The sequence below is a fragment of the Actinia tenebrosa genome, unplaced genomic scaffold, assembly GCF_029948245.1.
Source record: "Actinia tenebrosa isolate PJP-AT-01 unplaced genomic scaffold, QUT_ActTen_1.0 PGA_scaffold3__52_contigs__length_22856419, whole genome shotgun sequence".
Classification (NCBI taxonomy): Eukaryota; Metazoa; Cnidaria; class Anthozoa; order Actiniaria; family Actiniidae; genus Actinia; species Actinia tenebrosa.
This window is the reverse complement of record NW_028292580.1, coordinates 20396880-20539297: the sequence shown is the minus strand read 5'-3', so window position 1 is coordinate 20539297 and position 142418 is coordinate 20396880. Positions and strand designations below refer to the sequence as shown.

The 142418-nt window shown below is 37.7% G+C and overlaps 12 protein-coding genes and 1 pseudogene across 15 annotated transcripts in view; 6 read left to right on the top strand and 7 right to left on the bottom strand.

Annotated features, from left to right (window-relative positions):
- The window catches only part of LOC148908868 (52 kDa repressor of the inhibitor of the protein kinase-like), a 3038-nt gene extending 480 nt beyond the window's left edge, over window positions 1–2558 (top strand). The window contains exons 1-2 of one of the 2 annotated variants that reach the window (XM_089036010.1): window positions 1–2217; window positions 2421–2558. The exon at window positions 1–2217 is cut by the window's left edge and continues 480 nt beyond it. In XM_089036010.1, the coding sequence (XP_088892136.1) occupies window positions 1–1947 (1947 nt within the window). In that variant the 3' untranslated portion in view covers window positions 1948–2217; window positions 2421–2558. The remainder of the gene's footprint in view (window positions 2218–2420) is intronic. The other variant, XM_089036011.1, reaches the window with a different exon arrangement.
- The window catches only part of LOC116305826 (uncharacterized), a 6788-nt gene extending 2144 nt beyond the window's left edge, over window positions 1–4644 (top strand). The window contains exon 2 of the mRNA XM_089035990.1: window positions 2506–4644. Coding sequence (XP_088892116.1) covers window positions 2506–3609 — 1104 coding nt within the window. The 3' untranslated portion in view covers window positions 3610–4644. The remainder of the gene's footprint in view (window positions 1–2505) is intronic.
- Window positions 4645–30307: 25663 nt separating this feature from the next.
- Window positions 30308–31989, top strand: LOC148908867 (uncharacterized). The gene is made up of 2 exons (XM_089035989.1): window positions 30308–30579; window positions 31072–31989. The coding sequence occupies exons 1-2, from the start codon at window positions 30469–30471 to the stop codon at window positions 31987–31989; spliced, it is 1029 nt and encodes a 342-aa protein (XP_088892115.1). The 5' UTR covers window positions 30308–30468.
- A 20-nt stretch (window positions 31990–32009) lies between these two features.
- LOC148908866 (uncharacterized) lies at window positions 32010–34023 on the top strand (annotated as a pseudogene).
- Window positions 34024–36810: 2787 nt separating this feature from the next.
- Window positions 36811–59938, bottom strand: LOC116297777 (uncharacterized). The gene is made up of 31 exons (XM_089035988.1): window positions 59887–59938; window positions 58751–58951; window positions 57937–58338; window positions 57185–57457; window positions 56665–57078; window positions 55903–56178; window positions 55186–55324; window positions 54408–54510; window positions 53552–53657; window positions 52865–53023; window positions 52461–52634; window positions 51706–51885; window positions 50862–51032; window positions 50599–50781; window positions 49998–50378; window positions 49439–49651; window positions 47942–48930; window positions 46919–47236; window positions 45604–45830; window positions 45063–45336; window positions 44457–44591; window positions 43797–43928; window positions 42534–42963; window positions 42093–42290; window positions 41063–41449; window positions 40117–40250; window positions 39688–39838; window positions 39209–39319; window positions 38717–38944; window positions 38239–38460; window positions 36811–37848 (listed from the first exon to the last, which is right to left on the bottom strand). Exons 1-31 carry the CDS (start codon window positions 59936–59938, stop codon window positions 37712–37714), a joined length of 7500 nt encoding a protein of 2499 aa, XP_088892114.1. The 3' UTR covers window positions 36811–37711.
- A 2960-nt stretch (window positions 59939–62898) lies between these two features.
- LOC116297775 (nuclear transcription factor Y subunit beta) lies at window positions 62899–75048 on the bottom strand. The gene is made up of 9 exons (XM_031706064.2): window positions 74938–75048; window positions 74177–74650; window positions 67432–67493; window positions 67260–67325; window positions 66838–66905; window positions 66461–66590; window positions 65720–65816; window positions 65006–65079; window positions 62899–64540 (listed from the first exon to the last, which is right to left on the bottom strand). The coding sequence occupies exons 2-9, from the start codon at window positions 74622–74624 to the stop codon at window positions 64514–64516; spliced, it is 972 nt and encodes a 323-aa protein (XP_031561924.2). The 5' UTR covers window positions 74625–74650; window positions 74938–75048; the 3' UTR covers window positions 62899–64513.
- Window positions 75049–76840: 1792 nt separating this feature from the next.
- On the bottom strand, window positions 76841–80176 carry LOC116297779 (ubiquitin-like protein 4A). Its single transcript, XM_031706069.2, has 4 exons — window positions 80031–80176; window positions 79720–79825; window positions 78373–78563; window positions 76841–77764 (listed from the first exon to the last, which is right to left on the bottom strand). The coding sequence occupies exons 1-4, from the start codon at window positions 80076–80078 to the stop codon at window positions 77675–77677; spliced, it is 435 nt and encodes a 144-aa protein (XP_031561929.2). The 5' UTR covers window positions 80079–80176; the 3' UTR covers window positions 76841–77674.
- A 7370-nt stretch (window positions 80177–87546) lies between these two features.
- Window positions 87547–110349, bottom strand: LOC116297767 (SLIT-ROBO Rho GTPase-activating protein 1). 2 transcript variants are annotated; one of them, XM_031706055.2, is made up of 19 exons: window positions 110071–110349; window positions 105271–105457; window positions 104595–104751; window positions 104072–104134; window positions 103829–103963; window positions 103001–103129; window positions 101555–101779; window positions 100758–100850; window positions 100061–100228; window positions 99023–99101; window positions 98581–98611; window positions 98383–98503; window positions 98042–98102; window positions 96556–96633; window positions 95555–95689; window positions 95026–95134; window positions 93679–93905; window positions 91813–92842; window positions 87547–89545 (listed from the first exon to the last, which is right to left on the bottom strand). In XM_031706055.2, the coding sequence occupies exons 1-19, from the start codon at window positions 110129–110131 to the stop codon at window positions 89539–89541; spliced, it is 3096 nt and encodes a 1031-aa protein (XP_031561915.2). In that variant the 5' UTR covers window positions 110132–110349; the 3' UTR covers window positions 87547–89538. The 2 variants fall into 2 exon arrangements, with proteins under 2 accessions (XP_031561915.2, XP_088891254.1); XM_089035128.1 differs by lacking the exon at window positions 87547–89545 and having other exon boundaries at window positions 91809–92842.
- Window positions 110350–111462: 1113 nt separating this feature from the next.
- LOC116297772 (translation machinery-associated protein 7 homolog) lies at window positions 111463–114034 on the bottom strand. The gene is made up of 4 exons (XM_089034832.1): window positions 113983–114034; window positions 113847–113902; window positions 112894–112981; window positions 111463–111685 (listed from the first exon to the last, which is right to left on the bottom strand). The coding sequence occupies exons 1-4, from the start codon at window positions 113996–113998 to the stop codon at window positions 111651–111653; spliced, it is 195 nt and encodes a 64-aa protein (XP_088890958.1). The 5' UTR covers window positions 113999–114034; the 3' UTR covers window positions 111463–111650.
- Window positions 114035–114149: 115 nt separating this feature from the next.
- On the top strand, window positions 114150–119566 carry LOC116297776 (ATP synthase F(1) complex subunit gamma, mitochondrial). Its single transcript, XM_031706065.2, has 8 exons — window positions 114150–114242; window positions 114357–114391; window positions 115703–115834; window positions 116503–116709; window positions 117104–117239; window positions 117866–117936; window positions 118573–118728; window positions 119364–119566. The coding sequence occupies exons 1-8, from the start codon at window positions 114190–114192 to the stop codon at window positions 119462–119464; spliced, it is 891 nt and encodes a 296-aa protein (XP_031561925.2). The 5' UTR covers window positions 114150–114189; the 3' UTR covers window positions 119465–119566.
- Window positions 119567–120991: 1425 nt separating this feature from the next.
- LOC116297774 (uncharacterized) lies at window positions 120992–124090 on the bottom strand. The gene is made up of 4 exons (XM_031706062.2): window positions 123932–124090; window positions 123254–123403; window positions 122451–122614; window positions 120992–121260 (listed from the first exon to the last, which is right to left on the bottom strand). The coding sequence occupies exons 1-4, from the start codon at window positions 123990–123992 to the stop codon at window positions 121120–121122; spliced, it is 516 nt and encodes a 171-aa protein (XP_031561922.1). The 5' UTR covers window positions 123993–124090; the 3' UTR covers window positions 120992–121119.
- A 981-nt stretch (window positions 124091–125071) lies between these two features.
- Window positions 125072–131370, top strand: LOC116297769 (uncharacterized). 2 transcript variants are annotated; one of them, XM_031706058.2, is made up of 5 exons: window positions 125072–125194; window positions 126819–126938; window positions 129683–129832; window positions 130373–130536; window positions 130935–131370. In XM_031706058.2, the coding sequence occupies exons 2-5, from the start codon at window positions 126908–126910 to the stop codon at window positions 131091–131093; spliced, it is 504 nt and encodes a 167-aa protein (XP_031561918.1). In that variant the 5' UTR covers window positions 125072–125194; window positions 126819–126907; the 3' UTR covers window positions 131094–131370. The 2 variants fall into 2 exon arrangements, with proteins under 2 accessions (XP_031561918.1, XP_031561917.1); XM_031706057.2 differs by lacking the exons at window positions 125072–125194; window positions 126819–126938 and adding an exon at window positions 128100–128256.
- On the bottom strand, window positions 130147–140871 carry LOC116297768 (protein DD3-3). The gene is made up of 15 exons (XM_031706056.2): window positions 140708–140871; window positions 140137–140190; window positions 139275–139361; window positions 138795–138890; window positions 138615–138671; window positions 138342–138423; window positions 137972–138088; window positions 137409–137567; window positions 136492–136694; window positions 135813–136070; window positions 135175–135345; window positions 134499–134722; window positions 134030–134246; window positions 132998–133323; window positions 130147–132026 (listed from the first exon to the last, which is right to left on the bottom strand). The coding sequence occupies exons 1-15, from the start codon at window positions 140776–140778 to the stop codon at window positions 131842–131844; spliced, it is 2307 nt and encodes a 768-aa protein (XP_031561916.2). The 5' UTR covers window positions 140779–140871; the 3' UTR covers window positions 130147–131841.
- Window positions 140872–142418: the final 1547 nt, after the last annotated feature.

Sequence of the window (142418 nt, the reverse complement as noted above, 5' to 3'; positions counted from 1 at the left end):
TCAGCGGCTTCGAGACTTACAAAACACGCCAGCGGTAAATGTGAGATGCACAATTTTGCTGTAATTGCCATGGATAACTTTTTGAAAACAATGAGGCAGCAAGCGGTCCCAGTAGATCAGCAGTCGAACATTCAACAGCAAATCGATAGAAATAGGACGGTCCTTAAGTCTTTGTTTGAAACGATAATTTTCTGTGGGCGAAACAACATAGCTCTCCGGGGTCAACGCGATGATGACCCAACAAATGCTAGTCTATCAGGAAACTTTCAGGCTCTGCTAGAATTTCGAGTGCAGAGTGGTGATCAAATACTGCAGAATCACCTGGAAACTGCACCCAGAAATGCAACTTACATTTCTAAAACCATCCAGAATCAGATGATAGAAACAGTAGGTTCTTACATTTTAACTAGTTTGTCAAAGGAAATCAGAGACAGTAAGTTTTTCTCTGTTATGGCAGATGAAGCTGCAGACATTTCTAACAAAGAAAATCTTTTTTTAGTGATAAGATTTATTGATTCAAGAAATATAATCAGAGAAGAATTTATTGGGTTTTCTCTTTGTGATGAGGGAACAACTGGAGCTGCCATCAAAGATAAAATACTTACAGCAGTAGCAGAATTAGGACTTTCTATGGACGACTGCAGAGGCCAGTGTTATGATGGGGCAGGCAATATGGCAGGTTGCTTGAATGGAGTTTCAACACTTATAAGAAATGAATTTGACAAAGCAATTTATGTTCACTATATGAACCACAGGCTGAATTTGTGTGTTGCTGACACATGCCAACAACCACTTGTTAGAAACATGATGGATACTGTTAAAAGAATTTCTGATTTTTTTAACAATTCACCAAAGAGACAGCAGTATTTGGTCATGAAGGTTAAAGAGATAATGCCTCAAGCTAACCATACTGTTCTGATAAATGTATGCCGAACAAGATGGATCGAAAGAATAGAAGGAATGGACAGAGTTGTAGAACTTCTTCGTCCTGTTGTTGCTACGCTTGAAGACATATCAATGAACAACAATGATCTTGGAACTGGGGACTGGAATCGAACTAGTAGAAATGATGCACAGACCTTACTGAATGCAATAACTTTTTCATTTATTGTTGCTATTGTTATTGTTAGACACATGTTAGATTTAACCCGACCTCTCACTGTCAAATTACAAAAGAAAGCAATGGATCTTCTCAAGGCAAAGGATGAACTTGCACTTTTAAAGTCAGTCTTAACAGAGATGAGAACTGACATTGATGCCAGGCACAGTGCACTCTACCAGGAAGCTGTCACTTTAGCAGGTCAAGTTTCAGTTCAACCAACCATGCCTAGAGTAGCTCAGAGACAAGTTCACAGAGCCAATGCTGCAGCCCGAAACCCTGAAGAATATTATAGGACAAATTTAACTGTAGTTTTTCTAGACCATATAGTCCAACAACTGAACAACAGATTTCAAGATGATGTGTTTGTTTGCTACAGAGCACTTTCAGTTATTCCATCAATTATGCTGGCCACTGGTATTGTTTGGAAGGATAATGTATTAGCCTTTTGTGAACATTATAGGCAGGATATACCTAATTATGCAGGTTTACAAGCAGAACTTATTCTGTGGGAGAGAATGTGGATGAGGAAAGATGATCTAGGAGAGGAAATCCCTGATAGTTTAGAAGGGACACTTGAGCACATTGACAATGTTGCTTATGCTAATATACATACCATACTTCAAATCCTTATAACTATCCCTATGTCATCTGCTTCTTGTGAAAGGTCCATTTCAACCCTCCGTAATCTTAAGAACTACTTAAGAAATACTATGGCTCAAGACAGAATGAATGGACTGGCACTGATGCATTCCCACAGAGACATGGACTTAGATCTTGAGGAAATAATAGATTTATTTGCTACTTTAAATCCTAGACGAATGAGAATGGAGAATATCTTACAGTAATATTTTATATAATATTTTTTGGACCACCACTCCAGTGTTCTTAGAGTACTTGTGAGTTATGTTCCATCTGGATTAATAATTATCTGATTTTTAATCATTCAACTGATGGGGAACAGTACAGGAACAAGGTGGAATTTTTAAAAACTTATTCTTTTCTGAAATCTATAATATTGTTCACTGGGTTTTAATTAAGCTTGAATGGTCTTTACATATTCTCAACTGAACTCAGCAATGAATTCATCTATAGTGGAACACCTCAATCTAAATAAGGTAATGTATTCATTTTGTATAATCTGCTAGTACATGTAAATTCTAGTACACTGATATTGTGACTGTATGTTCTCTATCTTTCATAAAGTATTCAATTTGCTGCCATGCCACTTTTCCTTTAATAGCATATATTTTGCATTGTACTTTTACATACTAATACTTTTGATGTCATTTTTTTCACATGATGTCCTTTGATGTGCTAGATTCTTCAACTGAGATAAATCTGTACAAGGATCTTGACTGCAGACAGCATGCTATGGTAGATGTATCCTTTTAGGCAGTTTATAACTAATAGGGGTATGGTGGGTTGGGTATAAATTCAGAGTAAACTACTCATGTCCAAACCCTGGATCCACCCCTGCAGGAGAATTCATTCCTGATCCAAAGGATGTTATACACATTAAAATTAGTCCTGAAGAAAATGTGAAAATAGAGAAGAAATATGTGAGAACTGATGGTAAAGTAGAAGTTGAATTCATGGCTAAAGTAGCTGGTCAGTTGACAGCAGAGGTTCAAGTGAATGGGAATCATGTATCTAACAGTCCACTAGTGGTGAATGTCAAGCCACAAGAGATGAAAACAACAGGAAAGTTTAACATGAAATTTAATTTAAGATCTAGTAGCTTGAGAGGTATAGCAGTAAACCGAGACAACTGCAGAATCGCTGTTGTAAATTGTTCTTCTCATTGTGTCCATGTATTCACCTCTGATGGAGATCTCTTACTGACGTATTGTAGTCCAGGTAGAGCACAGGGACAGTTGTCTAATCCTGTAGGTTTATCATTTCTGAATGATACAGATTTAGTCATAGCAGACCATGGTAACCATAGAATATGTATAGTGAACACTACAACAGGAAAATTGGTAAAAACGTTTGGTAACCAAGGTAACAGGGATGGAGAGTTTAGCAATCCATGTGGAGTACACATTGATGAGGATGGTAACATCATTGTGTGTGATGGTGGTAATCATCGTGTTCGAGTCTTCACAAGAGAAGGTGACTATCAATATCAGTTTGGTTTGACAGCAAAGGACAATTTTACTCCATATGATGTGATAACACATGATGGACAGTTTTACGTCAGTGATTATAACAATCACGTGATTCATGTATTTGAGAAGAAAGGTAACGTACCGACTAGAGTATCGACGATTGGTGGTAAAGGCAGTGCTGATGGTCAGCTGAATAGACCATGGGGCCTGGCTATTGATAATGACCATCATCTACTGGTGTGTGATATTGGTAATAACCGCGTACAAAAATTCACATTGGATGGTCGTTTTGTAGGAAAGACTTGTGATGTAATCAAGAACCCTACATATATAACTGTTTTAAAGGATGGTCAGTTATTAGTTAGTACGGATGGTTCTGGTGTCTTGTGTGTAAAGTAGAATTGTCTGATCTATTATTAATGTCTATATATAACCATCATTATACTCATAACAATATTGATCAATAAGTTATATCTTATAATATTTTTACAATTGTCTATTATCAATGTCTATATATAACTATCATCATACTCGTAACATTATTGATCAATAAGTCGTATCTTATGATGTTGGTTGTTGTGTCACAACATCAGACAATCAGATATCGCAACTACTATCAAATTATCCAAGCCAATGTGTAGTTTTCTTTTATAATTGTGCTACATTCACAAGCAGAAACTTTTTGCAGCGCGCGTTAAAGTGAGCGGGAAAACATCGGAAGTGAGGTCATCGAATTCTTCACCTGTGAGAATATCTAAATTATCTCAGTGAAAAATACGGGTGGCGTATTTTCCAGTAAAACACAAGTGTCTATATAATAAACTTAAATATAAGCATCTGGTAAAGGAGACGTAACAATTCACCTTTTGGTTTGGCAGGAAGCATTCTTTGATTATCTCCATAAGTGAATTCGCAACCACAAGGAAACTCAAACAGCGAACCATTCTCGCGGTCACCCAGGATAACTGTGATCGAGTAATACCCTAGGTATGTGTTAAAAACGTTGTATGGAATCTCAATTTGCCTTATCGCACAGTGATAAAATTCATAGTTTGTTGAAAATGCTTGCGCTGTGCTTATGTCAATGAATTTCCCAGTGAGGGCGTTCACTCTTATGTTGCGCTTGTGCTTATGTGCTAACCAACATCGGGATATCAGAAGCATGTTAGAAAATGTAGATACGAAAATTGCAGCCAAGGTTAAGAAGCTGATAAGGATCCTTTAAAAATATTAATGCCTATTGCCAAAATTAGTTCATATAATTTAAGAAGATCAAATACCACTATGCCTGCGGTTAACACTGAACGTTTTAAGAATAGTTTTTCTAACAGATTAATTTATAAATATTAGTATTTTTAGTCCTTTTATGTTTTAGTCTCTTAGCGCACCACTTGATTGTATTTTATCAATATGAATAAAGACTGATTATTATTATTATTATTATTATTATTATTATTTCAATCAATATAGCTATAGTTTTTCACTCTCACGGCATTAGTTATGCAATTTACAAAAATTTGAAAATTTGTCTTTCATTATTTTTCCTTATTTGATTATTTATATTTTTTCTTAGGGGTTTCTTTGAGGGTTGTTTAGTATATTGTATAGTTCATGGGTTGGGTTCGGATAATACACCTCGTAGGGGACCTAATGTTCTATTGTGTAACCACCTGCCTTTGGCAAATTGCTTAATAGAAAAGGGTGCGCGCGAGCACGTGCATGCTTTGTGCAGATACATCAAATATTCAAGGCAACTGTATGACAAAGGTCTGCGCTTACTTTGTCTAGAATCCAGTTTGATCCCCAGTAACCATCCATTCGAACGTGTATATTAACCAGGTTTCCGATACTCGTTCTATAAATATGATACATTTCAGACCTAAAAAAAAAGCAAAAAGGGTTTGTAATTGTTTTAAAATGTTAGAACCGTGACTCATGATGGGTAATGACAATTATCTAAGACGCTTGTAGGATCTTTAGCCACTAAGGTAGTAGGGCATAGGAAAATATAGAATCAAAATTCAAAATTCAAAATTCGGCTCGCCTCTTATCTCTGGTGTCTTGGATTTGATAATAGATACTACTTACATTCCTCTCTTTTTTCCTGCTCCACGGAGATATATTTCTTCAGTCTCTCCATCTTCTCCAAATATCTTGATAAAAATATTAGCGTGGGTGCCTGCTCTGAACTCGTTCGCAGTGTGTAACGTGACCAGAAATAAATAATCTGGACGGAATGAAGAAAATGAAGAAAGAAGCTGTAACATATGAAATCAAAAGCTAGAAACATAATGGATTCTTTTTTGGTTGAAACGGTTCACAGGGGATAATGGATATGGCATTCTAACTCTTTCTTTTCTTACTTTTTTGTTGCCGGTGTTGTTTGTCTGTCTGTCTGTCTGTCTGTCTGTCTGTCTGTCTGTCTGTCTGTCTGTCTGTCTGTCTGTCTGTCTGTTTGTTTGTTTTGTTTGTTTGTTTGTTTTCTAAGCCTTGGCTGCACGTCTTTCCGGCATATTTCTCATGTGCTGACAATAGTTACCGAATGATCTATGTTAAGAGACGAGAAGAGACGTTCTGGGGAACAAAACATTGGATTTTTTGGCATAAGAAAAGACGGCCTATTGTTTTCTCCCCCAGGACGATTCCTCTAGGCAATCAACGCAAGGGGTCTTTATGCAGCAAAACCTTCAACAACCTTTTTTAATTTAAAGAAGTCAAGTCTAATATAAAATGAACGCAATTTCCTGAGAATCACATCATCACCTAGTGATTGAGGAATGTGATGCAATCTTTCTTGAACGCAGCTCATTTTTATGAATTCTTGGGGTGCATGTTACGTCATAGCCGCCATCTTGGTTGACGATAACAAAGTATTCCTCAATAAGCTTCTCTTGTTAGATCAACCAAGATGGCAGCTGTTTCATCATTATACACATTTCAAGGGATTTTTCGGTCACGTGGTTGCACTACAAAAATACCCACCTCCTCCACTGAAATGACACTGATTGTATATTTTTCGTAAGTCGTCTTCTGTCACAGCGGATTTGTACATATAAAACATATCCATTTCTCCCTGAAAATAATTCTGTCTGTCTACTATCTGTTCCATTGTCTCACCAACCAAACGCCTGCCTAACATACGCTTTCCTATCGTGATTATTCCCGTGGTAATCAAATAACTTGCTTCAAAGTTCGCCTTTTCCTCGAACAATTTTCCACCATTTATGAAGGTGCGAACCAGGCCTGTTTTTTTGTCGAATGAAGCCGCGATATGATACCATTTACCTGCAATACAAAATGTCGAAGAATAATGCTTAAAACGTTCAAACACGAATAGATCGCTTTCAATCAAGTATCATTTGCTGGAGCAGAAATATTTTTCGGTGCCAATCGATCTAAAAAATTCGTTATGACCGACATGTAAAGCTATCAAAAATACAACTCTAAGCAAAGATTTGAAATATTAGAAGTACTACAAGTGGTATAGGGAATGGGGGTTCTAGCGCAACGACAACCGGAGGATTACCCGTCTAAAGTACCCATCTCGATTCGTACCGCGATTACCCGCATCCCGCGTCTATGTAAGATATGTTAGTCTATATATGGAGTGCGAAGATTGTAAGAGAACTTTTAAGAAAGAAGTGGACTTGAAGAAGCATTTAAAGATGAAGACGAAATGTATGAGTAGCTATGATTGTGGATGTGGTAAGAAGTTTGAGACTAAGGTTAAATTGTTTTGGCATTGTCAGGATTGTGAGTATGACTACGACGATCTGAAAAGGGTCTGGAATTAGGCATAAGATATCTCCTATTATATAGATGGAATCCCAAAGCAATTTCGAAACGGTGTCAATGCCCGGTAACGGTGAGATTGATGTTAGACAGTTTTGGCGCCAGTCAGAAATGAAGGTCAAGAGAACGCTTCGAAAAGGCATAGAAGAATTAGGAGCCCTGAAAGCGAGTATAATGGTAGAAGTAAGTTTGTCAAAAGATGAGGCAACGACGACAGCAATGCTGCGATCGAAGTCGTTAGTGATATTAGAGTCCACCAATCTGGATAAGTCACTCAGCGAAGCCTTAGAAGCAATAATGGAGTCGCTGTCTAACTACACGAAAGAAGGATCAGGTTGGACAGTGGAGGAGGTAGAAGGTATGGAGGTTAGCATGGCAAGGTACGTGCCAATACGAGGAGGAAGTTACGTGCCCCTGCCGGTGTGGGTAGAAAGGAAGAAGGCAATCGTTAACGTAAAGAATGACGACAACCGCTGCTTTATGTGGGCAATACGATCCGCACTGTATCCAGTAGATAAGGATCCATGTAGGACAAGTAAGTATCCCACAGACGATTTAGAGTGGGACGGTGTGGAATTTCCCATGCAGTTGATAGACATCCCCATATTTGAGGAAATAAACGATTTAGCAATTAACGTTTACGGAGTCAGAGACCAAACGATAGTACCACTAGTGTTGTCAAAGAGTAAGGGAGAACGAATACACCTCTTCTACCACGGCGGACATTATTCGTGGGTTAAACATATTAGCAGACTGTTTTACAGACACACCAAACACAAAGGTAAGAAATACTTCTGCGATTGCTGCTTATTATCCTTTACCAGCGTTAAAGCTCTAAAGGAACACGATGAAATATGTCGCGGAGTCGAAGAAGTGGCGCAACGGATCCAGATGCCCACAGATAAGAACCTATCCTACTCAGACCATCAAAAGCAGATGCAGGTGCCTTACGTGATATATGCAGACTTTGAAGCGTTGATAACTAAGGAAGAGCAGAAAAGTGGTGCCACGAATAAGGTGGGATTACACGAGATCTGCTCCTTTGGTTACATAGTAGTCAGATCAGACGGTAAGGCCAACCCTCCTGTAATTTACCGAGGTAAGAACGCAGCTAATGAGTTTCTAGAAGCATTGCGAGAAGAGGAGGAAGAGATAAGAGAACAATTAAGACGTTCAAAGAAGATGGAATTTACCAAAGAGAACCAGGAGGCTTTTACCAAGGCAAAGAAATGCCACATTTGCCAACATACGCTTCTTCAGTTTGGAAGACGAGCCAAGAAAGCGTGGGATGAAGATGGAAAGTATTTAGGAGAAGCTCATTTTAAATGCGGGAAGTATGCTAAGAAGGGTGAGAAGCCGGGAAAGCCCTCCACGCATTGCATTCACTGCCACAAAGCATTTGTTGAGGATTTCTATGTGGATAAGGTTAGAGATCACTGCCACATCACGGGTAAATACAGAGGTGCGGCTCATTGGAAATGCAACATAAACTTCAAAGTAGATCCAGAAATGGAAATACCCGTATTCTTTCATAATTTAAGGGGTTACGACAGTCACTTACTTTTACAAGGAACAGACGGCTCCGAAGTAAAGTGCATACCCAACAACAAAGAAAGGTACATGTCCGTAACTGTAGGCAAGCTGAAGTTCTTAGACTCACAGCAGTTCATGGCGGACTCCTTAGCAAACTTGGTTAAATACAACACGGAGTTCCCCATTTCCAGTCAATACGGCGCGGAAAGGAAAGGAGTCTACCCATACGAATACATGGACTCCTGGGAGCGATTCGAAGAGCCCCTACCACCCAAAGAGAGATTCTACAGCACCCTAAACGAGTCTGGTATAAAGGACGAGGAGTACCAGCATGCGTTAGATGTGTGGGAAAAGTACTCCTGTGAGAATATGGGAGAATACCACGACATCTACCTACGTTCAGACGTAGTGCTGCTCGCGGATGTTTTCCAAAGCTTTCGAAAGATGGCAATGGAATACTACGGGTTGGATCCAGCGAACTTCTACACGGCTCCTGGGCTTAGTTGGAGTGCGCTTCTAAAGAAGACAAACGCGCAACTGGATTTCCTAACGGAATACGACATGTACCGCTTTATGGAAGACGGTATCCGCGGCGGTGTTTGCGGACCCAGCAGACGATACGCCCGCGCAAACAATCCCACGGTGGAGTACGACCCGGAGAAGCCAACCACATACATATTCTACTTAGACGCAAACAACCTCTACGGTTGGGCAATGTCGCAGTACTTACCTGTACGCGACTTCGAATGGGACAACATAAAGCCCATAGAGTTTTACCTAAACGTAGGCAAAGAAGACGACAAAGGTTACGTGCTGGAGGTGGATCTGGAATACCCAGAGCACTTGCACGACGCACACAATGAGTTCCCATTAGCACCAGAAGCAATAGAAATACCATTTAAGCAGCTGAGTCCGCTGCAGAGGGAAATGTGTCCTGGCTACAAACCCTACAGGAAGCTAACGATGAACCTGATGGACAAGCGAAAGTACGTGGTGCATTACCGCAACCTGCAGTTCTATGTGCGCCACGGCTTACGCGTGAAGAAGATCCATCGCGTTTTGAAGTTCACGCAGGAACCATGGATGCGCTCCTACATTGACTTTAACACACAAAAGCGTACGCAGGCAAAGAATGACTTCGAAAAGAACCTGTTTAAACTAATGAACAATAGCGTATTTGGTAAGACAATGGAGAACATCCGCAAGCGCGTAAGCATAAAGATAGCCAGCACCAGAGAGGAAGCAGAAGCATACGTGTCACAGCCTGGATTCGTTAGATACGTAGAAATGTTAAACTTCTACGTGATTCACACGAAGAAAGCGAATCTATTCCAGAATAAACCCGTATACACGGGGTTTACAGTGTTAGACCTATCAAAGCTGCTCATGTATGAGTTTTACTACGACAAGCTAAAACCGAAATACGGTGATAAGTGCCGCCTCTTATACACCGACACCGATTCCTTGATACTAGAGGTGCAGACGGAAGACATTTACGAAGACTGTGTTCCCGACATCGATGAATACGACACCAGCGATTACCCACGCGATCACTTTCTTTACTCCCCTAAAAACAAGAAAGTAATCGGGAAAATGAAGGACGAGATGAAAGGAAAACCCATCGTGGAATACGTGGGCCTGAAACCTAAGATGTACAGCGTGCTAAAGCTGGACGGCGTAGAAAAGAAAGCTAAAGGCGTAAAAAAATACGTGGTTAAGAAGGACATTACGCACGAGTCCTACCTCAACGTATTACGAACACGCAAGGAACAGCGGCATAAGATGAACAGCCTGCGCAGCTATGGTCATCAGATACATAACGTCACACAGGAGAAGGTGTCACTGTCTGCATTTGACGGTAAGCGATGGATGTGTGATGACGGAGTGCATACGATAGCATTCGGACATCACACGATAAGCAGTTCTTCCATGACGAACCCACGTGTGGGACCATCATGAAGATAATACAAGATGGGCTGACCCTTCTTAGCTATCGCACTTCGGATCTGGTAAGTTTCCAAAGACCAATTAGGATCCGTAGCTCTTTTGGATCCTCCTTCTAATTCACCCGGTCCGTAGAGATATCGTACCGCGACATTACCTAATCTCTTCTCCTGGGGGAAGACCGCCCTCGAACTTCTGACGTAGGGCTTGTGTTCCACGTGTTTCTTTTTTATGGCATCTCTGGGTTTTATTCCCGTAGCCCTGACCGCCTCGTTGTTCAAAGCCGCGACGACCTGGGGGAGCCTCTGAGTCCATTCCCTGTTGCGTTTGGAGGGATCTTCCAGCTCTTTCCAATACTGGTACCCAAAGAGACGCTCGGCCAGGGTCTTATTGAATCTTTCGACGATGCTCTGACCCCTGTGGTACTTAGCTTCGGCTCTCCTAATCTTAGTGTCGTGGTCTTTCAGGGTCTTAGTAACCACGCCCATGAACTCCGTCCCCGCATCCACTTGCAGCAGCTTAGGCCATTTCAAGACGCGCTTATAAATCCTACCTAGGGCTTCTGCGACTTCCCCAGAATCCTTGCTGGTTATGGGTTCGGCGTCCTTGTATCTGCTTGCGATATCAACTACGGTCAAAGCGTACCTATAGGTCCTTTTCCTCACCTTGTCGTGCGGTAAGAAAAGCAAATCCGCCTGATGAACTTCATTGGGGGCATTTACGGTAAAGCTGGGCCTGGGAATGTACTTGGGCACGGGAAGATAAACCTGCCAGAGGGTTTGTTTTTTTAACCAGTTCTTAGCCGTTTCTTCTGATACCCTGGCCGCGGTCGCGAGTTTTTTAATAGCCGACGCTCCTTTCCAATAGCCTTCAGGCCCATAGTAAATCCTTTTAAGTTTGTCCTCTACGCGGCCCATTATATGAATAGAATCGCGCTTCGCTTGATTCAAGCGAAGGATAAAACAAGATTGATTTGACGTCCATTGAAATCCACCGTCTTTCCGTCCACTTTAATGGTGATGTTTATGCTTTCCACCAAATTAGACAAGTCATAGCTCAAAGAAATGGGGGTGTATTCTACCAGGTCAAATGGATTACCTTTGGGTAGAAACTTGGACATAAGAGAAGACTTTTCTCCATTATTGTAACTATGGACCAAGTCGCAATAGACTTCGTAAGAGGATGCGACTTTCCATTTTACATCATATGTAGTACCGCTATTTATTGTGGTACTAGTAAGGCCCAGGAGTTCTACCAATGAACTGCCTTTTAAATTAACGCTCCCACTATTTTTTTTGAATTTCATTTCATGGGGTAATCCTGTGGTAAGAGTATATCCATGCTTTGCTAGCTCCTTAGCCAGTGTTATAGGTGTGTATTGGGAATCTGGTATTTTTGGTTTGGCGGCATTGTCAACGACAAAGCCATCAATTAAATTATACCAAGAATTGTACAAAGAGCAACTAACCAACCGAACCCTTTCCGCGCGGATGGGAGGATTCAGATAAGTGGTAAAGTTATTCTTGTCGCTTTCCAAAAAGACGATCATTATAATAGATACGCCAAGGCCACGCCTCCTGCCAGCCCTGCGACTCCTACGAAGACCAACTCACTATTTTTTTGTTTCTTAGAAGGCTGGTAGTAATTCTTAAAGTCAGGCTTCTTTAACACCACTGTGGGGTGCGCCTGCGAATAAAGTTTGAAGGCGTAGTCTGTGTTTTCGAAGTTCTTATCCGCCTGCATTTTGTCTTGGTAATTCTTATCCAACCAATCCCTGTAAGCTTGTCTTTTTTTATTCCAAACCGCCACGTCTCGCTGATATTTCTCCAGCGCTAAGTCGTGCCTTTTTCTTTCGGCGTTAGATTCTGCGTTTTTATCACCGCTAACTAATTTATCCAGATATCTACCACCATAATTAGCTCCTGTAAATGCTAAAGCTGCAATAACTCCACCTGCGACTAAGCTAACCATTATATTAGACGCAAGCAAAGCTTACGTCGTCGGCAGGTACTTTTCCTTTCGTAGGTAATCCTTTAGCATGATAGCCCCGCCAACGGCAGCGGTCATTTTAGCGAAATTAGCGAAGCTCTTGCTTGGGTCTTCAGTAAAGTCTTCTTTGAGCACTTTCTTACCTACCCAACCAATACCAGCAACAATAGAGGTAATGATAGCTGCTTCTTCAACAGTTTTCAACAACGCGGTCGACATTATATTACAAAGCGAGAAGGTCATTCCATTTCAGGGATTTTGTTTTTTCTGACCTCCACAGGTGCGTGATATGTTGGGGCCTCCCACTTTACTTCTGGCTTCATATTCCGCCATTGTAAGTAAAAGCTGCCTGCTGCTATAGCAATTCCTAACGCGCCGATGACATAGCCGGGATTCCAAAAGGATTCGCTTTCGTCCTCCACCTTTTCTTCTTTTTTGGCTTTATTCTTTCTGTTCATCTCCGCGAGCTTCTTTCCCGCGGCAACTCTGCCTGCAGATTTAGGCTTGGTAATCTTCTGCTCCTCCTGAGGTTGTTCTTCGGTGCCACTCATCTTATATCTAAGGACTTGAAGGACTTGATAATAACTTGACGGCGACTTGACAATGACTTAAGGATGACTTGATTAAGTACTTAAGGACGACTTGACAATGACTTGACTAAGTACTTGAGAATGACTTAAGAAGACATTACTAAGTACTTGACAATGACTTGACTAAGTACTTAAGACGACTTGACAATGACTTGACTAAGTACTTAAGGATGACTTTACTAAGTACTTGACAATGACTTGACTAAGTACTTGACTAAGTACTTAAGACGACTTAAGGACGACTTGACTAAGTACTTGAGAATGACTTGATAATGACTTGACTAAGTACTTGAGGTGACTTGATTATCAGCAAGTGCTGCCTGAAAGACCTTTTCGACTTCTCTGTCCTTCTTGAAGTCCTTCCAAGATGTTCCAAAGGAACCTAGTACCTCTTTCAAGTCAACGTGCTGAGCTACGTGCAAAGCCGCAGAGGCGACTGCCATTAACTTATCGCACTTCAAAGACAACCACCCGCAGGTTATCTTAAGTTCTTGGGATATGACATAGTCATCTCTTATGTCCTTCCGCAGTTGCTCCACGTCGTCTATGGGCAGCGCAAGTCCGAGAAGCTTGGTGGCCAGCTTAATGGCTGAGTCTGCTACGGCGTCCGTGGTCTTACTTGCAAGGGCAGCCTCGTACCTCTTATGGAACTTTTTGACTTCCTCTTCTGACAACTTGTTAACTTGCTCATGGGTAAGTTCCTTGCCTATCATTTCTTTACACTTCCCCGAAGACACAAGGATGTTGAGTTGTTCCTTGAGGTTACTTTCGTCTAACTGTGTGGGGACTTCATCTAAGAGCTGCTCAATCTCCATATATGTTAACGTTATAAGGAAACCTTAAAGTGAATATCATCTTGGAATGTTGATGCGTCTTTAAATGCCGCATGTATTCATGCAACTGTTCCTTGGATATCTCACCGCCGTAGTCGCTTAAGATGGTTTCCAGGTCAGACTTACTGGGCGTATAAAATACTACGAGAGAGCCTATGTTTTCCCTGAAGGGTTTAGAGACACTGGTAAGCTGCTGGGAAAGCAACCAAACGCTGATATTGTCGTGTCTGCCGCTGAAAGCGAGCTTCACTAATTCGGAGGTGCGCTTTTTTACGTCGTCCCCACAGGCAATGTCATCCAGTATGAGTAAAGTCTGTGTATCTTTAGGGAATTGTTTGTGCCAGAACTTCAAATGGTTGGATAACTCATTAGGGTCTAAGATATCTACGAAGAAGTCGTCATCATTCCTGCCTATGCCTTCCCAGGTGCGGTTATTCACGTAGGTGGGGCATAATAACACTATGTAGTCGAAGCGGTATCTAAAGGGTCCTAATAGCTGCTCCACGATGAACTGGGTCTTTCCGCAGCCGGTGGGTCCTACTATCAGAGCATTGCAAGGTATGTAATCTGGATTCATATATAGATGGAACCAGTGGAAGCAGTAAGAATGATTACCGCCGACGCAAAGGATAAAAAAGACACCATAGAAATACAAAGGGAAGAGATAGACCGGTTAAAAGAGCGCGTGCAGGAATTGTATGATGAAATGTGTAGTCTGAAGCGTGCAGAACGGTTTGGTGCGCTTTTGACAATAGCGGGGTGGGCTACGGAGTCCATCAAGGACTTCATTCAATATCCTCTATAGAACGTTAACAATTAAGGAACCTCGAAATGAATTAGGTCCATCGCGCAATGGCATCCTTAGGCGACTTCATCGTCGTTGCTGGCGTAGCATTTCCGCCTTCTGTAGCAGCGCATCTTTCATACGCATTTCAGCATAGCGACTGAAAGTACGTGCTTGTGATGGATCGTATAAGCACTGCCACAAGTGTTGTTCCTTCCTGACGCAGCCACACTTATCGCAAGTGTCGTTCCAGTAGTCTACGTTCTCCCAGGCGACCTTTTCAAATGTGACGTCGAAGTTCACAAAGAGGTCGTCTATTTCTTTTTTCTGGTTGTTCAATTGCCTTACCGTGTCGACTGGACAACAACGTTCTGCTACGTCGCCATGCTCTTCGCAGACGACTTCTGAAAGGTCGTATCGTTTACATCTGTATTTGTGCCAGGCATCTTCAAAGGATGCGTTGCAGCTTTTGCAAAGAGATTTGAGGCAGACTCTGTGTTCCATGTGGTATGCTAGTGCTTGAGGAGAGCTTAGTACCTTGTTGCATTCTTCGCAAGTAAGGTTGTGTGCGTTGTTTCGGCGACAGACCTTCTTTTCGACGTGGTAGGAACAAGCTTGCGCGGTAGCAAAGGTCTTATTACAATGTTCGCATGTCGTTGCTGTCGCGCGTTGCTTAAAGCAGACCTTGTTTTTGACGTGGTAGGAACGAGCTTGGCTGGTCGTAAAGGTCTTATTGCAATGTTCGCATGTCGTTGCTGCGCGTTGCTTAAAGCAGACCTTGTTTTCGGTGTGATAGTTAAGTCGCTGTAAGGAACTGAATCGTTTGTTGCAATCGTTGCATGTCATTATAGTAGGGTGTTCTTTATGCCTTATTAATGATCCTACTTCGTTGTTGCTGATAGGGTAGGGTCTCTTAAGGCCTTTAGTTTTAATGTCATTATTTCTTAATGTTTTGAATGTTATTAGGCTTATATTCTTAGGGCCTTTAGTTTTAATGATAGGGTATTATTCTTTAATGATATCTCATTAACATTACTTAATATAATAAATAAAAAGAGAATAATATGAAGGACCCTAAGGTAAGTCTTTACGTAACGTATCCTAAGAAAGAATAATAAGATATTATTAAGATCTCCTTACATCAAAGTTAAGGCGCAGGAGCCTGGGAGGAATTCTAGTTACCCTTTCAATATATGGACTGCATTACATGTGAACTACCTGCCGACTGCATAATTCGTGAGGAGAAAAAATACACCTGTCCTCATTGTAATAAGGTATTCCCCGAAGGATCCTTTGTTGGGCATTGGTGTCCCACAGATCCTAAAACACAAAGAACTTTAGTTTACAAAGAGGATCTGTAAGGTATATGGAGCGACTGCAATACCGTCAAAAGACCATAAGCACCCTTTGCGGTAACTGCGGTCAAAAGCTGTCCACCCTCCAAGCCTTACAATATCACCGCGACAACAAAGTCTGTCTAAAGAACTACTGCCGCCGCTGTGATGAGCCCTTCTTTGAAGAGAACTGGCATAAGTACCGCTGCCGCCGTTACCACCTAGAAGGTATTGCCTGCGAAACCCACGGTGACATAGCCGAACGCTGTTGCCCCCTTGAAACCTCCCGGGCGCTGACAAAACGTAAGAAGGAAATTGACCAAACCTTTGTAGGCTTTGACGACGTTGAGGGCGTTAAATGGGAGGACAGGGAACACTGGGAGGCTATTTGCGATCGCTGCGGCTGTCAACGGAGCGGACAACATATTTGGTGCTGTCTATACGACGGACCACGTCCTTTAGACCATTACCTGGCGGTACGAAAGGCTTGGAAAAATGAGAAAGATATATGATTCCTCAAATCGCAGCATTCGTAGGAGGCGTCTTAATTACCGTATCCGCTTACCAGATAACAGAAAAAATGAGGTCCGCCGTAGCAGACCAATACTTAACCGCCCATGAGGATGACTTCTAATCGCACAGAGGATTAGCATCTACCTTCCTTTCAACGTCGAACTTCCATCGACCGCTGACCTTACCATAGCTGCGTATGTGTGTGAATTCCTCACCTTGAAGGACATACCGCACGCAGTCCGGTGCCCACAGTGTGCACTCTTTACCGTCGTGTTCCAAGACCAACCTTAAACGGCTAATGTCTTCGAATACAACATAATTTTTTATTCTGTATGAAATGCCTTGGACTAATTCACGCCAGTGTGTCTGTTCAACTATCATTATATCTATGAAATATTCTTTGGTGAGTCCTTAACGCCTCCTGCGTCTTAAAAGCCTTAATGCACCAAGGACAAGGTACACGAATGCCATCCGCGTAATGGTCGATCTCCCTACATATAAGGTCGTAATCATTGCACACCATAGTTAGGTAACCATTTGCTTCGTATTGTGCGAGTAATGCCTCTTGTTTTGAGGATAATACGCCGTTACCCTTAGGTGTCTTCAACTCCAAGCATAACCCATTATATTTTTTATGTGCATTGAGAACTAAGATGTCAGGCTGACCCGCCTGGTAACCTTTCTGCCAACATACTATCCTTTTGCTAGCTGAGTCCTGTAGTTCTCCAAGACCTGGTGCCAGCAGTAGGTTAGGGTGAAATCGACGTATGTAGTTTACGACCTTCTTATGCAGGTCGAATTCATTTTCTATTTTGAATATTAACTTATTAGGACTGTCAAAGCGCCGCTCTATTTCATACTTACCTGTTTTCCTGAGGGTAGGGAGAACATCGCCTAACACCCATTTTCTGAACTCCTTAGCTACGGACTTTTCAGATCCGAATATTAACTCATAAAGACCCATTTCAGTGATGTAAACGGTATGTGGTTGCGCATTAAGGGTGTCAGTCAGATTGACACCCTTTATAGACCCCAAAGTTACCTTGTTTTCCTCTGAGACGTGTGCTCTAGCTGCGTCCCTAGAGTTAACGTAACCCAACGCCAAAGCCACCTCCTTCGCTTTGAAATAAAGTTTATCGCCTTGCACTATGCATTGCAGTTTGGTGTTGTTGTTTTTGAATACGCGAAGCATTATATACGTAAGAGATATTTTTTTGGTTAAGGAGCGCATTAATATGCAATGCTCTTTAGCTGATTCATTTCTACAGTCAGTTGCGCGTCAGAGACAACGAAGACGTATGCGTTGATCTTGTCTGAGTCACTTGCGCTAGTGTTTGGGTCACGCTTGATTTCCAGGGTAATGCCGTCCTGGGTATTTACCAGACGCAATCCCTGCCCATGTAAATCCTCGTCGTTGGTGGTTCGCATGTCAATCCACAATGCATACTTATCGGTAAAGAACTCGCCGGGTGCAACTTGATCCCCAAACTTTCTTTTTATTTCCCTGTAGATGTCTGAGGGCTTCATTCCCTGCGAATACACCTTATTTGGAACTCCATTGATGCTAATCCCGACGTTGGTGATGTTGGGGTTATGAAAGGCTTCAGAGTCGCGCTTACCAGCTTCATAAGGTTTAATAAATACCAACATCAGCCCTGTAAGACTACGACGTGGTAAATTAATGCTCTGAGTAATTACCGCGTCTGTCTTATCCAGGAAACTAAAGGTTTTGTACATTACCGCGTGGTCGTACAAGAAAGCCTTTCCGGAGCTGTATTCCATGCCAGCGCTGCGTGCTAAATCTTCGGAGTGTATGGTTTCATACTGCAATTCCAGGTTGGTAATGGCGTATGGATGAATACTTCCCGACAACGCAGTGCTTAACCCGCCAATGATGTTAGTCATGTTGGCTAAGGTCACTTCAAACTGCAACTCACTCAACTGTCTAGGATAATAAACTCCGTGGCTGGTAATAGCCTCAAAGTCCAATGGTATTACGTATTTAGTACCATAGGCTGTCTTAATGGCCTTTGCATCTGCCACTGCGGTTTCTCCGCTGCCGTCAGTAGGTTGTGTCTTGGTAGGAGTCCTAACCTTACGTAAGATTGTGCTACCAATACCCTGCTCTATCTTTTGTGCCCTTTCGAATGCAGTCAACCACAGATCTTTGTAGGTGGTGTAAAGGTCATAGTTGTTTAAGTCTAAGAGGGATTCCCCGGCAAACTTTACTCGCATCTTTGAGACGATGTTGCGACCAAGGTTGTTAACGATAATCCTTTCATCTGCGACGGTAGGTTGCACCGTCAAATCAAACCTTAACGCCAGGGTACCAGGAACTAACACTAGGTTATCTGTTAGGCGGGGCACACCTACGTACAGCGTTTCTCCAGGTTTAGCGCTGCTTGGGGTGAATGTGACTCGGTGAAAGGTGCGTTCTGCTTTCAGTCCGCCAACCTGCTTAGGTAATACGTTGGGGTTTAACTTTGAGCTTATCATATATAATGGAAGTAGAAGGAACAGATTTTGATCCCACCACTGAAGAAGGTCAAGTCGATATTAACGACGAAGAATACGACGCATGGACTAAAGGCCTGGAAACCGACCCCTTAATCTACGACGCAGCCTTACACGATAAATATGGTAGTAGATGGAAAAGCGCCAAGGCCGCCTTAAATCGCATGTGGCAATCAAGACACCACGGCAAACCCATCCCTGAATACTTGGAGCTTCAAAACATGGGCGGAGCAACCGCGCGGGAAACTGTAGAGTGGGCAATGCAAGAGCTAAATGAGCGTTATTCCCGTTTCGATGCTGACGACGTAAGGCTCACAGAACGCGAAAACAAAGTCCTCATAAGCGTCCAGGACCTAAGATTTCCTGACAAAGACCGCTGGACGAACCCGCAACCCCTTTTTGATAAAGATGGTGAAGTTAGGGGTGACGTGGCGAGATTAAAAGGCTTCCAGCATGCCACTAGAAGCATGTTAGAAAGGTTGCAAACCCTGAATGAAAAGGTTGCGCTAGAAAAACGCGTCGAAGGACTAAAGGAAACGATGGAGGAAAGGGAAGCAGATTATATGCGACAAAACCGACTACTCCTTGATGCTCAAAAGAGAGAAGTTGACGACAAGAACCAAAGAATAATAGAAATGAGAGAACAAAGAAACAAAGCCCTACGTGATAGGGACCAAGTCCAAAAGGCCTTCGAACTTGCCTTGCAAGACCTAGACATAAACAAGGAAGAAGCTAAGAACTTACGTACCACCATAGCTAACTCTTTAGAGGAACGGCGGCAGTTGGTTGCCGAAATTAACGCTAAGGAAGAACAAATCCGACAAAGAGATCAGGCTATCGAAGACCTGGAGGGGCAAATAGAGCGACAGCAGGAAATAGTTGCGGATCAAACTCACCCCGAAGAGGAAAGGGAAGCTGCTCAAAAGGAAGTAGAAACCCTTCAGGAGCGCCTTGCAGAATTACATACGCAAAAGGAAAACCTGGAAAGAGAATTGGGGCTTACCACCAAGGAAAAGGTAAAAAGAGCCCTTTTGAAGTATGGTATTCCACTGGCATTCGCGGTCGCTATTTCGAGCGTAGTAGGTGTGATCTTTTCTGCGCTTAAGGCTACAGGCGCAGGCGTAAAAAAATTAGGTAATGGACTAACGGCCTTAGGAAAAAAGATGGCAGCCGGTTTGCCTGGGCTGCTGGGTTCAGTTGTTTCCTTGGCACTTAAGACCGGCGGAGAACTATTGAAGTTCGTGGGGAATAACATTTGGATCTTGGTCGTCGCTATTGGAGTGGTACTCTTAAAGAAAATGAAGGGTTAATCTTATCCTTGTGTATTACTGTGGGCTTATCATCGTCAGGAATCCTAGGCGTCCTCGACGGGGGATAAGTAAAGATAGTATTCGCGCCGCCTTGATAATGCGGAACTAGCGGTATGGCGGTCATGGTGCTAATCGGCTTATGGTTCCAAGTAGCATCCGTCGAAGGACCACTTGACGGGGCGGCATTTATCCGAACGCGACCCAGCTTACCGGCATCGACGCCCGACGTTACCTTATCACTGGGACGAATCTGTAACTTCGCATATTGGCAATTGGCTATCATATGAAAAGTTACCGGCGTTAAGTCTTCTACGCTTGTTGGCTGGGGTTCAAATGAGAAATGAACTGGGTTCCTATTGTTATCTTTTTTTCTGTAAGGCTGTAATGGTCGATTACTTTCATCAACGATCCTAAACCCAACATTACATGACCACCCCGCTGAAATACTAATAGTACACATGATTAATCCCAGACCTCCAACCTTTACCCACAATTCGGTGTCAAACCATTCATCATTTACGTAGTCCTTCTCCTCCAAGTAATGAAGGAACCAATCTTCCTTTACATGTGGGTTATTCATATATTTAAAGGCTAAGCACCGTAAGAGTGCTAATGGTTTTGTGATTATAAACCATATCTCTTTGATCTTCTATGCTATTTACACAAACGCTCCCAGTATCGTCTACTCTTATCTGCAGCTTTACCTTCCCATGGCAATCGGTAACCATGTGGAAAGTCCAAACTGATAGATTTTCGACACTGCTGGGGTTGGGCTCTACGGAGAAATGCGTAGGCTCCCTGTTGTTTGTCTTCGCGCGCATGGGCTGCAGTATTCCATTGTCGTCGCAGAAACGAAATCCTACGTTGGCATGACTACTCACACCAATGCAAATACTACAAAGGATTAACTTCTTTCCCGAGTAGTTCAAATTCACTGACATCCCCGTGACATCAACCCAAGATGCCTGGGTGTATTTTTTCTCGCCTGTGTAAGTCGTATAAACACAATCTACTCCAGCTACGTAGGGGTTGTTCATCGCCATATATAATAACTCAGACCAATACTTGCAGCTGCTAAGCCGGCTTTTAGTAAGTTATGGTCATATTCCTCAGGCATAACCTTCTTTACTGGTTTCTTTGGCGGCACCTTCTTTGATGGTTTCTCTACCTCTTTTTTTGGTTTCTCTACGAAGTGAGGAATGCTCTTGGTCATGTCAGAGTTCACGTCATTCACCCCAAACTTCATGTCCTTGGTAGCTCGCTGCAGCTTATTGTTATAACCCACAACGGAATTGGTGTTAATAACCAAATTACTTGGCATTAACCAACAACCAGGTGACAAAGCATAATCCAGTCGTACTTTAGACTGCTGCACCGCTAATTGATATCTCTGCACCGATTTAGATATGTCATTTTCTATTATTGCAGACTCAAATAAAGTTAGGAATTCTTCTTGCGTTTCCCGCGAAGCGCCTTGGGATCCAATGATGGGGCTGCGGGTATTTACCTGCGCTCCTAAGATACAGTATACGAATGCTTCAATGCTACGGTTAATCCTGGCTAGGTTTCTTAGACCTTTTCCTTTCATCAACACGAATGGATCCCAAGTGCCGAGGTAGTTCGATTGAATTCTGGTAATTAATGAATTATTACTCTTATCGCCACCCATATCACCAAACTCTAACTCATCACTTGGATATTCCTGATGCCCGTAGTCGGCTGGCTTCTCGCCGTTGGCGCCCCAAACATAAACAATGCCAAGCCCATGCGTCTTACCCTCTTTGTAACGAAAATCTTTTTGCTGTGGTTTGAACTCATTAATTAACCTTTCCAGGGCTGCGGCGTCATATCGGTTATTCATTGGATTAAATGCCTTATCTCCCGGTAAAGGTACATTAAGCTCCTTCAACAGCCTCCTAACCGTAAAGGCAACGTGAAACCGCATAAATGAAATGTGGAACATGTCCGCGGCAACACCACAACCTTTAGTGGCAGCCCAGACAGCAAAGTTTAACTGCTGTGGCCAATATCGCATATTGGGTCCTGCTAACCATTCCCTGACCTCTTTACCTGACGTATGCTTTAACATCGTATCCCCATAGATATTCCTTACTACTACGTCAAATGATTGCTTACCCACTAAAATCTCTAGATGCGTTACCATCGTTTCAAATTCGTTTACACCACCTTCAGCATCGTAAAATGGGTAATCTTCCTTGCTCATTAATAAATCCCTTGGGAAATTAGGTTCTTTATGCTCGGGTTTTGGTGGCCTTTCTTTATGAACGGGCTTAGGTGTTGGGGGGTGTACAACCGGTAAATGCTTCACCTGATCAACCAGCGTAGGTTTCAAATCCTCATTGCTGTACATTCTTTCACCGTTATAGTAAATCCCATCGGGTCTTCTTTCGAACTTACTAGCACCCGCGTACGGAAACATCTTCCTAAAGGCCCTCCAGTTCCAGTAATCCCGGTTGTCGTGATGTGGCTGCTCCTGTATATCATTCCCAAAAGCGTCGTACATTAGTATATATAATGGATGTTATACCATCAGCACCTCCACTCTATCCTGATTTACCTAATGAATTAAATGCCGAGAACTTCCGCTTGAATAAGGCAAATCTAATCCTGGCTTACTTGGAAGGGCAAACGAAACACTACGAAAAAGTCCGAAAAAAGTATGTCAGAGCCCGAAGCATTTTACATAAAATCGCGATAACTTCCGGCTCCATGTCCGTGGCGTTAACAGGCTCTGGCGTGGCTACTTCGCTTACTGGACCTGGGGTAATTGTTGGAGTTCCTTTAGCTAGCGTCGGCGCCGTCTGCGGCATCGTTTCCGCTGTTACAACAGGCATTATGAAACAGTTGTCAAGCAAAATATCCAAGCATGACATGACAATAGCTCTGTCAAAGGCTAAAGTAAATACTATCACTGACCTTGTTTCAAAGGCTTTGTGTGACAGAAAGATAGATGATGTAGAATTCTCGCTTATTCTAGCTGAAGAGGAAAAGTATGAGAAATTAAAGTCGGATGTAAGAAATAAAAAAACAATTGTAAGAGATCTTTCCGAGGAATCTCGCAAAAAGATCTACCAAGAAGCAAAAGAAGAGCTTCAAAGAAAACTCGCTCAGTAAAGATTTGCTTTGAAAAGAGCGTGGCAGGATTCTATTTGCATATTGAACGCCGGCTGTCATATGCAAATTGACTTAATTACATCATCGCCTTGGAATCCATTCTAACAGGGGGTGGTTGGGGTCAATTTTGTAAAATATTTCATAGATTACATCGGGGTAATAAGGAATATCCTTATTCAGCTGACAAAACATCCACTCGGCTCTGCTCATATCAGAAACCTCAGGAATAGACTTACCGGTAATTTCAGATAAAAGATAGGGAATAGCTTTGTAATACTTCCCTAGCTTTAATTTTTCTAGCGTTTTCCGCAGGCTTTGTGGCGTTGGCTCTTCTAAGTGGTCTATAATTCTTTCCATTACTTCGTTATCTAAATATACTGGCTGATGACCTTGTATGTGACTCATCCAGTCTCTGAAGTATTTTATTCTTTTGTATGGAGTCTTCTTACGACCTCCATTAGCATAATATTGCTCTCTGGTGGCATTTGGTACGGCATTACGAATATTCTTACCACACTCGTAACACTGTGCTGACGTGTCGTCTTCTATTTGCATTTTTTTACCACAACAAATATACTTATTTGACTTAGTAGGTACAAACTTGGGTTTTAAGTACTTTATACAGAAGTCAAAAACAAACTCTTTACAATCTTCGCACTCCATATATAGACTAACATATTTTACATAGACGCGGGATGCGGGTAATCGCGGTACGAATCGAGGGGGGTACTTTAGGCGGGTAATCCTCCGGTTGTCGTTGCGCTGGAACCCCCATCCCCTATACTACTACTACAGCATTCATAATTAATAACCTTTGTTAGTCCTAGCCTCAGTGACGTTCAATAAATATAAAGAAGAAGGTACATTTAGGGGGAAACGTTTGCGCATGCGTATGTTTAAACCAGCTGATGTTAGGCATAAATAAGAATGAGAATGAGAATAAGAATAATTTATTGAATTTGCATAGCGCAAATCTCAATTGCCTGGGATATTTTCATTTGCGCTGATTTGCGCATTCAAGAGCGTTTTAGTAACTTTCGTCAAAGCATTGCAAAGTATTTAGTAAATTCCATTTGTCCAGTGTGTTTGAATGTCAAATTTGTGTATTTTTACAATAGCACGACTTCTTTGCCCATGAACTAATAAGATCATGCTAAAAAATTTGAGATTTTCCCTAGTTACTCCATTCTTACAAAGTTAACCAATCATAATCAGCAAAAAAAGAAGTCTATCAAAATCTTGCAATTTATTTGAGGCACGTTCATTCTGCACGAGATATTATAAAACAAACTAAATCTAAGGACATTTACGACTCAGGGTGGACGGCGAAAAAAGCCTAACAGATTTACAAACCACTTGATAAGGCGGCCGCTAGATTGAATTAGAATTGATAGTTTTCAACCATTCTCAAGAGAATTAAATAACAAAAGACACGGCGGTCATGTTGGAGGATATAACAAAATAATTCATTGATAATTATTTTGTTAAGTTCCTCCAACATGGCCGCTGTGAAAACCATCAATTGAGAAGTTGAGTTTTGAGGAGGGCTAAAAAAAACCCAAGACCGACCTCTCGAAGCACAGGAGGGAGCCAACGAACAACTCACATACGACAACAAGCCCGGGAGTTTCAGAGGACGGGAAAGAATAATAGTGATTTGTGATGATTTATAAAAAATCAATTTCAAAAAGAACCAACAAACAACTCACATACGACAACAAGCCAGGGAATCGAAACCCAGGTCGCATTGGTGGGCGCATTAGCAGCACACGCCAACCTCGCTGCCTGACATCAAGTGAAATCAATAAGTAATTTTAAATCTATGAAAACTTACCAGGTTCTATGCAAGGTTTTGTTGTAACATCAAAAATGAAGCGCCCGTAAGCCATATACTGCCATACAATAGATCCGGGCTTGAATTTTCCGTCACTTACAATGACCAAGTAATGATCATAGACTTGTTTATCCTTAAACGTTCCATAGATTACATTTGATCGCGATGTCTTCGTTACTCGTACCCAGACCGCTACGGTGATAGCGTCCAGATGGCCTAGGTCGATTTCGCCGTAGAAATCTATGTAGCCACCTCCGCGCTCAAAAGAAACAGTGTCCCCACAATCTTCTGAAACGTCCTTGTTAAACTTTACATTTCCAACGACGTCTCCATTTCGCTGATTGCCAGACCCATCCTCGACCGTGTTACCGTTCACGTTATCGAACGTGTACGAAACGATGAACTCTGAGCCTGCAAGGTAAATGGTCAGCGTTAAACTTGCTCAAAACTGCATTACGATAGGCAACGTTTGGAATCTTAAAATAACGTATGGTACTTCATGTATGGTGCAAACACGTGGATCACCAAATACATTTATTAGTAGGAATAAGATAATTTCCATAAACGACGTTCCTTCCTTTCACCAATAAAAAGGGGGAAAATTGGTAGAAATGCTAGTCAGTTCTCTATTCAACAACGTAATAATCTACAGCACTGTATCTGATGATCCTTTTGAGGTTTAATGCAATTTCGGAGAAACTCGGTATTGTGCTGTATATACTTATTTAATTGAATTTCTGAAAATCAAAAGAGGGATTATTAATTCCACCATTCTACGACCTCAGGCCACATTTTTTTTGCACCATGAAATAGTTATTAATTCTCATGGACAATTTAAGCTCCCATTTTTGCCATTTTCGTTTTCTAGACATTTCACATTACCGTCCAATCGGTTCCTCCGTCCGATGGTCGTACGTCCTTTTTATTTTCATTTTCCCCGTCTATTCTCTCCACCGTTTTCTTTTAGTTGTTTCACATCAAAGCCTAGTTTTCTTCAGCATTCCTTCTTGTACACATTCTGTTTTTTTTGTCCCTCCTTCCCGTCCCATTTTCTCCACTGTTTTTTTGTTTTGTTTTGTTTTGTTTTGTTTTGTTTTGTTTTGTTTTGTTTTGTTTTGTTTTGTTTTGTTTTGTTTTGTTTTGTTTTGTTTTGTTTTGTTTTGTCGTTGTTGTTTTTTTGTTTTTTGTTTTTTTTAAAGCAGCACACAAAAAAAAAACAAAAAAAAGCCGATAGCCGACTTACCTTCCGCAATTCCCAAACCATTGATTAAACGCGTTGAAGGCTGCTGCTTTTGTTGGGTCATTTGAACTCCTTTAGTAACTGGATAACCACTACCTCTTCCTTTGTTTATCACATACTGACCTAAATAAGGCCATTATTAATGAGCTAAGAAACTTTTAGAATTTTTAAAAAGAAAACAGAAGTTGTAATAAGTTCATTGACGTAGTCAGTGACAAGGTAACTCACTGTCACTCCAAAAAAGAACATTTCCATTTATGTGTTTCAAAATTTTCAAAATTTGGCATTCGTTTTACTTTACCGCTTATTGGTATTTGTTAATACTGACGCTGACCATAAAATGAAGATAACCCTGAGTAAATGAGTTTTTAGTCAAATAGCAAATGTAGTGGTATTATTTGACGAATAAGAAATATTTCTACCAAGGGATTTTAATTTTACACAAAAAAGTTCCATACAAGAAAAGCTCATTGTGTGACACGGGACTTTTTTCACGTGATCTTCAAAGTAGACATTTTATGAATTGAGCTAAATTCATACAACAGATAGGTATTCAACCGAAATGGGAACTCGTTTGAAATGATAAAAGGAAAGGACTCAAGAAAGAAAAGAAAGAAAAGAAAAAAAAAAAGAATGTAACTGATCTAAGAGTTATTTACCTGTGATAACCGTGGAAGCAGTGACCAGGAGAAAAACCTCCCAGTACATGATGGAACTGAATTGTTACGGGAAAAAAAAAGAAAAGAAAAGGAAAGAAATTTGAAAAAAAAATTAAATTACTAACGTCTTTATGTCCTGCGTTACACACACACACACTCTCTCTCTCTCTCTCTCTCTCTCTCTCTCTCTCTCTCTCTCTCTCTCTCTCTCTCTCTCTCTCTCTCTCTCTCTAGATCTAACGTAGGGAACTTTTGTCACATATTTTTCTCTCTTTCACTTTTCATCTTTAAATTTTTAATTTAATCCCCAATTTCATAAAGCGATCAAGTGCATAGAAAATGCAAGATGGTAACAAAATTATAGCTTCACATCTTTTTTCCTTCCCTTATATATATCAGGTTTTGTCCAGAAATTGTTACTAAAGTGCCTTTGCAGTGGTTTTGTTAATGCCTGAGTGGTAAAAAGCCTTCGTTACGGTTGATGATGGATATATGGCTGATGACTGAGCTCATTAAGATTCACTCTTCAGCCAACGTTTTTTTATTTTGGAGAAAATTTTGGGTTAAAAAAATGCTTTGAGTTTATTACACTTAAGGTGTCATTTGAGTTGGTGTCCAAAAGTGCGATTCAAAATTAGCTTATTTTTAAAATGAAAGCGTTTTTCTACTAGTGCACATAAACCAATATCCATAAAACTTCGTGATATGTTAGGATGCAGCATCGTCTACCTTTAGCGGTTTTTTCAGAAAGAAAAATTGCTTCTGTGTTATCTTTTTAGCCAAAAGTTTCTTCGAAAGGCAAATGGTGCAAAAGTGCCCTTTTTTTTATCATACTAGAAAATGCAAAAAAAAAGCCTACATTTAAGATTAATTCCCCTTCTTTGTTATCTAATGGTAACGCAATAACTAAAACAAGTTATTTCACTAGTCAACTTACATTTCTTTTAATTTTTTAAGTAAATATTATGATCACAGTTTACATATAGGGCATTTTTGTAACTCAGTTGGGTCGGAATGGTAGTCAATAACACTTTACATGTTTTATACATCTAACATGTAGGTTCAGTTACTTTAAATGATAATAATTTAATTTCAATCATAGACCAAGTGATTCAACTTCCAATTCATGGACATATGACCCCAACCCTTATTAAGCCTTCAAAGTGCTAACAAAAAGGGAAAAGGACAGAAAAGAAAAAACTAATTTCGCTAGCCTTCCATTTCTTCTAACTACAAATAAAAGATTTCCCGAACATTTTCCCTCAAATACAAAAAAGAATCGACCTTTGTCTACTTTAAAAACAGCGCATACATGCACACCACAGAGGTAACCGCAGTCTAGTAGAATTGGAATAGTCACGTGACAAAAACAAGCAAATTCAAATGAGGTGACGGTTGAAAACGTCTACATACAGATCAAGTAGTGATGATCTATCGCTGCTGATTTGGTGAGTATAAAAATTCAATATCTTTATTAACCATGCATTTATCAATGTTTTATATTAGGGATATGTTGATCAATAAGTTAAGTCGTCATTTTAATTCAAATTTAAACTCCGAGACAATATTATTTCGAAATAAAAACGGGGCCTAAAATGTCGTTGGTAAGAATTACAAATTTTCTTTGAAACTCTTTGTGAATGTTTTCGAGAATTAAGCTTTCTTTTGAGTATAAATATGTTTAAAATCATTTTAGAAAGAAAATAGCAAATGAGTATTTAAACAACACTCCCTTCATGATTCGAAACCTGCTGGAAAATTGTTAGTAGTGAATTAAATCACTAATATTTTGATACTATAACGAAAGGAAGCTTAACGTTTTTCATTTCGTGGATTTATATTTTTTCAATCTTACTGGTTTTTCGATTGCTTACAGATTAAAACATTTGATGTTCTCAGACATTATATATTCTAAATTGTTGGTTTCTTTTGCGAAAATCTTTTTTTATAGAATTTTCAAGAAATTTCAAGAATTAGAATTTTCAAGCTGGCTCATTTCTTTAAACAATGACAACTAACATAATGAACTAAAAAAAAAACATGTCTATGAATTGCATAGAACTTCGTGATGAAAAATCTTAAAAATTCAAAACAATATTGTCAGTACTTGTTTTTACTAATTAAATCAATCAATCAATCATTTTTATTTAATCATTATTCCATCCAAGTGATTACTATTGAGAAAATTGAATAAGAAGAATATAAAAGATAATTATGTAAATTGAATTGCAAGAATGCATAATGAAAGAAGGATTTTGATATATATAGATAAATATATACAGCCATTTGCTAAAATTATGGCCGCTTCCAATATATATACTAATATATCAATTCATATCAAAAATTATGGGATAGCCCCCCTTATATTCTTTTCGAGTTGTCTATCATTAGGGCTTTCCTAAAAAAATATCAAGAAAGATATCTCACCCTGTCTGATATACTTTCGATATACTTGTATTTATATTTGAAACGGCCATAATTTTTGTAAATGGCTGTATATAAATATATATGAGGGTGATGATCTTACCTGGTAAGGCAGGGAGTCCCAAACTTTTGGTCCCTGACTAGCAACTGTGAATTGTTTGATATTTGTTCTACAAAAAATTGGTCTAAAGTTCTTACATTGTCTAGTGGGAAAGGAAGTGAAATTGACATTTTTTTGAGAACATCCTAAGAAAAACGTTAAGAAATATCTTTTTTTCAATGGAATACATAAATAAACCTAGCTGAAGGGAGTGTATATACGGTGGCCCAGAAGGGCCATATCGACATCATAGATTTGATTCAGATCGCGACTTATTAACTTGCGAAAGACGCGCATACGTCTAGCGCAAGATGGCGGATGGTCCCAGTGTCGAGTTGGAAAGGGTAAGTAAATCATTTTTGGGTACCTTTGAATTCAGCACGAACCCTGGTTGTTTCTACATGTGAATTTACAGTTAATAAGTCGCGATCGCAAGTTAATCTGAATAATCTGAATAAAACGTATGCTGTCGATATGGCCACCGTATGTGTATCATCTATACTAAGTCTTAATATATTATTTTGAGAAAACAAAGGAGAAGTATGTGCATCAAAGCTAGAGTTGGTAATGATTCTTACTATGCGTTTCTGTAATATTTTCAATCGACATAGATTGGTTCGATAAGTAGAGCCCCAGGTAATATTGAAACAGTAAAGATAAGAGTATACTAAGGCATAGTAAAGCATAAAAAAGATAATTGTTTGTTCATTTGTTTGTTTGGCTCAGAGATATGGATCCACAACTAAGTAAATCACGTTTTGCTTATGAGGCACGTGTGAGAGACATTCTAACCTCAAAGGTTACAGCGAAAAAACGAGGTGACTTGGAACGTGTTAAAAGGGTAGGTATATAACGATTCTTTCTTTGTAAAGAAATATGAGGTGTAATTAAGGAGATAAACTATTAATTAGTTTAGGCTGAACTTATCTTGAATGAATCGCCTTTTTCAGGGGCGGATCCAAGGGAGGGATACGCGCACCCTCCTCGAGCAACGTTTTGCTCCTATTTTGTGCCCTTCGGTTGTGGTGTGCACCCCCAGACAACTTTGTGCACCTAGTTTGTGCCCTCTTGTGCTCTTCAGTCGATATATGCAGTTCTACTGCATGCGGTTTTTATAGATATGTGTTTGAAGAAATGAAAATCTTCATTTTTTGATATTTTGCCCAGCAAAACATTAGAATGACATTATCACGATGAGCGCGTGCGCTCTAAATTCATGCGCAGAAATGATGCGCGCAAACAATGCCCGCAAACGTCCTTAATTATTCTTCATAGTTATTTGTTTAGTTAATCATAACACTCTATTTATTTGTTTTGGGTTCTTTTTTTCTAGTGCGAAGATAAGCTAGTGCTAATCAAAGAGGAATGGAAAGCGTTTCAAGAGCAATTTAAGGAAAATGCTCGGGTTGAGAGAGCTGAGGATGGCGAATACGACGACAGTGATGGTGACCAAGATGAAGAGAATGATGAAGAAGAGGGCGAATGTGAAGGCGACGAAGAGGATGAGTATAGAAATGAAGAGGAATGGGACAGTGGAGGAGACGGCGAAAGCTACAGCGACAAGGAACATAAACTTGAAAACCAAAAAAGGAAAGAAGAAGAAGAAAAAGAAGACTGTAGTAACAAGGAAAAGAAGATGAAAACAGAAGGCAGCCGCTTAAAAAAGCAATGTCCACATCCAGGATGCAAGGCATCAGTTATACACATTCCAAGACATCTCGTAAGTGTGCATAAGTGGGAGAAAGAAAAAGCACGGAAAGCTGCTACCAGATATGGTCTTCGTAAGAAGTATACTTATAAAGAAAAACTCCTTCAAACAAACCCAAAAGCTGTCGGCAACAAACAAGAGAATCGTAAAGACTACCATACCAGAAGACTATGTCCGATTCCTGGATGTATGTCAATAGTTCTTCGTCTTCCTCAGCACTTGAAAAACGTACACAAAGTAAACAGTAAATCAAAAGAGTATTCTGAGATGCTACGTACTGCCATTAAAAACCCCAAATGTGTCCTTGTAAAGAAAACTCGCTGCCCCGAGGCACGAGAAGATGATGTGAGACCTGAATTAAACGAGAAAGACGATATGCAACCAGAAGTAGACGAGAGAAATGATATGGAACCAGACGTAGACGAGAGAAATGATATGGAACCAGAAGCAAGCGAATTATCACTAGAAGTTGACGATGAATTAGTCTTAGAAGGAGAAGAAGAAAATGCAAATAATGACATTGATGAACAGTATCGTCAATAATGCTGATAAAGATTCAATCCAAGACACACCAGCTTCCGTAAGGGCTGTGCTATCAGAATTTTCGTACTGGCTTCATTCTGCTGACGGGGGACATAAAGAAGAAAAAACAGCTAACCAGCATAGTAGGCAAGTGGAAAAGATTCTGTTTATCATTGAAAAAGATCCCGTAAAACAGAATTTAACATTGCTTTTAGACAAACAAGCGGTAAGAAATAAGTTTCTGCATCAATATGCTGAGTCAAAATTTCATCCAGGCACCATTAAGTCTTATCTCACAAGTTTGCGTCATTTTTATGATTTTCTAATTTCGGAAGAACCTGAAGAAGTACCATTTGACAACAAATTGCTTCAATCGTTAAAAGAGAAGGTCATACGGTGGAATAGCTCGTACAAAAAGGTCACTGGTAAAAGAATGTGGAAGAAAGCCGAAGAGGATTTTGACTCCCTGATAACACCTGATAAGGTAAAAGAATTCGAAAGAAGCGAAGCAGTAAGACAGGCTATTTCATATCTTGGAAAACTGTCGGGTGCACACAATATCGAAATCACCCAGCATGTGTACACACTTATACGCGATTTTTTGATGACAGAAATCAGTTTTAATAATGCTCACAGATCTGGAGTAATAGCCAACATGCAGCTCACAGAATTTGAGCGCGGACAAAAAGAACAAGACCAGATAGTTGTCGACGTTTTTGAGCACAAAACAGTTCATATACATGGACCAGCTCAAGTAGTTTTTAACCCCACGTTACACAGCTGGGTTAATATATTTTTGAGAAATTGTAAGGTCCTGCTTACCAAACGCAGCTAATGCTTCGCAGTTGTTTTTGTCATGGAATGGAGAGAAGATGACGTCCGGCCAGATAACAATGTGTGTAAAATCCGTTTGGAAGAAGGCGGGGTTAGAAGGGGTAGTTTCTGCCACAGCAATGCGAAAGGCTGCTGTAACTGTCACTTGCGATAACACAGAAGCTGGCATGAGCTCTGACCTCGCAGACTTGATGGGTCATCGAGTCCAAACGCAGACGAAATACTATCGACTAAGAAACAAGAAAAAGGTGGCAGCAAGAGCATCTAAAGAACTTTCAAAATCGATGAGGGATGTCCCAGACGAGAGAAAGCTTCAAGAGACTGCAGCGGTTACCTCCATGGAAACCTCCATAGACACCCACGACAGTAGTGGAAAGAAAGTAGAAACCAACGATGACGAACATCGACCTTTTCGTTTCAGCAACAAAGAACTAAAAGAAATAAGGAGGATTTTTCAAGCAGAGATCATTGCAAAATCAATATCCATGGATGATGTAAGAAATAAAATCGAAAAAAATGAAATCCTGAAAGGCCTCAGACCGAGAAGGGTTTATGACAGAGTTAGATCAGAATGGCGCTGCAAAACACAGCTAGACGACTCTTGCGACTGTGTTCCCGTGGAGACAGAAAACATCAGAGATAAAATGGAAAGGATAGATGGTACTGATGATGACCAAGATGAAGCTGCAAGCGCCTTTTCCGTCAGCGTGGTTTACCCAACTACTGAAGGCAGTCAGGGGCATGGCATATTTTCAACTGGAGAAATCTTTATAATTCAGAAAGCTTGTCGCGACATCATCGCTTTTGGTCCCATCTCGAAAATACGCATCAGCAACCATCTGGAGAAAACCGAGTCGGGAAAGATAATGCTGGAGAAATTCACATCTGAACAGCTCTTAAATCGGGTTAAGTATGAAAGAAGAATGAAAAGACGCCAGACGAAATAAGTCATGCACCACCATCCAATAAGAGTTTGTAAGGCGAGTTGAGATTCGTGATAGTTTTGATTCATCAGCTTTTTAATTATAAATTAAGCCAAGCTTTCGAGCATCTTGCTCTTCAGCTCTAGCACAGCACGCCATGAAGACTGGCCACAGCATTGGTTGCCTTGGTTGTTCTGTAGTTCATAAAGAAGAACGATGGCACACAGAGGAAATGGTTGGAGGCATGGAAGATTGCTAGTGAATCGCATGCTCTCTTTAATAGAGATAGTGCAAGAACTTTACCTGATAGCTATCGTAGCTTGATAGACAATTAAAATTGTATCTTAATAGCCCAAAAAATAGCGCGCGCAATTAATTATCCCTTCGTAACACGCGCGCTCCTAACAACGGATACATTTGACTGTAACACGCGCACATTGTTATGTTGCGTGTTTCTAGTGAAAATTGTCACAACCGTTTGCCCTGATGAAGAGCAAGATGTTCGAAAGCTTGGCTTAATTTATAATTAAAAAGCTGATGAATCAAAACTATCATGAAGACACCTTCAGTTTACAGTTTTGCATGCTTCGCTGAATAGGCTCCTCTCCCAACTGACACAACTTAGTTTAAAACTATTTTAACATGATATTTGTTCATCGTTGTTGAGTTTGTTTCTTATCAAGGAAAAAAAAAAAAACTATTAAGAGAGGAAATAACTGTTACTTAGGCACTGTTGAAGTTTTTTGACAAGAAGAAAACTCTTAATCCTGATTTACACGTGATCGCAGACGATCGCAGACGCTGGCGATCGAGTGCGATTATATGTGAACAGCTCTGCGATCGTATGCGATTATGTGCGATCGCCATCGCAGACGATCGAAGGAATAGAATCGGGTTCTATTCCTGCGATCGGTTGCGATCGTTTGCGATCACTTTCGATTATATGTGAACAGAATTCTGCGATCGTGAGATTGTAAGTGTCCCACAATTCTCAGTTTTGCCTTGCATAAAACACGTGTTGATTTTCGCAAGCAAAAAACATGTCTTTTTAGATTTGTTTCAGATATAACTGGTTCAAAAGTATCAACTCACGATTGTATATGCTAATTTACGTTTGTAAGCTATATAGGCAAGTAAATAACTATTCAAGTATTCAAATATTCACAATCATAAATCCGAACGTTTCTTTTTTGATTTGCCAGCGATTCCTTGTTTAAGTAAGGTTAACGAGAGTAGAATATCGCGCTGATCAATACTACTTCGTCTCCGTCGTCTATGTTGAATATATGTACTTTGTTTTACGGTTGAGTGATAATTCGCGGATTCAGGTGTCAACAGATCGCCGGCGATCGATATGTGAACTTTCGATTTGAGATCCTCGGTTGAGAGGATTCCGCGATCGAGCGATCGTCTGCGATCATATGTGAACCAGGCTTTATGCTAGAATATGATTCAAAGATTATTCCATTGTTGTAACATTTTGACAAGAAACCCAAGCGATTTTATTTAAGAATATGATTCAAACATTACACTATTCATTGTTGTTATATTTTGACAGTGAACCCAGGCGTTGTTATATTAGAATATGATTCAAAGAATACTCGATTCGTTATTGTATTTTGACAGGAAACGCAGCCATTGTTATTTCATAGCATGATTTAAAAATTACTCGATATGTTTTTCATATATTTGGACAAGTAACCCAGGCGCTATTATTATGACTCATTAGGCGTTATTATATGATTCAAAGATTATTTGATTCATTTTTGTATCATTTAGAGCTATGATTACGAAATTAAAAATGTTATTTTCAAAAGTACCCTATGTCGTTTCAAAAGTGCCCTATACAGTTACCAAAGTGCCCTATGAAGTTACAAAAATGTCCTATACAGTTACCAAAGTGCCCTATGAAGTTACGAAAATGCCCTATGTAGTTACCAAAGTGCCCTATGAGGTTACAAAAATGCCCTATGTAGTTACGAAAATGCCCTATGTAGTTACCAAAGTGCCCTATGAGGTTACAAAAATGCCCTATGTAGTTACAAAAGTGCCCTTTCTAGGTTACAAAAGTGCCCATTTATCTAGCTCTCTCTCTCTCTCTCTCTCTCTCTCTCTCTCTCTCTCTCTCTCTCTCTCTCTCTCTCTCTCTCTCTCACTTTCTCTCTCTCTCTTGTTTTAAATATTTCTCTTTTGTTTCCTTTATCATTGATAAACCAAGTACACTTTTTCTCTAAACAAATTAGAACTCAAAAATCGAATTATGAAATCAAAGCAACTACTAGGTTACTTACCTTGACAAAGGACAGCTAAAAGTAGAGACGTACTGTGGAATTTTTTTTACTTAGTTTTTGTAATGATTAATATTTTAAATGATCTTGTTATCATATATTCCTATTTCTACTGTTACTGCAACCAGAATCTATTACATCTATATGATATTCCATTAAGGGACGTATTATATTTCAAACACGTTTTTTATCCAATGAAAGCACGGCCATAACATTGTTATCGAATCCCCACCCAACCCCATTCCACCTACCAATCGAAAATGCGTCAATTAAAATCCAGAATATCCAATCACATTAGTGGAAAATCGGGGAAGCCCTTTCATAGTACTAATATCTAGTACGTTATATAGAAAATAACTTTGCGTCAACTGGTGCAAAACTTTGAATTTTTTTTTTTTTTTTTTTTTTTTTTTTTTGGTAGACCCTTCAATAGATCACCTTCTCAGGTGTCAAGATATCCTGATTTAAGATTATTAGATTTTACGATGCTTATTTGACATTTGAGGTCGAAAAAATACTTACGAGTATTTCTAAAAGTAGGCATATATTTGAGCGAATAATGGCTTGGTTGATGCTCCAGAAACTATACTACATTTTTATATCGTTAAATGCAATACATAGCTCAGAATTTGAGTTGGCGAAAATTTCAATAATAGTCCACTGGTAACCAGATACTTGAGCGAATATAATATAAAATAGCTTAAAGATTCGGACAAACATTGCACTCTGTTTAACCGCTACGAGGATTATACGAACCGATTTTATTATTTTTACTTAAAGTTACAATAATAACCCATGTAAACTAAGATCAACTACGATCGGCTGTGAAAATTATCTGCTGAAAGTAAACTTGTAAGTTTGTTTGTCCGAATATCGCCTTTGTCTTCGTTTTTATGACGTCACGGCTGCGCTGCGCTATTATATATCGCTATCGGATTGGATAACCTTGAAGCTATGAAGTGAGTTCTACCGTGAAATAGATGCAGGTATTCGTAAAAAAAACTCAAATCCCCTTATCAGTTACACCTATTTTCATATTTACGCCTCGACACAGTCCAAGACGTCTGCGTTTTTTGTTTTTTTTTTTCTTACTTCCGTCAATCGAAACATACTAAACTCAGACAGTTGAAATTTTAATTGGAGGCCAAAGAAAGCAGACTTCTTTAGTATAGTTTCATATCTTGGACTGCGCGTGACTAAGAAAAGGTTATTTGATTAGAAAATAAATACCTTGGTAATGGGGGAACAGGTCTTGGTGTTAAGATACCTTTCAGGGATTTTATCTGAAGTGAATTGATCCAAAACGAAACGAATATTTTCTTTTGCGAACACAGTTCTAAGAATTCAGAATAAATAATTGGAATTTGAGTGAGAAAACTTAGACCTTATTGAATATAATTTACGCGCGGGTAAAAAACGTATAGAAATTGCTCAACATAGCGCGTGTTTTCTACCGTGGAACCCAATTGGCTTTAAGCGGGAAATGAATTTCTTTCTACATACCCTGCTCATTCGCGATATATATATATTTTTAATGATTTCTGATTCATTAACGGGGGGAAATAGGTGGCTAACTAGGGGCCGGAAATCTAATATATTCACGTTATATTTCGATAAACATCATTAACAAATAAAATTATCTAATAATTATGATTTGGCGGACCTATAGTACCAAGGAAGAAAATCCAGGAAATGGTTTCAGCGTTCAACCTGGTCCGTATTTTCTGGGACGAAATCCTTAGCCATGTTTGTTACAGGGTCGATGAAGAATGGTCTGTACAGCGCTATCTCTGTTCTTTTTCTTTTGACTTCATCTCGGCATTTACCTTGCTTATCTATAGACCAACAAATGTGAAGGGAAAACGGGAGATTCATTAAGTGGTGAGACAAGGTGTCTGTGAAACACGCGTGACCTCATGACCGCCATCTTGGAAATTTAGGAACAGGGTTTGTTCCAGGGATCGATAACTGACTGAGTCTAGTCACGTGACGTCACAGCGGCCATGTTGGTGTACCAAAACAATAAATTTTCTATCCTCAAGGAATTGAACTCTATTTGTATGCAAAAAATGTGTAGAAAGTTTCTATTGTTTTGGTACCCCAATATGGCTGACTTGTCACGTGAGTGAAAACGCTCTATACGTAGCCGGTATTAGTTTCTTCACGCAACGCTCACTCCCTAAGTAGCTTGACTGCGTAGGAGACTACTGATCGCATGTACTCACCAAGTCTTGCAAACACAGCCACTTCGCACATCGATAATTTTCCAATACCTATCTTCTGTACTGACACGTACCGCCCAGCGATGTAAGGCCAACATTGTGACGTCCAAACCTCGCCATTTTGGATCTCTCTCAGTCTATCACTACACATGGGGTTTTCCCAGAACTTTTCTTTTATCTTACCGACACGTGTTTCAATGGATTCTAATGTGAGAGTGCTGTAGTCTAGGGACGTAAAACAGAATGATCGACTTGATAAGTGCTATTCACATAAGGGTGGTGCGTAACAAGGGTTTCTAGGGTCGCCATTGACCACTTTTTCCATTGGCAGATTACTAGTAAAGATCATGGGTTTTCAGGAGAGGGAGGGATGAATTGTAAAGATTAGTGGGGATCGACTGAACGCCCTCTCATGGCAATTATATATGGACGTATGCTATATATTCCTGGAGACCTTTATGCCTCGATCTCAATGATTTACCTGATTCTCCCACTATGCTGACATCAGTTACTATATATTCCCTTCCTAGGTCTACCATCCACCACGGGTCTTTCTCTTCATCAGTCAGTATACAAGATCCTTGTTCCAATCTGGACGACATGTCTCCATCCACGGCAAACGATGCTTCAAGACGAATGTCTTCTTCGGTTTCCTTGGATTTAATCGAACTTACGCTGGACTGTTGCGCTGGCTTCTTAAAAGCAATATCTGTGGAGAAACATTATTCAGCATATTGAAACGGAGGAAAAGTTGATCAACACCTAAAACACTGCGGTTGTCATTGGAAAGGGAATTCAAATAAGACTTGGTGCATTATGGTCTTGCTTTGGTACAACATTTCCTTTGTTGACTTTTAAAGCACGGAAATTGTTCATGGACTCATAAGCCAAATCATGTAACGTAAAACCCTTTTATTTGTCAAATATTAAGGCAATCATCTCCTATAAAAACCAATTGATTTTTTTTTCTCACCAGTCACATATTTCTCGCACACAGCAATGTCTCTGGTGTCATCACTAAGCTTCCACTGCTGCTTGTCCTTCAGGTCGCTGTCATCACAAGACTCAAGGAGAACTTTATTTTCTGAATAATCATTTGAAATATATTTTAGTATAATAGTATTTAATGTTGAAGTTCAAAACTTTAAATTCGATAATATAACTTTTTTTATGCATCCGTCAACTAAGTCGGTCCATCACTCCGTCCACCATCCCTCCTTCCCTCCCTCCCTCTTTCTCTCTCTCCCTTCTTCCCTCCATCCTTTCACTCACCCATCCAACTATTCATCCCTTCCTCCCTCTCTCCCTCCCTCTCTCCCTCCCACTTTCCTCCCTCCCTCCCTCCCTTCCTCTCTCCTTCTCTCTCCATCTCCCTCTTACCCACCTACCACCAAACCCACTCACGCACCAATCTATCCACGCATCCATCAATTTATCCCCTATCTCTTATACCTTTTTCAGTCAGACAGACGTCTTTGTTCTTGGACATCAGTCTGTATTTGTCACAAGCAAATTTCTGCTGATCTGAATCAATCCTGCATTCTCTCATCTCCAAGGCCGTCTGGCGTTTAACAAACGTTATACAGGTCCCTGTATGAACATTCTTTAGAGAGAGAAAACATAAGTTAGTTTTTTTTTTTTTGTTTTTTTATTTTTTTATGAAGGTTTTAACCTATTTAAAGTAAAATATTCCAGTAAAGAATTCCATATTTTATCACAAGGGGCCATTTAAGAACTTTTGATTTTCCAAAAATCATTTGTTTCGCTTCGTTTGAATCGTACGCCCGCGATAATGGCTACTGTACCACAGGAAGCCCGCTTTATTCACCAGCAAGAAACTAGAAATGGAAAAAAATGCTGATGATAATGGATTTTCTGTACCATAATAGATCCAGTCAGTGTGTACGCCCAGTCCAAGGAGGAGGATGTCTTGGAACATAGCTCTAGAGAAATGTTTCCATCGCTATCTACTGATAGACACTTCTCGCTGTTCATGCTTTTAATTCTCATTTCACCTGAAATACAATATATCATGGAGCTCCAATCATTGCCTATTTATTGCTACTTGAAGTGTGTGCTAGGTATGGGGGTGTTGTGTTGGCATTTCTTCAGAATTGCGCATTAATTCAAAGAATTTTTTTTTAAATCTAGCATGCGAGCAGTCCCTCTATTTCCCTTGGTCATTGTCCGTCTGTCTGTCCGTGTCGATTGGCCGAGGAAGATTGGTTACAAGTCAAACGTCCATGGCGGAGGGAGCAGGAGGAAGGTGGGGGCTTTTGACTCGTAACCAATCTTCCTCAGCCAATCGAAACGGACAGACAGACGGACAGTGACCAAGGGAAATAGATCGAGGGTCTGCTCGCAGTCTAAAAAAACTTGACTGCAAAAGAAAAAAAGAAGTGCTTTTGGGCATGACAATATTCAAATACTAGTTTGGTGATTCCCATTAAACAAAGATGACTTTTTTTTAACTTTTGACATAAATTGTATTCCCTTTTTAAATTTGAAAATAATATACTCATTCGGATGCGCATGCGCTGGCACAGTTAATCATCCCAAGGGAAGCAAATGCAATTCCAAAGCAACCAAGAACCAAATGCACAATAATATGCATTTAAAGTTTGGTAAAAATACTACCGCCTTCGTGCTGAAACTCCACAAACAATATATTTCTGTTCGTGCTATAATATATGATTTTTGAGTGTCTTTGGACAAATCAGAGCTCGCGTTATATCGATTGTGCCCTGGAAGAAAGCAAAATTTTTGAGTGTGTCTTTGGACCAATCAGAGCGCGCATTATATCGTAGCTACACGCCTAACATCATACCTGACAACTGGTAATCAGCCTTGTCACTTGGATTATCATAACTAGATTCCGAGAACCTCTCCGTAAAAAGTATTATAAAGTATTCAAGAGCTCTCAATCCCAATTCCTTTGCGCTTTCTAGTATATTTTCAAGATTGATCTCAAAATCAAACTGCGTTCTAGCCTTGAATATAGTGACATCCGCTGACCCATTGATCTTTGAATCGATACTCGGCGAGATTCTTGTGAGGAAGGAAAGCTTGTGGATATATAAGAGATTGTCAGCGATGTGAGGAAGAGCTTGGTAGATCCAGTACGCGGATTTGTCGATGAGATAAAGTGCGCCTTGGGCGAGGTCTAGTGCGTGACACATTCCTTTGGTGATGTGACCAACTACGTGACATGAGCCTGAGGATAATCAAGATACTTAATTTGTTATAAAGGTATACGCCTAGTTTCAAAAAAGCGTTGTCATCGCCAAAGGCGACAGGCGATAGATCATTCCGACATAGAAATGGTTTCGTTGAATACAAAGAACATTCAATCAGTCTCAACACTAAAGTCCATGTTCTCGACAAGAATAACAAGCAGAAACACGAGTCATTCCAGATATTCTTGGATCTTGAAATGACCTATCTCCTATCGCATTTCGCCTATTGCCTATGGCCTTTGGTGATGACAACGTTTATTGAAATAGGTGTAATAAAAAAGGCTTACAGACAAAAACTTCCAATAAACGCTGAGCAGATTAGCGCTTCTCTCTAACCGCGACCCGGTATTGATTCCCAAATTGTTACGAGCATGCATTGTCCTATGCAATGCGAATAGAGCTGCGTACTAGCTATTTCCCGTCCTTTGATCCCGTTCTTTGATTCCGTTCCCGGGGGAGGGGGGGATCTGTTTATCTTCCGCCTCTTAATCTCTAAAATTCAGTTTTTTCATTGGAAAAGGAGCCCGTGGCCTTTGTGAAATCACAGACATGATTTAACCTCTCTTTCTTGTGCGCCCACCCGTAGCATAAAGAAGTAGGTAGTTTCAAGTATGTTCTTACCTTCACATAAGCTTTTTGCTGCTTTGATAGCTTTACCAAGAATCTTATCACAGATCAACTTGGAAATAAACCTTTTTCCTCGATAAAGTGTGACACCTTTTCTTCTTCCGGTGTTAAGAAGAAGCTCTATGTATCGCTTTGTTCTGGATGTGGTAAAGGCTTGCCTGACTTTTTCTCCATACTTCTTGACCAAACCACCTAAGAAAAGAAAATCACCCAATGTAAGCATTGTTAGATACTTTTATGTATTACAAACAAAGTTTAATCAAATAATTTTGTAATTGCAGAGAATTAATAGTGGTGTAGCAATATTGCACATATATCGCGCCTCCTCTTGGGTCTCCGGTTTTAATTCCTGGCCTTGGTTTTTCTCCCGGTTCTCCGATTTTCTTCAATGTGCAAAACTCAACGAGCTAAATTCAAGACGTTTTATTAACTCACCAAATTTATCTACAATGCTTCCAATGAAATGCTTAAACTGATCCATGGCTTTTCGACACTCCACTTGGATTTCAGTGTGTGTAACTCTCTGACAAAGACCGCATGCCTGTGCTGCTTTCTTTAGACACGATTCTTTAGCTTCTTTTACTCTTAGTTTCGCATCTTCAATTCTTTTTCTCGCATATTCAAGTTTCTTTCTCAACAACTTTGAAGCATTTTGTACCACTTCTTGTAGGTTGGATTCTATGACTACGACAGCTTCAAATGATGTGTCTTTCAAAGATAAGCCATAACTAGACGAGAACTTGACTTGGGTTTTTAAGTAAGAGAAAACCTTTAGCTGGAATTCAGCTTGGATTTGTTCCTTTGTGAGGTTCAGCAACAGTTCTGTGTCAACACCAAATATTTTGACTGCTCCATGGACGTATATCTTTGGAGAAAATAAAATTAGAATTTCATCATAACTATATCTTGTATATCTTACTATATCTTACGAAAACATATACATATACTCTGTAATTCTTAGACATACGTACGTACGTCCGTACACAACACAGGGACCCCGCTTGACTTCAAAGCAAAACTACTCGGAAATGCACAGAAAACATCGCTTTGGGACAAATTATATACCAATAACAGATTAAAAACGACTTTCATGTAGTCAAAGATGAATCAAGAATTATTCTTTAAGAATTCAGGTGTGTGTTTTTTTAGCAAACAGTTGCTTTTTTTATATTTTCTATCACAACCAGTTTCTTTCGACGAATCGGCAAATCAACTTTTAATATTTCTATAGATAAACGAAGTTTATTTTAATGCTGAATGAAATATAAAAAGGAGAGCTACAACAAATATTCGCCCTTTATTATTTCATAACTAAATCTTGTCACTGAGCCATTACTAAAACATATACATATACTCAGTAATTCTTAGATTTGCGTAACTTTCTACAGCGCGATTTTTGCAGATCGAAAAAATAACTGTAACTGATTTGTTTGAGAAAAGCGTACTACGCATGCTCAGGATTTTGGCAGGGATGAATCCAAATGTGTAAAAAAATCAAAATCAGAGGGAAAAAATTAATAAAAATGTAGAAAAAAGTGTCAATACTACATTTTGCAATACATTTTGTTCGTTTTCTTTATTCCTTCATGCATTCATCAGCTCTATCCTTCGAAATTTCAATCTTTCGCTCGTTCGCTCGATTATTTGTTCATTCGATCATTATAGTTCGTTATTCGTATTGATAGTTTCCCTGCCCACCTGGAGGTTGAGCGGTTTCCGCGTTCCTTTAACCATAAACTTTGGTCCATTCTTCGTGTCATTCAACGACCTAACGATTTGAACTCCCCCAAGAAGCTTGATTCTCTCCAGCTGCGCATCAACACACATTTCCTACGATAACAACATAATGAAAACGAAAAATATTTCATCAACACTGGTATATATAAAAAGTAGGCGAAAATAGAGGAGTTTCACAGCTATCATGGTCTTAAGCAAAACGATAGAAATCTTCTCCTAGGGAAATGAATATCCTGCCCAGCATAAGCATGACTGCTATGAAACACCTCTATAAAATGATATGTTCGTGAAACATGTTCCGACCGCCATGGCGGATGCGGCAGGTGGTGAATCGGTCAGCAGTGAGCTAATAGAGACCTTTACTACGAATTTCTTGCCATGTACTGCAAATTTCAAACCGCAGTTCGACATCAGGCATTTTCCGTCAAACTTGTGCATGGCGTCTTAAAGAAGTTGTTGCTAGAAGAGCCGCCATATTGAATTTCATTGATGCCGAGTGTTTCTCCGTGTTTGCGGGCGTGTTTCTGAACCTGATCCCTAGCGGTTAGAGAAGAGGTTAGCGGTAACCTTCATGCTAAACGTCTCTATTAAGTGATATTTGTCAGAGAGAGAGAAAAGTACCTCAGGTGAGATGAGAATCTCGATGGACGGGTTGAGACCCAGAAGGCTGACCAACCCCTTGATGTACAGGCCACGATTAATCGTCTTTTTGTCATTTCTATATATTATCTCCTGCTTTGACATGGAGGCTGAGATCTGGAAAACAATTGGAATTGAACGTTAAAAGTCATTATAGTATCAATTCTTTGTTTAATGGTTGCGCGTGAGAAGACACATGAGTATGGATACAAGACAAACAAGGAATCTTGTTCTCAAGGGAATGACGTGTGTGGAAATAGGAAAACATTCCGCTCGACGTAACAGTGTGTATTCGTCGAGGGAGATTTCCTATGATAATGAACAACTTACGGTACGAACATGCCGTACCGTATCCGTATGGTATCCGAGCATTATGATTGGACAAAGAGTAACCAATCTCATTATAAACATTAGAATGTAAAAATCATAAGACCTACTGAAAGTAGTAAAGAATGTGGTATAATCAGGCTACACGGCCCCACAAACTTCTAGTTTTACAGCCTAGCATGTATAAATAACTGAAACGTAACTGATATTTATTGAGCATTTATTTGTAAGAACACAAGAATTTATTGATAAAATACTTACAATTAACCCATCTCTAAATCCAGTTTCATCGACTATCTTCGGCATCTGTACTTTTGAACCAAGTAGTCGAAAAACCTTTCCAAGGGTCAACGCCGATAACTCTCCATAAATGTACTCCTTTAGTGGATTAACGCTGACCCCTACCATTGCCGTCGCACCGATACAATGACCTTTGTGGACAAAGGCATTTGGACCGTAGCACTCAGTGCCGATTTGTATCTCACCCTGGAATTCGAATCCTTCGGGTATTCCTTGAATTAGATTTATGGTAACCCTGTGGTGCATAGATAATGCGGAGATAATGAGAAGATAAGGTTTGTGGCTTCCTACAAATTGTATGAGTGGGAATGGAAATGGCATTCGTAGCCGTACTGTATAACATGATTACGCGTTGTGATTGGATGAATTGCTGGATGACAATTGGAAGCCAATTCAATGTTAAGCCATGTCGTACCATGTACGTGCTGTAAGTGTTCCGTACTTTCCCCACTCATATGAAAATCCTTCTAATGCGGAAAATAAAATCCATTGAAGTTCTTACCCGAACTTGATATTTTTGATGGCCAAAAACGGAATCCCAAATGCCTTGGTCCATATTCCATCCATGTATAGTTCTCCAGTAAGCGACAACCCTCGTAACTTCAGTGTACCCCCCACGTACAACTCACCCTGGTTAACTAGGGTTCCGTCCTTGAATATCTCTCCTTTGATGGGGATCGCTAGCTCGACGGTAAACCCTAACACGGGAGGCACCAGTTTGTACTCGATCTGTGGTTACGAAAAATACGACTCTCAGTTGATGTAATTCATGTGTTTTACATTAGCAAACCCGTCAGAATCCGTTATCTTTCGACTTATATTCCAGCGTTTTTCAATACTATTATACGCTAGTTTCTCTTTTGAAAACGAATAGAATACTGAGTACTGATATGCCGCTCGGAGAATGGGCATAGCATTTGGATAGACAGAAATTGGTTACACTACGACATAGTACGATCTAGGTTTTTTTTTTTTAATTAAAAAAGGAAAAAAAGATAAAATTAATGAGTAGGTATAATGTTTAGGTCACCCATCCAGGTACCAACCCCGACGACCGAGCTTGACTTCGTGTTTTGGAAGTCCAAGTTTTTTCCATTGGACCACGGTTCCAAGAAATTAGCACAACAATAGCCTCGAAAACAATGCGCCAGATAGACTAGATTATTTTTTCACTTGAAATCAATGTACCTAGTGCGTTGTAGGTTGTGCAAGGGATTAGCTGTAGATATGGTCTGGGGGCCGTCTAGTCTCTCCCCTGATGCTTCGGCTAGAACACAGTCCTGCGTAATCCGTGCAAACAAGGGCAGAAGGATTTAATTGCCGTCAGGTCCGAAGTCCATACGTCGCCTCAGCTCTGCGGATGTCTCGGGGGTATGGCATGTTGTAGGTGCAGGTTTTTTTTGGAATTAATTATAAAATAGACGTGGGTTCGAACCCCACCGTGCAGAGGAGTTTTTTTTTTTTCTTTTTTTTTTTAGTAAAATCTTTTTTTTTTTAAATTCTCGAACTGGAAATCGTTTAAAAAAAACAACTTTTTTGCCTACATTCAACCATATCATTATCGATCATTTAAGCAATCTCCATCTTGATCACTTATCAAGATCACTTATACACCAACATCTTGATTTCTCAATATGTTTTTAGATAAGTTTTCTGATCATGTTACTGGAGCTACTAACTACCATTCTAACCAAAACTAATGCCCAGTCCCCATGAGATAAATTAGTGCCCAACCCCCACTCTCGTTTCTGCCAAAAGTCATTAAAAGCGTTACGCAGTTCCATGTACAAATCTCAGCAACGTTAAACATAATTTACCTCTATAAACAACTCAATCTTGCTCAATCGAAACTTCTCTTTATTGGATCCCTCAGGCCGTTTCACGACCCTTCCCGCTATCTTGACGTTAGTCTTCCGGATGATACTAAGAAACTCAATGTGGGTATTTTCTCCAAAAAGTTTCACGGCGAACCTACAGAATGTATTATTCTGACCGCAATCCTTTGGTAGCTTTGCGCTTATACCAAAAAACAGTCCGTCTGTCACGACATCGTTGATCATGGACTTCAAAGGGTCACGGGTAAACTGGGTCGCGCCTGAGATCTTGAAACCTTCTTGTGCAAAGCAAAATCCAATCTGAAAGGCAAAAACATGTTGGGTTAACATTCTCGTTTACAATGAAGATTACTTGTCGCAAATTATCATCGACTAAAGGTACGTATAGTTTACTAGTAAGTTCTGTGCTGGGCCTTAAGAAGAAGAAGAAGATTATGATCAGATGATGAAAAGATAATAAGGAAGACGACGACAATGAAGACGACGACAATGAAGAAGAAGAAGAAGAAGAAGAAGAAGAAGAAGAAGAAGAAGAAGAAGAAAGAAGAAGAAGAAGAAGAAGAAGAAGAGAAGAAGAAGAAGAAGAAGAAGAAGAAGAAGAGAAGAAGAAGAAGAAGAAGAAGCGCTCCGACCTCACCTCCCCTGCCCGCTCGCCTTCTCACTCCTCTCCTCCTCTCCTTCCTACCTTCCTCCTCTTCCTCCCTATCCTTCTCCTTCTCCTTCTCCTTACTCCTGGCCTCTCACTTCGCCTCTCCTTCCTTCTCCGTCTCCTTGCTCCTTCTCTTCTCTCCCTCTCCCTTTCCTCTCCTTCTCCCTCCTCGATTATCCTCTCTTTCAACCCGGCTCTCGCCCTCCAAACGAAAAACACCACACACAACCCCCACACAAGGAGAACGATAATAGAGAGAGAGAAGAACTGAAAGAATAACTGAAAGAATAGAAAGAAGGAGTAGTTGAAGGAAAAGGAGAAGGATGGTAATACAGGTTCCTTAAAGTCATACTCACTCTAGGTTCCCGTAGTTTTCCGAATAAATTAATCTTCTTCTTAAACAGCGCCTGCGTCAATTTTCCAAGAGCTGCATTGTCAGCTGTAATCCCCACACCAAACACGCCATTTTTCACGATTTCAAACTCAACACTTGACTCAAAGTAGAAGATGGGCTTCGCCTCTCCAGTCATTCTGATAGCAAATTGTTTATCTTTGACGTGAACACCCATCGAAATGTTATAGACGTGAAGGAAGGCAAGACCGGCTTTCTTGAGAGCAGAGAAAATAAAAGATTTGATGTCGACAGTTTTGAAAAAGTTTGTGAAACTTTTTCCTATTGACGACTCTTCCCTTTTAACTTTGGTCGATCTGATAAAACCTAAATAGTATTGACTGTTATTCCTTTTTATAGATTGATGGTCCCTCGTCATGGCAACAGAAGTGTTGTTGTGGTCGCTTCCATGGTAATACTCGCGGGATTCATGATTTGAAGTTAAATAACTTGTCTTGCTTTGTTGAATATCACTGCTTCGCCCTCGACGAAACAAATCTGCAAATACAAGCCTCATGGATTTCTTATGTTTGAAGTGCTTTTTTCTCTTTCGAGAAACTCTGCGGTAAAAGGCTTCAGTGCCGTAACTATAACGTCGTCTTCGCCTCTTCCGTTTTTCAGACTTTGAAGACAAATTACTTTCGATGCCATAATTATTACTTCGTACACTTCTTCTCTTAGGCTGTAGCTCAGGGTTTTTGACATTGTCAACATTTCGAAAGTTTCTTAAAAGTTGTTTGGAATGTGTTTTTGTAGATTGTATAGCAATTGACACATTTGGTTGATCTTCTTCTTCTTCCTCCTCCTCCTCCTCCTCTTCTTCTTCGTCTCCACCAAATTCTCCAAGTCCCTCTAGTGCTTTTGTTATCCCTTCCTCTTCTTCTTTTTGCTCTTTCTTGCTCTTGTCGTCGTTATCTTCCAGTGACGGCTTTGCTAATGCTGCTTCAATGCTGGCTAAAAATACAAGAATGGTGCCGGAATTTAGGCCATAAAGGTACATAAAAGTAGGGAATTAATATATTCGATATGAAAAAGGCAGCCTAGCTCGTTTTACAAAAGTAACACTTTTAAATAGCCAGTGGCTAACAAACCTGTGGCCCTCATTCCATGATCAAATATGAATGTTTGTCTTTTGGTCGCAGGTCGATAGAAGAATTTAAGTTCTTGAACAGTATGTAGCGTAAGTGAAAACATAACGTACCAACTAAACCTTTCCCCAACATTTTTGATATTTCCAAACACTTTTTATGAGCCTACAGTTTTCGACTACATTTCGAAAGACAAATCCTGTAAGTCGATGGGGAATCCTTGCCTTGAGTTACTCAGATTTTTGAAAATTATCAACCCTTTTTGCTGTTTAAGAGACATAATCACAGCGACGAGAAGCAGCGCATGCGCTTTAGCCTGACATGCGCACTACAGTCTTGGTTTATCCGATCGACTAAAGGTATTTACAACCTACCAGCTGGTGCAGATTCTTCAGTTTCTCCAGAAGCCTCAAACTCGTCATCTCCAACACCAGTCACCTCTAATTCGAACTCTCTACCAGCTACGTTTTTGAAACCAGCTGCGTAGATTCTTTGACTATCTGGAGTCACCTGGAAGTAGAATTCTGGTGAATCCATAGTGAATTCTGGTGTGGAGTACTCATCAGCCGTTTCGATAAGGAAATCACCTGCAATACGCAATAAAAGTTGAAAATTAGAAATTAAACTGGTTGGCTCAAAGTGGTTGATCATTAGACTTTCGAGCTGGAGGGCATAGTTCGAGTCCCGGCCCGACTAACACTCAGCGTCTTAAAATAACTGAGGAGAAAGTGAAAGACTTTTGAGTGGTTCGGATGACCAGTTTAATTGGCGGTCCCGTCTCTCCACACTTCATCATTACTAGCCTATATCGGAGATACGGAAAAGGACCACTGAGGACGTAATGAAACCCTGACGGTCGCTTTGGCAAGAGGGGCGACTACGTATTTCCTAATACAAATCAATAATCGTGTAAGGATGTTTACTTCGACCTACCTGCATACAAAGATTTATCCTCCTTCAACCAAACATTGATAACATTCACATGATTATCATCATCAGGAACCGCGAAGGACGGTGGAGACTGGAGCGACTGGAACTTTGGGTACAACTTCTTTAGCTGACCAATACTAATCATGTCCGCGGGCTCAAAGCAAAATTTTGTCAATCCAAACTTTAGCTTCTTTTTCTTTTTGACAGCAAAGTAGCCACTTTTGAGATACTTGGCGATTTTTTCGAAGTACTTGTTCAGAATGAGGTCAATCGATTTATCGTTTTTAGTTTTGTCGACACTATAAGCTTCGTCTGCGTCACACGAATAGTAAAGTTCAGAGTCTTCATCCACTTCGATGGAATAGTCTTCATTTTCTGGGGCAGCTGAGGAGCAAATAACGGCAGAATACCATTCCGCAATGAATATATTTTTTAATCCTTTGAAAATAAGACATCTTTTAAATGGAAAAACGGATATATTATTTGACTTAAACAAACAAATGACGGATGCATGGATAAGATGACAGTCTAAACGTTTTGATGGATGAATGAAATGGAATGGAATAAATGGATGGATGGATGGATGGATGGAATAGTAGCTTACCAAAGCATTTTTCTTTAGGACACTCTACTTTATCAGTATTCATTCCAGGGCATTTCTTTCCTCCACCTTTTGGTTTTGGATTATTACATTCTCGTTTCCTTTCCTTCTCTCCTCTGTTGCAGTACGTCTTTTCTGAACATTCACACCATTCTCCCCACTCTCCCCAATTCCCATCGACAGCATCTGGTGAAGAAATAAATGCATTAAAATCTTAATTCTCTTCTTAATTTATATATCCTTCCTTTTAATGAAGCTGGACTCACCTGGGCACTTTCTTATTTTACAGGTTTCAGTTTGTTTCCTCCTTCCGTCGCACTTTTCACCTCCAAATTGTGGTTTTGGGTCGTTACATTTTCGTTTTCTTGTTTTCTTTCCTGGTCCACATGTTGTACTGCACTGCGACCATTTGCCCCAGTCTCCCCACTCTCCATCGACTACAAAAAAAATGACATCTTGCAATTCAATAATCGCTATTACTAAAGTAGTCAACGCCGGATGGAGAAAACTCCTCGAAGAACCGGAGACAACCAACAAGCAACTCCACTCACATGATCAGGGGCGGCGGAAGCTGAAAATCTTTGGGGATATTTAACGCTATGCGATAATGACCGCTGTTTTGTTTGATTGCAAACGCATGCGTCGTAAAATTATGACTGAGAACCAACATTTTGGGGAGGGGGGCAGGCCTGGAAAAACCTTTATAATTTCAAGAAGCCGCACTCAAACTATGAAATATTTTTCGGGTTATTCCACATCTTACCCCATGTAGAATCAATACTGTGAATATTGTCAGAAGGGTGATAGGCACTTTAACTATGAATAGTGGTTTGAGAATGTGCATGATCCCCCAAAAAAATAAAAATAAAAAGAATTTTCTAACGGCACCAACATTTAATTAATTGAAGCGGGATTCCTGTTGATTTGGCGGGAAAATAATACATTGCTTCCCCCTGTAATCGAGACCTTGGTGCGCCCCTGAACTACTGATTTATGTAAATATGGCACATCCACACAAGCCAGTGTTTCATCACTATTGAACATCCATATAGCACAAATCAATTTAGCTATCAACTTGCATCTGTGGATATAATATATATATGTTCTTACTTGGACAGGAGTTCAGACAGTCCATGGCAGATTCTTTCTTATCTCCAGGACATTTCTTTCCTCCTCGCGCAGGAGCAGGATTATCACACTTTCGGGTTCTAGTAACCAGGCCTCCTCCACAAGTCTTTGCGCATGAGGACCAAGAGGACCATTCAGACCACTGACCATCAAGTGGTGCAGCTGGAGGGAGATAAAATACGTTTTTTATATTAATTTAAAGACGTGTTGGTCACTAAAGGGTTACTAGCTAGTTCACCCTCCCTCGAAGGGTACAGACCCCAAACAATGCATCCTGTTTTTGTTCTGATCCGTATTACATCATCGTGGTCATCATTATAATGTATCTATCATTAACCATTACCATCACCATCACCAATACTATCACTATTACCATTACCATTTAATAATGATATTTTTGCACTTTGATGTCATTATCTTATCTATCTTATTCACTATCTCGGCCACACTTAGGCCCCGTCCACACGTATCCGGAAATTTTTGTATCCGCAATTTATTTTTTACGGATACGGGTTGCGTCCACACGTGTCCTCAAATTTTTATGACCGTATCCGCAAATTCTACGAAAACGGACACGTGTGGACGGTAAAAACGATTCGAATACGCTGCGTGTGGACGTGAACATTTTCGTATCCGCAAAAAAAAATTGCGGATACAAACATTTGCGGATATGTGTGGACGGGGCCTTAACTTTAGAACTCCCTTATAAATTGATTTCAATAAGTTGTTTGAAATACTTTCGCAAGGATGAGTGCAGTCCATCTTTGCTTCTTTAGCGCCATTTTCGTCACACTTTTCGCCGCCAAATCTCGGTTTAGGGTTGTTACACTCCCTCGTTCTCATTACCACAGCACCTCCACATGTCTTGCTGCAGTGAGTCCACGGCGACCAGGAGCCCCAGCCTCCGTCAACTTAAAAAAAAAAAGGGAAAAAATAATCATAATAAAAGGAAAATCCGAAGATAAAATTGAAGTTAAAATTTGTAAGTTCAATTCACGCTTGGTTAACATTCGAAATTCAAACAGTGCACTTCTTCTGCATGCAACTTGTGTGAGGAATGAGAGTCGCAGGCAATGAGAGGTGCGCGCATCTAATGATGCCTATGCTTGAGCTTGATTTACAAGTGCAAACCAGTCCTGACCTGGGCATTCCTCCTGTTTAAAAGATTCTCCCTCGCATTCTCTTCCGCCTCCAGACGGTTCAGGGTTAGTACAGGATCGCGTTCTAACTTTCTTTCCTCCACCACACAGCCCTGTTCCACATCCACTCCATGCACTCCAGGTACTCCAACCACCATCCTCTGGAAGATAAATAAGCTTTTATTCAATGTTGTCGTTTTTATCATTTGGTTTACTGCAATGGTTCTTGACCTCAGCCCGCTCATGTGTACAAGTTCACTCCTCTCCTCTCCTCTCCTCTCCTCTCCTCTCCTCTCCTCTCCTCTCCTCTCCTCTCCTCTCCTCTCCTCTCCTCTCCTCTCCTCTCTGTTTAGGAGTAAACCAATAGTAAGAGAGTTAAATCACGTAATATAAAAAAACAATATGCAGCTCGAACAGTTCACAATTGTGACAATTGTGAACGATAGCAATATTTTGACGACACACAATAATAATAATAATAATAATAATAATAATAATAATACTTTATTGGATAAACACAATTACTAGCGAACCAGTAGTTTTCATTGTGCTCCATAAATGTTTTGGCTTTTGATGGTATCTCTGACAATCTAACTTATTAACGCGGCTAAACCTGTATAAATGAGTCTGTGTTCATCAAAACAAGCAGTTGTTCATCGACCAAGAAAGATGACTATTCTATTCCTCACCTCTTTTAGTTGCTTCTATAAACCTCTGTTCGTTCTTTCCAATCCAGCAGTTACACGTAAATATAAAAACAGGACCAGAAACACGATCTTCAAGCACCACAGTGATCTAGAAAACAAATTAAATGGTATACACCCTATCGAAGTATGGCGACCCATTTGAAGAACTATTGTTCTGCAACACTGACTACCCTCTGGTACATGTGAAAACTCTTTTGTGTTTCCACGTGAACGCGAGGCTAGTCAGTCGCCAGTCAGCCTAAAAATTGGTCGACATATTTTGATTGGTGTATAAGACAAGTATAATACAAGCGCCTAACTTTGCAGTTTTTCTTTCCAGATGACCATAAATATGACTATGACCATATAAATATAGAGCAGTTTTCGTATGACTGTGAAAATCTCAGTGCCGTAAGCGTGACGTGCCGTGATGCTTTCTAGAATTTTGATTGGCTGATTTTTTTCACGCGCAATATGATTGGTCTTGCATTGCCGTGGCCTTGGCGTGACTGTGTCCGCGCCGTGTTTATGCGGGCCGTGTTCCGGGTATTTGATTGGATGGAGAGTAAATTGTCGTGCAATGTAATTGGTCTGGCGTGTCCCTTGCTGTGTCACGACCGTGTTCGTGCCGTGAACTTTTCACGGTCATACGAAAACTGCACTATACTTAAATATTGACAATTAAATAACGTGCCATTACCGTGACAACAACTCCCTCTGGCATTCCGATTGGATAAACAAACCGCCTGGAGCAGTGATGTGTTTTTTTTGTTTTTTTGTTTTTTGTTTGCAGTTGTTGATCTAATAGCCTGCATCTTATTACCTTACGTACAATTTATATCATTACCAATTGACTAACCTTTTCCAGATACCAATCACCAGAGATGATATTATCTTGTTTTCGTACGCTTATCTTGACAAGATTCCCGATACTTTGGCCATAAATTGTATATATTTTAGATCTGTTAAGCAATAGAAAATATAGCATAATCAAAATTCAGTATCGAGAAAGTTATATGGAAACGTTTATGTGAAACTTTCTTATTGGGATCGAAACTCGCATTTCGTACTTACTTATTTATTGCTAGCGCATTAAGTATTTAAGAAAATGGAATTACTTGTCCACCTGAGATATGTGTCGTGAGCACAAATTTCAACTAAGGAATTATCGCATCGTCATATTACTCGCAAAACCATACCGTGACCGCTCTACGTGACATGAAGTTGCGACGTTTGTTCTTGCTTTTTGATTGGACAAACAATAACCTTAACGTACCGTGACCGATCTACATGACATGACGTTATCACGTTCTGGCATTTTGATTGGACAAACGAAAATCTTAACGCACCGTGACCGTGCTGTGTGACATGACGTTATCACGTTCTGCCATTTTGATTGGACGAAAAATAACCTTAACCTACCTTTTGGCATTTTGATTGGACAAAAACTACTCCCGCACGCTGTTATTGGTTTAAGCTACTTATTTCTAACGCATTGGAATATCTAAAAGTTAACATATTTTGGCTATTTTAGAATTTTTTTCTGGGTCTTTCAATTTGCAGCTGCATAAGTTGTTTCATATATACTGTGAAGATCAGCTCAATTTGATACATATTTTGACTTGCACAACACTAACCTTCCTTTAACAGAGCCTGCCTTGTGAAGAAGAAATTCCCCAAATTCTTTATCTTCGCCATAAAATTTCACATAGATTTGACCCTTGGTCGAGTCAAAGTGTTTGTTCCCTGTCTGGACGGTCACAAGAAAGAGATATCCTGGGAATAGAGAGCATTTAGCATTTAGTTGGAATCGTAGTTCGTTGTGGGAATAGGGACACATCAAAATGGCGACTATTTCGTGCCCTAAAGCAGTCCCAAAATGCACTTCAATGCCAAATCGACCCACTTTTTCCCTCAACCTCAAAATGGCTAATTTCCATTGGTCTTACTGTACTCATATAAAAGAATGGGAACAGACCTGGTGTCTCCAAAGATACCTAACAGCATGCATTAGGGAGCATGATGATGATGATCATCATCATCATCACCATAATCACCATCATCATCATCACCATCATTATCAACATCATTATCATCACCATCGTCACCATCATCACCACCACCATCATCATCATCACCATAATCACCATCATCATCATCACCATCATTATCACCATCATTATCATCACCATCGTCACCATCATCATCACCACCACCACCATCATCACCACCACCATCACCATCACCATCACCACCACCATCACCATCATCATCACCATCATCATCACCATCACCATCATCATCATCATCATCATCATCTAATTTTTTAACAAATAAATTGAACAGTAACGTACCTCCAACTAAAAATTGACATTTATCCGCCATCGTGAGAATCTTCTCTTTTTTCAATGCTGTATGATAGATCTCAAAACTGTCCATGTCTCCTTCAAACTCTTCCTCTTCGACCATCTTGTTGTCATACTTCCTCGTGCCGATGGACAGATAACGACCCCACAGTATAGGACCCGTGTCTTCTTCCCAGGTACGATCATGAATGATCTCGTCATCTTGAAATATGGTAACTTGACCTGACTTACTGTTGAATACTGCTGTTATGTGGTACCAAATACCTTTGAACAGAATTGATATAATGTGAGATATAGACCCCTTCCACAATTGATTTTCTAAAGAAATAGTTCTGGGGGACAAAACAATGGGCCGTCTTTTCTTATGCAAAAAAACATCCCTTCATGGTTTTGTCCCCCTGGACAATTCCTCTCGGGACTCAGCGCAAAGGGTCTATAGCTATAGTTTAAGTGTGGTATGGTTAGTTGGACGACAGTCGGTCGGTCGTGAATGCTTTATTAAATGGCAGAAATTGGTTGGTAGGTTAGATGGTCGGTCGGTCGATTGGCTGGTTGAATTTGTTGTCAATCGGTCGGTTGAATGATTTATTAAATGGTTGGTTGGTGAATTGGATGATCTGTGGGTCGGTCGGTCGATTGGATAGTTGGTTGAAAATCGGTCGATCGGTTGGTTGGTTGGTCGGTCATTTTAATGAATGCTTAGTTGGTACGGTGGTGAATTGTATGGTTGATTGACATATTTATCTTTACCTGCCGACATAGCCTGTCCCGTGCGAACATCAAAGACCACTTCACCATCTTTCTTATATTTCCATAACACAGGTCCATCAATAGCATCCTCAGCACCAACAGTCAAATAGTGATATCCTCTAAACGAATCATCATCCATTGAACCATACACAACATTCCGACGCGAGACCTTGTTCACTCGTACCCAGACTGCTACGGTCATCCCAGTCCCTCGCTCATCGTCGATGTCACGTGCTTGTAAAGTAATGCGTCCTCCTCCCCTAGAGAAGTGAATGCTGTGTTTGCATTCACTTGATGTCCATTTGTTGAGTGTTAGTTTTCCTGTTATTTTTCCATTGTTTTGCATGTCAGAGTTGTCTTCGACATTATTGCCTTCGATGCTTTCGAAGTTGTACCGAAGAGAAAGACCTGATCCTGAATAACATTGAAAAGAAAAAGTAAAGAAAAATGACTTAGGAATTGTTTAGATGTGTATATGTGTTTAGACAGTGTAATATGTCCAAGTAATTTTATTCTGTACCTTCAGTACTAAAGTCACATCTTGCCACCAGCTCTTGGACGGCATTTTCATCTAGCGCAGGACCGTAGATACCAAATTCGTCCATGTACCCTTCCAAGTAGAATGGACTGGTACCGCGTTGGACTGGGTACTGGCCGATCTTCAGCGTCCCGTCCCATGTAATGGAAGCAACTTGTTCTGCTCTTTTGTTTGAGTAGATGTTTTTACCGTTGACGTAAATGTTTACACGCCCTTTTCGTCCATCATAAACAGCTGCAATGTGAATCCATCTTCCTGTAATAAAAGGGAGACAAAATGAAGGCACAAACTAACTATGTGATCAAAAATGGGTCTATAAAAACCACGTGATCAAAAATGAGTCTATTTAATACCACGTGATCAAAAATGAGTCTATTTAAAACCACGTGATCAAAAATGAGTCTATAAAAAACACGTGATCAAAAATGGGTCAATAAAGCCACGTGATCAAAAACGACTCTATTTAAAACCACGTGATCAAAAACGAGCCTATTTAAAACCACGTGATCAAAAATTGGTCTACAAAGAATCCATGTGATTACAAAAATGGGTCTAAATCTAAAAATAGGTCCACAAAGGACACTTTATAACATAAATACACTAAGATAGCGGGCGCACTATGGGTGGTGTGACTGATGAATGATAAATGCACCCAAAACTAACTTAGATATTTAAGGTCTCTAATGACTTGTTAAACCCCCAAAAAGCCTAATAATTAGATGCAGGATACGTACCGACTTGAACAAAGTCGTCAGTGACATCAGCAATCACCGTCTTTGAACTTGTTGGTCTGTAGAGCCAGCGGATTGCACCCACTCTTGAAGAATCTATACTCTTGACCTCCAAATGGTGCATGACGTCATCTCCCACGCATCCATATATGGTGTTATGGTGTTTGAGTGAGTCAATCTTAATCCACGCAACTATCGACATTTGATCCATCGACTTTTCTCTCATATCGTTATGGGGAAAACTAATGAAGCCTCTTTTGAATTGGAGTCCCGACATGCATTGGTCGCTAAGCTTCTTGAATTCGACCTGGTCGTTTATTTTACCAATGATACCGCTGTACTTGGAGTAGATGAGGTTGTAGTTGTTGGTGTTGTCGAAAGTAAAGAACAGAACACCATGTTTATCTATACAGAACAACAGTGGAATTAGTGAGAGAACAATGCAAAGAAATGGACAAATGAAGGAATGGGTGCATGAGGAATGAACGAACGAACGAACGAACGAACGAACGAACGAACGAACGAACGAACGAACGAACGAACGAACGAACGAACGAACGAATGAATGAATGAAGAGAAAAAATGGATGTATGTAAATATCCGATAAGTGTGAAAATGACTTTACAGAACGAGAAAATCGAACACTTCCACCAACTTGGAAGAACGAATTTTGGTCATCCAGTTTGGCGACGAGAAAATGTGGAGCTCTTAGTTATCATCCCTACATTTATTCCCTCCCTTACAATCCTCTATGCATCAAGTAGTAGCTATCCTTCTTTCGGAAAGTCACATGACCCCTGTCTCCGATTTTTCTTACCTTGATCTAGATATCTACTTGAGGTGTTGCGAGCACTCGTGATATTATCCATCTCTGGTCCACCACAAGCTCCAGTTGTCTGATTACAAATACCTTTTGGTATTAGCCGTACGCCTGGTCTGCCATCTACAATAGCAGCTGTAACTATCCCAGCATCGATTAAAGGATTGCTTTGGTATAAGTCTTCTCTGCCATGCTCCCCTAAAACTCAAAGTTATAGATATATAAGGTTCCTACATAGTTTTCGTCGACTTGTGAATGACATGGGTAGCTTACAAACAAGACATTGACTTTAAACGTAGGCACGCACATTTGAACATTAACAAACCGTTTTCAATTGAATGAGTACAGTGATCATGAATGAATAAAAGAATAAATGAATAGATGGACGAGATTGGATGGGATGGGATGGATGGATGGGTGAGATAAAATGAATAATGAAACTTTACTGAAACTCTTCTTAAGATTTTACTGTCAATATAAGACCCGATTTTCGAGTTCCAAATTACTGCCGTGTTCCTTGATTTAACAGATCAAAAACAGTTTTCCGTCTTTGATACTCTGATCAAAACACGCGCGATGTTGAGAGAACACGAGAGGAGCGTAGGAAACCACGACGCGTAGTATCCCAATTATTTTATAATACAAATTACTTAGACTTTGCTTTTTTTCGATCTTTTCGCGCGTTTGTTATTTCATAAAACAAATCCAAAAAAGTTTGATACTCTGATCAAAACACTTGGGATGTTGGGAGAACACTCGAGAAGCTGGAAACCATTCCGCTACGCGTCGTGGTTTCCTACGCTCCTCTCGTGTTCTCTCAATAGCCCGCGTGTTTTGATCAGAGTATCAAACACGGAAAACTGTTTTGGATCTGTTAACTCATTTATTCAGGCTTAGCCTCATTTCAGTGTTTAAATATTCACAAATACCAACCGTAAAGTAAAAAATACACAACTTCAACAATAAAAACACTTTGAAATTCCACGGACCTTCATGGGAACGCATGAATATTGTAAACAAAATCGAGGCTAACCCTGAATAACAGAGAACACGAAACTGGAGTATTTATTTTTAACTACATTTGCGTTAAGTTCGTAGTAGAGATATAGTTAGGTTTTAATACATGCGATTACCTTCAGTCGTAGTTACGACAGCGGTTATCAGCAGCAAAACACTCCAGCACATGTCTTTGATTCAAGCTGGAAGGGCTAAAATGGGAAATAAAGCCGAGCAATATAACATGAAGCAGTTGTAAGTATAAAACCATGTACTTCTACGTTGAATGGCTTTGCTCAGCATTTAAATGTTTAAGTTTCAAAAACTGTCAAAACTGAATAGGAGCTCAAGTTATTAGGATTTGCTTAAGTTGTGGAGGACGTCAACAAAAGCGTTTACCGAACGACAACTAAATAAGAAGAAGAAAATTCACGATGGATAAGAATTAGTAAACAGATATATTTTGGATGTTTCAAAAAATATTTTTTTAGCTTTGTTTTCATTGCGCAGTTTGCTGGTTTTTAAGCTGGAACTTCCTGAAACATATTTATAAGCTCTTGTTTTACATTACATAACTTACACGCGAATATTGGATGCGGTAATTGGAATTTGAATGGCGCTGTTTTCGATGTGAACTAGCTACTGATTGTCTGTTTGGGTTAGTCTATCAAAACGTATTTTAAAAAATTCCTACAAAAAATCCTTCCACCTTTTTCCGTATTTTTTTTCGAGACCAAGTTTCAACACTAACGTAGATCTAGTCGATTGTTTCTTTTCAATAATATTTTGACAATTCATTGTTTCGACCAAATAACCCGCTTTTGCTACTAGACTAAAATCAAGAGTTAAATAAAACAAATAACTTAACTATATAAAGACATTAGTTATCAACTACCTCAGTATGGATTGCTTATATCCTCGATTATTAAGACGCAGATGTAGTAGATCCTTGCTCTTATAAATTGATCTCTAAAAACAAAGAGATCGTCTTTTATGGCTGTTCAGAGGATCTCATGGCTACCTTCATTTTTTTTAGTATAAATGATTCATATACTACAGGTAAAGCTTTTGTTTGGCGCTATGGATTTATTGACTTGTGCAGGGTGTTGTGTTTCCTTGTTTGTGACCTGCTTTTCTACAAGGAATTTAACTTGCTTCAACTGAAACTGGAGCGCACTCGGGAAATCTAATCAGTGGAAAGCCGGGCAAGGTACGTTTTTGGTGTTTTGGTCGACACCCAAAGAAGACATTGCCTGCATCCCTCGCCGAGATTTTCATACAAAGGTTTGACGTCACAATATGTAACTTTTCTCCACGTTCCCTCCTGATTTTTCTTACTCCTAACACTTCTTCCTAAAACCAAACACGCCAAATTCCAGTCCGATTCGATCAGCCAAGAGTTGTTATTGATAAAAGTTTACAGCCAATGATAATTTATGCGCGACGCACTGACTTGCTCCCAATACCCTCTTTAAATTAATTTTAGTTTTTTTTACGCCTCTAAGTACTTATGGCTTTTAATAGCTCTTTTTATGATCAAAAGCTAACGAGAGACCTCAATTTTAACCTATTTACACCATTTACTCTTACACCAAATAAATGTCATGGCGCGTACGATGCCCAAAATGCATCCCACATGGAAAGGAATGAAAATGAGTATTTAGCCATCAGTAACAGAATCGATACTTTGGGTCTGCTGGTCATAGCAAGGGGTTAATCATCCATGGTCTAGGGGCCGACTAACCTCTCCCTTAGGCTTCGGCCGAGCTTCCTGATCAGTTTGTAAATCCAGGGATAGCGGTGTCGGGGTCGAAATCTCCGGCGTAGCCGTAAATGCTTTGCGCTGCCATACGACGGTTCAGCACTCGATGTCTGGAAGTATGGTCCTACTTTAGTAAATCAATAAAAGAGTCATAGTTGAAATTTTGCTATGAAAACCTGATAGATCAAGTAAATCTTATTTGTCAGAATTATCTGAAAATCAGCTAAAAGTGTCGTTATATCGAAAACGTATTAAAGACATATTAAAACTTTGCAAAGTTTACTAAAGTCATAAATGAAAATTTCCTGACAAAATGGAAAGTAAACTGAATGGTTTAATTTTGAACTGTAATAAACCAGAGAACTAGAAAAGCTCTTGAAAGAATGATAAGGCTTGGTTATGTCTTACGAAAAGATGTAAGCATTTGATGTGCAATTAAATGAAAGTATACAGCTATTTAAAAAAAGGTTGAATACTGAATAGTGCATACAGAATAGTGCATTCCTAAAGTAAATATACAGCAATTAACTCTACATGTAGTTAGTATATTGTTTCAGATGGAATACACTAAAAATAGAAAAATAGGCAATGTCACTATGACCCACAATGCACTTTGGTCTTGGAATGCACTATTCAATATGCGATATTCACCCTTTTTAGAAATAGCTGTATCAACGTTATCTTATTGCTGTTGGATTCCAGAACTCCGAGTTTGTTGGGTTTCCGCATTCATTCGAGGGTTCTCCTCCAGGTCTCGCGTTTTCCTCTGGGTCTCTTGTTCTCCTCCCTCCATAAAATCAAGATCCTCTAAATTATAGAGTGGTTTTCATAAACCCGTGAAACAAAGTGTTGTCGAAACGTCCGTCACCACCAACAACAGTCTTTCTCAAGACTACACTCACCCGGACCGTCACATTCCACAACAAAGCTAAAGTGTATATCTTATATCATTAATTATTCATGAGCTCATCGACCAACCACGGTTTCTTATTTGTTCCACGTGCAGTAGTTTGAAACCCCCATCAAATACGACCACACCCATTTCAAAGTTCCAGTAGTTTGAAATATTTCAAGTAAGTCCTACTACTCGGACTTTGAAATAAAAACAAACATAACAAAAAGAGGATTGAAATTCCACGAGGATTTTGAAACCCCAATAGAATACAGCAACTCGTATTTGGAACATTACATCACGGGTTTATAAAAACCACTCTAAGCAACAAGAAATCCCCATTGCTTTCAATGCGAGTGATCGATCTGTACGACTTGATTAGTAAACCCTGTTTCGTATTTACTCAATTTCGCTTGGCCCCATATCCAGAAATGTTAGTCCCAGGGAGGTTAGCAATCATGCCAAGTTTCATGCTTTTATCACTAAAGTGAACAATTTTTGACGTTAACAGCCGGACTACAACAGTATCCCGAGCTTAATGGAAAGTTTAATGCGGCTTTAAAATATTTTTGATGATGTACATCTGACACTCGTTAAGTAATGATCACTCCTTCGCTAGGGTGTATACTCTTCTTTTACAAATTATATAATATTGATACTTGTAAATACATGCTGGGCTTTCTAATAATAGCTAATAATTTATATGCACATACTTTTTATGTCGAAGATGTCCCGATATTATTAGAATATTATTCAAAGGTATTACATGCAATCAAGGAGATGTTAAGGGAACAGAATCAACGAATAAAGGTTTAGTACCATCACGTGAGAGTAACCATGTTGGATGCCAGGAACGCTGAATCGTTTTACACGAGAAAGAATTCAATTTTTGAAAGTATATATAAAGGGATTCTATTGCAAAACCTCTATTGTAATAATACCATTTTGTAAGGAAATGGATTTTAGCAACGAAGCTTTGAGAAGTGCGTGAGGTTTGCTTGGCTGGATTCAAAATAATGTGGGGAAGGACATAATAAATACATGCTGAAATAAAAATACGTGAGCAAGAATTAAGTGGCCCATTAACTCTATCACCAACTACGCCCTTTACAAGCAGATATAATAGACAGATAAATGACAGGATTTCCAGTAAAGATAGAATCAAGGACTACGTCCTATAGCTAAGTATCCAGACTCGAGTATTGAAATATAAACTTCAATAGTTTTAAATACCGAGTTTCATAGCATTGCAGGGAATGAATGACTGCAAAGCCAAAATAGTTGATAATAATTAGTGTAGTGTATATATATCAGTGGATTATCGTCAGGAGCTACTTTTCGTGTACATATATATTGTACTATTATATGAATAACTACTACTGCTACTGTTCAAGTTGATCCTGGGAAATGAGTATGTAAATTGTCCTATTTCACTATGACGTCACTGCTTGTTTATGTGGGGGATAGAATCGCCAAATCCAATAGAAAATTCAACAAAATTTGCTCCTAGCGAAACAGTTTAATCTAAAATGGCCTGGTTTTCAGATATAATATGTGTTAATAAGTACTAAAATTTTTTCTGAGAGTTTGCTGGCTATTCTACTTCTCTTCGTAGATTGATACGGGTTTTAGAACAATTTTCGGTGAATTTGCGTTGATTTGACCCCCTCCGACGACCATGATCCTTTGCGTTTAAACAATTATTTTGATGTGACGTCATAGTGAAATAGGGCAATTGACAAAACAAGGATTAATTTCACTTTTTGACTAACCAGATAACTCTTACTAAGCTCACTTCAATCCTCTACTTGATTTTGTAGATGACGATATGCATAATGCGAGTGAATAGCTCTCTCTCTCTCTCTCTCTCTCTCTCTTTCTTTTTCTCTGTTTGAGTTCTTTTTTCAGAGAGCAGTGAATGGGAGAATAAATTAATCTTCTCCAATTCTAGAGTGCCTCCGTTCCACAGGCAACCCAAGCCTTGTCAGTTGATTACGACTGGCCATGCCTGTTTTATGCTTGAGAATATACAATATATGTATAAAAGATTGCTTTAGCACACTTAAAAATTATATACAGAATAAATGCTGGCCTCAATATTTGAATCTTGTTACTGGAATGGCATAGGTTGCTGCATCTGGAAATGGTAACAAAAATGAAGACAGTTAGTCGATGTTATAGGGTGATGATGATAAAGATGATGATGATAATATAGTATTTAAAAAACTCAACAAACAATAGAAATCATGACCATGAAGGAGGTTTTATATCTGATATACTGTAGATTCGTCTTCATTTATGCATAAACTTTAACTTGGATTTTCCCTATCAAACTTGGTTCACTTCGTAAAGAATTCGGTACAATATGAAAACATACATCATGAGTTTTTTAAGTCGTTTTATAAACTCGCAGATCGCGTTTTATCAGGTCTAAAAACACTCGCCTATGCCTTGTATTTTTAAACACTTCTGATAAAACACTCCTGCGAGTTTATTACACAGTATATGTAATATAAGTGATAGTGTAATATGATGTTATTGATGATGGAAATTATTGCTGCAAAATTATTTCATTCATTTAGACATTAACTAATAGTCTTACTGTAGGCTGGTAGGCTTGGGTATAGATTGTTGTTGGTGTTTGATCTGCAGGTATCATAGAAGCATGAATATGGGCTGCAAATAAAGCAATAACGAATTAGCTAACATTAACTGCTCAAGACTTTGAGACCTTGAAAATGAATTGTTGCAAGATGCTGAGTTTAGGAATAAATCTTTTGGGTTATATTTCATGTAATATAGGACCGTCGCAGGGGTAACCTGAAGACTGTGCAAATAAAGGTTCACTCTCTTATCTCTAACATATTAGAGGGATATATATGTTATTCACCAGCCTAAAGTCGTTCCAGATAGAGAAAAACTGTGCCTGAAATCTTGAATATATGGACGTTATATAGGGTTGTTAGGGACCTAGGTCCGCTTTCAAGACCGAGGGCACAGGTTTTTTTATTGTCTGGACGTAAGGAAGTAAATAACTTATTCCCCCCCATTTTACTTGTTTTGCAGTCTGTTTTGTTATTTAACAATCTGTTTTCTCATGTGTGGCTTGGAAGATGTAAGCCTTACGTCAGGATATCAAACTGTAGGCAGAGATAAAAAATACCCCCCACCTGCGCAGCCAATTAGAATGCATGATTTTTAGGATACTGTACCGGTGGGTGAATTACAACCAGAGCTCACCTTTCAGCTAGTGACAAAACAAAGATAAATTATTCTATATAATCTTTTGTTAGTTCTACATTTTTCTAGTACATACAAACTTGAAAGGTGGATTGTAAATCATGATCCCCATCTTCCATGTCTTCTCTACCTTCTCCTGTACTAGGCATAGAAGATTTCTCTCCTTTTATAGACTGAAAAAGAATTACCATATCAAGTGAATAACATGTCTTACGAAACTATGAAACACTACTAACTACAATCACAAAAGGCGAGGTTAATGACACCATCATAATCATGGCACGTCATATTAGATGTTCACAGAGATTAGATTTTTATATAAATACACTCAACAAAATTATTCGATTCTGATTGGACAAGAAGAGTATTGAATCCCAAATTGTACTCTGTAGAGTCCCAATTAAGTTGCAAAAAATTGCACAATCTTATCGTACAATTTGGAATTTATAGATAACTTGTGATGTTTTGAAAATTCTCAAATTGGACTTAATTTTGAAAACTTTCAAAACATCACTAGTACCTATAAATGTGTAATTCCAAGAATTATCCATACCCCCTACCCCCAGAAATTCCAAATTTCTTCCATACAAACTCTGTAATTTTGCTCTTTCTCTGACCCACCTACCCCTTGAAAATTCCAAATTCCTCTGTGGGAGGGGGGGGGGGGGGAAGGGGAGGGGGAGGTGGGGAAGGTATGGATAATTTCTGGAACTACACAATACGAAATTGTACTCGAGATTATGTGATCTTAATTTGGATTATATTTTGTTCCATAATTTTTCAGCCACTCACACTCTGCTCTATATACTGAACTAACCTCTCTATACTTTTGCAGGTACAACTTAAGGGGTTCAACATAGTTATCAAATCCTAAAGTTTGCATGGCAAACAGAATATCTTCTCCATTTATAGTTTTCCTCTTTTCTTGGTGACATCTTTCACTTGCTCTGAAACAAAGCTGTTAAGGAAAATTCCACAATAGAAACAGACTGTACATCACTTCAGCTCTACTGCTTTCATATCACTGCTTCTGCTAGTAACAGAATTAATACAATCATGTATATTTTGCAAGGGAATTAAATGCAGCATAGCAGTAGTGCGTTCTCCCCTCACCTCTTGGGTCACAGTTTTGATATTTTTTACAAGTCAGTTGCAAAGTCCTCCCACATTATTTCAAAGTTAAATAAAGGATACTCGCTAGTTATGAAACTAATAAACTCTGACACACATTCTTGAACACATTCTTTAGCATCTTTAGCTATCTGTAAAAGACAAATGAAAGACAAAGATTAAAAACATGCATGAGGATAAAATGAATTAGTAGTGTACAGAGTTTTAATAGAGGGCAACTATCTGTGCGTGATTGCCGGGTACTTCACTTCTCATCGCTGGCTGTTTCACGATCAAATGCAAAATTAATATTAATTTAGTAAAGAACATAGCCATCCATTTCGTTGAGAGCCTCTACTTAAAAATTACCTAATCCTCTGACTGCTCCATGCATCATAAACATTGTATTAGTTTCGTACTATTAAATAGTAAATATAAATTTTATAAGTTACTATTGAAATATCGAACACTCTAGAAGAAAGCTGCATGCATATGTATAAACTTACCTTTCCTGTTTCAGGAATTGCTTTTTTCATTATTCTAGCAACATTTGCTATGGGAAGAAATCGGTCCTAAACCAGAAAATGAAACAGTAAATATGTTAGTTTTTCCTTGGTGTTATAATAAGTCTGCTTATTACATTTTGTTTTAATTTGATCACTTGAGGATCTCCTGTACCTGTTCTCTTAGGACATCGTCTCTTGATTCTCTTTCTTCACCATCATCAAGGTCTTGTCCCTCTACAAAATATAAAACCAACTAGCCATTAAGTTTTAAAACAAAGAATAAATAAAAGAATAAACAAAAGAATAAAAGAAACAGACAGAAAATAAAAGAAGGAAATAAAAAATAGGAAACAAAACAAATGGAAGCGGGAGGAAGATTCAACTAGGGACCAAAAGGAAATAAAATTAAAAAATTAAAAAATTAAAAAAAGAAGAAAAAAAGAATGGAAAAAAGGAAGAAAAATAGAAGAAAAAAGCAAGGAAAAAACCAGTCACACTATAATGAGAATATACTTGTGCTGAAAAAGTAAATGATATTTTTTATTCTTATGGCAGAGCTTCAGTGATGTAGGTTTGTGAGAAGTGTTTAGACTAGTGGTGTATTTTTTAATAAATGATAAAAACAAAATTACTTGTTTCTTATTGGACAAGAGGAGTACAATCAAATCCAAAATTGTACTCCATAGAGTCTCAGTTTTGTTGAGCGTATCATAAACCAAAAATTGCACGACCTTCGTGACAATTCTGAATTTTGTATAACCATGGTGTTTCAAAAGTTCTCAAATTGGACTCCTCTATGAGCCACATCCAATTTCGAAAACTTTCAAAATATCACTCGTACCTATAAATTCTAAATTGTACTCAAGATCTTGTGATTTCCTATACAAATTGAATTTTACAGCCTCTACTGTCTAATAAACAGAGTATAAAATAACCATATAAACATTGATTCTACTCTAAATTCTTGAATCTAAAATTCATTCAAATGGTCTTATTACACAAGAAGCTTTACCTGCCAAATATTAGAAAATTTTCTTGTAGTTTTACATCACGACCAAAAAATTTTAAATCAAGCTTTTCCCATGTCAATATTCTGGTGGAGTTAGCATGTTGGAGTATTATATCTCACTATAAATGTTTGCATTGTAAGATATGCAAGATATAATATAATGTTGTTTATTCTTGTCACATATTTAGTATTAAAGCCTGGGGTAATAATCAGCAAAGCCCTAAGTGTTATAATAACTGGAATCAAAGTACTCAAAGCATGAGTATGTTTGGAACTCTACTTTAGAGCTAATGCAAGCTTGATTTGTAGTGATGGAACCAAAATACATTAAAATAAACACAAAATTATTGGTTTGGTACTAAAATCAAAATTTTTGAGCACTGGTATGCTAATTTGAATTATCTTTTTTAAAATCGTTTTGCTCCAAAAAAATACAGATTATCAAGTTAACATTTTGATAAATATTTTCTAAAGGATGGATTTGAATATTGCAACGAAGTATTTATCTATAATATTCTGACTCAAAGATCTATTTTTTACAGGTTAAAAAAATAAGACAGGAAAACAATATTCCATAGTATTAGTTAGAATTCCAATAAGAATCAATAGATTGAAGAACAAAGCTTAAAATTGAGAGCATCATCAACATCAGTTGGACATCACATTAATCGTAGAGCCACTGATTGGCAAAGTAGTGCATTGATTTTACCATTGGGCAGTCAATTTCTGCTAGTTTATAGAATGTCTTCTTACAATATAAACTCTATTAAAAATGATTGGAAGTCAGCAAAACTTTCTATGGATTATTGGTGGCCTAGATCAACAGCCAATCACTAGAGAACCAATCCACCTTTTTTTAATCTTCATGTTGTAGCTTAATATAATAGCATTGATCATGCAAGCTGGAATCATTATGACACAGAATGAAGACAAACCTTTAGTGTATGGTAGGTGGTTGTAAGGTCCAAAAAATGCAGGCTCGTAGCTTAATCCAGGATTGAATGTAGGGTTGTACCCCATGTTCATATTCATGATTTTAGACAGTACATGTATTGAAGCTCTGGATCAAACAGGATGATCTAATCACTGGCTTCTAATTAGCTAATTAAGTCCTGCAGATTCTTGTTATGCTATTCATAAGAAGATAAAAATTATCTAGCAGATAATACTATGGCAGTTTGATTGGTTGATTTACTGTCAATTTACTAGATAACAATGTATCTTTTCTATCTCCTTGTAGACCATACTCTATTATTTACGGTGACAGAATCTCAAAAAAACTGACAAAAATACACAAGGTCTCTAAATTCAAGAGCTTGTTTCTTTTGTAAGAACACCAAAAAAGAATTCTTAAGATATAAAATGTGGGATGTTTGTTTGAGACAATAAAAACACCTAAAAATAAAGAAAATGTCCATGTTACAGTTCCATCGAGCAGAAGGTTTGTTATAATATATCTTGAGGAACAAAAGTATGGATTAATAATTAACGAGAGGGTAAAGCCCAATAGAGTATTGTAATAAAATATTTATAAACTAACACGAGAAAAATAAATCCATGTTTACGATGCAATGAAAAGAATTTCTTTCCGAAAAAAATTCTTATCATAATAACAGACAAAAACATTTGGGCTTGGTTTAATTTGAAAGTTATGTCCTTTTCAAATATTTTAAGGACAAAAAAATGACAAAATTTTAGAAAATACATGGGAAGTAAACAAGGAAAATGATCCAAGCAGCTGGAACACCTTGAGATGATTAATGTTTGATTACCAGGGCTAAAAAGATTGTCTCCTTGTTAGCGATATTACACGACAGTAAAGTAAAAACTAATAGGATTGAAACTTTGATTTGTGATAGATTCTATTCATATAATTATCAGACTTTAAAGTACAATAATTATAAGCTCTCACTATTTTATCCCAATAGTATATATTAAATTAAAGTGCTAGCTCATATAAAAAACAAATCAAATATTAGATGTTACTAACTCAAGAATAATATTAATTAAAGTTCAACATATGGGTCAAGATTGGAATGTAATTCCATTCACACATATTATATCAAAAAATGAAGAATCTAATAAATTTTAGTTTGAAATTACTTCTTTTCTTACAAACTCAAAGGTTTGAGCTTCTTATGAACAGGAGAATAATATTAGATAATATTTTAGAAAATTGTCATGTAACTGCAAGTGAATAAGAAAGCTGTTCAACTGAGCCATTGTGGGATAAACTGAATATTTTTTAAGACAAAAGCTGCAATTTTTTTACAATAATTATTTAACATATCATTTCAACAAATATCAGTAAGATAACATTTTTACAGATCTGTGGTTTAGAGGCAAAAATTAAATTAACATGATAATTATATTAAACCTTTTTTTAAAAATATATTTTTTAATTTATTCATTTTTTTCTTTCCAATATTTTTCCAATCTATTTGAGCATCATAAATTCACCTTTTCGGTGCTAGCTTGGATTGTGTTACATTCACCAAAAAGTTCGGACATTGTTCTCAGATTCCCATACAAATTCACTGAGTTTAAAGAGAAAATTTAGGTAGATTTCTTTAGTTAGCTCTCTTAACAGCAGTAAGAAAAGCTTCAATCAAGCTAGAAAAATGATCATTTACTTGTATTTAGAGAACTAACTAAACATTAACCAAGTAAATAGTTCTTTTAGAGTCAATACATTTGTACAGAAATTCGAGAACAATGTCAGAACTTTTTGGTGACCGTAACACAATCTAAAACAATTTATACCCAGTGATGGCTAGCACCGAAAAGGTGAATTGTAAAGGAATCCAGTCAACAATTCATCCATGCACAGAGGCCCAGGTTAAAATAATAATTGTATGTCAAATGAGCTAACACCACATCTTGTGCTATCTTATCTCATTCTTTATCTTTTGCATCATTCTGTATTTTAATCTTTTATGAGCATCAGAGAAATCATACAATAAAGAGAGAATTACAATCTTTTTTATGAAACTATGACAAGTTATTGTGAGGGTAATATGAGTTTAGTTCAAAGATAAGTCAGATTATTTCTTATTTTAGGTTGCGAATACAGTACTGTAAGTAAACAAAAGTGACAAAAGAAGAACGAATGTTTCAAGAACAAGTTCTATTTCTGAGTATTTGTGCAAAGGTTATTGCACTATGGTGGTTTCAGTAAACACTTCCACAAGTTTTTGATTTCTTTTCAACATCTTTTTGAAAATTTTGAATTGTGATCTTTACCACTAACCTATTAGGTATTAGCACTTCACTTTGATGTTTTGATAGGCAGAGTTTGTACATTGTTACATGAATGTACAAACTCCACCTTTTTCTGGTCTCTTTTCTTCAACCTGTCATGGGTGGCCCTAACAGGAGTGCAAGACTGCAGTGGACATAGCTCTAGTTATTATAGGGACACACAAGCTACCATGATAGGTGATGATACCTTTGAGGCAGTAGGACAACACACTCAAGGAAATTAAAAGTAAGATTGATATTATTAGGTTCGTTTGTAACAAAACACCATGATGTTTCAACCAGGAATCAAGGGAGATGATGTAGCAGGGCTTAAGAAATAACGTACAGACATCAAACAACATCAACTAAGAATTGGAACTTGTCCGGTCAAATCTTTGCCTTACCGGTCATTTTGACCAGTAAAGTTGAGCCAGAAATGAGGTATGACCCAGCTAAAACTAATTTGGCCAGTCACCAGCCATTATTTTATAGCATTGTGTTAAGCTCAGTAGAGCCAGATGATGATGTCTAGGTTTTGATTTATGGACTCTGCATCACACAAGCACAGTTTGATGAAACTATCCGTTGATTCAAGGAATTTGACTAATAATATCAGGCTTTTTTTCTTTCTGTAAAACTTGACAGCCTCAATGCCAATTTTTTTTTTTTTTTTAATTCTAAAAAACAATTCAACAATTAAATCAGGCTCACTGATGCTAGTCTACAAGAAAGCTATTACATATTGTCTACACATCAATTGAACAGACATTGCATCATATACAGTATAAGACCACAATGAGTCATGGATATTTATCATTATCAAGCTGTTCATACAGATGAGCCTACAGTCATGCCCATATCATTCACATCACTTTCATCAATGAAAACTATATTTTTTTTAGGATTGGAATTTAGAAATTCTTAATTGTTTATTGAAGTACTGATAAAAACCAGACTTGGAGCACAAGAGAGAAGTTAAAACTATAGGCCTCATTCACACTAGTATCGTAATTGGAAGCAACATACTCAGACTCAGTAGTGTAATGCTCATTAACAGTGCTTGTCTTTTTCACACCTAGGTGATAAATGTAATAATACTGAGTCTGTGTATGTTGCTTATGATTCCAATTCTAAATATACCTTTCACAGATTCATGAAATAAGATCCTAGACTACAGTGTCAAAATATTGAAAAAGCTGAAGGTTAAAAGAGTAATTCCATAAAATAATATCACAGTCCAATAGTTTAATAAAAACAACTGAATTAGTGCTTACTTATCTCAATTAGATAGATATCGACTTAACAGCAAGATGAAATCACTGTACTTAAATAAATTATATATTTAATATCCTATACTCTTCTCGTTGGCATTTTCACTTCTGATGGGGATATCTTGTACAGATGTTTATAAATTACAGTACTCCTATACATTATGTTTTGCAATCATTTTATAGCTTTCTTACTCATTAGACTCATATAAATAAATAAAGAGGAAGTCAACATATCCTATATTGTTCTCTAAGCAAAGATCACTACTGATGTCTGACCACCATATCCAGTACAGGTACTTCTAGATTATATGTTTGCAATCAATAAACCTCCTTAGCTCTGGCATAATGTTTTCTCATTTCAGACCACTGCATGTGCTGATGCCTGTACATATGTTTATAAGATACACCTTCCCAATAACTTGGAATCATATCATAACTTTCACAGACTTTCATTGATACAGAGGAACATATCTTTCCTTTTGCAGGATCATTTTACCTAACGACTTAGTAGAACACATACATCCTGTATGTGGGATCATTTTACTGATGTGTGACAGGTGTTTATAGACAGACTCTACCCAATGACTTACTAGCATTTTACAACCTTCCCATGTGATATGGTGGAACAAACCAATCTCTATGTGGGATCATTTAACTGATGTCTAACAGACTAGGTCAGTAAGACAGGTATCTCAAACTACCTCTGCCCAAAAGACTTGTAAATATTCTTAAGTACATTTCTGGGCACGGTTGTACAAAGGTTGAATTAGCACTATCTGATGGATAAATCCTTATCTAGTGGATAATACAATGCATATTATCCAATAGATTCATCCACTGGATCCAATATTTATCCGTTGAATAGCGCTACAGGTATCCACCCTTTGTACAACCAGGCGGTATACAACGGTATAATATCAAGATACTAATGGTTACACAAGAATGAAGAGTGCAGTCCAAAAATCACCACCAACAACACTAACTTGTGAATGAAATGGAGAAAATTTCAGCCAATCAGCACAGACTTAATAGCAAGATAAATTTTCCTCCATTTTATCAATGGAAACAAGGAGAAATAATAATATAATAATTTGAAAGTTAAAATGAAATATAAGAGAACGCCAGCTGCGTATTTGGACACTGAGATGAATTTTCCGGTAGAATTTGAATAAGTTTTTAATATAAATTTCAGAACAAAAATAAATAAAAGCTTAAAACTTAGGCTTTCTTTGCATGGGATAACAATTTTAATGTATGGCTTTTGGATGATTTTTAACTTTGATGTCTAGACAATATTATTTAAAAAAATTATTTAATAGTTAACTATGGAATCAAATGACATTAAGAACGATAATATCAAACAAAAGAAAACAAAACAAAGACTCCTTGGTACTCACCATCTGTAGGACTCCCTTGCATCACATAATTCTGAGCTCCTAAATGACTTCCTAGACTATAATCTGGCTGTAAAGAAGTCACCATATTTCCACCTCCATCTTCTGTTCTTTCGACAGCAGCCCCAGCATTAGCTAGGCTCCCAGCAACTACACTAACGCCATCAGCTGAAGACACAGCAACAGCAACTTGCACCCCAGAAACATTCGGGATTCCAAGTCCAGTTTGGGTTACATCTTCGCTCATTCCTTCGCCTTGGTCTTGCGGAGTTTCGATAGTTTGACCAACTGTAGCTATTCCTACTACTTCGTTACCGTTGGGAACTGTAGCTGCCGCTTGTGTATAGTGAGGGACATTTTGCGGGAAATTTGACTGTGTAGTCGCTTCTTGACCGGTTTGAGAACTCAACCCTTCGGTTTCGGTCCTCGCTTGGTCCTCCACTGATTCCATAAGTTTGACTCAAAAGCTCTTCTAACCTGATCATTTTAGAAAGGAAAAAACCAAAGAATTATAGCATTTAATCTTTGTAAACACTTTTAGCAGTTTGAAAGTTCAATAAGAGAGCAATTAGGACATGGAAAACATTGACTCGGCCGACTTTTACGATAAGGAACGAGCGAAATCAGGAGAAGGTATTTTCGCTCGCTGAAACTAGTAACCAAATGCTTCAAATGCATCGAAAAAGCCCGCTCGAAAAAAGCAAAAAGAAGTGAATCTCAAAAGCTTAGATATTATTGGTGGAGGGCGTGAAGGTAAAACAAACCTTTCTCGTTTTTTTGTTGGCTGACCGGTGTTTCGTTTGAGTTGAAAGAGCCAACGAAAACGCGAGTTGGAGAACGAACGCGACTGGCTGTTTGCTCTTTCTTCTTCACCACTCACAAACAAGCTGCTCTACCAAACCACAAGCCTTGCCACACCTGTCAATCAAACCATCCCCATCACTCAAACAACCAATCACAACACTCGATATATCCTAACCTTCCAATACTAACCAATCAGAATCCTTGTAAGTAATACAGTTTTACATATATCGGGCTTTCTTTGTTTTCACCGCGAACGATCGAATAATCGAATGATGGAATAATTTAATTTTTCGGATTCGTTATTATAGCTCATTTTATCGATCATTCTTAATTTATTTTGCAAAATAATTGTTCATAGTTCTAATATACTATTTATATGAAAATATAGGTCAAATATATCATTTTAAATCATCGAAACTTGGCATTCCGTGTTTTAGGGCAATTAATTATTTATCAGTTCAGACGATAATGGTCAGGCCGGAGGCGAAATTCGCTTTCAAGCGAATTGAAAAGAATACATTAAATCTTAAGAATGAGAATGTAATATTTTAAAGAGGTCATATTTTTGAAGAGGAAAAGTATCATTAATGCTATCTTAAGTGTGAAGTTTGGAAAATTAGGTAGAAAATGGGCCTGAAGCGATTGAAGTATTTTCAAGTGTGTGAAGTACTGCGTCACCTGTCTTCGGACGTACTTTATTGACACATTTTCAATGCATTCTTGTCGAGTATTTACCATTCGCAATGGTCCATTAAAACAAAAAGATATGAATAAATTCCTTTTACTCTCAAACCAGCCCGATGCAAATTTTTTTTTGCTCTACTAGTAAAGCAGTCAAGTTTAATGGAAAAACTAGAAAAAAGCATTTGGTAACATGAGAGGGGAAGGTAGAAGGAAAATGCATTTTTCCCTTTACTTTTTTCGAATTCCTTCTTTATTTTTCTCTCTTTTCTTTTACTCGAAAAAAGTAGGAAACGTTCTCCCGAGTTTTTTCTTTGAATCCTGATACATTCTCTGATGACAAGGAGGTCTGATGACAAGGAGGGAGGGGGAGGTTGGAGTATTTTATTTATTTTAATTTTTTTCTTTTCTCCCTTTTTTCCTTTTCATTTTGTAATTCTTTCTTTTTTATGTGATTAATGTTTTTCAAAGTTTTTGTCTTTCTGGCGGTCTTTTTTCTATTGATATATCCCATAAAGGAAAGTAGCACATGTAAGCTATCAAGGATTTAATATTTTAAATGAAAAATATATGATTTAAAAACTACCATATTATTTCAACAAAATATACAAGCAATAATTCCATCAATCGAAATAAAAATTTTATTTTTGAAAACCTTATCAAGAATATTCAAATGGTTTTAATGACCATAAATGTGCTAGATCTAGTTAGTCTCCAACGCAGTCGCTATTAGTGTTGTATCACAACGCTCACTCGCCTAAGTAGCTACTTATGAGAGTGAGCGCTGTGTGATGACACCGATAGTGGCTGTGTAAGGAGACCAGATAAAATGCTGCATTTTTTGTTCAACTTTTTGGACAAAAATGTGTTAGCAAAATATTAATTATTTTTACAACATTATCTTTATCTTTTATAGATTGCTATTCTCTAATTATAAAAGAAACATTGCCTATGTCATTTATATCATCTTACATCTTTGCAAAGCGGTGTAAGAATAAACAGATTAATTTGTTCACTGCTCTGTTTACTATATATATATACTACAACATGAGTACAGTTATTAGTTTCCTCCTCGGCTGTCATTAGTTTTGGTTCCACCGGACCCTCACATGTCCTCTTCCTCCGCGTAGAAGACTAGTGTACACTGTATGATAGGATTTTCCAATAAAAGGCTTAGAGAGCTTTGCAAAAGTTGTACTTTTTATTTCTTAAATATGCCACAAGAGGAACAGAATATTGCAATGTGTAGGTCCAGAAATTATCCATACCCTCCCCACTGAGGAATTTTGAATTTTCCAAGGGTAGGGGGGTCTGAAAAACAAAAAAAATTACAGAGTTTGTATGGAAGAAAATTGAAATTTCTGGGGGGTAGGTTGGGTTTTTACAAAATTTCTGTTTAAAAATAATGTCCTTTATGTGAACAAGAAGTTGAAGATGAAAAACACTTTCTCTTGAAATGTCCCTACTACTCAAACAAATGAAAAAAATTACTACAAAAAATTGACACAATTACAAACAAACAATTGGAACTCTTAAGTGAAAACAACAAATTCCATTTTCTTATCAACCTGAATAAAAAAATCCAAAAAATTGTACCAAAATACATAATTATACAAAAGCCAAGAAGATGGGCAATGTTGCCACAGACAAAAGAGCTGGAAAGCTTGAATTACGACAAATTATCTAAAATACATCAAATGTAAATCAATTGTAATTATCTATTGCTACTTTAGAAATTGAAAAAATATCTTTATATATTTTTTGACTATTTGGGGAAAAAACACCTATGTACTTCTAGTATACAGTGCCAAATATTAATTATTGTTGTTGTTGTTGTTGTTGTTATTGGTATGGATAATTTCTGGAACTACACAATGCATAATAAAAGCAATAGCATAAATGTCTCCTTAACTATATAAAAGTATTCCATTAATTCCTGATTATCTTCAGGGACACTGTATAATTCTATAATTTATTATAATAATTTTAAATAAGAAAGTTAAATGGTTCATCATTTTATATCCCTGGTGATTGCTCTTCCATGTGTACTTGAGCCATTCTTTCAATGTCATCGAGACTTAATTGAGCCATCCAACTATTAAAATCCTGAAACAGAAAAAAAAGTATAAATATTAAGATAAGAATTATTGAGTCTTTTTTACAGTATTAATCAGTTGAATCTTTTTTTCAATCTAAGACGCCTTAAGAGACTCATTTCTAGGTTGATTCCCCAAATAAACATAATATTACCTAAATTGACTCCAACGAAGGACTAACGTCCGAAACGTCAGTCTATTATCTTTCGCACCTACGGTGATAAAATTATCCACTACGACACATTTGTTTCAACTAAAAAACACCAACGCAGTCCAAGCTAGTTCCAAAGGTAGTCATTATCATAATATTATCTATCTCACTAGGTATGTAAATTGGCTTGTTTATTACAAGTATCTCATGCTTTGAGGATTTTTTTATTTTTCTGTGGGTCTTCACGTTTTCCTCCTTATACAAAAAAAACTAACTTCTAAATAATATTGATTTGATCATGAAATAAGGCTGCCACATATGACACTGAACCTGGTGAGAGACAGCACATTAGCAGCAAACATCACCGCGCTTTCCTAAAGTTTAAATCTCAACCACCTTATATGAGCAGTGGCTGCTAATAGGTGGCTCATTAGAAGTATACCTTTGCCTGTGCTACCCACACATACCTCTCTAGACTTCTGTAGTACTTTTTCAGCATCTGCATCGCTGAAATGGCTTTTTAATAATGTCCGTAAATTCAACCAAAAATCTGTCTTGGAACATTTTGCTCTTAATTCAGAAACTTCAGATGACTTCTTGACAAACAAGTGTAGCTTTGCTCCATCAGTAACCTCGTAATCATGTAAGCAACAATTATCTGAAGTTAAAAAATAATAAATATGTCATATTTAACAAAGTTAGAGAGCTTCTTGAGTTATGTGACCCAGGCATGTACAAATGAGTTCAGAATCTTTTGATTGACTGAAGCTAAAAAGCTAGATATCTAGAAATTATGTGGATCCCATAGAAGCAGAAAAGCAGTAATACTCCCTTGTCTTTGTCTTTACGTGGATAGCTTTTATACCCAGTGGCTAACAAACCTGTGTCCCTCGTTCCTTGATCAAATTGGAATTTAGAAATTGATTTTTGTGGAGGGAGAAAAAGCAGGGAACCCAAAGAAAGACCCTTGAAGCACAGGAGAGAAGCATCAAGAAGCTCTGCTCACATACATTTCTGAGCTTGAATCCTGTAATCGAACCCAGGTCGCATTCGTAGGAGGCAAGTGCTCTAGCCACTATGTCTCCTCAGTGACACCTTTCCCATTAAACTGATGGTTGGAAATAATGCTTTCAACATGATCCTGGCAAAGTCCTTTGAGAATCACCAAGATCACCAAAGATTTTGTGCAAGAGAGATCTTGTCTGATCTTCCAAAAATCAAGATGTTCAACCTGTGCTGTTATAGTTCTCGGAAATTGATGTATCTTTTCTTGTATGTATCCATATGCATTTTTATTTGACTAGGGATTTATTTATTTTTTTATTTATTTAGCTTCGCCATTCAAACACCCACACATGAACCCACTCACACATACAAACACGCACTCACAAGAAAAATTACATACATACATAATGGCTGGGAAACCACTACAGCGTGTGCCAATTACAGTGGTCCCTCACATATATTAACATTAATTTAAAAAAGGTTCGTTTGAAACAAAGTTATTTTGCGATAACAAAAGCCCCTCACTTAAACAAAAAAGTTACTGCAAGAACAAGATATCTCGTTAGAGCTGTCTTAATCACATTTAGCTTGTTCCCTTAAGAAAATTTTACATCTGAAAAATGGGGGATTTATATTGACAACATTTTGATTGACAGCTGTCCAACTTGTGTGCATTAATTAAAGGTTACACATAGCTAAAACAAAATTTAATTGAGAAATATTTTCTGAATACATCTCTGACCTTATAGCAATCCACTATTTCCTGTCTGAGTATAAATGGCATCACATACAGTATTTTTATCTCTCACCCGCGAGGGTTTTCCCTCGATAGACAAGTCTTTGGTCATCAACTTCTACATTCATCTCTCTAGATACAAGTGCTTTTACAGATAATACAGGCTCTGTCTCAGATACCTACGAAGAAATAAAACATTAACCTTCCTCAATTTACTCCAACATTATTGAAATTATAATTTCTATAGATGTTTTTATTATTTTTAAATAAAGTGTCCTAAATTTCAAAAAAAAATTTGGGATGTAAACTCAGTTTGTAATTAAGCTTGAGATATTAGCTTTAATATTTTATAATTCAACGTGATAAAAAGCGATAATTTGTTACCTCTAGTTCTGTTTCTTGTCCATTAAGTATCTTTACTTTGATCTTCATTTTTTATCGGTAAAAATATATTTTTTACGTCTTGCTTCTTTGATTTTAACAGCTCAGTTCCTCTATCCAACTTCCTAAATGAAATCAGGGGCTTGGGTTTCGCGGCCTTATATAAGAGATGAGAGACTTGGACCACAGGAAGCCCAAATTAAGGGAATTTAGTGGGGAAAGTCGATGGGGGAAAGTTCGATCAGTGAAATGGTTTTTCCCCGCTCTAAATCGAGGAGAAAAGATATTCTACGCCTTGTAGAATCATGGTGCTAAAATGCACTAGTTTAAATCTTCTGAGAGGCTCGTTTTTGACAAAAAAGTTCCCATTAGTAAGGCAGCTTTATTTAGAGGGGCCGGGGTGATACGGAAGTCACATGCGACACCTGTGGCTTTCTGTGGTTACCGCCATTTTAAGTGGTCACCCATATTTAGGGTGGTAGGGGCGTGGACAGGATTTCTATTCTTTTCTGATCAGATTTACCTATATTTTCAATCTAAATCCCAAAAGGATTTTCTTGGTTGCACACGTCTAACACTTCTTGTAACATTGACTGTTTCAGCTTCTTCTTTCTCTGTCATCGTCTTCCTCACTATCAGTATAGTAATTCCTAATTCATGAGTAACAATGTCAGTTTCTTCGCCGCTATCCAAATCTTCAATATCCTCATTAATGTCCTCACATGAATTATCATCATCTTCAGTGTCCTCGCGTGAAGTACCATCTTCTTCATGCTCTTCCTCTGTCGTACTTGTCGTAGTATTTAAAAGCTGCATAGACAACTAAAGCATTTAATACTTGGACTTTCTCACTTTTGTACATTTTGCGCTTGAGCAGGTTGTGCTCTTTTTCTTTTTTTCTTTTTTCTTTTAAAAAGAGTTTCAAGACCGCAACCCTCTGCTTCTTAAGCATTCCGCTTTCTTGTATCTCTTTCCAGTCATAGTCTTCGTATGCTTTAAGTTTCTCTGCTTCCTTATATATATATAGAGAGAGAGGATATTACATGGGCGCGCGGAGATACGAAATTTATCTTCGAGTGTTGAAAAGATTTTCAACACGAGAAGATAAATTTCGTATCTCCAAGCGCCCATGTAATATTCTGTTTATTATATATTTATCCATAAAATCAACTTAACAAGCTTTTTATTAGCTTAAATACACATGGTAACGATATTTTCACATGTGAAAATAACATGTTATTTTCACATGTGAAAATATCAGTTTTTAGAAGAGGAGAAATATAGGTATTTTATGGATAATTATATGATAAACAAATATATATTTTTTCATTTGCCCTTTTATTTATTTATTTATTTATTCATTCGAAGGTATTGCTACTTCCTAACCCGATTCTCTGCATCTGCAAATTTCCTTGAGAAATTCAGATGATGATAATTATAATACTACTCTATTTTGTAATACCCCACCCTTTTTAGTTGTCAAATTTCATCAACAGCACACCCCCTTGAAGGAGCTTAAAATTATGTGACACACCCCCTGATTTTGCCCCCCCCCCCCTCCTATATATTATGACCAGTCCCTTATTATTTGACAAAGATACGCATTTATCGAGACCTGATCGAGACCAATTCACCACTATGCAATTTGTATAACTTTGACAACGAAAGGGCGCCAAAAAAATAGTAAAATAAATGTACTTCCGTAGCCTGTGAACTGCCAGAGTCCCCCTTCCCATTTCTTCCCCTCCCCCCCAGTCAGTCCCCTCGCAAAGAGCCATGTTCACAGGCTACTTCCCCGTTTGTGAACTAGACACATACTTCCAGCAATAAATTAAATTAAGATTTACATAATTATATGATAATACCGTGAAAGATCGCAATATAATCATGTAAATCTTAAAGATTGACATAACATGCTTGCGTGATTAAACAGTTGTTTATCAAAGCAAAACGTCTTGACGAGCCCACAGGCTTCCGGGTTTTTGGTCAGCGGACTGTCCCAAATTAAGGGATAATCCAAAACCAGGCTAAGGGATGCTCCAAATCAGGTTTTAGAGATACTTCTATAGTTCGGGTAACGGATAGCCCTAGCTAAATCGGGTTAAGGGATACTCCTAAATCAGGTGAATGGATACTCCTAAATCAGGTGAATGGATACTCCTAAATCAGGTGAAGGGATACTCCTAAATCAGGTAAAAGGATACTCCTAAATCAGGTGAATGGATACTCCTAATTCAGGTGAATGGATACTCTTAAATCAGGTGAATGGATACTCTTAAATCAGGTGAATGGATACTCTTAAATCAGGTGAATGGATACTCTTAAATCAGGTGAATGGATACTCCTTATATATAAATCGGGTGAATGGATACTCTTAAATCAGGTGAGGGGATACTCCTAAATCAAGAGAAAATTAACTAAGAGAAGGAATTCCCCCTACATATATAGATGATGTCATGAGAATATGAAGAGAAGGAATCCTCGTGCCCCATCATGTGCACACTTTGATGCTATTTGTAGAATCTAATCTAAAAATATCATCCAATGATATCATTTATTTGATCCGTTTGATTTTCTGCACGCGCATAGTACGCGCGCGCTCCACGCTGTTTGCTAACATCTTTTCGTGCTTTTCTTATGTTCGAATGTTCAAATCTGCCCTCAAGATGACGATGTAGGTTGAAAGCTTTGGAAAATAAATGTAAAAATGCTCTAGAAAGTTGAACTAATTACGACTTCAATTTCCTGTCGTATTTGCTAAGCTTTCGACGGGCACATTTATATTCAGGGCAGAGTCGTCGAAATAACAGAAAAACCCCAAAAACGTAAGCAAACAGCGTAGAGCGCACGCGCAGTAAATGCACGTGCAGAAATACAAATGGTTTAAAAATAGCATCAAACTGTGCACATGATGGTTACAAGGCTATATAGGGGGAATTCCTTCTCTTAGTTAATTTCCTCTTGATGATATGATGTTTTTAGAATAGATTCTAAAAAAAGCATCAAAGTGTGCACATGATGGGACACGGGGATTCCTTCTCTTAGTAGTCATATTCTCTTGCCTAAATCAGATGAATGGATACTCTTAAATCAGTTGAATGGACACTCCTAAATCAGGTAAAAGGATACTCCTAAATCAGGTGAATGGATACTCTTAAATCAGGTAAAAGGATATTCCTAAATCAGGTGAATAAATACTCTTAAATCAGGTGAACGGATACTCTTAAATCAGGTGAATGGATACTCTTAAATCAGGTGAATGGATGCTCCTAAATCAGGTTAAGGGATACTCTTAAATCAGGTGAATGGATACTCTTAAATCTGATGAATGGATACTCCTAAATCAGGGTAAGGGACACTCTTAAATCAGGTGAATAGATATTCTTAAATCAGGTGAATGGATACTCCTAATTGAGGTGAATGGATACTCTTAAATCAGGTGAATGGATACTCCTAAATCAGGTGAATGGATACTTCTAAATCAGGTGAATGGATACTCCTAAATCAGGTGAATGGATACTCCTTATTGAGGTGAATGGATACTCTTAAATCAGGTGAGGGGATACGCCTAAATCAGGGGAATGGATACTCCTAAATTAGGTGAATGGATACTCCTAAATCAGGTGAATGGATACTCCTAAATCAGGTGAAGGGATACTCCTTATTGAGGTGAATGGATACTCTTAAATCAGGTGAGGGGATACGCCTAAATCAGGTGAATGGATACTCCTAAATCAGGTGAATGGATACTCCTAATTGAGGTGAATGGATACTCTTAAATCAGGTGAATGGACACTCCTAATTGAGGTGAATGGATACTCGTAAATCAGGTGAATGGATACTCCTAATTGAGGTGAATGGATACTCTTAAATCAGGTGAATGGATACTCCTAAATCAGGTGAATGGATACTCCTAAATCAGGTGAATGGATACTCCTAAATCAGGTGAAGGGATACTCCTTATTGAGGTGAATGGATACTCTTAAATCAGGTGAGGGGATACGCCTAAATCAGGTGAATGGATACTCCTAAATCAGGTGAATGGATACTCCTAAATCAGATGAATGGATACTCTTAAATCAGGTGAATGGACACTCCTAAATCTGATGAATGGATACTCCTAAATCAGGGTAAGGGACACTCTTAAATCAGGTGAATAGATATTCTTAAATCAGGTGAATGGATACTCCTAAATCAGGTGAATGGATACTCCTAAATCAGGTGAATGGATACTCTTAAATCAGGTGAGGGGATACGCCTAAATCAGGTGAATGGATACTCCTAAATCAGGTGAATGGATACTCCTAAATCAGTTGAATGGATACTCCTAATTGAGGTGAATGGATACTCTTAAATCAGGTGAGGGGATACACCTAAATCAGGTGAATGGATACTCTTAAATCAGGTGAAGGGATACTCCTAAATCAGGTGAACGGATACTCCTAAATCAGGTTAAGCGATACTCTTAAATCAGGTGAAGGGATACTCCTAAATCAGGTCAGTTGATATACGTACTCCTTGTTCAGGTAAGAGATATAACTTCTGATTAGGTATAAGGGATACTCCTAGTTCAGGTAAGGATACTCCTAAATCAGAGTAAGGGATATCCTATAGGTCATAGACAAGTGATATACCTAGTACGAGATGATACTCAAAAAGAAACGATTTGCTGATTAGGACGAGTCAGTTGCTGCGCCATATGTCAAAATAGATGCATGAGACTGAACTCAAGATAAGTTTGAGGTTAATTTGTGTCTTTCTTCGACACAGGATACAAACGCGATTTGCTTCGTGGTACTTTGCTAATAGAGAGTTTTAGATTGACTTTTTTTTCACCCCGCAAGCGGCAAACGTGACCACGTTTTCATCGTTTTCCTGTACTTTACTTTACCTTTTACAAACCTTCTCGCCAAAGACAAATATTCTTTTGTTTTTCTACTATGCTTGGAATTTTTTTGAGATTCTTCTTAAGCTATTTGAAATAATTTTTAAATGGTCAACTGACGTTTCACGTTTGCCGTGAACGTAAATCTAAACTGAACTCTCTAGTAGTACTGATTACAAACGGCTGGTAACGCAGATTTTAAATGCGCTGCAGTTTTTCAATTTTCGAAGATTTATTAACGTAAATTAAGACATCGGATTTAAATCGATTGTTAAAGCTATGTAAAAAAAAATGCAAAAAAATTTCTTAGTAGGTCTAATTTTTTAATAAGTCTCAGGTCACCCATCCCGGTACTAACTTCGCTCAACCGGACTTGACTCAGTGTCATGATAAGGAAGCCTAAGCTTTTTCCACTGGACCACGGTTCCAGGTGAATCAGCATAACAATAGCCGTGAAAACAATGCACCGAATAGACTAGACCTTTTTAACAGTATTTTTTCAACCGATTCCGTGCGTGGCAGAGATGCAAGGGATTAGCCGATATGGTCTGGGGGCCGGCTGGTCTCTCCCCTGATGCTTTGGCTAGAACATTTTCTTGCGTAATTCGTACACCCAAGGGCAGAAGGATTTAATCGCCGTCAGGTCCGAAGTCCATACGCCGCCTCAGCTCTGCGGATGTCTCGGGGGTATGGCACAGTAATCGATTTTTTTTTTTTTTTTTTTGTCGGTTAGTTCGAACCCCATCGTATCCAGATAAGGTTTGCTTTCTTTTTTTTAATGTAAATTACTGTTAATCTTTTTCGAAAGAGTGACTACCTCAGTATTACTTTTTGGTCATCTTCAGAATTCTTAACAGGCAAGAAAATAATCTCGAGTGGAAAAATCAAGTGTATTTTCCTTATTTAAAATGCCTCCTGGGAACGGTCATACAATAAGAGCTTTTTATTGCTGCTCCAGCACATATTCTCTTTTCCAGCATGCATGTTGTTTCGATTATCGGCATTTTCTCACGTTTAAGTATTTGCAGCAATATCAGAATTCGCCTTTTTTGAGCTGGAAAAATGATTTTTTTTTTTTTTTGCACTGGAAATATGGGATTCAAAAATGGGAATGGTATTGAGATTTGAGCAAAAAAAAAAAAAAAAAAAAAAAAAAAAAAAAAATCTGGGACTATGGGATTTGGTCAAAATGGGGGCTGGGACTCATGGGATTATTAGGACCCCCTTCAAGACCCTCGTATTGGTATTATTTGTGTATTATGTTTCGCGTATTTGTATTGTATTCATGCATTCGTATTTGTATTTGTGTATATACACCTATTTCAGAAATCGTTGTCGCACCAAAAGCCTCAAGTAACAAGCCAAGACCGCAGAGAACGCCGGTACTTTTAGCTGTAATTAGTTTAATTTATTCATGGTGCATTTTCATTTATTGACTTCACAAATTGCTTCAAGCAAGGCTGCTTCAGATGATAATTAGTGGAGACCTAAAGCCACTTGCATGAACCATGAATAAATCAATTATAATTAAAAGTACCGACGTTCTCTGGAGCCTTGGCTTGTTACTTGGCTCTTGGTGCGACAACGATCTTCGAAATATTTGTATTTGTGTTTGTGTTTGTGTTTGTGTTTGTGTTTGTGTTTGTGTTTGTGTTTGTGTTTGTGTTTGTGTTTGTGTTTGTGTTTGTGTTTGTGTCTGTGTTTAAGTATTTGTTTTGTGTACTTTGGTGTCCTTTTGAGTGATATTTGTAAAACTAGGTAATCCGCCTGCACTCCTTCACACGCTTCAGAAGGACGCCTTCTGTCGATGTAATATCTAAAATAAGCTTACTTTGATGTCCTTTTGAGTGTTGTGATCTTTATAAAACTCGCTACAGCACCCGCACTCCTTCACACGCTTCAGAAGGACGCCTTCTGTCGATGTAATTCCTAAAATTTAATTCCTCGTGGTAGATCGCCTTTACTGGTTCATTTTAACTTGTCAGATTTTTAACTTTTTTGTCAGATTTTTAATTAAAAAAATAATTAATCTAATAATGCTAGCGCTATATAAACGATTATATGTAGAAAGAATAAAAAGGTTTGTTCGAGTTTTAAGTTTGGTTTGTGTTACCGTATGGATTGAGCTGGATTTTTAAAAATCAATGGAACTGCCGGCCATGTAGTGTTTTGAAATTCTTGACCGGGTGCCGGTCATTTAGCCCTCCTTTTCCCCCAAGGATTTTCTTCTACTAGCTATATTTCAATTTGACGGATATGGGTAGACAGGAATAGGTTACTCAAGAATAGAAAGTTTCACTATTCTATGCTCTATTATTCTTAAGAGTCAAAAAAGAAAAACGGAAAAAAGGAGCAAAAGCGTGAGTAGGTATGTTTAGGTCAAACATCCAAGGTTAACACTCCTCGGGCGAGCTTGACTCAGTATCTTGAACGACAACGATTTATCCACTGGACCACTGTTCCCAGGTGAATCTGCATAATTTCAGCAATTAGGCAACCCAGTGCACGCTGCAATAGCGCGGTCTTGATACAAAATGGCCAAACTTTGGTCAAGATTTCAAAGAGAAAGTACAGCGATTTACTCCTAAAGTAGTTACAGCTGTAAAAACTAAAAAATCATAAAGAAAACATAAATTCTACGAAACCATGTCCCTTTATTCATCAATTATTTTACACAGAACTTATTTTTATTACTTTACTAGAAAATAATCTTAACTTGAAGAAAATGACCATATAACATACTTCAAATTAAATTCTAAAAATTATTTTCGATCGAAGTCTCAAGCAATATATATATAGCCAAAAAGTTTCTAAGCAGTTTCTATCTTTTCATTGAGACTTTAACCAGGAGAAACGAGCCTGATTTCTAATTTCTTCCTAAGCGACAAAGAACAGCTACTTCCCCTAAGTATAAAATTTCTCACAAGAAATAATTGAGAAATCAAATTACGTTTCGTAGTTGTGACTTTTTAAAAAATTCAACATGGTTTGTTGGTAAAGAAAATACTATATTTTTTAAGATATTGGATCGCATTACTTAATACTTATTATCTACATCTCAGTCTATATCAAAACGAAATTTTTGTTTTAATAGAATATTGGTATTCCTCTTTACCTCGAGCGTAATGTTTTCTCACTTCAGACTACGTGTTATTCTCTTGGAAAAGAAATTATTTGTTTGAGTTTATCCATATTTATGTGTCTTATGCACAACCGTTAAACAAAGAAATAACACTCTAGGGAATGACGCGTTGTCTGAAATGGGAAAACATTACCCCCAAGGTAAAGAGGTCTATTTCTCATATGTCTTGTTCAAAATATGGTGTCCTACAAGCTAGAGGTAAGCCGAAAAATTATTAGAGTTTTAGATTAACTTTTTTTCTCCCCGCAAACGGCAAACGTGACCACGTTTTCATCGTTTTCCTGTACTTTACTTTACCTTTTACAAACCTTCTCACCAAAGACAAATATTCTTTTGTTTTTCTACTACTTGGACTTTTTTGCGATTCTTTTTAAGCTATTTAAAATATTTTTTAAATGGTCAACTGACGTTTCACGTTTGCCGTGAACGTAAATCTAAAACTCTCTATTGATAATAACGGCAAATTTTTCAAGACGTTTTTATATTCCAAGCACATTAGCACCTACGAGTAAATATTTTTTTTTTTCTCTTCCAGGAAAAAACCCAGCAGCATTTTAAAGAAAACGTTTGAAAATAATACCAAATATGGAAGGGATAAGGACTTTGATTCAAACTTCTTCAGCTTTTTTTTAGGTATAAAATGTGCAGCGTATGTTCACTACTAACGCCACGTGACCCACATCCACGTGATTACGTCCCGTAATCTTTCTTATTTCATATAATGAATTTGTTTTTAGGATTCTTAGTATTATATTCTACTTGGAAATCATTAATTAACGACTTCAGAGCCTTCAATGTTATTTGGTCAGCACCAATGAGATCAGTAGGATCATGCGCACTAGTGGGAATGTAAATAGATGAAATAATTGGAGTAATGACGTAGAAATGTAACCATAAATATATCATATTCTAGTGAATTCTTACTGCAATTTTCATAAACATGCGAACTCTTTGTCTCCGAGTTGCACGCTGAATTTGGTTTTTCGTTGCCGCCAGACAAAAATATGTAAGGTACCGACTGATTAGGTTTGATTGACGGCAGCGAAAAATCGTAATTTCAGTGTTCATATCCTACATTAACCGCTTGCAACGAGCTATCCCTATTTTCATTCTCGTGCTTTAATCTGCAGTTTTGCCTTTCTTTTCGTTCTCATCAGGAAAAGAAGCGAGGCTAAATGAAACGTAATTGGATAGTTTTAACCAATCAAATGTTAGAAGCACTGCATTTGAATTCTCTCAACGTCTCTCGTTCATCTGCTGACCAAAATTAACTTAGGCTCTGAAATACAAGACTTTACAATTCAGTAAGCATTCTTCGCGCATGCGTACTGGATACCATCTAACTACCATCAAATAAAACATGAAATCAAACAGTGAAATGAAACGATGGAGCACGAGCAATGAACAGCGGTCTGAACTTAAAATGACGATGGATTTCTTGTTAGAAACCAGTGGATTTCTGTGAATGGCTGTGTTGGTCTGTGTTACGACCTGCGTTACATATGGAACAAAAAGTTAGAAAAATTAAATGAGTTCTCGTTGAAAGTTAGTTCAGTCACACCTTTGGTTACGTTACATTTTCATAATCGCACGACCTAGACAATTATGGTCTTTTTACTTCCGTTAATCAAAATTTCAACACCCATTAAGACCAAAATGATTAACGTCTAGTCGTGCAATTATAAAAAACGTGGCAGACATTAATGAAATAAAATACATTAAACACGCACACACACACACACATATAAATAATAAAAATATGCAGTGTTAACGTTAGTTGTGATTGCTGTTGGTAGCAAGCGTTGTTAAAGCAGATTGGGATTGCAATTATGATTAGTAACACGTGTACGACCACCATGCAGACTCGTTAAAAATGTGCAGTGTATATATATATACACTCAATTGAAGAATCGTTGTCAGAAACATAAAACATAGAACATAGAAGCTGAGACCGAAATGGCACATGGGAAGTACGTTAATTAGATGCATGCTGTGACCGGCCACCCGTGGCATCATCCACTGTTTTCAATACGCGTTTGGCATTCTAAACCGACTGCATGGATGGCGCAAATGAATAAATTATAATATAATTATGCCATTTCCCATGTGCCATTTCGGTCTCAGCTTTTATGTTCTATGTTTCTGAACCTGACAACGATTCTTCAATTGAGTGTATATGTTTCAAACACAAAGGAAGAAAGATGACAAAGACGGATCAGTCTACTTACTGGCACTGTGGTGCTAAGTGCTGTCTATCACAGTCATACAGTGATATTTATCGTGCAACAGCCACGCTTCTTATGACGTATCTAGATGCTTAAATTTTGTTAGTGCTGCACAGTTACTACTGCTTAGACATGCGCTCTTAACAACATCCATGCAGTGCATTTCTATCCTGAGCACTGGGCTCCCTTTACCTCGCCCCTTACCCCTCAAGAGGAGATAAAGTGTGGGGTTAGGGAACAAGGAGAAAAGAAGAGCCAAATGCTTAGGTAATACTTACTAACTATGCAGTACGTATATTATACAGCCAAGAACTTATACGTACAGTTGATTTACCAGTTCTTAGGTTTTGCCAGCACATTTATGCCAAACACAAAAACAAACAGCATGCCGTCCTCTTGCAGCTTATTCCCACTGCAGCTGAAATTTGGAGGTCAAAGCAATGGAATTTTACTCTTCTGAGAAATAAAATCCATTGCTTTGTCCTTTAATTTGAGCTGCAACATAGGGGTCGTCCTTATGTTGAATTACAGGTCAGCAACTAGTGCAATTAAAGTACGGGACGTGGTGCTTACTTTACGCTAACACATCTACAGCAAAACTAACGATGCTGCTATACAAAAGAAAGTTATCTGAGCGATATAGCAAAGTTTAAGTATTTCATACCATAGGAACAATGCAGTAGGGAAAGTGCTGTGGCGTTGACTGGATAAGCAGTAGGCTTTCGCGCTTTGATTGGTTTCAAGAATGGAATCCACTTACGCGGAAACCGCTCTATACCAACACTGATATTTTTGGCCAATAGTCCCCTTCACGGTTCCCTGCTCCATCTTGAAAGGTAGCCGTGCCTTTGCATCAAAGCGAGACGAACAGTGAGCTTGCAATGATAGAGGCCTTTTTTAACGCCTTGGACAATTATTCACTTCTCTGTCATTGCAAGCTTACCGTTCGTCTCGCTTCGATGCAAAGGCACGGCTACCTTTCAAGATGGCGTAGGGAACCGTGAAGGGGACTATTATGAAGTAGTTTTCCTTCAGTCAAATCGCTCTGATAACTCTCTTTATGAATTAGAACTGCAAGTGCACTTATCAGACTTACATATTTACACCGCAAATACACGGATACTACACATTCAACTAGTACAACACAAACTATTTGGTGCATAAGAAGAGGCGCTATTAAACAAGACAAGTGCGAATTTTCCTTGTGAAAAACATTGCTGCAGACTGTACGAGCTCATTGATCGTGGTGTAACATAGGAATGAACAAAATGTGTCTTCCAAAGTTCGTTGCAGGAAAAGAGAAATTACTTTACTTCAACTATGTGCAACTTCTAAAACTACATCCAATTTTCTGCGCAATTAGACAAGTTGTGAAACACAGTGCCTCGGAGCCTGCATCAATGTTTTCCACAAGACAACGAGGAATCGTGGCGTATAACAAAGCCCCAACTACAAAACACATTTCGTGCAATTATCAAACTAAAAACCATATTATAATGATAAGAATATCAACTAAACGTAGGTTCTGCTTACAGCTGAGTGTCATCGCCAACAGACCCCAGACTATCTCTTTTGTCGCTCGTCTTATCATCAGGTGCTCCATCAGTACTGGTCCTATGAGTGCGCGCAGCCTTTGCGGCGTGTATCGAAGCAAGAAGATCACAGCCTGACTCAACACGAGAAGGAGGGTTAGGCCGACCTCCTTTAGGCTTGGGCTTCACCGCAGGAGGAATCTTGGGTCCAACCGATGACCTTGGACTCGAGGGCGGATCTGGAAATTTTGCCGAACCTGGTGACCCCTCCTTGAAAGGCCAAATAGGAGGCTTTGATTCGTCCACCATTCGTTCCAAATCTAGGGAGTTTGATCTCTTCTGAAGACTTTCGTCTTTTTCATCCTTCTTGAAAACATCGTCTTGATCATCAGCAGATCTGCTCAAGTCTTCCGCAGAGGCTCGAGGTGAGCCGTGGTTTCGAGGTAAAGTCGAAGACTTGGGCGTTTCTGCGTTGGGTGTCCCTTCCGCTAGCACCTCCACACTAGGATCATCCTTGGGTCGGGAGCGCAGATTTTTTTGCCGATTCAGAATATCATCAGCTGAAATAGCCATCCTGAAACCTTGTTTCATTTGAGGAGGAGTAGACGTCTGCGGCGAGGAACGAGTTTCTAGCGGAGGTGGAGCAGGGGAAGGTCCAATAGGGCTACCCCGATCACCATATACTGGTCCCCCATGGCGGATTTTCAGGGACCCCTCTCGTTTGGGTATCTTTGGGGGTCCATTTAAGTCCTTCGGTCGCTGTAAGGTAGCATCTCCTGACGATATCACTGATGATGATTTGGGTAGCGTATCAGTGGGAGATATGCAAGCATCATTATCAGGCGTTTCTGCATCGTTGATTTTGATATACGTGGCGGGAACAAAACCGTCGGAACCATTGAGAGTGCCATCCCACCAATCATCATTGAATCGCTTGAATACTCTTATGATGTCACCCTTCTTGAAGGATAACTCCTTGGGTGACCTTGCAGAGTAGTCGTAGAGGGCTGCAGCGTCTCTGGGCTCAAAATCTGGAAAGCAAATTCAGGTGTTTAAAGTAAAAAGCTCCAGATCTTAAAGCTAGTGACCGAGAGCGTCCATGACGAGAGGACTGGCGATGAGACGGGATTAGGAAGTAATCAACAAACGTCTTTACACGGTGCTTTAAGTTTCCTTCTCATTTACTAGAAAGTATTGATACGATTTCATTTCTGAGGGGTGCAGGGGTTTCATTAAGGGGCGGGGATCGGTCAATGTTCCGGTAAATGAGAAAACCTCTCCGGCTTCATCTACTTTTTTATACAGCTTAGTAAAGAGTGAAATGTTCATTTAGACTCTCCTGCTAGTTTATAGCCTTCTTCTATTACTCTTAAACTTAATGAAACCCCTGGGTGTGTCTTGGGAAGGAGGAGGGGGGGCTAATAGACCTTTTTGTCTTGGGGTAATGTTTTTCAATCTTAGCCCACGTGTCATTCCCTAGAGTATCATTTCTTTGCTTAACGGTTGCACATGAGAAGAAACATGTATATGGATGCGACTCAAAGAAATAATCTTATTCTCAAGATAATGACACGTGGTCTGAAAAGGGAAAACGTTACCCCCCAAGGTTAAGAGGTCTATTGGGTGGCCTTGAACCAATGGATTTCCTCCAAAGTGTTGAAGAAAGCTTCATTAATGAGCCATGTGCTGTATGAAATCTAACCTATACTTCAGTAGTCTGCTAAGCAGCCGCTATTAGTGTCGTCACGAAACGCTCTCTCTCCAAGAGGTAGGTACTTAGGTCACTTAGGGGAGAGAGTGTTGCGTGACGACAATAACATAAGCTGCGTAGGAGAATATTGTACCGAAAATAGCCATCCCTACAAACCTTCATCGCTGTCACTCTCTTCAGTCTCCGAGTGTCCTCTTGCATCATTTTCAAATTCCCCAGGGAAGACGTCATCGGAGTGTTTTATTATAACTTCTAACATTCCATTCACGTGACTCTGATACGCAATCATATCTTGTTCTGACGGAATTCTCAGAAGCGTGGGACCGAATACCACTGCTAAGTTATGCGCATCCATCTTGTTATTTTCACTGTGCTCCGACACTCTGATACAAAAACATAATATATGTATATATATATATCAGTATTTATCTTACGCCATTGGAATACAGTCAATCCGAATGGAGGGAAGCAGTTGTACACACATATATTCGATGTTGTCCCAACCTTTCTTTCCCATCAGCATTGCAGCATTTTGAACATCTTGTGGTATTTCCAATGGTGCGTTATAAAGTAGTTATCCAATACTTTCTTGCGTTTTCTCCGGTTCACACGTTAAGCCTGGTTCACACGAGCAACGCAAACGCAAACGCAAGCGCAAACGCAAGCAATGTTTACACGTACAACGCAAATGCAAGTAAATTAAGATACGCATGCGCAGTAGTGATTGTTTATAAGTTCACACGTATTTTCCTTGCGTTTGCGTTTGCGTTGCTCGTGTGAACCACGTCTTGCGTTTGTGCTTGCGTTTGCGTTTTCTCCGGTTCACACGTTAAAAACGCAAACGCAAACGCAAACGCAAGCACAAGAAAATGGAAAATTTTTATTCCTTGCGTTTGCGTTTGCGTTTGTGTTACTGTAGTTCACACGTAGTTTTCTTGCGTTTGCGCTTACGTTTGCGCTTGCGTTTGCGTTTGCGTTGCTCGTGTGAACCAGGCTTTAAAAACGCAAACGCAAACGCAAACGCAAACGCAAGCGCAAACGTAAGCGCAAACGCAAGAAAACTACGTGTGAACTACAGTAACGCAAACGCAAACGCAAACGCAAACAAAAATGCAAACGTAAATGCAAGCAAAAGAAAATGAAAAAGGTTTTATTTCTTGCGTTTGCGTTACTGTAGTTCACTTGCGCCTACGCTTGCGTTGCTCGATTACACCAGGCTTAACGTTTTTTGTGTCACATCTTCAAGAATGTATTATAAGTGGGCATGTGATAATCATTGCAATCTTTTCGCTTTACTGATTAAAAACTAAATATGCGCTGTTCCCATTTCAGCCCTCGTGTCATTCCCAAGATCATCATAAGAAGATACATATATATGGATACAACTCAAACAATGAACCTTGTACTCAAGAGAATTACACGTGGTCTGAAATGGTTCTCAAACAAGTAGAGTGCATTGCAGCCCACATCTTTTGTTTAAACAGTAAAAATCATCTGACTTACAATGCGAGGAATCTGAACATATACTTCATGACATTTAGAATCTCTTCAGGAAGCGTGTTGATGACATTAGATACACGTTTGATTAGCTCCTCCTCTGATGACTGACCCACTAAGGAAAAAAACGAAGACTCAAGTAAATCCATAGAAAATACATTGTAAACCTCTGGAAAATAGGTTCCTTATCATGTGATTAAACAATAAAACAAATGTACGAAGACTCAAGTAAATCCATAGAAAATATACTGTAAACCTCTGAAAATAGGTTCCTTATCATGTGATTAAACGATAACACAAGGTTAGTGTGCTAATTTAGAAAATCGCACGATCTCAAGTACAATTCGGTATCTATCGGTACAAGTGATGCTTTGAAAGTTTTCAAAATCGAACGAGTCTTTCAATGATGTCACGTGTTATGTATCTTAAATGCGATTGGTTTTTCAAGGTATATTTATAGTATCAATGATCTCTCTTAGCTCTAAACATATACAGTATCATGTGATCTGAGTCTTTAATGCGATTGGTCACTTACTGCAAGCTTCAAGGAACTGCTGGTAGTGCGACTTGGGAAACAACGAATCTTCTAATTCACGGAAGTAAACTCTTAAAAGACCGGCTACAGCATTGATATCTTTCCAGTGATTTAAACCAGCTAGAGGATCACGACCTTGACAAAAAAAAAAAAAAAAAAAAGGAATCTCTTCATTACCGTTATCAACCTTTATAAGTATTAACATTATCATCATCATCATCATCAAGCGCTTAGAATTTTTATATAGGAGCTATATAAATACTTTTATTATTATTATCATCACCATTATCATCACCATTATCATTTCCATCACCATCATCATCACCATCATCATCATCATCATAATCATCATCATCATAATCATCATCGTCATCGCCATCATCGTCATCGCCATCATCATCGTCATTGCCATCATCACCGTCACCATCACCATGCAACACCATCACCATCTCCTCCATCATCATCATCATCATCCACATCATCATCAATGCAACATTTACTATGTTGATCTTCCCTAACTATGGACACATGTATATAGTATAACACAATAGGCCATTTGCAACAAACAGTCACGTGCTGATATATGACTTTACTAACGAATCAATTCAGCTCAAGATCCCTTGGGGAAGGCTCTGCTGGATGGCAAACAAACAAGGCCAATAGTCCCTTTTCACATATCGTAAATACCGCTGTGTTTTAAGACAGAAGATTCATCTCCGCAGGCTTAGCCTTGCTTAAGAGTAAATCATTTGCAAATGTCAACTTTAATGTAAAGAATGCGCAGCTTGAACAATACGAATGTTTTGAAATCCCACGTACGTTTAATGTTATCTGTGAATAACTGAATTATAAACGAGGATAAGCCTGTGCAAATGAGTCTGTAGTCTTCAAAAACCGCGGTATGCATTGAATGTAAAACTGGTGTATTCTAATTATAATCCCATTATCGTTATCATCATCATTATCAAAACATTATTTCAAGAGTGAGATGTTTGCCTTACCACATTCAAAGAGTTGCTTCATATCATTGATATCAGTAGAAGAGCCAGACAACCTAAAGATACCTGGATGATCTAGACCTGTTGGTAAAACAAACATGTGGTCACATTGATGGCACCAGACACATCTACCCAAGCTATTACTCTCATTGTTAAATATTTTTATAAATTATTAGATTTCATAGGAAAAAAGATTATAGTTTCTCTAATACTAGAGTGCAAACACTATAAGTGTGCAACATAAATACCACTAAATACTGCTAAATTATGCTAATCCTATTGTTTTCTATTGTTTAATTAGCACTATTTACTACTAAATACTGCAAAGTGTTGCACACGTTTTGTGTTTGTACTCTAATACTAAATAGCACAATTTCATGCAAATTCCATTGTTTTCTATTGTTTAATTAGTAGCACTATTTTGTACCATAGTAATTAGTTATTCACAGATTAATTGTTTGCACTCTAGTAATAATAATAATAATAATAATAATAATAATAATAACTTTATTTCACACAGAATTCAGAAAGCTAACCACTTATTTACACTGAAGCTTTGCATAAGAAAAAAAAGTACAAATATAAATTAGAAATGAAAAATTAGTAATCACTAAAAATATGAAAAGAAAATTCTTAAAAAGATCCCTAAAAAATTCTAAAAATCCTAAAATTATTATAATTATTATAAAAAATCTTATATTATCTATGATTTGTGATGTATTAGTAATATATAATAAAATAGATAATTAATTATTTCTTTCTCGCCAATATAAATTAGTTGTAAAACTTCGAACAGATTTAGATAATTTGACGACATATACTTAAATCATTATATAATCTAGCAGCAGCGAAGAAAAATGATCATGGACCAGATTTTGAAGATATCTTGTGTAAATGAATGTCATTACGCCTTCTAGTATTGTAATTATGAATATCTGAATTACGATTAAATAAATTTCTCAGATATGAAAAACAGAAACCATTCAAGCAGCGGAAAAATGTAAGACACTTATGAAAAACCCACCTCTCTGCTAAAGAAACCCAACCCAGTTCTTTAAGTAAACTGGCTGAACCACAATCCCTAACCTTTCTCTTGAGAATTATACGTGCACCACATTTCTGAAGCCTCAAAAGACGACCTAGGCTAGTTTTATCAGTGACTAACAGGTCAAAGTAAAACAAAATATACCACTAAAAATAGTGTCTACTAATGTGTGTTTAGTTAACTGTTTAGTGAACTAAGGAACAAGCTATCAGAGAACACCAAGTACAGTGATAACATTGATATTTTCAAACATAGAAGTATAAGGCGTTTGAATGTACATTGACTCAATTGTTTGATCATTCTAATTATTCTATCTTTTCTTTTATTGTATTAGCATCATTAAACTCACGGAAATGACGCTTTATAAATATCTTATTAATGTGTAATTATTAATAATAAAATATATTATGCAAGTAAGATTATACTCTTAACTAATAGACTTACCAAATTTTTTAATAAATCGTACACAACTTTCTACAACTTCTGGGATTTGTCTTCCAGTTATCTACAAAAGAACAATTTCTATTTTAAGAAGAGTAAATTAGGGAATAAAGGGATATGTAGGCAACATTGGGACTGAGAGTTGGTTAAATACAGTGATCGACATGACTATGCAATCAATATGTCGTAAATGCCCCTCAAAACACTAGAAATTGCACTTCCAAGGGTCTCAATTTAAAACTTTTTCATGAGTTTCAGTTGTTGGCCGAACCCCCTCCCCACCCCCCAATGAAAATGATGCTCCGAGATCCCTAAAATAAAGAGACCATGGGATGGAAATCTACCTTGAGATATTCACTCAAATTGCAGCCAAATATCTTGGTTTTCTTTTGAACAGAATCTAAAATAGCTGCAGCTTGAGGTGAATTGGTGTCAACAGGAAGCTGTTTATGGTAGGCAGTTCGTCTGTTGAGAGAAAACAAATGAAAGTAAACACAGGGGAGCAAAATGAATACTGACATTATAGTAAATAATGTATTTACCTTTTGCCAACAGTATCTTCTGTTACTTCACCTGTTTGGAGAAATCAGATGTTTGAAATCTAACATGATGTAACAAAACATACAAACCGAATCACCAGTATAAACCAAATCAGCAACAAGGACATAACATGTAGCAATAACAACAACAGCTATGACGAAAACAGCAGCAGGAGCATCAAACAGCAGGAGCAACAACAGCAGGAGCAACAACAACAGGAGCAACAACAGCAGGAGCAACAACAGCAGCAGCAACAACAGCAGCAGCAACAACAGCAGGAGTTTTAGACATCCAGGATGAAAGGAAAGGCCATGATCAATAATGCATTTTGGTCTTGGAAAACAGTTTTCAGTATTCAACGTTTAATTTTTTTTCTTTTAATAAGGCTGCATACAGATCAAAGAAAATGCAGAAAAATAAAATATTATTCATAAGTATGGTTACCTAGAGCTCTTGTCAGAATATCATTCTGGGCTTCCATTCGAATCTTTAAACTACTAGTCAACATATTTTCCTTGAGTTTCTGTAATGTGTAATTTAATGCGTTAGTGCTGAATTACCTCTGGTTCTTAGACCCAGTTTATTTGGTTATGTTTTTACATCATAACAGTCTAGATTTTTGGCTTTAATCAGAGAAAAATTTACTAATTTAGAGAACAGTGATTTTGAGGAATGGAACCAAAGACACCTAGAAAATGATTCAGGTCTGGAGTTGCTTTGGTGCAACACATTGTCTTGATGATTGACAGCTGTCAATTAAGGATAGTAGAATACATATACAGTACTAGAAATCCTCTGAAATCATACATGTTGTATAGGGTGTAAGGAATCGCTGCTGGTGACCAGCCTGAGTGCCTACACCTAATGCTTTAAGTGCAAATGAACCCTTCGACAATACATTCAGTACTGGTTCTGCATAAAGTAAATAGTTGATTGGTAAAATATTTCTTGATTTGAGTGACATGTGCCTCTAAGTTATGAAGGTTTATACTTCCAATATGTTAATGATGATGACGTCAGGTTAGGTATTTGAGTGTTTTTGTTGTAACTAGTAATACTAAAAGCTGGCCATTTTGAAAATAAAAATTTTAAATAGCTTTCATGTAAACCATGAGTAAAATAATAATGATTTTTAAATACTGTATCTATGAACCAGTTCGATTTTGTATATTTAATTAAGCCTCAATAGACGTCACACTCATTAGCATATTGGAAGTATAAACCTTCATAACTTAGAAACGCATCACTCAAATCAAGAAATATTTTACCATTCAACTATTTACTTCATATAGAATCAGTACTGAAAGTATTGTCGAAGGGTTTATTTGCACTTTAACAAATCTCATCATCGTAAGCATCTATGTTTATGACATTGTGTACATATAAAATTTGAGCACTAGATAAATCGTAAACCATTATCATTAGATGACTAGATTTTTAAATCTGCTGATATTTTATATTTAATTGACAGATACCACTTACAGAAAGATAGTAGAGTTCCAGGTCATCGCTACTATTCTTAATTGATTGACAGCTATGTGCTCCTAGCATAGCATCCACCTTGCCACTCGCTATCTTCATCATCTCACTGTCCCATTGCTTATACATGTTTTTAAGAGCATCTGATGTGGCTTCTACTGTTTTGTTAATCTGGAATTAAGAAATATGCAATATATACTTAGTTGAGACTAGAATGATACAGTAATGATAAAAAGGTAAACTAGAATGAGAGTAAACTAATAAAAAATTATTAAAATTTTGTACTGTACTACATTGGTAGATGTACAGCTGCCTATATATACTAGTTATTAATTTCAACAAATAAGCCAATTTGATTGGCCAACTGGAAACAGGTTGTTGCACGGCAATAAAAGTTCCAGTACACACGGCCCTGGAGCTTGCTCCCGAAACACAATTCTGCAGCAGATTTGCTCCTCAAGCTTGTTCCATCATATTTAATCATTTTGATATGAGGGAGCAAAAGAGTTTTTCTGTGTGAAATCGTTGGTACAGACTGGAAGCATGTTGCAGGAGTGTGTTGCAGGAGCAAGCTCCCTTGTGTGTGCCGGCCTCAAAATGTAAAATAATAATAATTGTATTTAACTGAATAGAAAAAGGTCTATGATTTATTGTCTCATATAGTTTTACCAACTTAACAGTAGTCAGAACAGTACTGTACCTCATCCGTCTCTGCCTTTATTTGCTTGAGATTCTTAAATACATCACAATGAAAATCAACCACATCAGACTGCTGGGGAGAGATCTGACAGGTCTGGACATGGAAAGACAATATCAAACATCACAGCACATTATGATAAACTGGTTGAATTTGTAAAAGGGGTCCTAGTTACGTCCGTGTTTCCAGGAACAATTTCTTGTGTGTGAAAAAATTTGCAAGTTGCACTTGAGCGTTTTTCATGTTTGACATCCCCTCTCTTGACTTGAATTTTTAATTGTTTTTGCTGCACTAAAAATAGGCTTCTACATTATGCTTCTATGTAGGCTTCTAATTTTTGTATAAATTTACATATTGTATCATGTTTGGGCAACCTGCCTCTTTATAAAATTAGAGCGTACAAGCCAATCACTTTAAATTAAATGATTCAAAAAATGGTATGCGACTTGCAACTTTTACCCCAGCGATCGCAGCCAAAATTATGCACATGACTCTAATTTGGGTCTTATGCAACCTGTTAATATTTTTACAATACTAGTTGGAAGAGGAATTGTTCCAAGTGACATGAGTCCAGAACTGGACCCACTTTTCACAATTGTGTTTATTGTTTTGCGCGCGCAATGATCCTCTGAGCTCTGATTCTAAAAAAATGATTGATTTTATCACGTCCCGATCCAGATCTTCCTCTCGTATTTTTACCGCGCGCGCAGAAAAAAGTGGGTCCAGTTCTGGACTAAAGTGACACAGGCTTTAATTGTTTTGAAAAGAATCCAAGGAAGAAATAAGCATTGAAATCCTACCTCTTCATCATTACTTGGTATGAAATTGAAAGTATGAGATGGTAGAGAAAACGTTGTCTGATTGTCTTCAAAAAACTGTTGCTTGTCCACTTCAGCATCAACTGACAGCATGACTTCCCGTATCGAGTCCATGGACTGAATTGTAGACGATGCAAATACACATTCCAAGGAAGCATAAGCTTCTATTGCATTCTTAAATGAGTCGTGATAATTAAAATCAAATCCCTGAAATAAAATTTAAAAAACATAATAATTATAAAACGATAATTTAATTGTGAATAAATTTAATCATACTTTTATTACACAGAAATTAATCATACCCCCAACTACCCCCCCCCCCCCCCTCCCTTTCCCCAACCAGAGGAATTTCTTGGGTTGGGGGGTCAGAGAAGGAAGAAAATTACAGAGTTCAATGGAAGAAAATTGGAATTTCTGGGGGTATAGGGCCTTTAAAAAAAGTCCTTGGGGATTCCTCCAATGATGGCTGAGCTGAGCATGGAATCAATTTTGCACATTTACAGTCAAACAAGCTCACGCGTTGACCCCTAAAGTCGATTAATGATTTGAATTTTCGAATTTTGATTTCATTATTCAGTTGAAATTTACAACGTCGAAAACGAAGATATGAAAATTCCAATCAACTTTAAATTCAATATACGATATTTTGATTGGTTAATCAGTGCTAACACTGCCAGAAAACCAAGAAAACATGGCGGCCAGAAATAGTCTTGCCGTGTTTATGTGCCGGGAAAGCCTTTACCTGATATTATTCGACAGGAAATTGTTCATCTCAGCAATAGCGGATTGTTCATCTCAGCAATAGCGGATCCAATAAAGCAATTTCGTGACAACTGAAAATTTCTAGTTGGGGAGTCCAGAAAATTCTTCAACATTATTGATGACATGGAACTGTGTCTCCATTTTGCTCAAGGCGGGATTGTTCCCTACAAAATTACTGATGATATCCTCCAAGTAATTGAGGCATGGAAATTACAAAACCTAGTGTGTATACTTATGAAATAAGAGAGCGACTTCTGCTCGAAGGTATCTGTAATTTAGATGATTTACCTTCTTCATCACGAGTCGAATAATGAACTGAATTTTCATTTGAATATTGCAATATTGCATTATTCCGGTTCGTACGTATAAAAGGAATAATTGACTAAAATGATTTCATTAATCGAATCTAGGGGTCAACACATGAGCTTGTTTGACTGTAAAAAAGGAGCAATATGTGTGTAGTCAATAAAAAGTCAAAATAACATAAAGCAACAGACTGCAATATAGTTTGGATCCTTTTTGTTTTAGTGAAAAAAAGTGAAGACTGAGATAAGAGAAAGAATTGGAACTCGTGAGAAGCTACCAAGACTTATGCTCGGATGCACACCGTTTAATGATTAAAGAACAATATATTCCCCTGCTAGCTTGGCATGCATATATACTTACATCTATAAGGTCAGATAGGTACTTATTAAAATAAGTTTGTACAAACTTATTGGTCGATTGTAAAGAAAGTATGTATTCATTCTTGGCTTTGATACTCTTTCTCTTGTTTTCAGAATATCTAAGCTGGTGCTGTAGACAAATATTTCAAAACAATAAATTCAATTATTGAAAATTAGAAATATTGTATATATCCACTTTAAAATTTCAGGCCTGGGTGAAATTAATAGGGTTGAAAAAGCTCCACCTCCCATTTGTGTTTGTGTAAATCAGCTACCATTATCTAAAAAGGCTTTGTTGCATTTTTACCAATATTCTTTTCATTGCTACACACTCATTGAGACAACAGTCGCGATAGGGAAATTGTGCAATACACTTCTGTCAATTGAATAAATTGGTTGGAGCCTTCATATTCTGATTGGCAGCACAGATTGCACTATTTCCCTGTTGCGACTGTTGTCCCAATCAGCGTGTAGCAATGAAAAGAATATTGGTAAAAATGCAACAAAGCCAATATTTTTCTAAACCTGGTTTAATACAATTTACTAGCAATACAAGCATAGGAGTAATAGCATATGCTTGCATAAATGGAACTAATCATGTGACTGCATGTGAAGTGCGTGAACATGCTTCAACATGCTTCAACCAAAACATGAAACATTTAATAAACATTCAAACTCTGCTGCTCGTGTTATCACTTTAATGCGACAAGCACTCGCCTACGACTCGGGCTTCTCCTTACACTTCTTTCGTGCTTTTTTCTCTTCCTGCGTGCTTTATTACTGAATGGAGATTGGAAAAAGCTGTTTTATTTGTTAACTACTGCAATACCTTCTCCTTTTGCTTGTTCATTTTTTCATTTTTCCTTCCAGATTCCTCAGATTTCAGAAGTGCTTGCTCTGTACTTTTTAATTTAGTTTCTGCCGTCTTACTTTCCCCAAACAATGTGTGGTGTTTACGTAATTTCTAGAAGAAAATCAACAAACCAAGTCCACGTTTTTATCTAATTTTATAAATGATCCTTAAATACCAAATGGGTCAGAACTATCTTTGAAGGTGATTAAATGAACATACCCTATGAAGTTCATTTATTGATTTGCACAGTTCATCTTGTAATATCAGACCAGCCTCTCGACACTGTGAATTTGAAAAGTATGATGATTTTAGCTGCTTTTTAATATAATTAGGAAACACTGTATTTGTACTGTACAGCGATACCTCTTAGTATTAAGTGGACCCCTTACTCAAGCTTCAAACTTTTAAATTTATTACACCACTTGCATAAAACAGTCTTGTATTCAGATGTTTTGAGACCTTGAGCACTTGATTGTTGGTTTGGTTTTGCTGTAACTTGCACCCACAAATGTTTCCATTTTTTTCATTTCATTTCCTACTTCTTCTGGTAGTTTTTTCGTTATCATAGTTAAATTACGTTGAAAATTGTACAATCATGTAAATAGTGCAAAACAGTAAAAACTAAACTCAAAACTAAACCCCAAACTACATGTAGGCCAGTGCCCAACCAAGTAAATCAACTGGAAGGTGATTGAACTTGTAAGATAGAGGTATTAATGTTCACAAATACATGTTTACATACCTTCTTTGATATTCGTTGATAGTCTTCACTCATGATAGTAAATCTGCTTACAATATTATTATTCAAGTTTTCGCTGAAAGCCTGTCTTGCTTTTGCTCTGTTCTTGGTGTCGGACAAAACTTTGTTCCATAATTCAATATTTGTTGACCTTTCCTTCCTGGTGGGATAAGAAATGAAAGGGATGACATGAAAATGGAAAAGGAAATAAATTTTTTTTAATTGAAAAAAAAAACACCTCAATATCCTTCTAAGACAAGAAAAAACATTTATTTTGTAGAAAATATTGACAGTGCTACTACTATAACCGGGGCCACTTATGTAGACAGCAAGAACCAACCAAAATATAGAATAAAAACAATGCATTCCAACTTTGGGTAGTCGAGCCAATCAGAAACCTAGACTGCACGAAAATGGTAATTTGACCCTGATGTTACATGTAAACAACTAGACAGCCATTATCATTTTCTCGTCGGCATATCAAAAAGATATGTCGAAAGGGTATTGTTTTCTGCTGCTTCTTGATTGGCTCCACTACCCAAAGTTGGAATGTATTGTTTTCATAATCCACAATTTGATTGGTTCTTGCTGTCTACATAAGTGGCCCCGGTTATAGTAGTAGCACCGTAAGTCCATGAAGTCCAGAACGAAACAAAGTTCCAATTTCCAAAATATGTACCTTTGAGCTTTGAATTTAACAAGTCTATCCAGGAATCTTTCAGAAAGTTTTTCTACGTTTTTAGCATACTCTGACTCCAACTCAGCCAGTCTCTTGTAATATTCCTGCAAATCTGCAAGAAACCATACTTTGCCTTCCGTCCGTGCATCAAACCCCTTGAGCTGTTCATTTAGCAACTGTCGAATTTCTAAAAGAAAAATAACAAAATAAATGTTGTGTTGTGTTGTGTTGTGTTGTGTTGTGTTGAGTGTATGATCCAAGCCTATGGGCTTAAATCGTAAATGGTTGGAGGATACAGTAATTTTGTTCAATTTTCCACAGGCTGGCAACTGCGTTAACCCAATTTAACTCTCCTTTTCTGGCTAGCCACAGTGTATTGTAAAACGGTTACAGCTGGTTTCACAATATTTCAGCTGCTTTGATTCCAAAGTTTGTTTGCAAATTCCAAAGTTGGCATGAATAACTTGTAAACTTCAGTTAGTGTTCATGAACTTCAAGTTTACACTAACTGAAGTTTAACAATAGTTATTTATACCAACTTTGGAATTTGCAAATGAACTTTGGCATAACGAACCATAACTTGTTTACGTCTAGATTTTAAACTGCATCTTTAAACTATCTTAAATACTTTTCAAAAATTTTATTCCAGACAATGTACAGAGTTAAATAATTTTCATTTGTCGTGATGAAATTTATTTTGAAAAAAAAATTTCACTTTCAACAGTAGACTTGATAGGTTTTTGAAGTTTCAGTACTGTTAGTTTGAAAGATTGATCGCTAATTAATTTCACTTTGAAGTCCTGAAGTTCATTCCAAGTTGTGAACTTGTTAATAAACTTCAGAAAGGGAGTGGCCGGAGTTTCATGAAATCAACTGTAATTGACTGGATGGCCAGATGGTAGCATCTCATGGCATATCTTCTGCAAGGCAGCATTTCACATGTCCAAAAAAACAATAGCCGACATGTTTCAACACATAGAAATGTCCTAGGGGACAGGTAATCGAAAAGCAAAAATGTCTTTCCACTGGCTGCTTTTGGCCGCTCTAGGGAAAATGTAGCATTTCCGGTTGGCCGCTTTTGGTTGCTCTATCAAAATAAAGAGAAAATGGGATATTTTACACTAGCATAGAAAATACATTCCTCATTGGTCAAGCATTAACTTACTCATTTTCATATTCATTTTAACAGCACACTGGATATTGTTTAATGAGAGAAAAGGAGGACAGAAATATTATGTTAAAAAACTAGAGAAAGAAAGAAAGCTAGAAAATTAGAGATAGAAATATCATGTAAACTGGCCACCTTGAAGTATATATATATTTGTCAAACTCATTAATAATTCAAGAGGAAAACACAACAGAAATCATGACCATGAAGAGTGTTGTAAATCTGATACAAAATTGTGTTCATTTGCATAAACTTTAAGTTGGATTTTCTTGGCCAGATTCACTTTAATTTTGAAAATTCTAGTGAAACACAAAGGAACTAACCTGGACGTTTGAAAAGCAATCGACAGTATGAGTGCCCGTGTCGTATCCGATATACACCTTGAGTTTGTATATCTCATACAACACGGCCACTCATACTGTATATATATCTATAGAAGGTCACCTGGGCTAGTCATGATTATTTCTTAAATGATATAGACAGATAGAGCTCAAGGTTTTGTTGAGACTATTAAATACAGACAGCCTGGCTGCCATACACCTGATAGTATGATTCAACATCAGATTAAACGATACCTTATATGGTAATGAAACTAGGCCAATCAGATAAATAGAAATATTTCTTCCCTATAAACACAGAAAACAGAAAGAAACAGCTTTAACAAAAACTAAAAAAATAATCCCAAAATCAAAATAATTATCATTTTCATGCCTAATTCATAATTTTTAATTTTATTTGATAAAAAGGAAAAAAGCCTCTAAGACCATATCTTGATAAGAAGTGGTTTCTTGTAACATTTTAAGATAAAATTCAGCAATAAAACTTTGCTAAAAAATATAATATTACACAACGTTTCAACGTTAACTGAACGTCATTATCAAGTGATAAAAAACTAAGAAAACGTTATATAAACTTATATACATGAATAATAATGAGTATAAAAAGGTGTGAAAACGAAAAAATATGTAATTTAAATATTGTACAATAAAATGACAACCATATTGCACTTCAAAAGCAAATAAGATTTTTTTTGAACCAGCATCACATTTTTTAGAAAGAATTGAACAAAACTGGTTTACCTGAAAAAGTGAATGCTAAACAATTAAATATATCCCTTCTCATACAAAAGGAATCGAATATAGACCGTACTTGTTTTTTTGTTTTAGTGTGGAACTGTAATTAAATATAATAATAAAATAACTAACAATTAATCCATGGTAAACATGAAACTGATAATGGATTATCTTTGTCATGTGAAACTACATGTAGCTGTACAAATTCATAATATCCCTAGGATTAGAGAGAGAAAATACATATGTAAAGAATCTTACCAGGAAATATATAATTTGAGATCTAAATTCATGCTTCATCCTCATGCAATCATTTAAGAATTAACATAAAATATCATTGGAATTTTCTTCCTTGTCTGTGGTGGATAAATAAAGTAATATGATACAAGATTACAGGGTTGGAAGAATTACCAGTTTGATTCCTTTAATTTGAAGGAATTTCTTTCATGAAATGTGTACAACATTTTTAGAGCCTGACGCACTTTAAATGATTATAATCTGTAAAAAAAGTCCCAAAAATAGCTTCTAGACAATGAGTATAATAAATATTAGCAAAATAAATAACAGACATACAGGTTATTATGAGGCTTTAAAGAAATACAATTTCCTAGACAATTTAGAAGATAAGATTTTAGATCATTAGTAACATACTCCAGGACCATGAGTTATAATCTCAATGAGAAATAATTTCAATGTGAAAAGAAAGAAAAATTTTTCTGTACCAAATTTGGGAAACAGGTGAGAGAAAGATTCACAGATGGCTGTGTGCTTATGTCAAAAAATGAGTTCAACAAGTGTCAATCATGACAAGTGTCAATTATGACATCCAAACCAATTAAGATATTGTCTGGTGAACAGAATCAAAAATCAAACTGTTATGATAAATGAATGAAATATCAGCATAAACCATAATCAAGGCAATTATAGAAACAGACAGCTCTCAATAGACGGATGACTATTCTAAAGAACTGACCATGCATAGTACTTAATGCATGTATGTGACCTGTAGCTAGACACATGTTCGAACTTTACACGTGCATTTCTTGATATTTTTAATGAGATAAAACTTAATTATCTCTATACATTTACTGTTACAATACCAGAATTGTATATACATTAATAAATTTCTAAACATATTGGTGAAGTAAGAACAATAATAAGCTTACTGTAAAGGTAATTATTTTGATTTACAGCCAAATTTTCCAAACTTGTTTAATTTATAAATGCTTTCTATTTCACTTTTGATTCCCAAATACATATTTTTTCTTTTTTCTTTTTTTTTGTTTTTTTTTTTTCGTTTTTCTTTTTTGTATATGTTGGCGATCGATGCTGCAGTAATCGAAAGGTTGCGGTTAAACGAACGTGAAATGTTGTTAATTTTCAAAGCGAAAAAATAAACAATAAATAATCGAGATTAGGAGCATTGTAAATTTCATCGATCAGTTTCAGTAGTATTCTTAAAGCCTTAAATGGCTCTAAAGAAAGAGGTTTATACCTCCAACACAAACAAAACAGTTGGTATTATAGGGGTTTGCACGTGCTTGGACACCTCAAAATAATGAATTAAAGCTGAATACGAAGTGATCAAATCTCGAACGAATCTTAGACGCGTAACTTACTTCGCAAAATCGTACATGTGACTTTGGAAAAAGTGTCTGTTGAGAAGCCAAGAGTTAAATTATTTACCAAAATGTTTTGTTTTGGTCTAAACTGTGTCAAAGATAAAAGCTGGTGTTGTATAGAGTTTCAATAACAAGGTCTTTGAATGAGAAATGAACATAAACTTGGCTGAAACCAGCTTTCACTTGAACATTTATTCCAATAAATCATAAATCGATCAAAGACAGTCATTTATAATTTACGTCTAAAGAAAATAAGATACCTTAGGATTGAAGATTTACAGAACAATCAGATTGAACTGACTTTGAAAAATTTACCTTAAATATTTAATAGAACTATGAATTTTCTAATCAATCTTAAGAACACCAATACTTTGCTTCAGCCCTGACTTTACGAAGAACTATTAAAGAGTAAGAAAATATACGAAATTGCTTTAATATTTTTTTTCAATTTGACCAAGAAAGTTAAGAAAGTGTATATTTTATTATATCATATTAATAATTGTATTAATTTTAAAGAAAGGCAATAGTGGATTTTATTTCGTGGTAAAACAAATAAAACTGGCTTATGCATCGTCACTTCCTCAGAAAGAAGACATGATGATCTTCGTAGCACGCCTCCCTTTATTTTGATTGTATAGGAAAAAAAGAGTTACAATAACTCAAAGAATGGGGGATGAAAATAATCCTAGCCTGATATAACGCAGGTTTTTTTGGATTGTAGGAAACTCAAGGTAGAAATGTTTAGTTGGGATGACTGGCGAATAGATACCCTATCCCAAAGTTGTGAGCCAAAATAACCAACACATCAAAACCGGAAAGCCTCTCAACTAACCTCGTGATCTCATTCAATTAACCCAGTTAGGAGCTAGAATATATGAATATTCGTATATACAAGAAATCAAGCATCTTTCTAGGGTTTTATAGTTGTATATTTTGTTACCTTTAGTCTGGTTATCGAACTCAACCAAGGCTGCTTTTCCTCTTTTGGTCGAAGACGACATGACACAAACCAAGGTGTTTTGTTCACATTCGCTCTCAAGTCATGGCCTTTGAACTAGTCCAGGAGGGATGATGGTAATGTTGGGTAACTTGTTTGATTGTCCAGAGGTATTTTCTCGTAGTCTTTTGTTTTCTACGAGCAAAAGAATCAAGAAACAATTTCAATTCTTCCGGAAGGAAAACATTTGCTTTGGCCACTGATGGTGGTTTTCTACCAGACCCTTAGACGTAACACGGAAAAAGTGAGACGTTGGTACCCAACTTCTTCCTTTCAGTGTTCAAACCACAGGAAACCCATAAGAGATGGAAAATAGCGGGCAATACAAACAGATGGAAATTAAATTTGAGCTTCAAGTAAACGGGGTGAAAGTTTATTTGAATGTATCTTTTTGAGTCAAAAATAATTTTTTTGTCATTTGTGCAAAAGGGAGGATTGGGGAGGAGGGTGACTAGTCAACCCCCCTTGTGGATATTTTTTGGGTGGTGAGCATGGGTGTACACTGTAGTTCTTGAGAAGGTTAGTTGGAGAAGTAGGTCATTTCCAGCTTAGACCAAGCATGGACTAGATAAGCCATTGGTATCCAGCTTCTTTCTTTCAGTCCTCGTCTATAATTCATCATCTTTTCCCTCTCTCTCTCTCTCTTTTTCCTTTCTTTCATCCTTTGTGGTGTGACAATGTTTTCCCAATTCAGCGTGACAAACCTCTGGGGGAATGAAGAGCTATTGTTTTGAAACTCATCAGGATATCATTGTTATTCCTTTCGTATCCTTTGGGATACTCGTGAATTTTTCAAAGAGTAAAAACAAAAGAAAATTAATCCCCTGGAGGTTTGTCACACTGAATTGGGAAAACATTGTCACAACACGAATAAGGTCTATTCACCAGCATTCAACACATTTATGTCTACTGTAAATTAGGAGCCAATGACCAGATGAGAATAGGGTGGTGTTAATAAAAAGTCAATAGACCTTTTTAGCTTCGTTGTTTATTGTGCACATTTTGGGACCATGCGATGCCACTCTTGGAAGTTGATTCTTTCATTTGTAAATATTTAACATGTCCATCATAAAAGAACAATTCTCAAGGGAATGTCATGCGATATGAAATGTGCAATTTGCATACAAAGCTTAATAGGTCTATTGATTTTTGAAACAGAAGGGTTGGGGAAAATAGAAAAAACATAAGGTACACTGAAACCCAAGATCAGTGCTAATGATAAGACTCATTACCCAGTAATAAAACCCATCAAACAGACACTAAATAATCCCTCAAAATGTAATATATATCTGTCATCACCAGATTTAATCTTAAAAAATAATAATGGAAAGAGGATTAAAAATAAGTTACTTTTTTATTAGTTCATGACTTGAGAACAGCTGGTTGACAATGAGAAAAGATCTAAAATCAAGGAATCTTTAAAAAAAGGAAGTGATTCCTCCTAGGTAAAGTTTGCAATGTAAACATATTCAATATGTTCAGGAGAAAAGATAGTTCATTTTTCAGGAAGACTGTTCATGGTGTCATTTCTTCCCAGATTTCTTGATTCCTCCACCAACTAAAAAATATAAAAAAATGCAATACGTGTTTCAGGCATGCTTTAGTATAAAACAATAATGTACCCAATTCTCCCTCTTTTCCTTTCTTTTTAAACACACCTTTATTTTATCACCTCAAAAATCATCCTTGTCACAATAGGCCCTTTGCAGTTAACGGTCACAGGTCTGTACTGGTGAGCAAACTTTTTTTTTGTATTTCAAATTGGTGATTCTTTTTAGCTACTTGTAAAGAAATCAATGAAACAATGTGTAACCAGTGTGTTACAAAATGTAGTTTTATTACGATCTCTCGAAACAGGTTGCAGAAAGTTTGTTTGCTCACCAGTATATGTCACCCATGGGAATCAAAATGTTCATTCATTTGCTCTCAGTGAATTAATCAGCATGTGATTACTGAGCTGCAAAGGGCCTATTGAGTTTTTGCAGAGAGAGGAAAACTGGTAAACTCAGAGAAAGATACTCAAACCACAGGAGAGAACAACACATCAAACAAATTCTATTCACATGTGGCATTGAGAATAGACCCTTTTCGAGTTCCAAATTACCGCTGTGTTTCTTGATTACAGACTCATTTGCTCAGGCTAATCCTCAATTTTGTGAAGAATATTCACGTTTTCCAGTCAAGGTCCGTCAAATTTCAAAGTGTTTGTATTGTTTAACTTGTGCATTCTTTACTTTACCGTTGGTATTTGCGAGTAATTAGGCACTGATTCAAAGCTTAGCCTGAGTAAATGAGTCTGTAATCAAGAAACGCAGCAGTAATTTGGAACTCCAAAAGGGTCTATTGATCCCTTGAATCAGGGCTTAAGTGGCTCATCAGATAATGTCTGGTCAAAATTGAAACTTGTCTAGTCAAATCTTTATCTTGCCTATTATTTTGACCATTAAGGTTTATTAAGAGTAAATGGTTTGAACCCAGGTGTTGGAGTTCGTTGTGAAATGTGATTGTCAGGGTGAATGTAGTCTTGAGAAAGACTGTTGTTGGTGGTGACTGACATTTCAGCAACCTGAGCGGAAGTCATCTTCAGAGGCCAGAGTCTGTTTAGCCAGAAACAAGGTATGACCATTTGGCATGTGATCACGACCAGCAACTGACCAGCCATTATCTTAAGTCATGGGACACAGCCCTTAGGATTCACAGTAGCAAAAGGAGAAGTTTTCTTTTTCTTTCCCTTTCTCGTATTTTGAAATTAACAAAGTCTCATACCTAAAGGTCCTTTCTTGGCAGCTTTTGCCTTGGCTTCTTCTAAAGCTTTCTTTTCTTCTTTCTGTTTTTGCTTGAATTTAGCATCTTCCTATGAAATTATATTATATTGAAATCAAGGGAATGTAACTTTTTCATTCTTCTTCAGCCATGGAATGTAACACAGGAGAAATGGCTTTAAATGCAAAATCAAATATTTTATAAGGATTTGTATGGAAAAATATGCTAACAAGCTTTACCATCCAGCACATTTTCCCATATAAATCCTTATTGATGGTTTTCAACCATTCCAAAGAGAATTAAATAACAAAAAACATGGCGGCCATGTTGGAGGATATAACAAAAGAATTTATTGACAATTCTTTAGTTAAATTCCTCCAACATGGCCGATGTAAAAACCATCAATAAAATATTTGGTTTTATATTCAATGTCATTTCTCCTGTGTTGTATCTTATAAGCTAAAACTTTCCCTTCTTACTAATATCGAGGTGCTCTTTCCATTTCTGGTGTTCATTTTGATACAAGTCCTCTTTTTATGGGGGAAGGGTCGCGTGACCTGTTGTTGCAGAAGGCCTATTCAATGGGCACACATATGTACCCTGCATGTTGACAGTATATTCTAATAATTCTTTGCAAGTGTGAAAAAAATTCAAAATACAAAATACAGTCAGCTCTAGATCTAGAAGGCATGGTAAGAAAATGTTGAATACAAAATGTGAACAAGGGCCCCCTCGACCGTCCCCCAAGGGACCAGCCAACCATGTGACAAAAAAACTTCATTGACTTTTGAACTTTTAGGCATCCAAAACACACAGGTAACGAATTAGAAACCAGCTTCAACCTAAATCTTCTAAGGAAAAAAGTAAATACCCTAAAATTCGATCTAACAGAACAAGTTTTTCATTACGAATGAACACGTTGAGCTTATTTTCGAAGAACTTACTAAACATCTTACCTCGTCCTCTTCACCTTTCTGCTTTTTTGGAGCTTTCAGAGGCTTTTTCTTACCACCTGTGATTAAAAACAAAATCGAATCCATGCAAAATTAATATCATTTCCTCAGAAATAATAGATTTTCTCCTGATTTTTACCTTCTCTTCCAGACATTTTGGATTTACGAGGACGAAAGAATGAATCAAGAATTCTGCGCCTGCGATATCAGAACACTATAATATAACGAGCATTATTATTGGTCAAAATTATTTCTACCCAATCATGGCAAGTAATATATTTCGAATATTTGTCAGCGGAAAATTCTTGTCACGTGACCCGGCACGCCGCGCAGGAAGACATCCAAGATGGCGGCTGCTGGAGTTTTTCTCCCTGGAGCCCTTTTTAGGCCAACAGCATGGTAAGTACAGACTTCTTTTGTCTAATAACTTGTGAAAATATATCTTCACGAGATGTTCAAAGTATTTCTATTGTTTTTTGATGTCTAATTGTCTCTTTTGATGTCGTATTTTAGTCTTGGAGTTCGAAACATGGCAACCTTGAAGGACCGTAAGTTTAACAAATCGCACATAGATTTCCATTGTCTGTCCTCTTATTGATCATAGATGACGTCTTAAAATGTTCAAAACTAAAGTGGAACCACGAGCGCAGCGAGTGGTTTCACTGTAAAGTTTTGAACATTTTAAGACGTCATCTATGATCAATAAGAGGACAGACAATGGAAATCTATGTGCGATCTGTTTTTTACAACAAACTGCGAAATGTTTACAAAATAAAATAAGCGAAAAGTTTTTCGAAAATTTGTCATTCAAGGAAAGCAAGGCGATAGACCAAACAGCTCCGATTATTGTGAGCTTTTGAATATTTTCGCTAAGATAGTTAGTTTTCATGATCATTAGAGGACAGAGTACAGAAGTAAGACGAAGGTTTTTCGGTTATTTACTTTTGAAAACTTCAAAGGTTATTTTATGACTTACAAAAGTTTTTTCATAAAACACGTCAACATTTCACAACCAAACTTCCTACACTGTGATTGGCTAATTTTGACAGTTCTTTGACAGCCACTGTGAAAGAATGCTTGCTATTGGTCAAAACTTTTGACATTTACTTATAAATGACTTTTTTAGCTAAGTCGAAAAGAGTTTGAGTCAGAACTCAAAGGTTCTAAAAAACGAAGCTTACTAATAAGTTCAGCTAAGAAAAGCAATGTCAATTTCGCTTGACAACATAGACATTCACGTTCTGGATGGAGCAGCCATTGAAGATCGACTCTGGAATGGAGTTAATGGCCATCTCAGACTGTACAAGCTCATTCAAGTCTTTTTCTTCGCAAGTTGCAAAGCGAGATGAATTTTTCACGTCTTCCTCTATCTTTTCTGCCTCCAGAACTAAATATTCGTCGGCAAGACTATCAGCAAGATTAATTTCAAAGTTTGGTTCCTCTTCTGGTTCCATTGTCGACTTTTATTAGCAAAATAAATTCGCAAAATCACAGTCCTTACGATAAAATCCTACCGGCGAGTCTTGTTTTCAAAAACATTACGTCATCCATGTGTCTGTCCTCTTAGTGATCATAGCTCTCAGCCAATCAGAATGTGTTATTTACGTGAGTTGTTGTAAAATTGGTTTTCGATCTTACTAAACATAAATTTTAAGCAAAAATATCATCATAGCTTCATAAAACGTCATCTAAATCATCCTAACGACATAGGTTTTCCTTATTTGCTTCATTATAGACAAACTTGATACGTAAATATACTAGTTTTTAATTCAGATAATATGAACAAATAGAGCATCACAAACCCATGTAGCAATAATGTACAAAGGTAATCGTGTACTACTTTTGCTATTCATCTGTAGTGTCGGTGAGGTTAAAGTCAGTAAAGAATATCCAGAAGATCACCAAATCCATGAAGATGGTATCAGCTGCAAAGTTTGGCCGTGCTGAAAAAGAATTAAAGCCAGCAAGATCCTTTGGTGCAGGAGCAGCAGGTAAGCTTATATTTAAATCACATATACAAACTCTGTACATGGCAGAGAAATTTTGTATAAGCATGGAATACACATTGAATGTGCTAAGCTGTGCATGTGACCTTGACCTTGTTGTGTCAATCATTTTCATTACCAGAACAATGATCTCGCACACTAATAAGCTTGATTGGTTCACAGATTCTGTTAATGTCATCAATTAGGGACTGTACAGCATGACACCAGTGCCAGATGCTGTGCTGTTTAACAGCAATATAAAATTGACTTGAAAGGAGGGGGTGTAACTATTTATTCATAACGACCTTACTGATTATTTTATGTCCTTTAGTGTTCAGGGCACGAAATTAACACTTGCAAATGCGCAAAATGAGAGTAAACTTTTGTATTTAGTGAGTAAGAAAAAAACTAGCTAGGTTTTGCGAGTATGACCTAAGTCCAGACATTGAAAGACTGAAAAGTTTAGAACCCTCATCAAGGAAGGTTTGTTGTTCGCGTCTGATTGCTAGTGACTTTGAAAGTTTTGCTAGTGAAGACAAAACTTACTACCAAGGTTTTGCTAGTGGGTTTAAAAGTTAATTTCATGTCTTGGTATTCCTTTCCTTACTATCGGCACTTGAGAAGCTGCATATTTGTGTGTAATTTATCATGTCTTTCTTATTGTTTAATCTTAGCGCTTTACGAAAAAGCTGAGGTCAAGCAAGAACAAGAAGACCCTAAACATCTGGTTATTGCTATTTCCTCTGATCGTGGTCTGTGTGGAGGCATTCATTCTGGGCTAGCAAAAGCTGTCAAAGCTGATCTAGCAGAAAATCCTGACAGAAAAACTTTCCTTATCTCATTTGGCGATAAGACAAGGCAGATTCTGCAGAGAACCCATGGTAAAAAATTGCTCAAAATCTTTTGGATGTATTTACTGTTTCACATTGTAGAGTATATCTAGGACGGGGTTTTGTGACGTGTGGAAAAAGGGAGAGGTTCACCGTGGTCTCAAAAGACAAAGATAACTTTTAGAGACACCCACCAGGTGAAGGAAGATAACTTGAGAAGAACCTCCATCGTATTCATGGAGGGTCATAGTTACTTCATACTACATCAAAGCTGAGTTAAACACCAAGTATAATGTATAAATAATATAATGCATGACTAAATATATACAGCTGTAGTTTCTTTCCCTACCACTTCTGCTTTTGAAATAATTTTCTTGCAAAATATTCCATCTTATTTTCCAATTCCCAAGTCCATTTTTACTCTTTATATCATTGCTTTCGACAGCCGCACACATGTTGATGAACTTTACTGATATCGGAAGAAAGCCACCAGTGTTCTGTGAAGCAGTCTTCCTTGCTCAGGAAATCCTAGACAGTGGTTTTGAATTCAACATGGGTGAGATGTACTACAATACATTCAGGTACCATAACATTGTACTAAAATAAATAATGAGTGGAACTTACGGCCATTTTCATAAATATGCAAACTCGGTACCTGCGAGCTGCACAATGAAATTTAAAGGATTTTAAAATGTTTCTTGTTCACTCCATATCATACACACACTTGTATAAAGTAAGTAATACCATGATCACCTTGGATTCTTTTGTTTTCCGAGGGCTTTTCAAACCCGAATTTCCCGCATGCATAGAACATTAGGGAAATTTAGAAGACAAAGAAATCCTTTGTCTTTTGCTAAATTTCCCTGTCGCATCTATTAAATGTAGGGAAATTTAGTAAAAGACAAAGGATTTCATTGTCTTCTAAATTTCCCTCATGTTCTATGCATGAGGGAAATTTAGAAGACAATGCCTCATCTCCCTCAGGGACAACTCAATGCCCCTGCAACTGAATCAATTACAACGTATCCTACTTATGATATTACTGCACGCATGAGATTGGTCAGAACATGATGCATAACATACCAGCTATCACTGTATTTTAGATGTTCACAGTTTTCTTAGTTGACTGTAATAGTTGTACACAGCTTACTTTAGTGAACCAGTAGACAGTATTATTTACTTTTGTAATGTATCATTATTATTACAGGTCTGTGGTGTCTTATAAAGCAACTACCAAGCCAGTGTATTCATTTGATAACCTAAACAAGGCTAGTGAAGGTGAGTATCGTACCTCCTAAAATCTAGGGATTACTTTCCAACAGTACACAGCATATCATTGGTGCCTGCTATCTTGGTTTCATAATCAATCCAACAAAATTAGATGGCTGATTGAGTTGATAATATTTTCGTTTACAAAAGTGAGCTTTCTCATTGTAAGGATTAACAGTATTTAAGATTTGAGGGAATCAAGGGTGGTGTAGCAGTAGTGCACAAGTTGAAGCTCTCACCTCTGGGGTATAGGGTTTGATTCCTGGGCTTAGTATCGCAATTGAGGCAGCAATGCTTTGACTTTGATCAGCCCAGAGGTTGCTTCAAGGTTTGATCTGTGAGTTAGCCATGCCCTGACTCAGATCAGCCCAGAGGTTCTTTCAGGGTTCAATCTGTAAATTAGCCATGCCCTGACTTAGATCAGCCCAAAATTTCTCTCAGGGTTTGATCTGTGAGTTAGCCATCTCCTGACTTTGATCAGCCAAGAGGTTCTTTCAGGGTTCAATTTGTAAGTTAACCTTGTCCAGACTTTGATGGGTTCTTTCAGGATATATTTTTAATAACATAGGCTTTATTTACAATTAAAATTTTGATATAATATCATGGTTCTTTTCAAGGTCTAATAACTTATACTTAACATCCTAGATTCCATGAGCTCCTATGATGACCTTGATTCAGACGTCAACCGTAATTATCAAGAGTTCTCCCTGGCTAGTTTACTGTTCTTTGCTATGAAGGAAGGAGCTTGTAGCGAACAGAGCTCTAGGATGACAGCCATGGATGCTGCCAGCAAGAATGCAGGTAAAGACTCTACCGAATTGCTCCTTCCAGTGAGAGCTTAAAATAACAGCCAGACATCAGACAATGTCAGCCCAGAACTGTGACTTGTCGCCCTCCTGGCCTACGAGTCAATAGCCCTTTTGGACTCAAGGAGTAATAATTGCTAAGAAGCCAACCTGAATGTAATGTATACAATAGCTTGCTATCAATAGACCTCACTTCCAGTAATAGCTGCATTTTTAATGGCTTGTAGAATCTTGGAGGTCGTTTTGATCTCTTGTTTTCTGGTTTCATGTCATAGAAATAGGCAAATACAACAATCAATCAGTTGGTACCTTTTATATTCTTGGCTGGCGGCAGTAAAAAATTAATTTTGCAACAACTTATTGAAATGTATGAGTTTGCAGAATATTGAAAACAGCTGTAAGAGTGACAATAAACTTGAAGCGTTCATGGTTCAAGTGTCCTAACAGTAACAAATGAGAACATTCTTGCTACCCAAAGTAGTTCAAGTAACACAAGATTTTCTGCTGAATCTAGACTTGTGTTCCCCTTCCCTTCCTCTTCCCCACCTCCTCCCCTACCCCCAGTGCCATTACGCTGACTACTGTCTTCCATTTGTCTTGCTGATATCAGTCTCATTCTGTTTGTTTCAGGTGAGATGATTGACAAACTGACATTGACGTACAACAGAACAAGACAGGCTGTCATCACAAGGGAGTTGGTAGAGATCATCTCTGGCGCTGCTGCTGTTTAGGCCATGATTGTTGTTATTTTGAGCGTGAATGACATGATGTGTGTTTAAATTTGTCACACTTTTTCTGGGGATTATTTGTGATCTAATAAACTTCAAATTCCACTTAGGGCTCAAATACTTTGTTTTAGTTTAATCTCAATCTTTTTGGATTGATATATATATAGCAAAACCTTTCTTCATCCCCCCCTTCCTCTCTCTACTCCTTTCTCTCTTCCTCTTTGTATCTTTCTTTTCATTTCATACCTTTCTCCCTGGAATTTTTTTCCTTATAGCAATACTTCTAATACATACCTTTGAACCTACCTTCCTTTTGAACGCCATCTCTTCCTCCTCTCTCTGTCTCTTTCTCTACAATGTCTCTTTTATTGTTTTTTAGTCTTATCTCTCCTTCCTTCCCTCTTATTTCTTCCAAAACCAAATATGGGAGGGGGGGGGGGGGGGTGATTCAGCTTAATCGAGTAGTTTTGGCCGTGCACAAAGAGTCATTGCTATTAGCAGTTATTACAGTTGAGACCGCAGTGAGATATTCTTTTGTTTTAAGAATAATACAAATGAGACTAGTCTACCGGGTCGATACAAAGCTTGTTGTCTCATTTGCATCTACTTTGCATGCATCCATAATATCTCCTATTTTACCCATATAGTTGAACAAAGACGTCCTTTGTCACTATAACAAATGCAAGAAATAAGTAAAACATGAAAGAAAATGAAGGTTATTTTAGTTCCCAGTTTAAATAAAACCCATTTTCATTACTAATCTTAGCATACCATTTCAAAGGCTGGCTCTTTACTTTACTGTACCTTAGGCGTGAAAAGCTATCTTCCTTTTCATGTCTATATGTTCTGTTTGAGGCGTACTAACAATTTTTACCACAGTTATAAATTTTCTCGCTTTCTGATTTCTCTAGAGCCGGAGGAAATAGGAGATACCGATAAATAGCGTCAGAAAATCACGAGCGCGATTGAAACCGTTTTTCCAAAAAATAGTAATAATTTCACGATAGTTTTTCGTGGCATTTCCTCTTATTTATAATTTTTTTTCGTCATCTAGCCATCAAAATATGTTGTGGACTCCACTCGATCCATTTATTGAGATACCCTCCCCTATAAGTTAAGTTCAGTGCGAGGTGTCTCCGTTTGAATTCCCTGTCTTCATTCCTTTTCTTTTTTCTTTCTTTCTATCTTTGCTGTCGCGATCACAACACATGATTGGCGCAGACATTTTTATTGAAAACCTTGCAATTCTCGTTTTCTCTTTTATTCTTTGGCTCATGTTTATATCTAGTGATTTGTTGAAGGGTGGCGTCGTCGTTGTGTGTTTTGACGAGTAACGCAATGTACCGTGACTCGTACAATTAAGGCAGAGGAGGCATGGAACACAAATGGAAACGAGTATACGGCAAAGAGTGACAAGTAAGTTTTATGGAACATGGTAAAAAGAACAGAGAAAAGGATAAATGGAAAAAGATATATGGAAACTAGTCTTAGTGATTGGAACTAATAAAAATACAACAGGCGTTAAGGAAATGCCTTTTATCAATGCTTTTATTTCTATTTAGAACTAATAATCATTTAATTTTTCTTTTCCACGGATGTGTTTTTCTTTTATCTTAACTTGAGGACAATCCTTTCAAGTTAACCTCCGTGATGCCTGCTTAGCTGAACTCGAACAAACGAATGTTGTTGCAACTACTGAAGTAGCAGTGCCCCTTGCAGTCACTACCGTCATACAAATCAACATGGCCGGTAGCTGTTACGAAGCCGCAGTCCTGGAATACTATGATTCCTTTCTTTCCCTAAAAAACACCACGAGAAAGAAAGAAAAAAGAGAAAGAATGAGAAAGAAAGAGAAAAAAAGAATTGTAAACCGCAAAAAAAGTAAGGTTTCCCATTTGGTGGGGGAGTAGGCACCTACTTAACCAAAAGAATCCTCTCCCTCCCTCCCCCCGGCCCTAATACAGACATATTATAACTACTAATACCAAAAAGCTGGTGATTGGAAGTAGTGTGGACTTAAGGGCCCACAAAGAGATCGACACATATTAGGCTGCGTTTATAATGTATGGCAGAGGGGGGGGGCAGGTGAAAACTTGAAATGTCCAGAATAATTCTTAACACCCCCCTTAAAGTCATGCAAAAGAATACGATTCCCCATAAGCTAGGCTTGTAGCTTATTCCAAAAATTGTGCATCCCCCCCCCCCCCCCCCCCCCCCATTTTCTGATAAAAATTTTCCCATCCCCCCTTTTTCCTATCAAAATTTTCCCGATCCCCCCTCAATTTCACCTGCCCCTCCCCTCCCCTCCCCTCCCCTTATGAACGCAGCCTTAGTCAACATTCCCGGTTTTAGGGTCGAGATCCGAGTTGCACACGAGCGAGTGAACGATAAACGAGGTCGATAAACTTTGCATAAATTGTAGCTCATTGTACTCGTCTAGCTTCGGTACAAACAACACCATATAGGGTTAGTAAAGTAAAGTAAAGCTTGATGGACAAAAGATGTTTTCACCGAAGCTAGACCACAATGCAGCACGTTCGCTATCTCAGAAACGGTCTATGCAGAATGGAAAGGCGAGTGTTCAGCGAGACAGTCTGCAGTCTTGACACACTGGTCTTGACTATAATATTAGGGGCGAGGTCAAAGCAATGGTCCAAAATTAGGGACCCAATTTTATGAATTAAGGTGATGGGTACCGGTACATACCTCCCTTCAGAGACCTTTTCAAATTCTCGATACTGGGGGTGTGTAGTGGCAATTTATATATACAGATATGTTTTTTTAGCATACATGCAGACAAACAGTACTAGTCCATTCATTTCTGTGATTTGGCTTTTAGATATGGAGATATATGGGGACAAAATCTAAGATTTCACTTCCAGAGGCGGTGGGTACCGGGTAACACCACTCCTCCCCCTAAATCGGGTACGGTGAGATGACAATAGTTTTGCCCTCATCCCTTATATATGCATATATATATACAACGTACTGAATAAGAGGATTGGCTGGTAGACACGACATCAGCTAAGCCCTTCTTGCTCTCCAAGTAACGTCTCCATGTAGCTACACGGATAATGTACTTTTCGTTTCCTTTACGGGATGCACGTACCCCGGACCAGTTGAACTGTCCGCTACTAATATTTATCGTATATCCTGGGGGGAATTAGTACTGTTAAAAAACTCATTAATAATTCATGAAGGAAACACAATAGAAATATGACCATGAAGGAGGTTTTATATCTGATATAGATTCGTCTTCATTTGCATAAACTTTAACTTGGATTTTCTCTATCAAACTTGGTTCATTTCGTAAAGAATTCGGTACAGTATGAGAACATACATCAGGAGTTTCTTAAGCCGTTTAATAAACTCGCAGATCGTGTTTTATCGGGTCTAAAACCACTCGGCTGTGCCTCATGTTTTATACCCGATAAAACACTCCTGCTCGTTTATTAAACAGTACATATATTGTCAGTCTTTCGCGTTGACAATGTTCAAATGTTGCTCAGTGAAATATACGGATGTGTACTTTGAATGAAATTTGGAATTTTTACGGAGGGGAGAAACCGGATATCCAGAAGAAAACCCCTCGAAACACAGGAGGGAAGCAACGAACAACTCTACTTACATATGATGACAAGTCTGGGGATCGAACCCATGCTTGACCACAGTGGTGCAGCATCAGCAGCGCGCAGCACACACCAGTACACACCGCAAAAACGAACTATGATACAAAGACAGTCGAACGAACATATCCACGAAAGCAAAGTTATAGAAGGTTATAAGATTTACCTGATTTGATCATGGCATAACTGACTCTCATTGCGCACGTATTGGATCCGTACAACCACGTGGGGAGGCCTGCCAAGTCAATCATTTGATTGGTAGAATAGGATTCGTACAATGGGTAGTTACTGAGCATGGTTGAGATGGAAGGCCAACCTGATAATCATTTATGACGACTATTATTACTTAATTAATACGTTGTTTTTGCCTTTTGTATCATAAAAAAATACGTAACCGTCTCAAAGCGCATGACATGGAGGGGTGGAAAAAAACTGAAGACATGCGAGATGGTTAATTCTGCCCCTTCGACCATGCACCAAGTCTTTCTTTAGGATCTTTGGAAATTAAGGCCAATACGTTAGCATAAAAATAGCCGATGTATGCACGATAGTTGTGACCTATCTCTTTCGTTTACGTACTCCGGAATAAAAATAACCCTTCAAAAACTCCTTCGCTGTAGGTGACAGGAATTAGATTTCTCTCTCATCCGGGTGCACCATCAGTCTTTTCGTCAGGATCTTTCCAAATTGTATGGAAGAGCAATTAGTTACAAAAAAATAGCTTCCACAAGAAAGTAATTTTTTTAGGGTAAACCAAAACAGTAAAACGTCCTTCACTATAGTGGCAGGCCTTAGATTTATATCTTAGAATATGAATAAACATGCATTATGAATCTTTCCCTACCATGAACGGTGCTAGAAACCAAGAATAACAATGCCCAAAGAAGACAAATTTGGTGTCTCATGATTGATCGTCAAGCCAGAATACGTGCCAACTAATATCTTCAGTTAATCACGAATTAACTAGTGACTGATATGTTAAGTTGCCCACATTTATACCAGCCGCTCCAGACGAGTTTCAGTTCTTAACGCGTTATAACATGCGGAAACACACAGTGTCTAACAATTGTTATAGCAAACATTGCTGCTAATGGAAATCTCCTTGGCTAGATCTTGAGCTATCTTGATTATTACTTTCGAAGATCAACCGTTCAAGATGATCGTGAATCAACAGTCTAGAAGCCTAACAGTTTGTACGGCTTTTGCATTGTCAGGTGGGGTAGAGATGGGAACGTTCAGTTTACCGACTTCACGTCCTAGGGGTCGGGTCGTTGGTTCGATTCCTGCGGTCATCAGATGTGAACAGAGTATGTTTGTTGTGTTTTCCGCCGCTTTTCCTTCCTCTTTGCAATTCAAAATACACGTGAGTTGAGAGTGCTTAGAAAATCTAGTTGTAGTGAGTGTGAAGTGTGCCGGCATATTTCAACCGGCATTATTCTGGGGCTAGCTAGCTAGTCGAGGGGATTCAGAATATGAAAACAGCTGGTTTCTAATTTATCCTACTTTCTTTCACAAACACAAAATCTACATTCAGCATTTTGGTGGAATCTAAAATTCCTAATTCCGAGTACAAGATATTATGGCAAAACTAGCCGGGATGCTAGAATTCCACAGTGAATCATAATAGAAGATTTAAAACTGATATAAAAGAGAGGATATAAAACTTAGAAGATATAAAACTTAGCCTTACTCAGTAGCGGATCCGGGGGGGGGCAAAGGGGTCCACGGAACTCCCCTTGAAGGTTTGATCTTTTAGGTAATAGAAATATGTCTTATATAAATTTTGCTTAATGAGTATCCACAAAGATAATGTTGAACACGAAATGATAGATATTTGCTGTTATAATGTTTGATTTACCTTTACGTTCCGTTACTAGATAGTAAATTAGGTGATTAGAGCCATATTTTTTTTGTCAAACATCGACTAAACAAAAGAGAATTATACACTGTTTAAGAAACGGAACCCCCCTTTGAAAAATCCTGGATCCGCCACTTGAACGTCTCACATTGTGTAAAACAACACAGAGAACGTGACGTGTTTATGCTAAAAATCTTCGAAAATCAAAAGCAGGTTTTTGCTTGAAAAGTTCTCTTGTTCTAGACGAAGGTGAGTCGCAAAAAATAGATGACTTTTTCAACGTTTACTAATGTCTATGTCTTCAAACTAATACCCCATTCACACCAAGTATTAAACATGTTTTAAAGTGGTTTGACTAAACAGGTTTGGGAAACTATCTACGAAACACTGCACAATATTTGGTGAAATAATGCATGTAAACTATCCTTTGTCTTGCTCTGATAATATTTTGGAAAGTTTCATTATATTGTAGGTTTCTAGTTTCTCAATTTTTTCCTAATGAAAACATAGTCTAACTAAACACGTTAAGGTGTGAATGGGGTATAAGAGTGTTTGTAAGAGGTCTAATTAAATTAATGACTCGCGTCGGTGGAGCTACTACATCCATGTGGTAAATGTGGCTAAGATGACATGGTTCTCTAATTTTCCTCCCTCTACAAAAATCAACATGTGAGCCGTTGAAACTTGTACGCTTAGAATAGTGAATGTAGTGGTAGTGTGTCTGTGAGAGCAAGTCATGGGGACAAATTGGAAACCAGTTTCTCGATATATAATAAGCCTAAGCAGAATCTCCTCGCCTGCCTGGCTATAGCCAGAGGCTCTACAACACACTTTACACTCATTACCATGATATTTAATATTCTAAGCACAGGACTCTCAACTCGAATCAGGGTTCGTGCTGCGGTAACGACTTAAAATTCAAGGACTATTCAAGGAGTGTACAAGGCCACAAAAATTAATTTACAAGGAGTATGTTCAGCTAAATATGCCAAGGTTTTACACTGGAGGTGGCTGCACATGGCCGACTTTCAGATTTTGCAATCTTTCCGACTAGATCTATTTCAGAAGGATGCAAGTAATGATCAAAGCAAACATTCAAGGAGTGTTCAAGGAGTTTCGCTAAAATCGTAAAATTCAGAAGCTTTTCAAGTGCCCTTGAAAACGTGAATTAATTTCAAGGATGGTATATTGCATCTATAGAAAAAAGTAAAAGGTAAAAAGGTGAATGCAATAGGCAGTCAGACTGTTAGGCTAGGCTGCTAGACTGTTGATTCACGATCCTGAACGGTTTCTTCAAAATAATAGTCAAGATAGCACAAGATCTAGCCAAGGAGATTTCAATTATAGCAGCAAAGGTGCCGTGGTTGCTATGACATTTTAGACACCGTGTTCTCGCATGTTATAGCGTGTTCTGGGTTTCAGGCACTGTTCATGGTAGGGTAAGAATGATAAGGCATGTTTATTCATTATCTAAGATATAAATCTAAGGCACTAAAGTGAAGGACTTTTATTTTCGTTCTGTTTTCTTTTATGCTTCCCTGCTAATAGTCTGTCCATACGATTTTAAATAAAAGATCCTGACGGAAGAATGGTGCATCCCGCGGATGAGACACAAATCTATAATGCCTGTCAATAAGGAGATATCAATATGTATTTTTATTCCGGAGTAAATATCGTGTATAAATAGGCTATTTTTATGCTAATGTATTGGCATGGTTGAAGGAACAGAATTACCCATCTCGCAGGTCTTATTATTCCACGCGGACTCCATGCATGCTATAACGCTTTTTAAAGATGGTTTCGTTTTTTTTTAATGATACAAAAGGCAAAACGTATTAATTAAGTAATAATAGTCATCATAAATGATTATCAGGTTGGCCTTCCATCTCAACCATGCTCAGTAACTACCCATCGTAGTTGGCAGGCCTCCCCACGTGGCTGTACGGATCCAATACGTGCGCAATGCAAGTCAGTTATGCTATGATCAAATCAGGTAAATATTGCAACCTTCTATGACTGCTTTCGGGGATATCAGTTTTGACTGTAGTATCATAATTTATTTTTGCGGTGTGTACTGGTGTGTGCTGCGCTGCTGATGCGCCACCACCGAGGCCAAGCATGGGTTTGCCTCCCCAGACTTGTCATCATATGTGAATATGGTTGTGCGTTTCCTTCTCTCCTGTGCTTCGAGCTAGGGTTTTTCTCCAGATTCTTCAGCTTTCCTCCCTCGACACACAGGAATCCCATCAATTAATTTCAGCAACATTCAAACTTTTTTTTTGCGTCATGTCATGGAATATCGACCACCGCATATATCTACCATTTCTCTCTTTTAATTTGTAGTTCATTGTCAAATATTAGTTATACATTATTATATATATATCTTAGTTATATAATATTTCTATATTAGCTATATATCATTTCATATATTGTAGAGTCCCATCTGACAAGCGCATTTGGGCACATTGGAAAAGGCGCGATATAAATGTATTATTATTATTATTATTATTATTATTATCATTATTATTATTATTATTATTATTGATTACTCCTCCTTCCACATGGGAAACCTTTTTTTTGCGCTTCACATTTCTTTCTTTCTCACTCTATCATTTTTCCCCCCTTCTCGTGTCTGTGTGTTTTAGGGAAAGAAAGTAATCAAAGTATTCCAAGACTAAATAAAAACATCCGTGTGAAAATAAATAAAATGATTATTATTTCTAAACAATTCCTTAACGTGTTGTTTTTTCGTTCCAGTCACGAAGAATAGACTGGTTTCCATATTACGAGTCACGGTGCCTTGCGTTACCCAAACTATGTCACAATACACAACGACCAAACTTTCAACAAATTACTAAATATAAACTTGAGCCGAAAAAAAAAGATTAAGAAGAAGAAGAAGAATTAGAAGAAGAAAAGAAAGAAAGAAAACGAGAATTGCATGGTTTTCAATAAAAATGTCTGTGCCAAACATGTGTCGTGATAATGACGGTGACAAACGTTTTGCCGTTTCTGATTGGATGAGCAGGAAAGTTATATATAGCCACTATGATTGGTTCAATGTGTAAAGGGACTTTTCCCTAGACGTAATACTTTATTACAAACTCAAAGTGTTTACAAATATCTAATCAGAAACTTCCTGTCTTACTAGAAAGAGAAAAGTTTCAGTTTAAAAAGAAAAAGTTTTCAGCTAATATTTAAACACGCACAGGATTCTGGTATACGTAGTCTGTTATAAGTACATAAAGGTTTCGCAATGTTTGTCAAGATTTTAACATTGCTGACTGCTGTGAGAATGGCTTCTGGTGGAGGTAAGGACTACTCAGAACCCAAATACAAGTAAGACAGCATTGAACCTTGGTATCGGACTAAGTTTTAAAGATTTACGAAGGTCGAGACGAATCATTTTGGTTTTTTTAAATTCTCATATTAAGAAATATTACTGTTATTTCCGCTTTTAAAACGGTGCTCGCTTTTTCTTACAGTTTTGTAGCTTTTCAGGAACTTTTAATGAGCACAAGAAGCAGTCTGTGACTACTTGTTCAATCTCCATGGCGTGAAAATTCAGATTTATTTTCATCACAAAAGAAATTATTTTTTCAAAGTGACTATAATTCCACACAAAAGGAAATAAGAAAGACAGAGTGACTTGTATACCACGGGTCATTATGTTAAAAATTTTTTTGAAGCGAGTGAAGTTAAGTTTATATAAGACACCAAAAATTTAGCTGGTCAAGCGGATTATTATGGAAACTGTCATAGTTTAATTTTTGATATAGAAAAGTTTGGGATGCAGAAAAAATCTGCTGATATTAGCTTTTTTTTTCTGGGAAAAGCGCGTGCCAACCACGACTAGACGAGGTAACCCCCTCAGTTTCAGCGGTCGTGACGTATCTAGGTAAGCATTTCTGGGCGAATCAAACCCAAAGCGAAAATAACGCTGTTTAGTTATATTTATTTTAATTTCACCGAGAAAGAAAAAAATAACAAGAAAACAAAAACTAAACAAATACGAATAATAGATAATGAAATCGAGAGGATGACACGTGGTTCGAAATAAGAAAGCAAAATGGATTAGCAGCATTAATTTAATTGGAAACTGAAATAGTCTCTTAAAGCCGCTATTAGAGTGCATTCAAACTGTTGAATAGTTAGATAAATGTATCTAAACTTAGATAACTATTTAGTTGACGTCACCTAAAATAGTGAAAGCGCGCCAAATAACGGTCATGCTAATCCGGGGGGTTGTTTTACCAGAGAATGAGTGAATAGACATTATCATTTCTTCCCCTGATCTCAGTAGCTGTTTTCTCGTAGTTTCAAATGTGAGGTCAGCTAAAATAGAACGAGGTCTCTGGCATAATCCATATTTTGGCGCATGCGCAGTTTTCGGAAAGTGAGATATAAACGCTCAAAATAAGCAAGGTAAAAATTAAATCGGAGTAAAAATCAAAAGATCATTTGGGGGGAGGGGTACGTATTTAGTAGTGTTGAAGGGGGAGGGGTACGTTTTCCATTTAATGATTTTAGAGTGGGGTACAAATTTCGTTTCATTTTTTTGCGAAGAAACCGAAGAAATAAAATAAAATCTTTAATATATATCCAAGAACAAAAAACTCCTCATCACTTACACACTATGTATAGTTTTAGGTTCTAAGATTATTTAAGAGGACCCGTCACCATCGCCAAAGTTCATTTTTTATCTTGAAACATCTAATATATTTTCTATTGTCGTAGTGTGGCCTTCATTTTCGACTCTTTGGAATAACTACCCAACTGCAAGTCAGTATAAAGGGGATGACTTGATTGATAAGATAGGCCTACCGGAATGGTTACATGGTGCCAATACTTGTGCTATCAGGCTCAGTTATGCCTTGATCCAGTCAGGTAAGCAGTTTGTTCCTGCAGGGGCGGATCCAGGGGAGGGGTACAGGGGGTGCGCATCCCTCCCTGGTTCCACTTTGTGCTTCTACTTCAAAGATAACCAATACTGTTTTTCCCTTTGATTCTAAGGGTGCACCCCTCCCTGGGTTAACTTTGTGCGCAGCACCCCTCCCTGAACAAAATCCTGGATCCGCCCCTGTCCTGGCATATGTTCATTGCTTCCCTCCCCCCCTCCCCTCCCCCTCCTCACCCCGATATCTTTGGGAGGGTGTTTCTTTACTAGGGGTTTGGAAGGAATACAAACACTTGCAAACGTCTTTACTAAAAAAATTTATGAGAAAATAAGTTAACGAGCATCACAACAATTTGACAGCAATAGCACTGGTGCGGGGCGGAGGGACAGACGTTTTGAAGTGTTTCCATCTTCTTCTTCTTCATCATCATCATCACTATCAGCATTATCATTATCAGCAGCATCATTATCCACCACCAAAACCAGCACCACCGCGATTACTAATAGCATTTCGCTTTTCTGATTTTCAGGTCACACAATTGACATCAAAGAAAATGAGTTCAACTGGTCAGGAGTACGAGCCTCTCGTGGAGGGAACGAGAAGTACATTATTCGTGTAGCTACCTTCAGGCAGTATCTAGAAAACCGTAAAGGGCCTGCTGATGTTGTATCCAAAAGCAAGGCTGATTTCCTTGTAAGTATTGCATCACTGGGGGTGTACCCCAAAGATCTGTATTTGGGCCACTTCCATTCAGTCTTTTCATTTTTAGAGAAATAGTGACTGGTGTGCCTCAGAGTCTTATACTCGGTCCATTTTTCTTCACCCTTTTATCTCAAATCGAAGAGCAAAAACAAAGCCTACTTATCTTACTGGGGTACCCCAGGGTTTGTACTTGGGCCACTCCTAATAGCTCCATTTGCTTCTCCATTTAAAGGTCTGATTTAAGCATTATTTACCATCATCTATCTATATACATAATACGATTTTCCATGATGCGTTTGCCATAGTGTCATTTCTTTGCAAGGTTACAGAGTAAAGCAACTATCCCTCGAACATGTTGGCCATCATAACACGTTTTCCTTTGATTTCAGGGTAAAAAAGGAATCATAGTTTTCCAGAATTGTCCCAGCTTCAAAACAGCCACAGGACACGTGGATGTATTTGATGGCCAAGACTGTAAAGGCCAGGCTTACTTCAATGAATGCTTCGACATTCGCCTGTTTGAACTGAGCGACAGAGATGAACTGTAGAAAGATTCCTCTTGATAAAGTTTTTTCTTCCATCTTCCGTTCCTTTCTTTTCTTGATTTTATCTCAGCATTAATTTTTTTACAGCTAGTTTTGTATTGCTAATTAGTTCTGTGTTCACAATGACATCGGGATTCGCCATGACTAAGATATATTAGCATTATTTCAAAGGTAATAGTAAAAAAAAATAATTCGATACATGTATAAGTACAATAATTGACGTAAATTTGTTATGAAAGCATTTAATAAAAAAATAATAAAAGTGTTTATTACTTGTGAATTTTATGTCATTATTATATTGGACAGCCCGATTTATTGTTTCTCATTTTGTTTGATATAACCAGCTCAAAAAATATTTTTCTTGATAAGAATATATCCTTTTGCCAAAATTTCAACTTTTTGTTTCATTTCTTTTTCATTTCGTAAATTTACAGATATATATATATATAATTAAATTATATATTTATTTTTGCTTTTGAATGTATATATGTGTGTATTACTATCTAGTGTAAGCATGGCCTTGCGTGCATTCATCTAATATTAATATTAATTTTAATGTATTTTGTTTAACTGGATGACCGTTTTAGGATATCGTAAAAAGTGAAGGAAATTCTCAATTGCATTGCCATAAAATGTGATTGCTTTTCTATGTGTGATCATATAGTATTCACATATTCATATACAGCACCTTCAAAAATAAAAGAAATTGCTGCTGGGACATCAAAATAATGGGACATACAAAATAGCTAGGTCAAACCTTCTCTCTACAAGACCTGACCGTATTAGACATGCAAGATCCAATGCTTGATAGCTTGTCAGGATGCTTCCGGAAGTAAAGCACAGAACCTCCAACGATGACTATAAATGCTATGCAAGCGATGACTATTCCTGCGATCACTCCCTTGTTAGCTACAGTACGAGCCACGTAGACCCCACCTGCACAAGCAATACAAAATATCTATCAGTATTCTGTAACTATCATTAGCAGATATTTGAGATTTATTGCCTTCAAACAATTGTTGTATTTGGGTTAGTTTCTATACATTTCATTGTATCGACCCAAATGCCTCGACTTGAAACAATAATTGTTTGAAGGCAATTAAGTGAAGGCAATTGAAGGCAACTCTGATATCTGCTATTAATTTGCAGAGCTAATATCATTTATAGAGCTCTTGAGGTATTATAAACAAACTTGTACCATCAACATCTTATAATGACAATAACAACAACACATCAAAGTCAAGATCATTATAACCACGACCACCACCATGAACATCATCATCATGCCACAAGCACACCAGATCATTGAGATAACATCACTATCATCATCATCATTGTCATCACCATCATAATCATCATCATCATGATCATCCTTAATTAGAGAGCCTCACAAGCCAGTTGTTTTCAGTATACACAATTACCACTGCCTCCTTCAATCCATCCCTCCCTTAATCAGGGTTGTCCATAATAGCACTAGTACTATTGTAACAACAACGACCATAGTTTATTTTCACCTGCATTACTTTCCAAGATCTTAAAATAAAGTAAGTTAGAATAACTTAAAATAAAGTAAATCAGAGTGACGGCGTTTAACCCGTGAAATAAAAAATACTGGTCAACCTGAATAGCCAAATAGACACAAAAGAAAACAATGCAATTAGGGTCTGCTAAAGTGTATTAGTCTAACATCTATTTCACAGGTTTAATGACTTCCCTCCAAGATATCCAAAAGGTTAACCGAGATGAATTAGCTTAGTAGAATATATAATAATTATAAATGAAGGTCAGAAAAGTGAAGGATCATAAGGTAAATTAAATAAAAAACATTTATACATATCCTATATCTATGTATTTATATAATTCATAGTGTATTGACAATTATTATATTCAAAGTATAATTAATGTACCTTGATCCGATTGGAACTCTAACTTTCCATCTGAAGTGGACGCCTTCACCTGATACCAAGTCCTGAACCCCTCATTATCATCTGAACGATACACCTCTACGTCCTCAGTTGAGTCACTCTGGTATCCCATCCGAACAGTGAACTTCTTATTTGTCTTGAGAGAATGTGGATTGATAACTAAGAAGTCACTAGCATACTCATTACCAACACCCATTTTGCCATTCTTGGACATGATCATTTGGTGGCCATTTTCAGGTGACATTCTTTCAACTTGGATGTTCTTTAGCTGGGATAGAGAATTGGGCTTGAATGTAATGCCCTCTCCCCTGAACGATAAATGGGATTAATTAGCTAGGGGTTTCATGGCAGACATATTGCAGGGCAAAAACAAAATGTTTTTCAATATGACAAGAGATTTCATTTTGCAAAAGGGACTTGTTTTGATAAAATAATAATGGGATTAATTAGCTAGGGGTTTCACAGCAGACATGCAGTTGCAGGGCAAAAACAAAATGAAGAACAAGAGATTTCATTTTGCAAAGAGACTTTTTTTATTTTCTTGGCCAATTAGCTGTTCCAGAGTTGTAGTTTGAGGGGATCCTTTATTACTTATGTGGCATCTTTTTCACTTGCTGATAGTAAAAAGTGAAAGAAAATGTGAATATAAGAAACTTTAATATCATTTTTGATTTTCAAAACTATTTGTCTCTTTATGCATAAAAATTATATCAACTCATTATCCTGGGCTCAAGAGGTTATATTTTATTCTAGATCTGGCTTTTGTTGTTTCAAAGGGCTTTTGGCTCTGTCCCGAAGGGAAATCGGTGTTCGCTCGTTATAAGAAGCGAAATAGAACCTTTGGAGCCCAGGGTATCAACTGATTGATGAAGCACCCCAAAGCAGTGAGCAATGACTTTGGGGAAGGCTATCCCTTTTACGCCTATCTTCATCCCACCACACCAACTATGCTCAGGGGGCCAATTATAATCTACAGTAAGTTATAAGTAAGTAAACAGCAATCTACATACTTACTTTTCTCTGAAAGCAATAGTACCTCCACTTCTCCCCATCATAGCACTGTACACGGCATTATCACTCAATACAATACGTCCCTTTTGACTTCTGTTCGAAAAGTTGTTATTTCTAGAGCACATGTAGTGATAGGTGCCTGTGCCTGTTATCATACGTGGACCAAGATCAAAGTATGTTCCTGCATCGTCTAGTTCAGACATCTCACCACCATATTGTACTGGAGAGAAAAAAAGATAATTAGAAAGCACGCACCTCTCACCAATGCAACCCTGGTTTGTAGTCCTGATGAGCTCAGTCTTGTATGTGAGTTGAGTTGTTTGTTGGTTCTCCCCTGTGCTTCAAGGGTTTTCCGGCTTCTCTGGCTTTCTTCCCTCCACAAAAATCAGCTTCTAAATTCCAATTGGAATCCAGTGAAAGAAGATCCACTCTGTGGAATTCACTGTTAATCCCATTAATATAATTCATATACCTTTATCCAGTGTTGCTAGACTTGTTAGATCCTTTCTATCTAGTCCCAAGAATGTAGCACTGTCAAAGTGCTCAGGGTAGTTACCACCCCACTGTCCATATGTCTTCTCTTTAGGTTCTCCTTCAGGATATCGTTGTTTCTCTTGTACTAGTACATTGGATCTGTCTGTACCTGCTTTTCCTTGCCCATCATTTCCGTTTGGGTTTGTGTTGGACCCTGTCCACCTAAAAAATCATTCATAAAATTCAAAATTGATTGAATGCTTTTAACTTTATGCTTATAGTGTATGAGTGGGGAATGATATAGCAAATTCATAGCGTATGTGCTGTAGCCATACCATTGCAGAACTATGTGTTGTGGTTGGACGAATAATATTACTGAAAGACAATGGCAAACCATTGCAGCATTGCAACAGCATACCATACCGTGCTTAAAAGTGCTTTATTATCTACATTCATTGTCAGTAGCTTAAAGAGCGACAAATCATATATGATCCCAATAAACCGAACGACCAATATATCCTAACCAACTGACTAACCAATTTACCAACCACACAACAAAACAGAAAAATGCACACAATATAAAATATAAAATGGAATATCTATTGAAACATTCACAGCGACAAGATAAAGTTGCTGAAATCAATGGCAAATGGTGCCATCATGTTAATACTTACTGGAAGTGAACATAGTCACCATTCTTGGCTATGAGTGTATTGGGTACGAAGTCATACTCCACAGCTGGGTACACTTGTACAATGTTACCCCTCTTTCCACGAACATTGAGATTATGAATTTTTTTGTCTTTGAGGCTGCTGGGACGGCGTCGAACAGCAAAGGTGTGGCTCCTTTAAAAATATCAAATAATTTTATGCATTGGTTGTTTTGTACTGAATATCAGTTTGATTAGTTACACTGATTTCAGACAACTTGTGGTAGGTTAAATGGCGAAGGACTGTAGGATAGCCATTCACTGTGAGTGAAGTGCAGGCAACATGCTAAATTCCAATTCAATCTATGGGTTAGCCATGCCCTGACTTTGATTAGCCACGATGCCATTTCATTTGACAGTGTAAATTGATAAAATTTGAAGCATTGGAAATAGCTGAGCCTTTGGAAAATGAGGAGAACCTGCATAATGTGTGTCAAGGATGGTTAAAGACACATTTACCTGTTGTTTACCTGTCTCGAAAAACATGACCAATGTAATTGGTATTGATAGCCAAAAATAGGTGAATTAATCTAAGTCTAAATTGATCTTATCTAAATTATGTACATCATATGAAGGTAATATGGATGGAAAGTAAGTAATTACCTGTCTTGAAAAACACGACCAATTTGATTGGTATTGATAGCCAAACGTAGTTGAAAGTTCTTAGCAACATCACCACCAAATATAGACACAACTGGGTTTTGCTTGAACAAGTATCCTCTTTGAGAAGCCTGTGTGTAATTGAAACCAAATCTTTCACCTATGTCTAACAGGGAGGCTTTGGTACCTCTTGGGGGCTGGTTAAGAGATGCATTGACAGAGGAGTCCCAGCCATCAAACTCACCAGTAGATATGTTGTACCTGTTCAAAAGGATTGAAAATATTCAGATTCACAGTCTGAACGAGTATTGATAAGAAACCCAAGTGCACTGTGTTTGTCTGATTCTGAGAAGCTTTTTGAAAAATGCTGTGCTTACAGTAGCACGATAGTTTTTTTATTTTTAAAAAAACTGACATTGTTAGTGGCTTGGTTTAAATATTTTATTTTAAAGCAATTTATCATAAAGTTGTCACGACATTCATTTATAAACAAGCAAGATAGTATGCATCATTACTTTAGCTTTAAAAATGTTTTCCTTAAAAATCATTCAAAAGATGAAATCCATTTGTTCTCTAATTATCCAAATTAGACACTGATCAATGGCTGTTGAAAACTGCTTTGCTGCATTGTGTGTAATTTTTTCATATATTTCATCAATGCCTTGTATCCTATCTAACAAACCTTATTCGGAGTACACAATTTTCACTGTTAAGATCAGGAAGAGTCCAGTTGTAAGAGTTAGGGTAGCCTCCATAGCCGTTACCAAGGTGATTGTCACGTGACCAGGTTGTTTCTCGACACTCTGGTGCTGGAATATCATGGGAGGGATTAAGCTTCCAAACACCTCTTGTTCCATTGACTGAGTTCATAGGGTATTTGAAGGCCTGTTTTGAATGAATGTAATGATTAACAGCGTTAATCCATCTAAAGATTAAATTCTCTAAATTCTAATAACTATGGCAGATGGTGGGGGGGGGGCAGGTGAAATCTTTAAATGAGAAAAAAAATTCTCATGTAAGACACCCCCCTTGGAGATCCCCCAGGGCAAGCTCTTATAGCTTCTTCTAAAAATTTTGCATCCCCCCCAATTCTCTGAAAAAAAATTTCAACCCCCCCCCCATTTTACTGGTAAATATTTTTCCGTTCCCCCAAAATTTCACCCCATACATTAATTATGAAGGCAGCCTTATGCTTTCGTAATTCCTGAAAGAATTTCATGAAAATTTCAGAATGCTTTTCTTGCATTCCAAAGTGCTGCAAGGGGTCTATAAAATAAATTAAATTATGTCTTTTTTCTTGTCTTTAATTACCAAGCACATGAACACGATCACCTGTTATTTTCAACATTTCGCCATGGCAACAAGACAATGAACTGATCGAAATGCACATAAGTTTCTGTTATCTGTATATTAACATGTTAGTAAAAGTTAGTAATTGTAAACATGTAATTTTAACCAATCTGAAGAAGACAGCCTAAGGACTGCCAAAATGTCGGAAAACTTATACAAGAATCACTGTGAGTACAGTATGCATCCCTAGAAACCACAATGAAAATAAACATGTCATTTGAATTTTTTAATAAAGAAATCCAGAATTACCTCACATTCCTCTTGAGTAGATGGAATATAATAATTCCTCCAACCTTTGGCCTTTTTGTATTCTGTCGGCACTTCACAAGTATAGCGTCCTTTAACATTTTCACTTTCTTTTCTATACATCTCACATCGTTCTGGATCATTGGTCATGATGGCAATATCCTAAAAAATGGCAAAATATTGCAGAATTATTTAGTGTACTGTGCAAATATTAGTCTCCTACGCAGCCGCTATTAGTGTCGTCACGGCGAAACTAATAGTGGCTGCGTAGGATACTGTGCAAATATATAATCTTTATGAAAAAAGGGAGAAAATACCAGTTGATATCCTGCGTAATTATTTGTAACAGTATGCAATATTTCCTGTAAATTGAATAGTACAGGGGAATAGCCAGGATTTTGCCTTGGGAGGAGGGGAGGGGGCAAAACCTGTTTTCAGAATATAGATTTAAGTTGAACTTATCATGTGACTACATAGATGTTTTGGTTTCTACAGCATGAGGCTGAGTGGCCGGACCCCCTTGGCCCCCTGGCTACACCCTTGTTATTTATACATCATGTAATTACCTTCCATGGTGTAGGGTGCCAGTAGGGGTAGTAGTCTCTTTCCTCTGGACATTCATAGCCACGCCTCGTTCCACCAGGGTTCTGACGAGTGTACTTAGCAGATTTGCCTTTTGGCTTCTGTTTTCCAAAAAGATCAAACACAAGTGATTAATATGACGCCATAACGTACAATAGCTCCCAATGAGGAATTTTGGCATTTGATTTTCACTATAATAACTTTCACATTATAAAATTCTTTTAATTGATTGACATCGGCTAAAGAAAACAAATTTCAGCAAGCAGCTTAAAGTACTAAGCTCAAATTATACAGAAAACCGCGGTTCTATATATCTGGTCATAGATTTGGGACATGAAATGTAGACGGACATACCTGATCAGCTAAGAAAAGGCCTTGGTTTCTGTTTCTGTGCTTACAGTCCATGTAGTAATCATAGTTTTCATGCATCCCAAACCTGAAAGCATGGTTTAGTAACAGTAAATTAAGATAATATTTTGCATCAGGTTCCATTAAGAATATAATCAAATTTTTCTTTTTTCTTTATGACAAACAATGAATACTATATAGTCCTTTCTACACACAGAACTTTGTTAATTAACAGCCTCAAAATAGTTGTTTACACAAATTCTCTTGCAATATACTCACCTTTTGTCTGTGTTACAGTCGAAATTCTTACAGAGTATTGGATTCTCTGGTATAGTTCTAGAATCAGTAAATCAATGGTTACTAAAAAGGCACTTGACACATGACTACCTCAGAAGTTTTATTCAAATCTTAAGATGTATAAGTCAATTTTCTAGCATGCAATTCATTGTAATTACTTACTGTGTGGTGACTCCATCCCTGATATTTTTGTCACACATATACTGTAGGATTATTTCACAGTGACTATTACGGTTTGCACAGGAATGCTGATTGGTCCTGCAGGAATACATTTGCAAACAAGCAATTGTCAATCACTAAATAATGCTTTTACTTGCATAGAACTACATAAAATAAATGGGAAGCAAGACCTAGTTATAAATGGGAAAAGTTCCTCTTCTCTCTTTTTATATAATAATAATAATAATAATAACTTTATTACAGTCTCTATTTCTTCTAGCCGGGCACAAGTGCCCTACTAATCGGGGAGACAAAATATATGATCAAATTATATGATCTACAAGCTTTCCTTTTGGGGGTGTGCAGGTGGTGGTATACTGTATGGTAGGGGGAGTGCAACTTATGCTTACATCTTTATTAATTAATCTAAACAAGTGCATAAAAATTCAAGAATGAAAGCTTATTAAGATAATGATGCCTTACCATTCAATCGATAAGACTGAGCCTTCATAATAATATAGGTTGCCAACATTATAGCCTCCTCTATTGTTATTCTGAGAATCAAACATCCTGTGGAGTGAAAATAATAATATTCATGTTCCTTTATAAGGCAGCTTTTTTCTCAATGTCAAGAGAAGAAGAAAGAAAGAAAGAGGAGGAGGGGTAAATTGTTCCAGGTACTTTTTTCAGGATGTGTCAATATTACAATATTACAAATTTTGTCTTCTGACCAATGAATTTAAAGAAATATAGATAAGTCATATAGTGCTTGGGAACAAGGATATTCCGGGCGAAAGACCCTTTGAAATAAATTCGGAAAAATTAATTTCCAACCTCGCTGGGAATTGAACCCACGACCTTCGGAATTGTACTACCGATGGTCTACCAGCTGAGCAAGAGGTAAGACTGAGAGCAGGCCGGGGTAAAATAGATGTTTGGTCGCAGTAATTATGATGTAAAGATGAGAATATGTGGACCGCATAGCACTTATGAAGTACATGAAGACATAGAAATATAGTAAGTTATAGTGCTTGGGAATGAGGTTATTCTGGCCAAAAGACCATTTGGAATAAATTCGGAAAAATTAATTTCTGACCTCGCATATTCTCATCAATGAATTTAAAGGTCTAGTTAGTTGGCTGGTTTTCATGAAATAAATATCAAAGCAATTGGTAAAAATAATTAGGATATCAAAGAGAAGTAAAGAATGCAGTCCATATAGCAAAGTTTATTTTTGAAGGGGGAGGGGGAGAGGAGAGGCGATGTAGGGGAGACAGGAGAATATTCCAAGCTATATTAATGTATCTAAAAAGCAATTTTCAACTGAATAACAAGGTGTTTTTACCTGTTAGCATTATTTCTTGCTCTACCACTCTCATCTAGCCTGTTATTCGATCCCCTACAAAAATATTAAAAGCATTAATATTTGTTGTTTGAAGTTATTCAACAATAACAAAGACATCACATGACATCTCTAAAGCTATAATGTAGCTAAATGTTTCCAAGATTTCGAATGGCAAATTAAAAATATCAATCATTTTAACCTTTCGAAATTCTCCCCTAATACCACAAAATAAATAAAATAAATACTAAATTTAGTAAGTAAGCTTAATAATAGAAGTTACATATAGTATTTCTAAAGCTTATGTGTGTGACATTATTTAAGCCTATTGCACAAGGAGTCGGAAGAGATAGCTTCAAAATTCAATAATTGAAGTAAATAAGCAGAATGTTAAAGAAGAGAATAAAAACATCTTCCAACGTAAGACTCCTTAAATACTTGTTATTATCAGAAAGAAGCAAATAGTCTTTGATGAAAGTTTGTAGAATTTTATATAAACGAACTTCGGGATTCGAGCTCGAACTTGAGACTTTTATAGTTAGGCCTATCGCATTACTTTTTACGGCAAACTAACCTTGGATTGTGTAAATACATATCCCCATAGCAAGAGACGAGAAGTAGAGAAAGTATAAGTAGAACCTTCATGGTAAAAGAAAAATAAAATGGCAAGAAAGCTTGGAAGATGAAGTTCTTCCTTGCAGCACCAAGTAGTGACAGTCGACTTGACTTTTGACAGCTGCGATCCAGAACACCAAATATGGGCATCGCTGAGGCCCAGAAAAGGATATGACGTCATGGTTAGATGAAAACTTACGAAATTAAAATATGAATGCATGAATTCTTATTTTAGCTTATAATTTAGCCTGAGAAAAAACAAAAGTTGCTTTCGCGAGGGATGTGAGAGCGAAAGTACGTCTGTTTACTGAAGCTAAATTATAATCCTAATGATATCAAATAATTTTTTATGCCTTCAGTATCATTCCTTGATTAGTCTTGTTTTCTTTAATTTCAAAATGTAATGAAGGATGCCAAATTTGTCGAGCTGTATTTTTGTAATCCATACATAACTGTTCCCTCAAAAAAGAGAATATGCAGGTCTGTGTTTTTCCCGGAAATTGTTTGATGATGCAGAAGACGTCACACAAAAAAGGGGGATCAGTTACTTTGCCATTGAGCTAGCTGCCCTAACTATAGGGAAAAGGTGAAAGATATCTTAATAATTGATTTCGTAATGGAACAAAAAAAAAATGAAAAGTGATATAAAAAATGAAAGACTCATTTCCGGTTTTTTCTCATTTCCCGCCAAAACTTGTTTGACGCGCGCGCAATAGAAAAGGCGCGAAAATTTCACTTTTGATTCTCTTCTCCTTCATACGTCTTTGTTACTGTACTTAGAATATTTCATTCCTCTGTAAATATGGCATATTTTTCTATCTAGTAAGACAATGAATTGGGTTGGTGGGGCAAGGTGAGTTTATTGAAGATTATTCATATTCTTTGAAAGAATCAGTACAACCAGGAAAGCTAAAACCATAGTTAATCCCCTCGATTAACTATGCTAAAATAAAACATCACTTTATTTTTGAAGCAATTTTTTTTTGTCATGCATGTTTTAACTGGTAAATGAGCTTATGTAATGCCATTATAGTTTTTTTTGAATAAAAATTAAACTTATTTTCATGTTTCCAGGAACAGAGTAAAACTCAAACACGAAAAGAAGATCCAAAAGGTAAAGCTTATTCTTCGTTTGCACGTTACGTCATCGCGGCCATGTTGGTACCATTTAACAAAAGTTTTTTCATTATAAGCATCGATTGTTAACGGTACCATAATGGCCGCCATGTTTTTGTCTTTTAACACTCTTGGGAATGCTTGCAACCCATCAATGATTAAACTCTAGTCCGCGAGAAAACTACCTTAATTAACTTAATTAATTTAGGCTTAAACTTTCTATCTTTGAACTTAATTTGTTTTAGGAATTTTTTGAAAGAAAGCGACATACTAAGAAAGTTCTTCGAGCAAAACAAGAGGATTGTCAAGAGAATGAAGGGAAAACAGGAATAAGCCAGGATTTGATAGCACTACAAGCGATCGTTAGTGCACATGATAAACCAAAACGTAAACCAAGTAAGTTGCCAAACGTCAATATTTAGATTTTCTTAGCAGAAGAAAAACCAGGGATTCAGTAATGGGTGATGAGAGGCGGAGATGATCGGATAACAACATAGTGAAAATCCTTTGCCGCACATTAGCAAACAACTACCCCCGCTCTGTATACAACTATT

What these genes read in the sequence shown, in the direction of transcription:
- LOC116297768 (XM_031706056.2), bottom strand. Translation starts at nt 140,778, where the DNA reads ATGAAGGTTCTACTTATACTTTCTCTACTTCTCGTCTCTTGCTATGGG. An exon ending in AATTGTGTACTCCGAATAAG is followed by an intron (nt 136,071 to 136,491) that starts GTTTGTTAGATA and finishes CCTTTTGAACAG; the next exon opens with GTACAACATATCTACTGGTG. An exon ending in GGTGACTATGTTCACTTCCA is followed by an intron (nt 134,723 to 135,174) that starts GTAAGTATTAAC and finishes ATGATTTTTTAG; the next exon opens with GTGGACAGGGTCCAACACAA.
- LOC116297776 (XM_031706065.2), top strand. Translation starts at nt 114,190, where the DNA reads ATGGCGGCTGCTGGAGTTTTTCTCCCTGGAGCCCTTTTTAGGCCAACA. An exon ending in ATGTACTACAATACATTCAG is followed by an intron (nt 117,240 to 117,865) that starts GTACCATAACAT and finishes TTATTATTACAG; the next exon opens with GTCTGTGGTGTCTTATAAAG. An exon ending in TGCTGCCAGCAAGAATGCAG is followed by an intron (nt 118,729 to 119,363) that starts GTAAAGACTCTA and finishes TGTTTGTTTCAG; the next exon opens with GTGAGATGATTGACAAACTG.
- LOC116297772 (XM_089034832.1), bottom strand. An exon ending in AGAAAGGTGAAGAGGACGAG is followed by an intron (nt 112,982 to 113,846) that starts GTAAGATGTTTA and finishes ATAATTTCATAG; the next exon opens with GAAGATGCTAAATTCAAGCA. An exon ending in TGCCAAGAAAGGACCTTTAG is followed by an intron (nt 111,686 to 112,893) that starts GTATGAGACTTT and finishes TATATTTTTTAG; the next exon opens with TTGGTGGAGGAATCAAGAAA.
- LOC116297774 (XM_031706062.2), bottom strand. Translation starts at nt 123,992, where the DNA reads ATGAGACACCAAATTTGTCTTCTTTGGGCATTGTTATTCTTGGTTTCT. An exon ending in GGTTTCTAGCACCGTTCATG is followed by an intron (nt 123,404 to 123,931) that starts GTAGGGAAAGAT and finishes AATGATTATCAG; the next exon opens with GTTGGCCTTCCATCTCAACC. An exon ending in CCAGCCAATCCTCTTATTCA is followed by an intron (nt 121,261 to 122,450) that starts GTACGTTGTATA and finishes GGTGTTTTTTAG; the next exon opens with GGAAAGAAAGGAATCATAGT.
- LOC116297779 (XM_031706069.2), bottom strand. Translation starts at nt 80,078, where the DNA reads ATGAAGATCAAAGTAAAGATACTTAATGGACAAGAAACAGAACTAGAG. An exon ending in GACAAGAAACAGAACTAGAG is followed by an intron (nt 79,826 to 80,030) that starts GTAACAAATTAT and finishes ATTTCTTCGTAG; the next exon opens with GTATCTGAGACAGAGCCTGT. An exon ending in TACTACAGAAGTCTAGAGAG is followed by an intron (nt 77,765 to 78,372) that starts GTATGTGTGGGT and finishes TTTCTGTTTCAG; the next exon opens with GATTTTAATAGTTGGATGGC.
- LOC116297777 (XM_089035988.1), bottom strand. Translation starts at nt 59,938, where the DNA reads ATGTGCTGGAGTGTTTTGCTGCTGATAACCGCTGTCGTAACTACGACT. An exon ending in AGCAAAAAGCTTATGTGAAG is followed by an intron (nt 41,450 to 42,092) that starts GTAAGAACATAC and finishes GATTATCCTCAG; the next exon opens with GCTCATGTCACGTAGTTGGT. An exon ending in GGCTGTGTTTGCAAGACTTG is followed by an intron (nt 37,849 to 38,238) that starts GTGAGTACATGC and finishes GTTGGTCTATAG; the next exon opens with ATAAGCAAGGTAAATGCCGA.
- LOC116297775 (XM_031706064.2), bottom strand. Translation starts at nt 74,624, where the DNA reads ATGGAATCAGTGGAGGACCAAGCGAGGACCGAAACCGAAGGGTTGAGT. An exon ending in GCAAGGGAGTCCTACAGATG is followed by an intron (nt 67,494 to 74,176) that starts GTGAGTACCAAG and finishes TATATTTTGTAG; the next exon opens with AGGGACAAGACCTTGATGAT. An exon ending in ACAATCCACCTTTCAAGTTT is followed by an intron (nt 65,080 to 65,719) that starts GTATGTACTAGA and finishes CTTTATTTGCAG; the next exon opens with CCCATATTCATGCTTCTATG.
- LOC116297769 (XM_031706057.2), top strand. Translation starts at nt 128,202, where the DNA reads ATGTTTGTCAAGATTTTAACATTGCTGACTGCTGTGAGAATGGCTTCT. An exon ending in GAGAATGGCTTCTGGTGGAG is followed by an intron (nt 128,257 to 129,682) that starts GTAAGGACTACT and finishes CTATTGTCGTAG; the next exon opens with TGTGGCCTTCATTTTCGACT. An exon ending in AAAGCAAGGCTGATTTCCTT is followed by an intron (nt 130,537 to 130,934) that starts GTAAGTATTGCA and finishes CTTTGATTTCAG; the next exon opens with GGTAAAAAAGGAATCATAGT.
- LOC148908867 (XM_089035989.1), top strand. Translation starts at nt 30,469, where the DNA reads ATGGATCCACAACTAAGTAAATCACGTTTTGCTTATGAGGCACGTGTG. An exon ending in ACTTGGAACGTGTTAAAAGG is followed by an intron (nt 30,580 to 31,071) that starts GTAGGTATATAA and finishes CTTTTTTTCTAG; the next exon opens with TGCGAAGATAAGCTAGTGCT.
- LOC116297767 (XM_031706055.2), bottom strand. Translation starts at nt 110,131, where the DNA reads ATGTCGTCTTCGACCAAAAGAGGAAAAGCAGCCTTGGTTGAGTTCGAT. An exon ending in TGAACAAGCAAAAGGAGAAG is followed by an intron (nt 103,130 to 103,828) that starts GTATTGCAGTAG and finishes ATTTGTCTACAG; the next exon opens with CACCAGCTTAGATATTCTGA. An exon ending in GAAGATACTGTTGGCAAAAG is followed by an intron (nt 98,504 to 98,580) that starts GTAAATACATTA and finishes TTCTCTCAACAG; the next exon opens with ACGAACTGCCTACCATAAAC.